This window comes from Molothrus aeneus, chromosome 13 (assembly GCF_037042795.1).
Source record: "Molothrus aeneus isolate 106 chromosome 13, BPBGC_Maene_1.0, whole genome shotgun sequence".
Lineage (NCBI taxonomy): Eukaryota > Metazoa > Chordata > Aves > Passeriformes > Icteridae > Molothrus > Molothrus aeneus.
This window is the reverse complement of record NC_089658.1, coordinates 12,515,652-12,643,028: the sequence shown is the minus strand read 5'-3', so window position 1 is coordinate 12,643,028 and position 127,377 is coordinate 12,515,652. Positions and strand designations below refer to the sequence as shown.

Here is a 127,377-nt window from a genome sequence, read left to right as displayed (position 1 = left end):
GCGGGACCGGCAGAGAGCAGGGGCCGGACTCGCCCGGGACCCACCCCCGCCACCGGCGTCTAGGTCCTTGCAGAGGCAAAAAGGGTGGGCACTCATCGTTGTGATGTGTGTGGTATAAAGAGCTGTCCCTGTGTGTCTCGAGTGGATTTCCACGGAGAACGGGGAAACTGGTGACAATCCGTCCCGGCGGCGTGGGGGCGAGACGCTGGGAAACCTGGAGGTGCGTTTTGGGAGGGAGGAGATCCTTCCTGGTGCAATAGGAAAGAGGTTCCCTACCGAGGTTCATGCCTGGCTCTGGAGGGTAGAGATGCTGCAGGGACAAGTGCAGGACCCCGGGCCACTCCCAAACCAATGTCAGCTCTGGAGACGACTGCCTCCCTCCCCAGAGGTGTCCCAGGCCAGGCCAGGGCACAGGACAGTGACAGGGAGGGGACACTTTCTTGGCTGCTCTTGCCCTACTTTCTGCAGAGCCCTCAGTCCCAGCTCGTTCATTGCCTGTCCAGCAGCCAGGCACCTCTCTGCTCTCCCTAATTACTTTTCTAACCCCTCCAAACTTTTGGTGGCTGCAGCACCCCAAGTGGCTGCCAAACCAGCTTCTTGTGCCAGGCATCCAGCCGCAACATCCAAGCCCCCTCTTTCTGCAGGCTGGACTCTATTTAATTCCTCCTCAGACTGCAGCTATTGCACAACTCCAAGATGCCTCCTCGCCCTGCCCTGCTGCCCCTCCAGCCCCTGTAGGATGCCCTCAATGAGGCAGTGACCCACATGGCACAAGGTGAGCCTGTTCCCCACCTATCCCACCATCTTCTCTGGTCTATCCTGAGTCATTCCTGACATGGCTCTTGCCAGTGCCCAGGCTAATCCTTTCAACACCCATGTCTTGGAGTGCTCTTCCTCCACGGATGTGGCTGTTTCCTTGCCGTGTAGGTGATGGATTTATTTTCTCTGTGCTCAACAACCTCCTCCACTTGAAGGCCAAGTTCATTAGCACGATGAGTTCCTTTCCGTAGCCCTCTACACAGTGCCAGGTCTTACGTTGGAGCAGCAGTGGATATTGTCCCGTTGCTACTTCCTCCCTCCTCCCTGGCACTTCTGAAGGCTCTCACTCCTGTCTGCTGCGGGGGCTCCGGCACTGACTGCTCTGAGCTGGGAACCCCTCGGGTTTGTTATGCCACTTTGTCTCCTAACTTTTAACCGGTTATTCATTCCCCAGCTGCTTTTCAAACTTCCCTTCTCGGCAACAGGCTCAGCCTTATTTACCAAACAATCAGGTTTATTGCTGTTTCTCCCCATTCTTTGTTACCATTTCTATCTGTTTTCCCCATTAAACTCAGGACGTTGTGGTTTTCCGGACCCCCCGTAGAGCCCTTTTGGGGAAGTTGGCTATCCTCCATTCCTATTTACAAAGACCGATTCACACAGGAGGCTAAACTACAGCTACTGAAATAGCCATTTCATATTTAACTTCTTCTAAAAGCCTCCCCTCAATCCCATCTTTTCTCACTGCCTGTTTCTGTGCACTTGATCAAGCTGTTTTGCAACCAGGGCATCCAGGCCCTCATAGGACTGGGAGATTTTCTGTGAGAGGATGGTAAGAGTATCCAGTGCAGGAGGGTCTTCAGTGTAGGGGTTCATACCATTTTCTTCTTCTTCCATTCTCTTCTCCTGCAGATTGCAAGCCCCCAGACATCCACCTTTGGTGCTTTTTGTTTGTTTGTCATCAGCAAACCGTTCCTAGAAATTCCCTTTGTCTCGCTTTGTTGTTTTATGTTGATGCTAGGGAGTTCATCTTGGAGAGGAATTTGGGATGGGATCTGGGGGCTATAGGGGGCCACAGCCCTTACATAGGTGACTGGTAGAAACAAGCCACCATATGCCTGCCCCACCCTGATGGGGTGGATTTACTTCTACCACCTGTCCCTAAAACTCCCCACACAGATCCCTCTCTTTTGGTGGTTGCCACCATTCAAATATCCCAATCCCTTTTCCAAGACAGGCATCACATCCCAGGAGATAGAGAATGGATGACGGTGGGCTCAAAACAGGAGAACCCAGAGGGGTTGCAGGGTTGGCCAGTGCCGGCCCCTGAGGAGATCCAGCCCCCTGGCATGTGTCCACCCTCTGCCTTGATTGAGGTGCAGGTGTGAAGAGGAGGAAAGTGGGCCCTGCCTTATTGGAGCCGCTCGTAAACAAAGCCACTTGAGTGGAGAGGATTCAGAGAGCCCAACAGCCGCAGGAAACTATAATTACGTTTAAATATTGTTAGCATCATTATCTTTTATCCGCCATCAGATTAAAACAATTATGGCATTTTCAGGAATCGTCCTTGGCATTCTCTTGACCGACGTTATCTGTCAGGCAGGAAATGTGATTTTCACTTGGAGAGGTGCCAGCCACCGTGCGGCCGGTCCCACAGCCCCTGCGATGGGAGAAGCCAGCAGCCAGGGTGAATTCCCATTTTATGGAGAAGCCCATATTCATCTCATTCCCTGTGGTCAGGCATCAGTCACTCCATCCTCGTCCCCCTATTATTCAGAATTTCTACTGCTTTGCCTTGGGATTGCCAAACGGTGGCGAGGGGAGGCAGAGGTGGGGACGCCAGGCTGTGCCATCACCTCTGCCGGTGGCTGTGGCAGCGTGCCGGAGCGGGTGGCCTTGGCAAACACAGCTTCGTGCCTGAAAGCTGTGGTGAGCAATTTACCCGAGGAACTCATTTCAGGAGATCTAGTCTAAGTTAATTAAAGATGGCTGGCTGGGGTCATCGCCTTGGCAACAATTAAGGGCAGGAAAGACGCCTCATTAGTAATAGTTTTTAACAAAAACCATAATTTTTCATATCAAGACAATCCCGGGCGCATAAGACGGGGGGCAGGAGGATGCTTTCTATCTGGCTTGCTCTTTCCCCACCCTGTCTGTGGGTTAGCTCACAAGGCAGGACTGAGAGATGAGAAAACAGGATTGAGAGGAAAAGCCCCTTTGCAGATCTGTATGCTGGCAAGGGTCTGGTGGCCAGTGGCTAGTGCCTGGGCAGCAGCGGAGAAAGGGGCACATGGATAATGGGGGTTATGCCCGGAGGGTAGCAGGTGAAATCCAGTTTCTTGGGAAGGGGAGAAGCCACGAACTGGCCATTGCTGCTGTGCAGGGGCTGCTTGCATATCCTGACCCAGGGAACATCGTGCCAGGCTGCCACCCCCAGCCACCGGCGATGGGGTTATTCCTCCAGCTGTGCCTTTGTTTTTTAATTTCCCCCTTGTACTCCAGAAATCTTAATGCCGCTGCCTACTAATGCCAGGCTGGGCAGAGCAGCTTTATTTTCTACTTAATTAACTGTCATCCAGTGATTGATCAATTAATGATGGAGCCATCATGGTAATGCTCTGGGAGCTGGTGCGCCGGGGCCAGGCCGAGTCATGTGCTCGCCTTCCCACTCCTACCTGCTCCGGCACCCGGCACGCTCCCCCCGGCACCAGGGCTGTGCCGACTTCCCTCCTGACAGCAAAGGACACTGTGACAGATGGAAAATCCCTTGCTCCCAGGAAATTTGGCCATTTACAGGGCAGCTGCATGAGGGATTGGGGACGAGCGACTGGGGAGCAGGAGTGATGCTCCTGCCCTGCCATCCCTGACCGCTGTCTGGGGGTGGCAGAGGGGCCACTTCCCTGCTGGACACAGTGCCTGCTGCTGTGTTAAGCTCTAGCTCAAGTATTTCTGCAGCTTCCCCACACCTTATAGTGGCATTTTGGCTGATTTTGACCACCTGGGTGATGCTCTCACCACTGACCAAAAGGAGTCAGGGTTCAGCAGAGCAAGCAGCAGGGCGGTTCTGCTTTTGGCCTCCTCCTTCTCCTCCAAAGTTGCACACACGGCTCAAACGGGAGAGATAAATATAAACTCCACTCAGATATCCATAGAAACAGAGCTGGAGATGGAAGACCCCATGCAGATAAAAACCTTTCTCCTTCCCACACACTGCTATTCCCAGTATTATTCCAAAGCATTTTATAAAACCAGTAGAGCTGGGCAGGGAACAACAGAAATGACCAATAAGGTGTTAGCAGGAAAATCCCGGAACGGGGGAAACACTTTTTCTGCGGAATAATTCATCTGTTATAAAAATCCCCATCAGAACCGTGTTTAAGAAGGGGCGAGGCTGCACCTGGAATAGCGGGGCCGCTGGCACACACGTGCACAGGGCTGAGAGGGATGCAGCGAGGAAGTGGTGTAAGTCCTGTCGCTTAATTACTGTTTCCTCTCCACGCCCTGCAAAGTGCTGAGATGTGGATTTGATGTGCTGAAAAGCGTCTGGCATCTTGTCATGCACCAGCCCATCTCCAGCATTCAACAGCTGGAGAACAAACCTCCCCACGCACCCCCAGGTGTATTCCTGCACCTACAACATCGCTGCCTGTTTATCTACGGATCGGTCCCGGTGATAACATGTTTGTTCAGACAACTCTGACGGCTGCTGGGGAAGAAACCGAGTTGGTACCAAAGGGAACCAGCCGCTGCTCAGGGCTGCGTGTGCAGCTCCTCCTCCCCACCGGCTCCAGATTGAGTTGTTTGTCTCATTACATCCCTGCACACACATCCGCACCCACACACCGACACATATATAATCCCGTGCGTACAGCCAGGAGAAAACCTTATATAGTATTATAAACATCGTGCTATTTTTTGAATTAAAGCTCAAAACCGTTCATTGGAGATGACACACACAACACGTTCAAGACCAAGAATAGGTTTGGAAGCAACTCGGGAAAATATCAATATTCTCCAGCGTTTCCTTACATCCCAAAACCAATCCAGCATAATTTCTGCTATCAATAATGCATGTTTACAGGGAGAAGACATTCAAGGAGGCCCATGGCTCCAGCCCATCCTCCCTTTAGGGGTGACGTTTCTGCACTTCCCTGGGCTGGGAGACAGATTTATTTCACCTATCCTTATGGCAAGGAAGCTGTTTGCGGAATTAACCCCCCTGGGAGTTTTTTGGGTGAAGAATAGAGCCTTTTCTCTGCCTGCTCGGTGCCTGGAGGTGCTCGGTGGTGTGAGGTGTGGTGTGCCAAGAGAAGCTTAGGCAGTCCCTGGGCTCGTGCCGGCTGCCGAGCTCCCACATGTCGTGGCCATGTGGAGCCTAGAAATAAGCTGAGGTTTGGGTGGCAAGGAGGGGTTTGCAGTGTGCCAAGGTGGGGGATAAAATGGGGAGTGGGTGGCAAAGCAAATCTCCCTCGTAGTCACACAGGAGACAGCAGAGAGCTGGAGAAATTGTGAACTCATTTGGAAAAGTAATGGCTGAGCACCCTCAGCATCTCCCTGGCTTGCCTCCCCATCGGCTTCACCCTGTGTGAGGCAGTGGGAGCTCAGCAGATCCTGGGGGGCTTTTTTAGGACTGAGCATGGGGTGGAGGAGGAGGAGAGGCCACGGGGAGATGATCTGGCTGCTTACCCACACAAAGGGGCCCAGACCAGCGGTGCCCAGCATGCCCTGACCCCATGTGGGGCAGTCAGGAGGGCACAGATATATTGTGGCCAGCTCAAAAAGATGGTTCAAGACAGAGCTGAAGCAATTTAAAACCAATTAATAACTGTAAACTGTCCTGGCCGTTGCTATTCATTAGGCAACCACAAAGAAACTTTATTTTAGAGTTGCAAGTCCTCTTTTTTTTTTTTTTTTTTTTCCAGAGAGAAACTTTTTAAATATGTAATTGGCTCTGGGAACCAGGACCCAAAGGGGTTGCAAAAGCAAGGGAAGCAATTGCCTTAATCAGTCCAAGATCTCTGATTTATTTATGTATTTATTTCTATTTCAAAGCAGTGCTGCTCATCATATCAGAGCCTTTAGAAGCACAATTATTCTCTCGACAGAAGAGCTAACCTAGGCTGCGATTATTTGCCTTTCTGAAAGGCAGCGGCTCCCCGTCAGCCGTCCTTCCCACGAACGCAGTCCCGCTCCCGCATCTCTCCGAGCGATTTTAGCATCTGAGAAACATTCCCCCCAGCCTTCCCAGAGCCACAGCCTGCCTGAACACCCAGCCTTTCTGCCGAGCTTCCCAGCTTCAAAGAGTGGGGCGAGCGTTCACTAAATAATGATTCTTTATTCCTGTTCTTTGGCTGCTTTTCAATCGGTGGTCGGGAAACGTGCTCACATCTTTATGGCTTGTAAAAGACACTCGAGGTCACAGGTGGAAGGAGCTGGGCAGACCCAGCCCCAGGTGGGTTTTGGAACATGGGGGTTTGCTTGTGTTTCACCTCTGAGGAAAGCTTTATTTCCAGGCTGTGCCTGGAGCTGGGATTGGGGTGGAATTCAGAGGCGATGCTCTGCTGGCCTGCAGAGACAGAGGGTGTTCCAGCAGCGGAAGGGAACAAGTAGAAAGACAGGAAAAGAGGGAGCTGTCCTTTGAAAAGAAACCTTCTGGAAGCTGCAGCGGGATGCCCGGGGTTGGGGCAGTGTCCCAAGCCCTGGCTGCCCAGCCTGGGAGCACCCATGCACAGGGTGAGTGGGCAGGTCAGCGCTTGGGATGGGCAGGCTGGTTCCTGCGAGGTCGAGGGGGCCACTGGAATGGATCCAACACCGTTCCCTCCACCAGCTGCAAATTTTGCCCCATAAAGAGACAATCCCTTTTCAGTGAGAGCTCTGCAAGGATCCCCATCTCGGGGGGCTCAGCTGCCCCATCCCTGGAAGGTTCCCACAGCGAGCAGCGATACAACACCGCGTCCCCAAGCCACCATGGGGCTCCTCTGCAGCAGCACGAGCCATCCGTGGGCTTGGGAGAAATCCTCGCGTGTTGTTTCCCCCATCCCCGTCCCTGCAATGCATATTTTGCGAAGGTTTAATTGGCAGCAATTATTAACTAGCACAGACCCTGGAAACCTGCCAGTCAGGAAAATAATGAACCATTTTAATACACATTCAGCCCGTAAACAAATGTGGCTGCCAGAGCCATTGCGGCCGCCTGGCACTGGGAGAGGCAGCACAGAAGATCAGCAGGGAGACCCAGGGCAGCCCCACTGTCCTTCTGGCACGGGGTTAGTGTCTGTGTCCCCAAGGCCACCCCGTGTCCCTATGGGAAAGGCCTCGCCTCTCCCTGGGGTCTCTCCGCAGGACCCTAACACTGCCCTGAAATAGGAGCATCAGTAACGGAATGGAACCAATCCCATGTAATTTTAAGGTGTAGATTTGGGCTTTGGGATAGTTTTGGTGGGTGGAACGGGGTCTGTGCTTTGGGAAGTGGGGCACAGGAGAGCCCCACTTCCCAATGCACAGACCCAGAGAGCCCCTGCAGCGCATCCTTGCTCCCTGCCTTGCCCTGCATCTCTCCCTTGCTCCCACGAGCCCAGCTGGGGTCCTGGTCCCTCCACCCTGACTCTCAGAGTCACAGGCACGGGGAACAAACCCACTGTCCCCTGGCATATCCCTCAGATCCCTCCTTTATCTGCTGGCAGGCTGCCCCCAGACAGGCTTCCAGGGCGTTCAGGCAGTGGGCAAACAGCCTCCCTGCCCGCTGCAGGCAGGAGAATGAGATGCTGTGTCCCTAGAACATCCCTGGGGCACTGGCATCCTCCAGCACACCTCGGCACCCTCCTGGCATCCAGCTCAAAAAGGCAGCACCTCCCTGCTAAAAAAAAATATGGGACACAGGCTTGAAATTTTTCATTCAGGGAAAAATTTCTGTAAAGGAGCCACTTTAGGTTTATTCTACAAGGGATACATTTTTCCATGTTATTTTTTAATTTTCTCTCTCTCTTTCTCACTCTCTCTTTTTTTTTTAATAGTAAAATGGGCTGATGGTTCTTTTAACTTTCAGTAATTTGTGGAAATTAAAAAAAAAAAAAAAAAAGAAAATCATTTGCAACGCGACCCAGATTTAAATGGCACTCTGAAATGGATGTCGCCTGGCTTTGTTTTTTTGCCTTTTTTTTTTTATGAACTCACTCCCAGAATGGTGAAAAATCTCTCAAATCTAGATCATGAAAGTGTAATGAATTGTTTTCCTGATTTTTTAAAATGTTCCTGACAAATAATTATTCTGTATCTGAAAGGAGATTAAAATAATCTTCGTTTTACACATAGCTCACAGAGGCATATTTTACCATTGGAAAATAAAGTAAAATAGTATAAACCAGAGAGACTTAAAATATATAAATTAGTAAAAAGGTGGAATCAGCTCTTTCCTCAGGTTCATGTGTGTAAAAAGGCATTTTTATATCTTGCCTGAGCTAAGACTATTGCTGCCTGCTTTCAGAAGTGGTTTCTTCCCTTGAATTAAGTACCAAGGTAGTAAAGATACAGTATTTATAAGCCAAAAAATAAAGCAGGCACAATTTATTAAACAGCTACAATGTGACAATAAATAATTTTAATGTCAATCAAAATCGGATTATTGTCACTGAAATTTGGATTGAAAAGATAAAAGCCTGAAAGGAAGAATTGAAATCCAACACTGGAGACAATTCCAATATCTTTGTTCCTTGCAATAAATATTTTGGGTGAGAGTTTAAACCAGCTCATTCTTAATTTGGGGGGGAAAAGGTTGACTGTGGTAGACTTTCAAGAAATATACTAAGAAAATATATTCATGTTTGGGATTGGTGAGAAGAGCTTTTTTTTTTGTGTGAGAAATAAAACAATTTTATTTTATTGTATTTTTAAAAAAACTGCTTGCGTTTTAATTTTCTTTTCAGTGTCAGGCAGTGGCGGGAGAGGGATGCTTTTCTTGACCCAGAGAATATCCCCCCTTCTTCCTCCTATTTTGGAAAACCCAAACTCAGCACCTCTTGAATTAAAATTGGGCACAGCCGCCCATGATTTGGGACGGGAATTTTTTGGTGGAGCCTCACTCCAAGGGTCCAGGGAGCCCTGGCTGCTGTGGGGTTCTCTGCCCCCATCAGCCCCAGCCCCTGCCTGCCCTGCTGGGCCTTGGGGGCAAGGGCCCCCTCCCAAAACCCTCTCTGCAACATTCCCCTTTACTCCCAGGGATATTCACGGGGGTAATATGTGCATCCAGGGTGAAAAAAGCCCTTTCTCAAGGTGGTAAAAACTGCAGTAATTCCCCTGGTGGGGAGCAGGGCATGTAGGAGAGCAGAGGCCAAAGACAGAGCTCTGGGAGACACATCCTCATCGCCTATTTTTTAACCCCAAAATGAGGACGATGAGGATGGGGTGCAGGCAAGGCTTCTGGTCTCTGCTGCATTCCCTTGAGGGGCTGAGACCCTCTGGGCAGGAGAAGGGTCCCTTCCTGACAGCATTGCCCAGCTGCCCGCCTTGGCACCGAGTTCAAACCGTGCCTGAAACGGCAAACATTCAACTGGAGTGGCCGAGACAGGAACGCTCCGTGTGTCTCTAGGGCAACGTGCTTGTTCTGCATCCCAATAATGCCCAATCCCTCCTTGAGACAAAGCTCCCAATTGTTTTTACAGGGATTTAGGTGCATGGTATAAATAAATAGGCATATTTATATATATTTAAAGGTGGGTATGTGCACACCAAATTAATATCCGATATTGGTGTAAAGGCAGGGTGTCAGAACATGCAGGGATGGAGGTGTGGGCTAGGAGTGGGATGTCTAAGTTTGTCCCCAGAGCAGCTGATGGATGGACAAGGAGGGGGCCGGGTGGTTTTAATCAGCATGTGTGTGTGTGTGACAATAGTTGGGTGAAGAAGGGGACCTGACACCGGCATCCTTGATTTGTTATAAATCACACATATAAAAATTGGGGGGGGGAAATTAAATCTTGGGGATCGCAGTGCTTTCAGTGCCAACTCAATCCCCAAGCTGGAACAAAGCTTTGCCAGCCCTGAAATAAATGATGCTTCACCTAATGGCTCTTATCCCTTCCCCACTGCCTCTGACCAGGCAGTTTTGGGGTTTTAACGATGCCGACGTGATGAGAAGCAACGTCTGGGCCTGGTGCTGATTTTTACCAGCAAAGGTAGCCCTGCCATGTGGGGTGGAGGCCCTGGGGGACTCGTGGTGGGGAGGGGAGGCTCGTCCCCATGTCCCCAGGTCCCTGCTCGGCGGTGGCTCCGCTGATGCTCCGCAGCCGCCGGGCTCCTCTCTCTGCTCAATTGCACAGCGCGCAAATGGAATCGCTCTCCTCGCTGTGTTTGTGGCCATGGGAGTGGAAGAATTACATTGGGCTGAAAATAGTATTTACTTTTACTGATTGAAAAATAGATGTTAGGAAAAAAAAAAATAAAAAAAAAAGCAAAAGCAGGAATTGAAACTATAATTACAACAAACCATATGTAAACTCCCAGGTAAACACTGATTATACTGTGTCATTTCAGCCAGACTTTATTAGCGAGGGAAGAACAGAATCTTCTTTCTCTCTCCGCCCGTGGCGGATGCAGCATGCAGGATCCCACTGCCTGCCATTTGCAGAACACTTTTCACCCTAAAAATTCTCAGGTTCGTGGCCTGATCCTGCCTAGCTCTCATCAGCTGCGTTCCCTAGGTGAGCAGCGCCATTCCCCTTGCGTGGCTGCAGAGTGGGGCTCTCAGGGTGCTGCTCTGGATGCAGGTCTGAGCTGCCCCCTGGCACATCCTCTACTCGGGGGAGAGCCAGGGAAGGGATTGGAATGTGCCAGGGAAAGAGGAACTCAGGATGTGGGATCCAGCCTGCTCACTCCTACAGTGGGGTGGGATGGGATGGGAGGGGATGGGATGGGATGGGATGGGATGGGATGGGATGGGATGGGATGGGATGGGACGGGATGCCCCAGCTGCAGAATACCCTTTCTCTCAGGCAGTTCACAGGCCCAGCTGCAAGAGGACAGGGCTGGCCAGATCCATCCTTGGAGAAAAGCTGGAGGAGATGAGTGGCTGTAGCCTTGCCAGGCCCTTAGCTTTCTCCCTAGCATTGAAGCCAGACCCCCTTTGTCAGGGAGCTGCATCCCCAGAGCCCAGCACCCCAAATGAAGGACAGGAGCACGGTTGGGGTATTGTTCCTGGACATCTGTGTTACACAGCATCCCCCTCACTCACTGCCACGGCATAAGGTCCCACAAAGCCTCCAAAATCTCTCCTCCCTGCCAGGTCTGGTGGAGACAGAGCAATGCCATCATGACATGTCAGTGTCCACTGTGTCACCCTCAGGACACCTCAGAGCAGTTGCAGCATCCCCTCCCCTGCCCTGCCGTGCCAGGGTCACCCGGCAGCGCTGTCCCCTGCGGATGAATATTTGGGGAGCTCTTGCCGCAGTTTCCTTGCGGGGTGGATAAGGGGAGATGGGAACGGAGGGGAAGAAGGAAACCACGAGTAGCGCGAGGAACGCCAGGTATCCTCCTTACACAACGGGGCCGAGGGCTCGGCGGCCTTACAGCTTTGCCATAGTGGCACCCTGTGGCAAAACGCATTACTACAGCTGGCAGCGGCTCCGGAGGGGGACACGGCCCGGGGGCCTCGCCCTGGGGGCTCGCACCCTGTGCGGACACACATGCAGGGACGGGACGCAGGGGGATGAACAGCCGGGGGTGCCCTCCACCGTGACATCCCATCCCCCGTGGCGGGTCCCACCCATCTCCTGGGGTCAGCCGGGATGGTCATCCAGCCCAGCCATCCCTAGGGATGGGGCTGGAGCCCGGGCAGGCTCGCTGGCCATTGCACGCCGCTCGCCAGGGGTTTTCTGGCGGCATCCGAGGGGCCGGGCTGTGTGATGATGGGGAGCGGGGTGTGTGCGTGTGCTGGTTTTCTCCTCCCGGAGCAGACCCCGAGTGACGGAGCGAGCTCTTTGTCTGCCTTCGCCTGCCTGTCACGGCTCCCGGCGTTTCCCAGCCACCTTGCACGGCGCGCAGCCACTTTGGCAGGAGCTGTCTCGGAATTTTAATGCGGCTGATTAACGCGCCGCGGTGTAATCGTGGAGCCAGCCGTACCCCTTCCCCAGCCCTGCCTTGTGGGGGAATGAATAACCAAACCCAAGCAGGCACCCCCGCTCAAGGTGCCTCATCTTGTTCTGAACTGAGCTCTAGAATAGGACCGAACTGGAGGCAGGAGGAGATCCCAAAGGATCCTGATGTCTGCCCTGTGCCAACCCAGAAAGCTGAGGGGTGTGAGAGAGATGCCTCTGCCATCCTGGCACACCGGTGACAGAGGTGGTTTTGGGCCCGGCACAGGGATGTGTCAGGGGTTGTGACACCCAAGGCGTTTTGGGAAGGGTCACCTCTCCCTCTGGGAGCAAGGGTGAGCAGTGGAAAACTCCAGGCAGAAGGGGAAGGTGAAGGGGAGAGGGTGGAGAGGAAGTCTGCGTGTGGAGCAGGGAGAAGATGGCTGAGCAGATCTCTGTGCCACCCAGGAGATGATGAGGGGGAGTTATTGACACAGAGGACACACTGCTAAATTTTCAATCTGTCCCTTTCTTAGGTGGTGTTGACAGAAGAAGATGGGTAGGAGATTTCAATGGCAGGCACATGTGTCCCAGGAGAAGGTGAGACACCAACAGAGATGGAGCAAGAAATGAGCCTTGGACAGCTGCAGGAGAGAAACCCAAACCTTCTCTGGAAACTAGGGTCACCTGCAGGCTGGGGACACCTTATGAAATACCCATCCCTCCAGACATCTGGGAGCATCAAGCAGCCATCAGGAGCTGGCATGAGCCCCATGGGCACTGGGGAAGGTGCAGAGCACAGCAATGAGGGTGGGAGGTGCCACTCAGGACCCCCCTTGCTGCTGGGATGTGCCCATGGATAGAGGGGGAAATGTGAAAAGGACAACAGGGAATCAAGGGAACACAACAGCACCTAAAGTAAAGGGGTGAACACACAGAACGTGTGAAACAAAGGTGGTTTGGGCTCAGATGGGAGAGAAGATCCATACCTGGAGCATCTCCTTCAGAGGGAGATGATTTCAGAGGGGTTGTGAATGTTTGAGCTGGCTCAGGATTTGCCTGGGGAAGGTTAGGCTGGTGATTCTAGAGTGATTGCAACCAAGCCAGCTCTGCTGGGGATGGCTGCAGTGTTTATTCGTGGTGGGGAAGGAAGGGACCAGCTGACTTTTAGATCCCCAAAAGCATAAAGAGGGGGAATGGGCCCCTTCCCATGATCATGGACAATGATCATACTACTTCACCTCAGGGCTTTTCAGATGTCAGCCAAGTCCCAAAAAATTGAATTATGAAGAAAGGGGGAATAAACCCCGATGCAAGCAAGGCAGCACAACCCCCTCCCCTGCCTTAGGGCTGCCCTTACTAAAAGCTCAATTGATCCTATTTTTGGGAATGAAAGGTGAACTCCAAATGCAGAGCATTTGGGGGGGGGGGGGGGGGTCTCTCTTTTTACCCTTAGAACAGAGACTCTCCCGTTTCCACAGCTGCTGGGTGCAGCCTCCTGGTCCCACCATCACATCCTTTTGTCCCAAGCAAGATCTTCCTTTGGGAAGGCAATTTCATTGCCATGCACCTTCCCTGGTTTTCTTTGGGTCTGTGTCCCCTCTCCAGCATCCCTTTACCCTATTAATATCCTTTGACTGTCCTCACACCTGCAGACAATCTGGTCCCCAACCACCTCCACCTCCCCCCTTCCTCAAAAGCTTCCCTCAGCTGTCTTTAAGTCGTAGCTGAAATCTGTGGTATGTAGGAGGAGAAATTCAGTCTGACAGCAGTTTAAAACACCGCACTACTTGGCAGATTTAAATGCTATTTTAAATATAAGCTATGACACAACGGACAAAAATAGCATTGAAAATACCCTGTCATGTTCCATATTGCGAGGAATAGGGAAGCAGACCAGGCTAGAAAGGAGCAGAGAGAGGGGCCAGATGGAGAGGAGAGGTTATTTTGTTTGTTTTAAAGAAACTGGATAAATGTATTTTGTATGTGACTGAGTAAATGTGTTTTATAGAGCAACGAGCCAAAAAAAAAAAAATAAACCTTCTCATGAAAAATCTACATATTTTATTTGATGTGGGATCTGCCAAAGCAGGTTTGCTGCTGAGAGGATATATTTGTTATCAGGTTGTTTTGGAGATGCTCAACACCAGCAGCCACCAGCTACTGAAGACCACTTGGTCTCTGCTGAGTCTTTTTCTTCCCTTTATTTATCTATGTTTTAATAGGAATTTGCTCTTCTCAAAAAAAAAAAAAAAAGGAAAAGCCATTTTAAATACCTGCAAGTGACTTTTCACCAATGACTTCCAGCTTGGTGACCCTGCTCTGGAGGAGCTGATGGATTGCAGTGCTTGGCTGGGAGTGTCCCTGCAGGGTCAGCCCGTGGTACCAGGGAGGGAGGAAGGGATGCAGGCTGAGCCACCTCTGATTGCACAAGGTGCCTGGGTGTGTGCCTGGGACATCCTGGGAGCTCTCCTGACCCTGCAGCATGGCTGCTTTCTGGCATGGGTAGGAAGCATCTGGAGCATCTGGGCCCTGAAACTGCAGGGCTGCAAGGAGAGGTTTCTTCATCATTCTTCCTGAATACAACCACTGCTCCAAGCTTCTCTCTCATCACAGCATCTTCTTCTCCACCCCTCCACACACACTGCCTTACAGGGCAGGACAAACATCTGTCCACACTTTGGATTTGTCTCATGGGGCTGGGTTTTGGCTCCTTCCAGTCCCCCCAGTATAACCAGCAGTAAATCTGGTTATGAGAATGACCTGAGGAGAGTGCAAGAAACTGGGGAGAGGTCAGAATGTGAGCAAGTCTCGGCTGCAGCACCATGAGACACACTGGAAAGCCTGGAGACAAGGGCTGGAGTTCCACACTAGACTGTCCCTACCTGGGGACAGGCACAGGGCTGGCACCCATGGCACAGAGGTGACAGGTACCAGCTGTGTCCCCAAAATGGGGCAGAACGCGAGGTTCACTCCCAGCTCAGGATCTGAGCAGCTCTGCCTCTGACTGCCTGATGGTAATAGCAATTGCCCCTCTTTTGCTGGGGTAAGGATTTGATCCTGACAACAGCTAACAGCACAAGTTACCAGGGTGGCTGAGCTGCCAGTGCTCTGATGAACAACCTGGCAGGAATTCAGGGGCTCCCCAAGCCTCCTGCATCCATTGCTAATCCAGCTGCAGCAGCTGAAACCAGGGGCAAAGACACAGAGTGAAACATTTTTGCTATCATCTTAAAAAGGTCTTTTTATTTTAAACCCAACATGTTATTACAATGGAAACACACAATTTGAAGAGCTTAACAAAACAGTTCAATGAAGCCAGGTTAGCATTAGAAATCAAAGACTGAGATCTTTCAACCCCTTAAAAATCACCATGGCCTGGGAAAATGTGCCCCCCCCAGGCAGATTTCTCTGACCATCCAGTGGTGGATGCATAAAAAGCAAAAGCTTTTTATTAGGAGAGAGAACAGCCCTGAATCTATTCTCCCTTCTCACCTCTGGGTGCCCACTCCCAGCCAGGGGCTCGTGGCTCCTCCTGACCCTCTGGCTGTGCCCACCTTGGGGTTCCTGTGGACAGCAGCTCTGTGGGCACTCTGGAAGGAAGGCAGGCCTCAGGCACTGCTCACATCAGGAACAGCATCACTGCTCACAGTGCCACAAAGTCCGTGACCTTTTCTGCCTCTAGACTAAGGCAACTGGCAGAGCAAGGCACCCACACCTCCACATCTTAATAAAGATTTTAAAGACTCCCAGTTGCCCTGCCTGCTGCAGGGCAGAGTCAATAGGCAGCAGTTTCAGCATGGAGTCTGGCTCCATACGTGTGCCAAGTGGGATGTACCCAGCTTTCAGCCTTGTGCACCTTGCAGAGGGGGCTGTGTACCCTCCCCAACATACAGAAACCCAGAACTAGAGGGAAACAGGAGGAACCCTGGTGAGAGGTGAAGGAAAACTCCTGGTAGGGCCAACAGAGGCTTTGCTGGGCTACAGACTAAGTAGCATCACTGCTACCAGAGCTGGGAGCTCCACTCACCAGTGATTTTCATGCCCCACTCAGAAAAGCAGAACCAGCGCTCTGTAAAAGCAGCTCTGTTGTGCTTCTTTTTTATTTCAGATGAAAATAAAAGCATTTCAGTGTCTTTTGATCTGCCTCACTTCCTTACTGACACATTCAGGATGCTCACAAGCATTTTGGTGTGGTGGGTCCCCATACCTCAGCAAGGTCCCAAGATTCCCTGGAGAATTGCATCCATGCCAGTACAACCAGCAGCAGAGAAGCAAAGCAAGGATGGGATGTGTCCCTAGCCTCCCTGCTTTTTCCCTGGCTCTCATCCCTGTTGCAGTACAAGCCTCAGGATGCAGAGTTACTGATGCTCAGGTACTCAGCAGCTCCGGGTACTCCGGGCTCCTGCCCACCTGCAGCAGGTATTGCAGGGCCAAAGCTGCTCGCTGGAGTGGTGGCATTACAGTCCTGCCTCCTCTCACCGCCCTGCCCAGCTGCGACAGCAGCTCAGCTCCCTCCCTTGCTCTTTGTTAACCACTGAATTCATCTGACAACTCAAAGAGAGAGAGAGAGAGGGGAGAGACCCTGCGGCCCGCCGGCGCGGTTCCCCGGCTCCCCCTCTGCCCTCATTTGCAATGCTTGAGTGGGGATTTCTCTATTTACTAAGCTAACAATGTGGGTTCCCAGGGCCTGGGCTGATGATGACATCCCGGCGCTGGTGGGTGGTGGGGCCGGGGGGGCGGTGAGGGCTGGGGGGGATTGCATAATGCCGAGGCAGGCGTGGGAAACCACAGCATCTGCGAGAAAAGTCTCTGCCAGCCGCTTTGAGCATGGCTCAAAGGGCTCCGGGGGAAGCCACGGGGCAGAGGGAGCCCTGGGGACCCGGCGGCAAGGGGAGATGCTCAAACCCGCATCTCACCGGCACGGCCCCGCAGAGCGCCGAACGGCCCCGCTGCCACCGCCCCCGTCCCCGGAAGGGTTAACGCGGGTCTGCTCATTACAGGGTTAAGGGGGAGATGGCACTTGCAAATCCCTCAATTACCCGGGCCAGAAGGCTGCTCAGGAAGAGCTTTATTAACGGTTGCCGTCTTCATTAACCGCTTCTCCACAGCTGCCTAATTACGGCCGCCATTAGGCTCGCTGGGTCTCCCCACCACCGCCCTGATCCCCGGCCCCCTGATTAACCTTAATTACACCTCCATCCTCGGAACCGGGTGCTCACCTGAGCGGGGCCGCGGCCAGGGGCTCGGGGCTGCCTAATTGCGGGCGAGCCCGGCGGGGCGGCGCGGGGAGGGGGCCGGGGCTGGGGCCGGGGCCGTGGCCAGGCGCCCGCCGCACGCCAGATGTTCGCTGCTGAAAAGGCGAGGGCTGCCCTCGCACTGAGCTAAGCGGTGGCAATGAGATCGGTAGCAGGGCATTGAGGGAGGCGGTGAAAGGGTTTCCCACCTGAGCCGATGGGGCTCTGCTGGGAGGAGAACGGGGCCTGCCGGCGAGGGAAGGCAGAGGGTGAGGGTTGGGAGATGCTGTGGGTGCTGCTGCTTGTCCCCCCAGAGCTCATCCCTGCCAGGAGACTCAGCATCCTTGGAACGAGGTGGTTTGGGACTAGATGATCTTTAAGGTCCTTTCCAACCCAGACCTTTCTACGATGATCCCTCTGGGTTTCTCCCCAGCCTTGTTCCTTTCCGGTTAGGCTAAGGGATGTCTCCGGGGCTGGATGCAGCACACGTGGGTACCGGTGCCCGGATGCGGCTCTGCCGTGCACGCCCAAGCTCAGCGTTTCAGGCAAGGCCACAGATGCTACGGAGGGTAGCGGAGATCCCGCTGCCCTCCAGCCCTGCTGTCCCCAGGATGCCACCACTGCTCCAGGACAGCCCCAGTGTGATGTGCCACCCGAGCCTCCTCCTTTCACAAAGAAGATGCTGCTGCTTTTTCTCTCTCCCTCACTGAACAGGGTGAAGCTCAGTTCCTCAAGCACAGGGAAAATGGAGCCGCTTTCTCCCTCTCCCTCGAGATGCCCCTACCACCTTCTTCCCCCTCCTCACCAGACACCTCCCTTTTGGGAGAAAAAAAAAAGATAATAAAGTTCTTATTTCCACCACATTTGCCATTTCCTGGTCTAAGTAAAGAGTGTCATAAGAGTGACAAGCTAAAAGCCACTGATTACTGTGGATTCATGGCATTTATTCTCCTCATGAAAAGAGCAAACATCAGAAATAATGTGGTCCGGCCTGCCTCGGAGCCTAACCCTGCAATTAATCAGCATTCATGTGCAGAAGGTGCACGAGCATCTGATATGTAGAGAGGGAGTAATTAAAGGCAGATGCAATCTCTGCTTCCCGCAGGCCTGGGGGAGGTAACCACGCTCCTCCCTCATTGGGGTGCAACCCCCCAAAATCAGCGCTGCTCTCCCTTTCCCTCGGAACAGCCGCTCCCGCTTGCCCCGTTCACCTCGGCTGGGTGCCCGGGACCGGCTCCGCTGCCCGGGGTGAGCGGGCCGGCGGCGGCTCTGCATCGCTCGGCTCTCGGCAGAGCGAGCAGGAGGGCTGGGGATGCGCTATTTAGGCGAGCTTCCGATGCCTTGAACCCTGACACGGCTCGGTGACACCGCGAGGTCCCCGGAGAGGGGGATTGCTGCGGGTTGGAGCTTGCCCGGGACTATCACTGGCCTCCTCCCGCCGGGGTCTGCCCCGCTGCTCCCGCTGATCCTGTCGAGACCTTTAATCCGTGGGGGATCAGCAAATTAATCCACTAAAGCATGAAGGGCCTGAGCTGTGTTTAATCGCTCCCTTTTGTGTCAGGGGACGGCTAAATGACCATACAAGAGAAAAACCCACAGAGGGGTCAGAGGGGAGGCGGTGGGCGATTAACCCCCGTCACCTCCCTCCAGGCTGCGGCGCGGGGTGAGACGGGGCCGAGCCCGCAGCCGCCGGTCCCGGCACCAGTTGAGCCGGTGTCCCCTTGTGCCCCGACAGCCCGCGTCACCCATCGGGGGTGGCACTGCGGCCCACAGCCCCCCCAGCACGATGGGAGCTGCCCCAGCCGCGGGCAGGATGAGCCTTCCGAGGTCTCAACCTGGCTCCCAGCAGACAAGATGTTATCACGGCAATTACCCCCCAAAACATCCTTTGGGAGCTATTCCGGCCGAGGGGTCAGCGGTGCTGAGAGCGGCCGAGCGCTCCCGGCGGAGGAGGAGCCGTGCCGGGGGAGGCTGAGCACAAGCCGTCTGCCTGCTCCGGCACAGATTGTGCCAACGCGTGGTTGAGCGCGGCGAACGCTCGCAGCCAGCACCCTTCAAAAATATCACTCGGGGAACAAATGACACCACCTCCCCCTCGCCATCCTCGCACACCAACGCCCTCGCCCAGGCAGGGGCGGCCACGCCAGCCTGGGTGCTGTGGCCCCCCGGTTTCTCCCCCTCCCATTTTCTTCAGAAGGAGAATAACCTGCAGTATATATATATATGTGAATGTATATATATATATATATTTTCCTTTCTGGAAACTAATGGACTCCTTAAATAGCAAAAATTGCACCCTGTAATTAAGATCTTGCTTTTTAAATGATTAATCATTCTAACCCCTTCCAGCGGCATCCCACTTACTGCTGCTCTCATATTGAAATGCAGATCTGAGAGGGAGGGAGCAGAACAGGTCTGTGGAGAGGAGCAATTAAATCTTCCAGCTGTCGCTGGTCCACCCCATCCTCCATTTTTTTCGGGAAGCCCTGGGCGTTGTCCGCCAGGCTGGCTCTGTGCCCTGATTCACATCCCCCCTTTATCACCCTCTCATCTTCGTCCTCCTTCCCACCTCCACCCCTGCTTTCTCTGTTGTCTCGTGGTTTCTGGGCTCAGTGACACTTTGTCACTGCAAGGTCTGACCTTCCTTTCCTTGGAAGTGCTGTAAGCTCCCCAAAAATCTGCCTGTACCCCTCTTCCCAGGTGAAAGGATGTGAGTACATGGTAACATAAGCCTTGGAGAACCAGCAATTGCAGTTTAGCCCATAACAATCAGATTCCTGTTCAGGTCCTGCTGCTCTGCATCTCTGCCTAAGCCTGTCTTTGCAGCCCTACAAGGTTACATCTTCCCTTGGCTTTCCTCTGAACCACATCCTGCTGCAAAAAAAATCAAATCCTGCCAAAGACACCCATGAACATGTGCCACTTTCCTGCAAGGGGTTTCCACAGCCTTGGCACAGCACCTCATTCACACTTCCCCAGGACCAACTACAGATTTCTCAGGATGCTTCACCAGGAAAACTGCTCAGCTGTGTATAAACCATAATAAAAAGAATGTCTTCTGGCCTAAATCTACCCTGTAGATTCTCTTTGGGTTGGAGGGTACCCTTCAAGTGTTTTCCAGAAGCTTGCTGCTGGTTTTTCAGCCCATTTCTGAAGCCATGGATGGATGGAAAAAAACTGGGGAAAATGCATTAGGTTCAGTCCCCAGCAGTGTCAGGATAATGGTTTGGGAGGGGCAGGCTCCTTCCTAATCATCACCCAAAGGGGAAGGACCTGGGGTGTGCATTTCTGTGTCAGTGCTCTGCAATAAATCCCCCTTTCTGTCAACCCCTCCAGCCAGTCCCATGGCAGGTCTGTGAGATAAATGGGACTGCAACCTCCATTCCCATGGGCCAAGGAAGAACCTGGTACTCTGGATCTACTGAAAATGGACAAGAGTTTCTCCAAGAAATCAGAGAAGTGACTCTCTCAAGTTTCTGTGCCTCTCTGTCTGTTTGATTTTTCTGATATGGAGACAGAGAAGAGACAGGAAAGCATGTGTTCATTTGAGATGGGGGAGAGAGAGTGGCAGAGAGTAAAAGAAGTGGGGTTAAGATGGGGAGAGAATGTTCCCCAAAGAATGGAAACAAGAGGAGAACATGCTTTCCCAAGGGAGTGGAATGGAAAGGGTTCCTATGCTACTGTCACCTCTAAAATACTCTCCTCTCAAATGTTTCCAAAACAGAAGATTCCCAGAAGATCTGGGGGAAGGATGGAGACTGGAGCTCCTCTGGACCATCCATCCCACAGTCACTGCATGGCACATTGGGCCAGCACAGTGCTGAGCCCAGGGCAGAGCATGGGAAGGATGCTCCATGACCTGGGGGAGTGAGGAGTGAGCTTCCTCCACAGCACACACCAGACAGCAAGCCCTCAGCATCTGCACTGCTTCCACTCTGACTTCCAGGCTTATTCCTCATATTCTGGGCTGCAACATCTGGCTAGGACATGGGTGTACAACAGCACATGGTTCTCCCCACCAGGTACTGACCCACCCCAGTGCACAAGACAATCTGCCAATGAGGCCAAGGCGAGTTCCATCCCTCCACCCTTGGCCTCTTGACACGCATGTATCCCGGAGGGACGAAGGTCCTTGTGTACCTTGTCCCATCTGAAGTGTGTTTTGGTTTCTGTGGTCACCAGCATGTCTTTTAGTGGCATGGACAACACTGACCAGGGGTTTCATTCCCCCCTCACCCAGCTAGAGCTCAGAGGCCTTTTTCCCATGACAAAATCGAAACAACACCAACAGGCCACAGAATAAGCAACAGGGAGACATGGAGAGCATGAGCTGCCCTTCCAAAAGGAATCATTCCTTGCAGCCTCTGAACTGTCCTGGCACCCTCTCTCACATAGTCTGGATGCTCCAAAATGCCCAGTGATCCTCCAGGATTTTAAAGCATTAAATGCCTGTTTTTTTTTGCCGTTTTGGCTTTGGTATGGGAAAAACATAGGCAGCCAGGTTTATATGGCCAGAAGCACCACAAGGGTTAATCAGAGGGAAGCAGAGTCAGATACAGATGAGTCTTGAGGAGACCAGATTCCCAGGGCACCATGAGGAAAGTCAGCAAACCCCACCAAGCTCACTATTTATGGATCCCTACTCCTCTGCATGGCCCCTTTCTTCCTCCTCTTTGCTTCCCTCTTTTTACTCCCTGCCCTGAGTTGCAAGGCACAGGACCCCGTCCCATCCCCAAGCCCCCTCTATGCTATCATTTGCATTTTCACCAGCCTTGATTAATGCCAGAGCCTGTTTATAGAGTTACAATCTCCAAATTAGGTTGCCGAAGGCATCCCGGACCAGCCCTGGAAAAATCTCGGTGGCTGAAAGGAGCCATAACTAAGCCTCAAGCAGACGTCTTTATTCAGCTGTAATTGACGTTTAACAGACGTCTGTAACTTCGTCTGGACTTATAAAAAACCCCGAAAAAAAGTTCTCCCCTCTCTTTATGTTCCCCCCTTTTATCCAGCAGTCAAAAGTGTAAGAGCCCACCACACCGGCCCCACTCGGTCAGTGTGCAGCAGGGGCCGTGACAATAGTGGGGCTGAGACAAAGCCACAGCCCACGCTGCACACACTGGCGCCTTGTATGTCTATTTACCTCCTAGAGTGGTTTATGCTAATTTATTGGCGAGCAGCGACCACTCCTGCATACTGATGTGCCGCCACTTCTCTCTGAGCGGGGGCCCTCGTCTGCAGGGAGGCCTGTGGGGGGACCCCCTTCCCCCACAAAAGGATGCTGCAATGCTCAAGGTGTGCTCCCAAACCATCCAAGCTCCCATGCTGATCCCATGGTGGCTCTTTGTTTTGGTTTCCTTTGGACGCAGGGTGCTGATGCTGTCCCTTTGCACAGGCACTGGAACCAAGCAGGCAAACCCAACCCACAGCCACAGGAGCTAAGGGCAGGGGAAGAAATGCTAGAGATAGCCGTGGAGACAAAATGGATTTTCATATAAATATATCTCCGTGGTGTTCTGCTGACATGTGTGAGTATGGAAGGGTGCTCACAAGTCAGGAAGACACTAGAAATCAGGATAAAATTATTTTCTTCTTTCCTGAGTGCTTACATTGTGTACTATTCTTTGCTGCACAATGGTTTATTTCATCACTGGGACATGAATTCTCAGATCAGGTTTTACCTGCTAGTTCTTGAAGGCAAATTTTCCTTTCTTCCTCAGGAAGACATGGTGCTGCTCAGCCCTGGCCATAGAAAAGCCCTTACGGTCTCCTGCAGATGATCAGACCACCAGGAGGACAGTCAAATCTCTCTGCAGACCACATCCTTCCCAAACAAGGCTTTTATAGAGCATTTCCAGTGTAGAGGCTACCCAGAGTTACAGAGTAAATTGGTTTTAGTGGTTCAGGATTCCCCAGAGAAAAGTGAAGCCATATGGGATGCTCCTGCTCTCATTCACAAAGCACCTTCCAGCACCTGCCAAGCACAATCCAAGGCAAAGCCATGGCTTGGAAGCAAAGCCAGCAGACAAAATGGAGACAAAAGGAATAAAGTCAGGAGCAATTAATTCTGATGCTGTGGATTTGCTGTGTGTAGCATATGGAGCTCCTAAAAACCTGGTCAGTGCCATGACAGTGAGAAATTCGGGGGCAGTCAAAAATGGGTCTTCATGTCCATGGTGTGAGCATTGGGTCATTGTATTGCAGATGGTGAAGTCAATGAGTCAGAGAGCTTATCCAAGAGGAATAGAGGCCATTTGCAGGTTTAACCAAGCAATGGGCCAAGAAGCTCTAAGATATATGTCAAAAGTCATTCAGCCTCCCCCGGAGAGGATGAAGGGAGTTGTGCTCCAGCCCCCACCCAGCTCTCTCACTGCTCATTCACACAGGTGATTCTTGGCTGCAGAGCAAGGCAGGAGACCTGTCTGTGCAGTGGAGAGCATGACTCATGGCTGGCAGAGACACACACAAAGAGTGAGAAATCTGGCCTGAAGTACCAGAGGACTGCTAAGGTCCCAAAGCTGAGAGCTTGCCCATGCCAGAATGGCCAACAGCCAGGAAAAAGGGTAACAGAATTAGGTAGGACTGTGTGAGAGCCTCAAAAGTCAGCAGACCTTGGCTGTGCTTTGCTGGCTCAAGCCTAAAGAGATTTGAGCATATCCTCCAGAAGCTGCTGGCTGGGAGGGATCTATTTGGGATGGGTGCCCTCTGCCAAGAATGGGAAAGAGCCCCTGCAACCATTGCTGCCCGTGGCAAAAACAAATTGATAGAACACCTGCTCCCATAACTCCATAACTCCACCTTTCCAGAATGCCAAACATAGGTACCTCTGTCCTGGAATACAGGAGAAAGTCATCATGCCTCTGATGTGACTCAGGACACCCTCCAGGTCCTGGGAAAGCCATCCCATTGCCCATGGCACTGGAGGTGGCCTTGACATCAGCACTGGTGCTGCCCCTTCAGCCATCGAGGGACCTCCACAAACTGGACAAGAGCTCACTGGGCCAGAGAGGCCAATCTGTCAGCTGCTTTGTGCTGCTAAAGATCCAAAAAGGGGCTGTATCACAGCCATGGATCCAGCATTTTGTGTTTTAAACCGGGAAGCTCAGGGTTTCTTTCCTTTTTGTGCTGCTGAAAGCAGCAGTAACTTTTACATCCCCCCTGGCATCTTTCCCAGGGGCTTTCTGCACCAGCTGGGCAGAGGGCATGGCCTGAGGAGAGGGAGCAGCTCGTGATGCTGTGCCAGAGCGGTTTGTCTTTTCCCTGGAAAAGGAAACAGCCTCTCTGCATGTCTCTTCCACACTCCTGCACGTCAGTGGAATGAACCCTGGTCACCTCTATCAGGATATTGAGGGCTTGCAGGAGTCTGGGGTCAAGCAAGACTTCCTGGGCTGAGGCAGGAGTGAGTGGGTTTCTCCAGGCTTCCTACAGCCGTGGAGAGGGAGATTTCCTGCACAGGGCTGCTCACAAAGAGCCTGAGCTGCCGTGCATCAGTAACACCGGGATGCCTTTGCTCGGGGCTGCTGAGGGAGGCTCGGCAGCAGCACCAGAGAGTCACTGGAGGGGTACACGAAGGGCTGAGAGCCTCCTTCCTCTCCCCACACTGTGCCTGAGCGAGGGCAGGCAGGGCGGGCAGGGCTCTGAGAGGTGCCAGCCCCGGCCCTGGCAGCCCGCAGTCCTGCCTGCACCGCTGCCTTGCAGGAGGGGAGAGATGCGAGCACCATGTCTTAGGCGAGGGCACCTCATGCTGGCAGCTTCAGAAATAGCCTGGAAGCCTTTGTCTTAGTGCTCTCCCTTCTTTCTCCCAGGGTCACACGGCTGGTACTGACAGGATAAGACGGTGCTCCGGAGCAGAGTGACGTTGTAGGGACTAAAAAAGCATCCCAAAAGGGGAGATTATCCTCCTATTTCCTCTGCCACATATTCCCCTGTAATACCATGCCCAGAGCCACCCCTGCATGAGGCCAAGCCAGGTTTTTCTCAGACACCAGCCCCAAGCATCCTCCACATCCATGTTCCCACGGTCCCACTGTGCCCAAAACCACCAGGACATGGGGGCTGTGGGGTGGCTGCCCAGATAGGGACAGCCCCACGTGTGGTAGCAAACCCCAGACATTTAGGGCTGTGTGCCTGACCCCAATGCCCCAATCTCCCCTCCAATAGCTTCTGCATTTTCCCTTTCCTCCCAGGGCAAGCTGCCTCAGCAGGAGCATCCCTGGGCCTCGCTGGCGAGCTGTTATTTGCCAGGCAGAGGTGGGTGAGAAAAGAAACACCCTCCCTAAAAAAACCAAGATGTCTGGTGTGAATATCCTGATCCTGCTAACCCGAGGGCCCGGCTGGAGCCGGCCGCGTGCAAGCAGCAGCCCCGGGTCTCGCTTAGCAACAGGGCACGGAGCAGCCCGCGGCTGGCAGGCAGAAAAAAGGGTCTTTTCTTGTCGCTGAAAGATTCATCGTTGGGCTGCAAGTGGCCCCTCCCCTCTTTCAAATACTTGTCAGCAGGGAGAATACAGCTTAGATACTGGGCTGATCAGATCATGGCTAATCTGTTATTCCTGGCCGGGAAAACTGCCGGAAGACTTTCAAACAACTTCACTGGGAGCGTGTGCGGCGGGAGGGAGCGGGCAGGAGGTGCCGAGCCCCTGGCAGCCCCAGGCCGGCATCCTGAGGGCATCCCCTGCTCCTGAGGTGTGCAGGGAGGGCAGCACTCGTTCCACACCCCGTGCTGACCGATCATCCTCAGTGCCATGCTCAGGGGTGGCAGAGGGGAAGGGGCCAGTGCTGAGCAGTAGAAAATGGGCTGGCCAAAATGTCCCTGTGGTGAGAACAGGCTGTCCTGGTTGCATGGTTTTTTCTCCCAGATGAGGTGGTTTGAAGATGTTTGTCACTGTTGAAGGACTTTGGTCACTCATGTGTGGGAGCCTCATTGCCACAGAGAGTACCAAGGAAAAGATGGCCAGCTCAGAGAAAGGTGCTTTCCTCCCTCTGGGCTTGCAGAAATTTCACATGATAGCCCAGATTCTGCTCCTCTACATGGGGTACATCAAAGAGCTGCAATATCCTACAATATCTCTTACATGTCCTGCTATGGCTAGCACTAGGGCAGTGTGGGTGGCTAGCCCAGGGAACAGTGGCAATGCACCCTCACTGCCAGAAACCCACTTCTCCCTACAAAATCAGGATAGATGGACCTACTTTAACCACTGCCACTGCACACACAGGTAAAATCTGATCCCCAGGCCTGGCACATGCTGCTCTGCCTCTCCCCAGATGCTCTGCATGCCCAGACATCTTGGTCATGCACCTTGCCCTGCTCCCTGGCTTTCCTCCTGCTGCCTTGTTCACTGCATTCCACTGTCAGCTTGGCTTTAGCCCTAAATCTTTCTCTTCCAGGCTCAGCAGTAGCCCAGGTTATTGTCCAGCACATACCATGAAGATGGACCTTAGGTGGGACAGCTCTGTGATAGAGAGGAAAACTACCCTGAAGTGGCCCAAACTGATGGCAGCCTGTAGGAGGGGGATGGATGCCCAGTGAGCCTGGGGACTGGCCATCACCTCAGCAAGCTCCTCTTAGTCAGGAATAATTAATTACCTTCTCAAGGATCTTAGCTTCAGCCCTTCCCTGCTCATGCCCCAGCCCAGGAGAGGAGGGAGGAGGAGACGGCAGCGAAGAGGGTAGAGAATTAATTGGACATTGTGTTGGGAATCGCCTCCTGGTTGCTGTCAATCTTAGGAGTGAACAGCCTCTTGTCTCACTCAATAGGAACTTTATATGCTCCTTTAATCCTTCAGTCTGTATTGTCAGAGCTTCCCCCCTCCTCCTGTCTCTCCTTCCCACCACAGGACTTTTGATGACCCCAGCTGTCTGAGGCAATACAAAGAAGCCCCTTAACTAACACCCTGTGATCTATACAGGCAATAAAGAGGGTCCCCTTGACAAGGATTTGCAGGCAGAATATATGCAAATGCTGGGAGGTGAGTGGGTGGGGAGGTGTGCCGGGGAAACCGCAGTGCAGAGGGCAAGGCTCCTGGCCCTGGGGATACCGTGGCCTAGGAGGGCATGTGGCACAGGTGAGGGGTGGCCAGAGATAGCCAGGGCTGCCTGGGGCTGCTGGGCCATTGCACGCCCTGCCACGGGGTAAAGTAACCAGGAGAGCCCTGTTCATTGGGGCTGCAAGGCCAAGGCATCCATGGCCACATAAATGGGGGGCTCCTGGCCCATGCCCCCCTGTGCTTTGCTCCTTGACGGCCACCTCCCAAAGTCAGGAGGCCGTGCTCCTTCCCACATTAGCACATGAATGGGGTTAGGGGTGGGGGGGAGGTGTGAAGGGGGGCAAGCCCCCACTGTCCACTCAAGCAAACAATTTGGCTAGCAAATTGACATAATTACAAGGGACAGAGAGAAAAGAAAGGCGAGCCCCCTCCCCTGCGCTCCAGAGGGCCCGACCCCTGCCGAGTTACTTAGACCCTTTGTGCGACTCAATGCTAGGTACTGATGAGGGGACGTATGCCCTTTTCAAGGGCCCTAAGCGACCGGCTGCCCTAATCTGATTACAATTTACAGCTCTCCTTCAGAGGGGCTGGAGCGGGGCTTACGAGGCCGGGCCTGGACACGCTGGCCCGAAGGTGGCTGGGTGTGCATGGCCCAGGTAACACCACGGCCAACAGTGTGTGAACATCACCAGCAGCACCTGCAGCGTGGCTTTCAGTGTGCCACCTGTGCAAGGTCAAAAAGGCTGAGGGCATGGCTGTGGGGATGTGTGGCTCTGTACCCATGGGCAGGCCGGGCCTGGACACGCCACTCGAGCTAGCCCAAAGGTGGCTGGGTGTGTGTGGCACAGGTAGCACCACGGCCAACAGTGTGTGGGCATCACCAGCAGCACCTGCAGCGTGGCTTTCGGTGTGCCACCTCTGCAAGGTCAAAAAGGCTGTGGGCACATGGGGCTTTGTACACGTGGGCATGCCAGGCCTGGACATGCTGGCCCAAAGGTGGCTGGGTGTGCGTGGCACAGGTGGGACGATGTGCACGGTGGCACCACGGCAAACAGCACGTGAGCATCACCTGCAGCGTGGCTTTCAGTGTGCCACCTGTGCAAGGTGAAGGAGGGCGTGGGGATGTGTGGCTTTGTACATGTGGGCACGCCGCCAGCAGCAGATACGCAGCGGCCAGTGGCTGGGGTGTGCAATGAGCCCATTTCAGCCCAAATCTGGGGTGGACACCACGTAGGTGCACCCGTGCACACCAGCACACACATGGGCACAGCTGTAGGAAGCAGGCAAAACCCCTTGTCCCAGGCAGATCCACAGATGGGGCCCCTCTCCACCAAGAGTGGGGGACAGCAGAGGTGAGCAAGGCCTTCTGCCAAAATCTCTGCAGCAGCTTGCAGGAGCAGGAGTGCGAGCAAAGCCCACCACCTGCCTATTAAAAGAGGGATTAAACTATGCTGTTCCTTCCCCCACCTCCTCCCTTCTCTCTCTAACATCATCCCCTTGGGGAAACCACCACCTTTACATGAGATTTTCCCTTTTTTTAACCTCTTTTCTGCTCCATGCCACAGAGATCCCAGGGGATTAGCAGCCAGGCTGGGCCTTCCAGCCTCCTTGAAGGCAGGTTGTTTCAGCCACCCCCCCCCCCCCCCATGGGAACCTGCCCCAGGACAACTTTGGTCAATGGCTCCGGTGCTTCCCAGCCAATTTGTACCACCTAATCCCCGCGAGTATCTCCAGCCCCTTTCTCACATGTTCTCCCGCCTACTGGAGCAGCCCAATCCTCTGCTCTCCACGCTCCCCCGTTGAGAAACCCTCCGTCCACCGCTGGGGCCGCGGCCGCACTTCAAACACGGCAGCCCGCTCCCGGCATTGTTTGCCAGGGAATTAAAGCTGCACGGCCAGCCCCAGCGAGTGATTTAGGCACTGAGACCAGACTGAGCCCCGCCAGAGCACAGGCAATAAAACGCTTCGCTGCCCAGCAGCCCCGGCAATTTAGGGGTCTTCCCACGAGGAGGAGGCACAGCCCAGAGGGCCGGGGTATTGGGTCAGGGCTGCTTCTTCCAGCATGTGCACATGGGACAGGACCATCTCCCAGGGCTCACAGAGCTGTCATCAGAGATGTGGGTTGGCCACCTTGCTGAAGCAAGGAGGGTCACCCAGTCTTTGCCATTATATGGACCCTGGTGAGCTGCTGCGAGGAAAGACCAGAGGCCATGAAGGTGGGATACGCGGATTATCTGGGACACAGACAAAGCTTAAATGGTGTGGGATGAAGGGACACCAGTCCAGTCACACAGAAGGAAATGCAGTGCCCAAAAGGTCTGCTTCTGCTTTTAGATTTTGCAGACTTGTGGGGAAAAGTTTTGGACTCCCTTTCTGAAATGACATTGTCTGTGGTGCCTGTCAGTAAACATCCCTGAGGTGGTTTCTGATGCACTCTCTGGATGAAGCTGTGAGAAGAAAATGGCTGTTACATCCCTTTCCCAGTGCAGAGAAGCTGGGATGAGATCTCCCTCCTTCAGCAGATCCCAGCACAGGGAAAACACTTGCCCTACATTTTCCCATCCCTGTCTTAGAGAAAGGATGCAGCTCAATGTACGCTTCAGCCTCTGCAGGGATCATTCTCCAGAGACCATTTCTAACCCCTGTCAGACCTGCCTTTGCCATCATAAAAGAAATATACAATACACCACTTGCTGGCAAGCAGGCTGGAGCTCCAGCTGGCCCAGCTACGATATTTCTGAATTTCTCCTCAGCCAACCAGCCCTCTCCCTGCATGCCACACTGCTGCCGTGCTGGAAACCAATGCTGTGGAGGATTTTCGGCCTTTTATTACTCTTCTTTTTTCAATGGTGAGGTTGTTTCAGGCCAAATGGAGGCAATGTGTGTACAGGAGAGAGCGTCTCCGTGCCTGGCTGTCCCCATCCCCGCCATGGCAGGGGAACACAGTGTTTCGGCACCTCCTCCTCTGTCACAATGTTTTTCAGCTCCACCAAGCAAAGTGTCCAATTAGAGCAGAGCCTCTTGCTTCCATCTTTGCCGACATTTAATTAACATGCTGCTGCTGGCAGCCGCTGACAAATTCCAGAAACATGTGTTGTAAAGGGTTTTTGTCTTTACCCAGCATGGAAAATGAGGGTGTCATATCCCAAGGGGATGTGAATAGCTACTTTTGACTCCCCCCCTCAGGTGTAAGAATTACAGCTAGATGCAGTGAAGAGACCTATCAGCCCTCCTACCTCCTTTCCCCCCTCCCTTTTCCTTTCTTACTCCTCATATTATATCACCCTGGAAAACATGCAGGAATTTAGGCCTGGTTTTCATCCCTGTGTCCTCCAACTCTGGCTGAAGCCTGATGGTCCAGCTAAGAGATGGGGGCTGTCTTCTTCCCATCAGAATAGCACCAGACAGTGGAAAGAGCCATCTGATGACACTGAAAGAAATGGATAAAGCCAAAAAGGAGGAAAGGGTGCTGCCAGCCCGTGCTGTACATGCAAACAAGGTTCCCAAGGAACTGATGGAGGCCTCAGTAGGGCAGTTCAAGGGAAGGTGATGGCAGAGGCCATCGTGTAGAAGTGTAGCTGGACTCACAATGGCCCTCACCCCCACGTGGATGGCAGGATGAGTAAAGGCTCAGCTGCTGCACCCCAGCATCCCCTCCTCAAAAAGAACGAGCCCAGCCTGTGCTTCCCACCGTGGGTGCTGTCATCTCAGGTGCCAGCTCCCAAACCAAGTATCTCCCCAGACTGCATTATCTAATACATTGTCTAATACACCCCGCTTGTGCTGCCACTGTTCATGCCTCCACTTCGTCCCCAGGGCACCAGGAGTGTCCCAGCGCCTCTGCTTTACCCCGGGCAGCCAAGAGCCCTCCTGGCAGCTGCTGTGCCGCACATCCCATCCCTGTGCCGCACATCCCACCCCGCTCGGCCGCTGACACACGGCAGCACAGGCCTGGAAAGAAGAACACGACTTTATTATATCCACAGCAGCTCGTTACAAAAGCGGCGGAGCAGGGCAGAGCCCCGCGGTCGCGGGGAACGGACGATCCCCCGGCGCGGCAGCGGGGCTCGGTGCTGCGGCGGGGAAGGCGGGCGGGCGGCGGGGCGCGGCTCAGGGCGAGGCGGGCTTGTCGGGGTTGTGCATGTGGTACACGTCGCTCTCCTCGTCCTCCGGCACCTGCGGCAGAGCCCCCTGAGCCCCCCGGGCCGGGCCGCGGGCCGACAGCGCCATCTCGTGCCCCCCGCCCCGCTCCCGCTCCCGGCCCGCTCACCTCCCAGTAAATGCCATCCTCGAAGCAGTTCTCGGCCGCGGCGTCCCCCCAGATGGGCAGCTTCAGGATGCCCCCTGAGAGGAGGAGGGCAGGGCGGTGGGCACGGGGGGATGCGGGATGCTCCACCCAAGGGGGCAAACGCAGCCCTGGCACGGCGCTCGGTGCCGTCCCCCCAGGATGGATCCGGCACATGGATCCGGCCGCTGTTTCAGCATCCTCCCCTCTCCGCGCTGCCCTCCGGCTTACCCACGATGGCTCCCCCAGCGAATGCCATCAGCAGAGACACCACAATGCCGGCTGCCTGGAAGCCTCCCTGGATGCTGGGTGTCCGCGTCTGGTACACGCCCGTGAAGTCAAACGCCTTGATGAACCTGCCGAGGGCAGAAATGGTGATGATTGCCCCTGGCAGGAGGAATTCCCCGGCTCCGGAGGAACCATGGTGCCTTGCTCTTTTGGGAGCTCTTCCCTGGCCCCATCCCTCTTCTGCAGTGGACCAATGCCCAAAACACTGCTCACTTCTTTCTCTGACCCCTGGCAAAGCTTTACCAAGGAGGAGCCCAAAATACAAACAACCTCTTTGTAATTCAGACTTTTAGCTTTACCTGACCCCACAAAACAATGCAGGGGAGAGGGAGAAGCACTTCCCTCCCCACTGTGGCCCAGAATAATGCCAAACAGCGGGACTGTGGCTCACTTTTTGAGGCCACCAAGAGTCAGCTGCATAAGATGAGGCTACAATTCAGTAAGCCCAACACAGTCAGCACAACCCATGTTTTTGAGGGATAACTCTGGGCAACTCTGAACTACTAACAAAAGCTGTCATTTGCTCCCTGCTCCCAGCCCACAGAGCTTCAGGTAAAATTTGTTCTCAGGGAAGATTTTCAAGCCATCTTACCCTTCCTTTCCGTACACATCTTCCGTGGCTGCAGCTGCTGTGATGGCCCCCACAATGCCCCCAATAAGGCCTGGCATGGCATGGAGGTTGTGGATGCCACATGTGTCCTGAATGTGCAACCTAGACTCCAAAAAAGGCTGAGGGGGGGGGAAGTAGAGAGAGATCAGGGAATTGAGTGTGACCCTGGAAAGGATTAGTTTCTTCCATGGAGGATTGGGATAAGCAGAGAAAGAGGAGAGATATTGTGTCCCATTAAAGAGCTAAAGGCTCGTAGACAAAGATGTGAGCCAAGCTCAAGATAAACTAACAACATATCCTCCAAACATGCTCCTTTTGGGAGTCTGAAACTTCCTGAGCATTTTGGGCCAGTAAAAGGAGACAGAAGTGCATCTCACAAGGGATTCTGGAAAGCAGGAACTGTCAAAGGGAAGTGAATCCATTTCTGGTCTCCTCAGCAGGAGCAGGGCTGCAGGCCCCTCGAGCAGCACTCACCGTGAAGTAGACATAGCCCAGCGTGGACACGATGCCAGAGATGGAGCCAACAATGAGGGAGCCATATGGGGTGAGCATCATCTCGGCACTGGTGCCCACGGCCACGCCGCCGGCCAGCGTGGCGTTCTGGATGTGCACCTGCAGGGGCAACCACTCTGCCTTGGCATCTCAGGGACATTGCTATTGCTCAGGGATGGTGCAAATGGCAAAGCGGGAGAATCAGCTCTGAAAATGTTTCCAGAGGAAATATCAGGGCCCATTTTCCTACTTGGTGGTGAAAAACAAGAAAAGAACAGGCAGCTTCTGTCTGTAGCACAGGTGCACAGAGACTCCCACTCCCCGTACCACACACGTTCTTTGCATCCACAGATATGGGTGGGGAGTTGTGATGAGATGGAAATTGTCTCACCCGTGTGTCATGCAAGCTCTGCTGTCACAGAGACATGTCACCCACACATCCAACACGTACAAGTCAGCCCCCTGATTGCTCACGAGCTGCTGCGCAGGCCTTGTTTGATGGGGAGCGCTGCCAAAAAGGGCTCTGCAACGTGTCCAAGAGCAGGTCCAGTCCCTGCTGTGACTTGGGAGGGCATCACCCCACACTTCAAGCCCTGCAGGACCCATTCCCACTTTCTTATTCAATATAGCCTCAGAGTTTCTGCCTGGATGCTGGTTTCACCATCATCCCGGAAACCCTGTGTCTGTTCAGCAAAACAAGAGTGCCAGTTGTTTCCTAGACCCTTGATCAACCTCATTATATGTCCCTGGGGCAGTGCAGGGCTCTGTGCTCCCATCTTACCATGTCAAGCTTGCCCTTCTTTTGCAGCATGCTGGAGAAGGCCATGGTGGTGAGGACACAGGCAGCCAGCGAGCAGTACGTGTTAATGGCAGACCTGTGCTGGGCATCCCCGTGGTCAGAAATGGCTGAGTTAAAACTGGGCCAGTACATCCACAGGTACAGGGTACCTGGTGGGATGGGGCAGATGGGATGAGGAAGAGAAAGGGAAAAGAGAGAATACAGGGATTGAAAACAAAACTCTTCTGCATGGGGGGAAATTACATCCCATAGTCCTGCTTCCTCAGATCCATGCCCCACATGATGAGACCAGCATCAGGAAAGGCTGGCAGAGAAAGGGAACCAAAATGCATCCTTATTTTCCCAGGCACCATCTCAGCCCAGCCACTGAGGAAGGGAGCTGAGTAACTCTGAAATGTGAAAGATCTCTGGGATACAGAGCTCCTCAACCCCATATCCTGGTTTCATTTTTTCCCAGAGACACAGAAGGATCCAGCCCTGTGCAGCCCAGTGCTCCCCATGCAGCAGCAGCCCAGGATGAGGGCTGGCTCACCGATCATAGCAAAGAGGTCAGAGTGGTACACGGAGCCCTGCTTGTCCTTGCTCTGCTCCAGGTTGGGTCTGTACAGGATCCGTGTCACCGTGAGGCCAAAGTAGGCTCCGAAGGTGTGAATGGTCATGGAGCCACCTGCATCCTTTACCTGCAGCCACGGGAAAACAGAGGTTTGCCTCTGCAATCACCACTTGTTCTGGAGCTGAGGCCTGATCTGCATCATGCCCAGCTTGTCTGTGCACTTGACAGAGGACCCAGTGCTCCTGAATTGACAGGCTTATGTGTAAAACCCCAGAAGATCTCCCTTGCCAGGAAAGTATGGTCCACTGCCCCTCTCCTTCACAATCTGCCTGCTTTTGCTGCCTGGATTCTTGCATTTTTAATGCTCATGAAGGCAGTGGCTTGGTGGGGCCATAGCAAAGGGAGACAGTTTGGAGAGGGGCAGGGAGGGAGGAGCAGAACAAAGCAGGTACTACCTAAAGCCTTACATGAAGAAGGTTGAGGAGGATGTACTCATTCACTGAAAAGAGTGTGACTTGAAACAAAGTCATGACAAGGAGCTGTATGGGGCTGGTTTTGCCCAGGATGGCCCCAAAGGCAATGCACACAGAGCCCACGCAGAAATCAGCATTGATCAGGCTGGAAAAAAGGAAGGAAAATTGTGGTTTAATAAGGAAAAACTTCTCTGTAAATCACTCTTACCCACCCCCAGCTCTAGAGATCCCACCTGAAGAAAAAGAAATGATTAGGAAACATCCCTAGATTTCCCACTGACCTTCCTCTCATCCTCACACCCCCACATTATTCAGGTAATGTGGATGATACGTGTTCCCAGCACTGACATACAGGTGTTGCCAACTGCTTGGCTCTCATTCCAGCTCTTCCACTGGCCAGGCCAGAGATGCCATCCCAGAGCCCAACTCCTCCTTACTTCTCCACTCCAATGAGGATCTTCCCATCCTTGAAAGAGTGGAACCAGCCTTGCATCAGGAGAGCCCACTGGATCCCAAAGGCAGCAAGGAGGAAATTGAAACCCACAGCTCCGAATCCATAGCGCTTGAGGAACGTCATGAGGAAGCCAAAGCCCACAAAGATCATCACATGGACATCCTGGAAAGCTGCGCAGAGGGAAGGGAGTGTCAGCTCTGCCAGGACAGCAGGGCTGCAAGTGCCCCGTGCATTTGGTGTTGAAAAGAAACTAATTACATTAGTAGCAGTAGGGGGAAATTCAAGAGAAAATGTGTTTGCCTCATGTCCCCATGTTTCTAAGTCTGAAAATGGCTCAGCTTTTAGAAATTGGCTTTTGGTTAAAAGGCTCAGCCTTTAAAGTAAATGTTTACTAAAAGCTGCGTGCAAAAGAAGACCTGAGAGTAATGGAGTGTACAAAGGAAAACGTTTTTCTATTCAGATTGTTTTTTCTCCTTTTGTGAAAAACTCAAAACCATCACATGAATGAACAGTAAAGTTTTGTTGAAACACGTAAATGGCCATTTTGGGTAGGTCCATTCAGTGCAGGGTCCTGGTGATGGCTCAGAGCAAGGAGAGCACAAGAACAAGGAAAGTTTACAAATACATTTTTAAATGCTTTGGAAATCAGCGGCAAAATACCCTTGAGAGCAGAACCCCACCCTGTGAGATTTTTAGTGCTCAAACCAGAGAGACCCAGTTCTTCCCACTAATGGTCAGAGCTGCTCACCTGAGCCCCTCAGATGCCCTTCCCCCGGGGGAAACCAGATCTGTGTGAGCCTCTTGAAAGACCTTCTTGGTGCAATAAACCTGCTGTACTTTTTAATGCTGCACCTTTCTATCAGATAAGCATTCCTTTGCAATTAAGTGAGCTGAAACGCTTGCATACTTACAAATTGAATCATGCAAACCCTAACACTGCAGGCCATTCAGCCAATGGAAAGAACAGGAGACCCAAGGCTGGGATCCCCCTTGGGAGACTCCTGCCAGCAAAACCATGCTGCAGAGCAGATAAATACAGCACTGAGGGAGCTAAACCAGAATATTCTGCATTTTGCAGTGCAGAAATCATTATAGCCACTACATCCAGCAAAGTCTGTGCACTCAGAGAGGGTGTAAGCTCAGGGCAAAGGAAATTCTGGGGCTGCAAGTCTGCTCTACCCTGAAACTGTGCTGAAATCCATCAGCTCCTGGTGCATTTCCACAGGGCTTGTGTCTGCTACCACCCCTGAAGCCTGGTGAAGAGTTGTGTTAAGTGCAGCTCTGCAGAAGCTGGGAGTTTTGTCCTTTTGTGCTTTAGAAGACCTTGCAACTTAAGGATGAGCATTTGGACAGGCTTACGCCATGTAGTGCCATGCTAATCTGATTGCTTTTAAAAGATGCCCCCCCTATGAAATCACTCTTTAAAAAGGAAGGAGACGAGATCTGCAGGTGGCACTGCTCAGCAGAGGTCACTTCCAAAGCACTTCTCCACATGTCCTAAGAACCAGTCTTAGTTACTGTGGTTTTACCACACAATCCCATAGACCTTCCCTCTGCAGCTGTATTTGTTTCCTCTCTCTCTTTTCAGTGTAAGCAGCACAATACACAGCTAGATTTATCTGCTGCCATTTGCATCATATATTCATTCTCTCATCCTAAGAGCAGAAATACACAGGTCAGAGTTAAAGCTGTGGACTGTGTGCCTTCCCAAAACCCAGAGGATCCCATTGTGTGTTAGACCCTGTATGAACTCAGGAGGAAGAGCAGATCTTTCTTTAAACCACACCCAATCTAAGACCTTTTTCTAACCCTTGCCTTTGTTTTCTCTTAGTAAGAAAGAATAACATTGTTATCATTCAGAGGCAGTACAGGCATTGCCATGCCCTACAGATTTTGTAAGCCTGCTTTTGTGGCAGGACAATAGCCATAACTATCAAGAATAAGTGTTTGGGTTTTGGGAATGCTCTTGGGGACAAACAAATCTCATTTCTTTTCCTCTAGAGAGCAGATGAGTCACTGATTACAAAATATCCATGTGCAATCCAAAATGAGAAGGAATTGTCTCACTGACTGGACCTGGCAATGGGCACCATTGACACAACCACATATTGGCTTCCTGAAACCAGGGCAGCTTCCCTCTGCCTGCCTTCCCAATCTTTTCTGGCTTGAAGGACCTGTTCATTTGTCACTCATCCCTCTGCCACTGCAGACATGTGCTGGGGACAGCAGTGGTCACAGATATGTTGGTACAAATGATCCTCGGGTGATCAACCACCACAGTCTTCTGAGCAGCACTGGATGGACACAAGGATTAAAATTCCAGGGCTTGGCCACCTTGTCATGTTTGTCCATCTTTGCAGAGAGAGAAAATTTCTGATTAGATAAGGGAGAAAGAACAGCTGTGCTTTTGGGCACGTGAGCTCTTCCTCAGGCCTGAAACAGAAACGTAATTCAAAGCTAAACTGAGCAGCTGCCCTTAGCTTGATTTAGTTGTGTTGAATCCATCTTGCCATTTGAGGGGGAATATTTGGCACTGCAGAGCAGGAGTGGGATATGAGGACAGAAGAGATGTCACTTCCTTAGCTCCTACACATTCTTTCCTGATGTCCTCCCAGCACACCAGTGACAAGAGCAGCCCTCAGGCACTGCTGCTGCTTCACACCAACCTGTGTGGGGCTGGTCCCAAGGGCAGATGTCCAGGGAGAGCCCAGGGCAGCCACGACCGTACATGAACCTGGAGGCTGACTGAGCAGCGGGTTTCTGTAAGCAAATCCTTCTCTCCACTAGCTAATCCTCAGCAGCCACAGGTTGCTATAGCTCCTTTGATTTAGCAGGTGTTTTTAATGGAAATGTTCTAAATAGATGCATGACTCAGGCCTGTTGCTTCCTTGGAAACAATTGCCTACAGAAGCAGCATGTTCTGAAAGGCTCACAAAGATGACCAGCCCTGGAGATCAAAGCCACCCAGAGGCACTGGCTGGCCAGAAGAGCTTTAACCTTCTGAATAATTTCTGTGTCACTGTGATGCAGAACCTAAGAACCCTGGGAACCTGGCAGCTCAGGAGGACTCTGGCACCGAAATGCCAGTAGCTAAAGGGTAATTCACAAGTGAGGGGGTGGACAGAGGAAGAGGAGGAAGATGTCACAGGATCTCGACAGCCGTTCCTCTGTGTGCACAGAAAGGCTTGCTCTGATCCAAAGCTGAGGGAGGGGGCAGAGAGCTGAAACTTGCAGAGTGTTGGGAACACGTCAGCCCTATTCCTGGAGAAAAGACGTCACAGTACCCTGCTGACAGAGCCCCAGGGCACCAGAGGGCCATGAGGCTTTTCTCTGGTTCTTTGGTGAACCCCAAGTCAGCCTCGAGGCAAGAGCACAACCTGTTAGCAATTGGTGGAGACAGCACCTCTGACAGGCTCTGCCACAGCACAGGATAGGATGGATGGGACAGAATGGGATGGTGGGATGGGATGGGATGGGATGGGATGGGATGGGATGGGATGGTGGGATGGGATGGGATGGGATGGGATGGGATGGGATGGGATGGGGACCAGCCAGCACAAGGATTAGGCTCCCAGAATACTCACAGGGGTATCGGAAGTAGAAGTCGTTCTCCATGTCACTGGTCAGGTTCATGCCCTGTTTCTCCTTCTCCCAGTGCGCATCAGCTTCGGCGCCGAAGCGCACGAAGACCCCGAAGAGGACAATCATGGCCAGCTCCCAGAGCAGGCACACCAGCGGCAGCCGCCAGCGCATGTTGGTGTTCTTGGCCATGCCCTGGCGCTCCCTGTCCCTGCGCAGGGGCTCCGGGGGCTGAGCGAGCCGCGGCCCCCACGCTGCCCAGGGCCGGGCACATATATAGGTCAGGGAGGACGAGGTGGGGCCCAGGGAGGTGCCTCTGGCAGGATCACGTTTCAGAGCACTGGAGCTTCAGCAGGGTTGTTCCTCTAACCCACCTTCCTCCCTGGGAGGAGGGACAGCCTCAGCACCTTTCCTCTGAGCTGCTCCGAGCACCTCTGAGCCCTGCCTCCACGGGGACCAGCAGAGGTGGAGGTCAGTGTGACTCAGAGTGTCCAGCCCCCTGCTCTGCCCAGTCCCACACCCCTTCCCTGCCCCTGCCAGGAGCACCTTCATCCCACTGTCCCCTCCCTCCTGGCTCTGGGTGCTCCCCTCACCCCCTCCCCAGTTCTGAGATCCCCTTCCCCAGCTGGCATTGTGGGTGAAGGCACTGCCCTTTGCTCTAGCTCTTGGCTTTTGGAAAAGCAGCTGAGGTGCAAAACAGGAGGAAGAGGAAGGTGCGGGCTTCAAACCAGGCACTGAGATCCTCCATGAATGCAGAGACACGTGATGGCCCTGCCAAGGCTGTAAGAATGTTCAAGTGACACGTGTTCCATCATTTCCCAAAGTGATTTACCCAGAGCATCCTCCTGGCAAGGCAAACTGAGCTGGGGCTGCAGAACCAGGGCAATACTGTGAGATGGTGCTGGAGGCCTAAACAGCCCTTCCTCTGGTATGGTTTTCCTTTAATTAACAAACATAAGCACAAAAGTCCATTTTTCCTACTGTTTTGAATTATGTGCTCTTTCCCCAAAGAGCCAGGCAAGTCCTTCAAACGGATCCCAGCTCCTTCCTCTGCCTGCAGATCCCTGGTTTGCCTGTCAGTCTTCCAGAGATGAAAGACTGCAGCCCAGGCAAGCTGCCCAAATTTGCTGATGGCATCTAATTGTGGCCCGCAGGCTGAGCAAGCAGCACTGATTTTGGTGTTGATTAGGCAATAATTTGAGTTTATTATTTTTTCTTGTGTGCTTTTCTTCTCAAAATGACAGATGGCAGAAAAATGCTGTGGATGGTCTTGAAGAGACTGACGGCCACACAAAATCATCCTCCAACCTCATTTGAACCCGTGCAGGCAGCAGGATAGAGACAGTGCTGAAAAAAGAGAGAAGCCCATCTGCCTTAGCCCTCACCCTGCACGAGCAGAGCTCCATGTGACTGGGGTCACTTTCTGGGGACGCCTAAAGCAAAGGGATTTTGCTGTTGTCTGAAGGACGAGCTCCCCCTCGAGCAATGCTGCTCAGGGTGTGGTTTTGGGTCTCCCATTACACAGGGTGTCTGCAGGGCTGTGCACACCAGGATACAAAGGATCTCCAGCTAGAAGGAAGCTGAAATCCCCAGACAATACTCGATCTCTAATTGCTGGAACACTGTTGACAGTTGCCTGTTCTGGTGCCAGCTACGTGGTAGGACTGGTATTGTGCCCTGCCCTAGAGCAGCCTTTAGACACCTCAAAAAGGCAGCACAGAGGAGCATTTTAAAACAAAAGGGAACTTGCTTAGGGATTGTAGCCACCAGCAGCTACACTTTGTGATTGCTCTAGCAAAAGAGTAACTGCAGAGCTTTTCTAATCTATGCCATCACTGAAATGGCAGGGTTTCCAGAAAAGCAGCTTGCAAAGCCCTTGTGCAGACCCCAGAGGCAGCAGTTTTGTCCCACTTGCTGTCCCTAGCCCCTCTTCCCATGTGTGGAGGCCAGGAACAAAGGCTAATGGCTTTTCTGCTGGCCTGATAGTCTCACCTTGCTGCACTGCCCCTCCTTATCAACCTGCAGATCAGCACTTTGTCACTGCAGCCCCATCAGGGCTGGCATGCTCCACTGGCTGTCCGTGTGTTGAGAGCCCATTAAAGGACCAGCTTCTCTCCAGGCTCCTTTCCAGGGCCAGGATAGCACTGGGAAGGCTGATGGGGTTGTGCCAACACATGTGTCTGCAGCAGTGCTGGCAGGGCACATCCTGTGATGGGTTAGACCACCACTGCACCCACCCTACAAGGCTGGTAGGACACACAGGGCAGGTGTCGCCATGCCTCAGTCACAAATATCAGGGTGCTTAAATGTCCTGTTGGAAACTTCAGGCTGGTGTCCTCTTGCTCCACCACAGAATTTCACCCATCATGTCCAGCACCCATAAGAGCTGCAAGGTTTCTCCAGAAAATCTCTGGGATGATGCTGGGGGAGAAGGAACATTTGTCTTTCTGTTCAAGAGATGTGGACCAGGTCTGGCACTGTCCGGATCTCAGTTACCTTGGGTGTGGGTTGTTCAGTACTGGTCCCAGCTGGGTCTCTCCCAGTTTCTCACTTTTATGAGCACTAAATATGTTTGAAAGATGTAGAGACAAAATCTAAAGCACAGAAATCCCTCCCTCTTGCCTGGAGGCCTTGGGGCAGCTGCACCCTGGATAGGAGGGAATGGGTGCTCCCCAGAATCAGTGCTCAAAGCAGCCACTACCAGTAGCCTTTGGGCACATGGGGTGGAGAAGGCACTGGAAAATGAGGATTTGGGGAGTCCTGGAAGCCTTGATGTAGCACAAGTGAGACTCTGGGCATTGCCCAGTATCAAAGGTGACTTGTTGCTTGTGCAGGTCCTTGAGGAGTGACCTGAAAGCAAAGCATCTGAGTCAATACAAAACAAAACTTTTTTCCAGGCTGGCTCAGCAGAAAGGAAAACAAACTTTCCACCAGGGCAGGACAGAGTGGTGCTATGAGGGGAGATCAAACAGTTCACTTAGGTCTGGGCTTTCTCATTATTTTTTTTCAGCCCCCACCATTAAGCATCCCTTGGAGATAAATGTTGGGAACAGGACAAAATAAAGCAAGACTTTTTTAAGCTAAATAAGAAAATTTATCTGGATCAAAGTGACAACCACACATGAGCCAAATTCACAAATTTTTCTTGCACCCTCTCCTTCCTCCCAAGAAACAGCATTTACCAGCAAGTAAATGATTGTCCAGAAAGCACCCAAGGACTGTTTGGGAGGGAAGTTGGTGTCCTTGTGGCGCAGGCAGAGAGGGCAAATATGTCTGTGAAAGCAGCACGAACACGGGACAGCACAAGAAGCGGGGTGTAAGCAACTCTGGCTGTCACACTGGGAAACAGTGTCACCTGGGCTCAGCCAACACCTCTGCTGGCCTTCCCAAGAGCTGGATAGGCTTGCAGAGCAAATCCATTGAGGTGGGCAGGAAAGGAGAAGGGGTTTGAGTAGCTAGCAGCAGTTCCTGTGTTGGAAGCTGTCAGGCTTTCCTGGGAAACTGCCCTTTGCCCTGGGTTTGTTTCGGGTCCCAGGGGGACTGTGATAAGGCAGGTTTTGGTCACACTCTGCTAAGTGTCCTCAGCAGACTGCTGGGACAGATGCCAGTGGCTGGACAACAGCAGTGACATGGTGTGGCTGGCTCCTCCTCAGGGCTCAAACAGCAGAGAGATGTCAAGAGATGCCAGCCCTGGCCAGGAGAAGGGAGCCCACATCCCCGAGGCTGCAGGCTGCCCTCTGCACTTTCCCAGGGATAGCTGGTGTCCTTCTCTTGCTCTTGGTGGCAGGTTACTCCTGCCCAGCCGAGTGCATCTGCTCCTGGTTCCAGCTCATTAAACCCACTTGTGTTCACAATCACCACAGAGCCAAACGGGCCCTTTCGTGCCCCTTGTCTTTGTTGCTCTATAAATACCACTGGTTCTGGTGACACTGGTTTGGGCTGGGCTGTTCAGGCTCTGGAGGCGAGGGCGGAGCAGACACTGGTTTGGGGATGCTCTGTGGGGATTCCTCTGCTGTTACCCACTGTGACCACTGACACCACGGGGACAGACACGCTTCAAGCCCTGCAGGGAGGGGCTGCTCCTGGGCAAGGCAGCTGATGACAGCCCAGGGTCTTTGTCCTCCGCCAGCATGCTGTCCAGGTGCCCTGACCCTACACCTTTGCATAGAATCGTCAAGGTTGGAAGAGGCCTTTCCAATCAAGTCTAACCATCAAAAGAGCATTATCACTGTAACCCCTAAACCACGTCACCCAGCGCCACATCCAGATGCCTCCTGGACACCTCCAGGGATGGTGACTCCACCACTTCCCTGCCCAATCTATTTCAATGCCTAACCACCCGAAGAGTATTTTTTTTTTTAATATATAATCTGAATTTGAATCTGAATTTTACCCAAACGAGCCCTGGGCTGTCCCAGGGAGGCTCGGGAAGGAGGATGCCGCGTCGGCAGGACCCTCCGGGCAGGCTCTGCCAGCGCTGTCCCCGTCCCTGCTGCCCGCGGGCGGTGGCGGGGATGGGGACGTGCCGGTCCGCGGGCAGCCGCGGTCCTCTAGCGGCACCGGAGGAGCCTGCCGGGTGTGGGGCGGGCAGGGCCAGGTCGGAGTCGCTGCTCAGCCCCGGGCCCCGCTCGGGGACCCCGCTGTGCCCGGCGAGCACCGCCGCCCTGCCCTGCTGACGTCACACCGCACACTGAGTGACGTCACACAGCACGCTGAGTGACGTCACCGCCACGCGCGCCCCGCCGGCTTTAAATTTTAAACCAGTGGCGGCGCCCAATCGGTTCGGTCTGCGCGCTGGCCGCGCCCTTCCGTCACTGCCTCCCGCCAATGGGATGGCAGCGCTCTCCGCGCGGCTGGCCAATCAGCAGCGGGCAGCCCTCCGGCCGCCCCACCGCTCCGCCCTCCCGCTCCCCGTTCTCCGCCAATGGGAGAGGGAGGTGCGGGGAGTGGACGTGGCGGGCGCTCGGCGGCAGCCAATGGGGGCCCGCGCTAGGCGAGGGCGCGAGTGGCCGTACCGGCGGGCGATGGCGGCGGCGGCGTGAGGGGCCTGCGCCATGTCGTGCTCGCACAGCGCCGTGTTCCTGCTGGACACCGCCGGCCCCGCGCGCCGCCAGCGCCTCCAGCGCGGCGCCCTCCGCCTGCTCACCCTCCTGGGCTGCCGCTTCGGTCTCTCCCGCCTCCGCTGGGCCTTCCGCTTCTTCGACTCGCTCGGCGGCCGCGGCGGCGCCTCGCGGGGCGGTGGGTTCCGCCCGCCGGGGCCCCGCGCCTGGCAGCGGTTCGAGGAGGAGCTGGCGGAGCGGCTCGGGGCACGGGCTCCCGCCTCCCTGCCCGGCCCCGCGCCCCGCGCCGCCCTCACGCACAGCGGGATCAAGGAGACGCTGCTCGACTTCCAGTGGGACCGGCCGGAGATCGCGTCCCCCGCCAAGCCGCCCCGCAGGAGCCGCAGGACGGGGCTGGCCGCTCGAGAGCCCCCGGAGGCGCCGCCCGAGGGCTTCGTGAACGCCGTGTTCCTATTCTCGCCCTGCCCGCACTCGCGGAGGGAGCTCCGGCAGTTCGTGTCGGGGAACGACGCCCCCTCCTCCCCTGGGGAGCCGCCCTCGGCGCAGGAGCTGGCGGAGAAACTCCTGCCCAAGAGTGTGCAGGAGTTGCTCGTGGAACAGAAAATCTCCCTGTTCTGGGTGGACACTGCCGACTGGGCTCAGGTAACGGGGTCAAACGGCGCAGCTTTCAGCCGTGGGCACTAGCGAGACATCTGCCACGCTGCTTTCTGGCATGAGTAATCTTTGGGTGGGAGGGAACCACGCCAAGGTTCGCTCCCTGCCACATAATCTTCAGCAAGGGACTGAAATCTGGAGTGGAATCGTCCACGTGGAGACTGAGATACATCTGTAGTGGAGTAGCTGTACAGTGTTTCTTGATGGGATGTCTTGTGCTTTGACTTAGAGGGGTGTTACAGCTATTCAGAATTGCAGATAAGCAGCCTGATAGTTCAGGTGTGTAGATACCAGATTTAAAAAAAATGGCTTGAAAATATTGCTAGCTTTTAATTCACTGGGAATAGTATTTACTTTGTTAGGTTCCAATGAAGGCTGATAAAGTCCATAAAAACACTCAGAAGGCACCGTGTGTAGATGCTGTGGATCATGTTTCAAATGCCAGGTTTTCTGAAAAAGTGCAATCTCTTTGTTTGCATGAAAGCTCTCTCACTGCCAACCTAAACCTGAGACCTCTCTGTTACTTTTATTTCAGCTGATTGAATGCCCGGATCATGATGGCTACTGGACAATGTGTGAAGTGATTCATCAGATGGGAGGCACTATTTTGCCAGCTGAAACCTTGGTGCACTGTTTGAGTCACCCCAGGACAGATGCTGCTTCTGGCTTCCTTGGAGACTCCAGGTTCCCAGAGCCACAGGCTGTGCCTTGGACCAGGCTTCTGCCCCTGGATGGGACTTTGAACTGTTTGTTCTCCAGGCCATCCCTCTATCGATCAGTGTTTCCCCAGCAAGAAGGAACATTGTTTCTTAGCATGCCTGGTAATAAAAAGAAAAATATAGATGTGCATGGTAGTAACTGATATCTCATGCAGGGTCCTTGATGAGCTTCCCTTGTGAATAATGTGTGTAGAAGTAATTTCACATATTTCAGAGCCTAGGTGTTTTTCTTTTAAAGTTCTGCTTGTGCTCTACTTCTGATATGAGGACTGTGAGCCCATGTTTCTGATTTAGCCTCTTCAGTTTGCCATGCTCCTAGATGTTTGGATGAAGAGCTCTTTGCTGGTCCCACCTTGTAGAGGTGTACTCCCTTTTCTCATACAATTATTTGATTTAGCTAAAATAAGAACACAGATTAAAAACCCCTTCCAAAGAAAACAGATCAGCTGTAAAGCAGCATGCAGGATGCATGGGGTCTTTCTTTAGTGGTGCTTCCATGCACACAGCTCCTTGGGAGCATGGGGAGGAGGTCAGTTTTGCAACAAACACACTTACTCTAGAGTATATTCCCTGTTTAATCTTGGAACTCACTTTTTTTACATTGAAGCTGTCTCTTCACCATGATGGAAAAGGATTGCTTTCAGACTTTTTCTTTATCCTTGCACAGGAGAGAAGAAGCAGGAAAGCTGTGCTGTGATCCTGGAACCTCTTGCCATGAGCCAAAGACGGCTGCAGTGTCCAGTCAGCATTGTTGTGAAAGGAAGCTTGGCAGGCTGGAGCTTGGCACAGGCTGGCCACTTCTTCACAGAGAGCTGGATCCTGCAGAGCTCACAGCCTGAGCAGGGAGAATATAGCAGGTCCTTGTTTCATCAGCTGTTGAAGAGTCTGGTGGCTGAAGGACTGCACGTGGTAAATCTTCCTCTTTGCCTTAAACTGATACCTGCTCTGAAATGAACTGTGACAGAAGGGCTGGCAGTATCACTTTGTGAAGACAGTAATAGATACTGCACTGCAAATTACTCATTTGAAGCCAAATTCAGAACATTTTTTTTTTAAATCATGTAACTCTATAGCCTGCTTGTAAAGTATCTGTGCTCCTTAGGTCTCTGTATTTCAAGATAATGTAAACTCTTCTCTTTTTCCTTTTTTTTCCATTTAAAATCCAGATTGCTGAAGTATCTCTGTCTAAGACTTGGTGCCCCTCCACTGCTGTTCTGTCACCTCTTTCTGGGGATACTGCAGTTCTGACTGTGCTTGGTCCTGAGAAGACTGCTGAAATTCAGGGATGCAGCCTTGAAGGAGCTGTAGTGGAAGACTCTTCCCAAGACTCTGCTACTCACCTGCCAGAGATTGTGAATAGTGTGTTGAGTAAAATTGACATGTCAGTGGAAGATTCTCTGGCCAGTCTGGGTAGGTGTCAGGAAATGCAAAACTCACCATCTTTTGATCATCTCAAGGTCTGCAGTAGAAAAAATATAAAGTTAATGATTTTCTCCTTGAGGAGTCTCAGTTTTGAGACTTGTTCATTGTGTCATCTGTAGCTAAGGCCTTGTGATGTGATGCAGAAAGAAATCAGCTTTTCTTATTTTTGGGTATATGTGTTTGCTTACAGGAGAAGAAGCTCCAGTGGCAGAGTGGGTCCAACGAGAGCTGTCCCATACAGGGGGCTGGCATCCTTCAGTGCTGGAAGCGTGGTATCCTGCATCCAATGCTTGTGGAGCAAGCTCAGATCTGATGGAGTCATTCAGGTATTTTTCTGAATGTCTCTGAGCAATAATCAAGGATTTCTGCTTCCTGTTAAGGGAGTATGGCTGTAGCATTGCTTAGAGTTTTAGAATTCTGCTGCTTTTATTTCTGTACTCAGTTTATTGGTGGCTTATCTCATGGTGGGGTATATAGACAAAAGAAACTGGGAACAGGATATTTGGGTATCAATATGCATGGATTAAAATCTTGGTAGTTTAAGGAGTTATAAAGGTCACTTAAAATGACCTTAAGCTACTTGGGAAATGACAAATTTCAGCTTTTATGGGATGCTAAGATCCAGTGCAAGATAGTGAAGATGTGATTGTATTCTCAGAGTTGGTGTTTATTTGGAATGAATACGCTTGCTGAGTGAAACAAAAGAGCCTAATGCAGGGTAGTTTAGAAAGCACAAAGCTGCTCATTGAGTTTTGTGCTACAGGTCAGTGCCATATCCATTGTACATTCATGTAATGCTTGTTTCCAGCCTTTTCAGAGGGTTTGGGTTTTCTGCATTTCCTATGTGTGTTGGGAAACAGCTGCTGGAAGAGTTACTAGTGTGTGCTACTTGACTATATTGCTGCAGACTGGAATCTAGAGAACCTTGTTCCTGTGCACAGGAAGGAAGGGATATGCCTCCTACTCCCACCTTCTTTTGATAATTGTATTGTTCTTTCATACAGGCTCCTGCAGGTTCCTTGTGCTAACAGGAAGGATGGTGCAGACCAATCTGATGTGGAGCTCTCAGAAAGTCTGTCTGAGCTGTACCAGAGAAAATTCAGTGAAACCTCTGCTGCAGCTGGACCAGGAAATAACAAAAAAAGGCGTATGTATAGTTTGGGGTTATATGTGTGTGTTGTCAATAAAAGATGATGCATGAACTCCAGAGATCTTAAGTACTACTCTTAAGTAGTACCATGCTTTAGATATTTTTTTTTATTTAGGGACAGTCTCATTTGCTTATTAGTATTAGGTTAGTCCTGTAGTAGAACCCAAATTATTGTTATTCAGGGCTGTGCAGTGAGTGACAAAGCTGTTAAAAGCAGCATACAGAGCTCTGCAGTTTAATTAGCTGTTGAAACAAGGATTGCTTCAACTACTAGTAAATACTGCAATTTTGTTCTAATTAGAGAAATAAAACATTTTTTTTGTAGAAAAGTTTAATCATTGCATTTCTCTACACTAACTACAGTTGATTTTACCTTAGCCTCATGTATCTGCAAGTCCTGCTGTCAGCTGTTTCTATTTCTGTGACATAAGATTGCTGCCTATATATAAACTTCTGATTAAACCTGTGTAAGTTCTTATGCAGGGCAATATGCGCCTGGGTTTTTATTTGGAGAAGTAGCTGCCTGCTATGCTGCCTATTTCACAAAGAAACACCAACCTTTTGGGCCATGTTTTCCTTGAGGATGTTACTAAGGTCACATAATCCAGAATTTAGTGCTGTTCTCTAGCTTGGATGGAGCTCCTGCCCCAGTGTGCCTGATGCTAGAACTCTCTCTTGTGGCATTGCAGGTGGGGTTCCCCGAACTCCAGTCAGGCAGAAGATGAAGACCATGCCCAGATCCCTGCAGATGCTCAATGTGGCAAGACTGAATGTTAAAGCTCAGAAGTTTCAACCTGATGCTGTGGCACCAGCAGTGAATGAGAAGGTGCCACAGAAGCATTCAGCAAAAAGATTGGATGAAAAGGTGGAAGGAAAGGCAAAAACACCTAAAATATCAATTGGTGTGTGTTAAGTCCTGTTATCTTTCTGTCTTGATACATCCCATATCAACTCTTGATATCCTGATATAGGAGTCATAGAGGATTTTTATGGAAGGGAGAACAAACAATAACAATGGAGTACTCAGTACCAAGGAGCAAATCAGTGTTTGAGTTTCTGTATCTTCAGCATGGCAAGAGTAGACATTTTTTCCCACCTTCTGCTGTTTAGTTTCTGATTCTTTACAAACTGATGTTACAGCTGCTTCTGGGATTAGTTTCTTGCCTTGTATCCATCTGAAAAAAGCAATAAGGATTTACTTTTAAATTTTTTTTAAAAATAGAGGGAAGCACTCATCAAGGTATAACTGAAAATGTAGTCCTATTTATTAATTAGTCAGAAATAAAGGGCATTTCTTGACTGCTTCAGTAGCCTGAAAGTTTGCTGATTTTAAGCAAACTTTGTTGATTATAGGACTAATTTATCTTACAATATGTCATGGGCCTGAACCTGGGACAGCCTCTGTTAGTGTCCTGTGGTCTGGATGCATTATTACTGGAGGAAATGTTTATTATTATCTCCTCTGTTCCCTGCTTCAGCTGGGGTGAGGATTTTATCAGGATTTTATGTGTGGTGAACATGCATTTAGCTAATGGAGACCATTTCCTTGCAGATTTCCAAACAGAGGAGGAGCTGCAGTCCCACTTGACTGCAAGCTACCAGAAGGCTGTTGCTGAGGGAATTCCCTCATCTGTGTGTGCACACAATATGATCATGGCCATTAAAAGCTTCTTGAAAATACAAGATACCAAAGAGAAAGAGGTAGGTGACAGCACGTGGGCAGGGTTGTTACTGATCTGGAAGTTAGAATTTTTACTATTTTGGGCTAACTTTCCTTCATTTTCTTGGAGGTTTTATGTGGAGGTGCACCACGGTCACTGACTGCTTCTATCTGTGAGGACACAACAGTGAAAAACTGGATGCTTGTAAATTACGTAGCAAAATCCAGTTCAGTTATCAGTTTAGAACTTTGCTAAATTTTGCAAGATGTCTTTACTTCACATTGACCTTCTTACAAATTCTGATTTCAAAGACAGTATTTAAAAAATACATTCTTGCAAACTGTATTTTAAAGGTGGTGCATCTTTTGTTTTGGCATTACATGGTGAATCTAGGCCTGGCTTTGTCAGGGAAGAGAAACTGTTCATGGTATTTCTTACAATCTTTACCACTATTATAGGCTTACAGTAATCTTAAACCAAAACTGGTAAATCTGTGATTAATTTAATAAAAACACTGTGAGAGACAAATCCAAAGTGAAGAAGGCCTGGAGCTGTGAGCAAGAGACCTCTGTGATTTCAAGCTTTAAGTTGTTTTATTTTATAACTCTGCTACTGAAAGGAAAAGTAATTCCTTTCCTTGAAAGAAAAGGAAAAAAAACCTGTACTTTCAAAAGAATACATTAGGGGGGTAACGGGGGGACAAGGGAGGAACCTGCCCTGCAGATAGGAAACAGTTTTGAAGTTCTTGCTGTCATTATGTGTCTGCAGGTGGCCTGTGTGGGAAGAGTCAGAAACCATCTCCTGAAGACCAGCAAAATGCTCAGACAGCAGCATGGCTCACAGAAGGAGACCAAAGTCAGAGAGTATGAGACACTGTATTTACTTCAGCCTCTGAGATACTGTGGAGTTGGTTAGCAGTTTTTAATGGTGGCTTTTTTGTACAACTGGAAAGTATTTACCTGGGACAAATATTTCAAGGATAATCTCTGGTTGCAGTAAAACCATTTCATTAAATGCAAATGTACCCGTGCTGTGTGATAAGCACTGCAGCCAATATCTGGAGTGAGGTATCTCCCTTGCCACCCAAATGAAATGCTAACTAAATATTGCTGTCAAAAGGAACCACTTCCCTTCCCATTGCTTTTTTGAGCACACCTTTTGCAGTAAATCTGCTGTTTCCAGTAGAAAAAGAGGTGGTGGATAATTACTTGTTTCCTTAGGTGCCGACTTCAGGTATTTTTGCGCCTTGAGTTGTGCCTCCAGTGCCCTTCGCTGCAAAGCAGTGCTGAGGAAATGGAGCAGCTGTTAGAAGAGGCAAGTAAAGTATAAACCAGGTTGTGTTTCTGCATGGCACTAGAAATGTGGACCTGGAACCTGCTTTTCCTTTGATTTTACACTAACACTTCATATTCCTTACTAAAATACCTGGTGCTGCAGCTGGCACACCTTAATCCATTTTGCTGCCTGACCTTCTCTTCCAGGTGACAGATATGCTGCGCATCTTATGTCTGACTGAAGACCCAGCCTATCTCACAAAGTTTCTGGAGGAAATATTAGAAGTGTAAGTTATTTGGCATGACTTATGTATTGCTGGGGACTGTGGTTTGGGTCAGATGTTGTCTGTGAGTAGAGAGCAATCAGCAGCTTTGATTTACTGCATCTTTGTAATTCTCAGAAATTTAGACGTGTTCTCTTTATTATGCTTATATTTTGGTTAAAGAAAAAGTAGCTGATAAGCAAGTAAACTAATTAAAAAACTCAGTTGATATTCAGTTTGTTGTTTTTAAATGGACATGTAAGGACAAGGATTTAGTTCACACCTTGGGTTTGAAATACCAGAGTTTTGAGGAAGGGTGTATTTCATGTGTATTCTCTCTGGTGCTCCAGGTATATGAATTCTATACCGAAGACCCTTGGAGATATTTATTATGGTCTGGGTACACAAATACCTCCAAAGCTGGCATCTGTTCTGCCTTCAGACTTCTTCAGTGACGACTCCATGACTCTGGATAGCAAATCTCCAGGCCTTCCTCCCTCTTTATCATCTGTCTTAACTCCCAGCACTGTTTGCACTGAGGGTGATCAGCTGGAGGAGCTGCGCACCAGATCTGCCAAAAAGAGAAGGTATTAACTCCAAAAAGGAGGCAGCTTTTTGTTGACTATAAAAAATACAGTCTTGATTCTGTATTTTTATCTTATGCAAAAGTAGATTTCAGGAGCATCTTCCATGAGAGGAAAAGCATGCTATGCTGTGCAGTAGCTGACCTATATTGTTAAAGTTAAAAGTGATTTACTGGAGATCTCTGTGTTGGGGGTTCTGTGTTCATATCAGCAAATTGTGAGTGATGAATTCCAATACCAGTCTTAGGAATAGCTTTTTATATTGCAAATCATAATCCAGTGTTGTAGTAAGTGAGGTATCAATGTAGTTTGCAATTTGAATTTAGGTAAACACTTCTATCTCCTGAGTCACACCTAAGTTTAATTGTCAGTAGGTTGATAACTGTGCTGTTGATCTTATTTTAACTTAATTTTTATGTGTTTTCTGAAGGAATAATGTGTTAGCCAGGCATAGGAGCATGACAGAAGCACCACAGAATTTGCGTCAAATTGAGATTCCCAAGATAGCCAAGAACCCCATCAGAAAGGTAAAACTCTTCCAGAAGGATTTTCTGTGAGTTGTGATGCTTGACTGCAAAAACTCTTGCTCTGTATTCCCTTAGTAAGTGTGCCTTGTATCACCTGTACAGAGAACAAATTGTTCTGAAGGAAAAATTGAAATAACGTGTTCAGAGCTTGTAGTTAATACTCGTACTTAAACATAGCATTGCACTGCTGCTGAGGCTGATTTCTCATTTGTTTCAGGAGAACTCACATTCTTACCTTGCCACTGAGAAGTCCCAGCAGATGCCTTTGCTGCAGAAAGAGGCAGTGCAAGGTATATTGACTTTTGGCTTGTTCATGGAAAGGTGCATCTTCAGCACATGTTGTCCCTGTAAATTTTACTGAGCCATGATGAAATTATGCTGAGGCATGCTGGAAATCTGAAGGAAGTTTTGCTGAGTTGTGCATAAACTTTAAGGGGAAAAAATATGTGGTATTCTGTGTACTCATACACAGAAAACTTAAATTTTGTGTCCTCAAAAGAAAACCTTGACTCTTGAAATTATTTCCAACTTCTCTGTCCTGAAAATAAAATGGGGGCAAGAATAAACTATATCTAAAAATAGGATATATCCCCACAAATACTTCATAAAAATAAATCTCACGTTAGTTCTCCGAACCAAGATGTGCTTTGGTTGAGATTTTGTAGTGCACCTAATGTTCCACATGGGACACTGACTATCTGCTTTTTCTGCTATGGCATCTGCTTGTAGCTTATTGCTGGAATAATGCAAATAATAACAAATTCAGAAGAGAAGGCTGGAATGGATTTAGAGGAGGACATGTTCCAGTAGCAGGAAAAACAACTTTTCAGGGCTTTTTAGCCTCTAAAATGTTGTCTTTCCATGCTGGTATATTGTTCTGTTCCTAGTCACCTAACAAAATTACCTTTGTATTTTTTTCCTTTCTTTTTTTTCTTCTCTTTTCCTAGTAATCTGATCTTTTCTTGTTTTTCTTGTCTCACAGAGGTTACAAAGGTAAGGAGGAATCTCTTCAATGAAGAGATACTTTCACCATCAAAAAGATCTCTGAAAAAGATGCTTAGAAGCCAGTCAGTATCTGCTGTGGAAGGCCTAAAATACAAATGCACCAGTGAGGGCAACAAAGGTAGGATATGACTTGCACATGTAGGATTGTTGTGAAAGAGCTTTTGCTAAAATTCCTATTTTTGTGTTCTTAATTCTATGAAACAATTATGATCTGGTTTTATTGAATGATAAAAGGAGGTCATTGCTGTGTTGTTTGGAGGGTGAATCATGGTGATGTTAAAACTGAAACCTATTTTTACTGAACTCTTTACATCTCATAAAGAAAATTAAAAATTAAAAATGCTTGGTTAAAAAGGATCTGTGAAATAAAGACAAATAATGAAAGTTATCTCAGTAGGTTAACTATGTCTGACATGGTACAATATTGAGGGAGTGGGAGGGAGGTGTAGACACTGGACTGAAATAATGATAGCTTGTGAGTGCTGGGAGACAGCACAATGGTTCTGTATTGACTTAAGAATAACTATTGTCATTCTTAAGCTGAAGCCTGTACAAAACTGTATTTATTTATTTGTTCCAAGTGCATTATAATGGTGTGATTTTACAGCTCTTGCATAATTTTTAGATCATCGCAAGTTATTGACCAAGAGAGTTGCAGAAACACCACTGCACAAGCAGGTGTCCAGGAGACTCCTGCACAAACAGATCAAAGGCCGGTGAGTTCTTTCTGAATTTCTTCAGTAACTAATTAATGGCTATGAGCAGAATTGCCAGGTATCACTGCAGTCAAAGATGATCTTCACTTGAGGCAATAAGAGAAACAGTGGAGGCTAAATGCCATTGCTTAAGTGGGGGGAAATACTGCTTGCTTCATCATGTAAGTCAGGCTGCTTTCATTCCTGCAGCTAATGTCTGTTTAGGTTCAGCTGCTGACTCAAGGGCTTATGAAGAAAAGGCTCCTGCTGTATTTTGTGGGCTCCAGGCTGAATTGTAGCATTTTCTTTCATGTAGAGCTGTTACCTGTACATCTAGGGAGCTACCCATACTTAATTACATGCCAGTAGGAGGCAAAGTGCTTACTGGTCACTCACTTAGAGTAGCCCACAAAGCAATATATTGGTGTAGAATAAAGCACTACTCAGTCTCTGTGGCAAGTTCTGTTCCTGTACATGTGCTCAGTATGCTAAGCCCAAAATGTCTGTTGTTTCTCAAGGTCTTCTGATCCAGGTTGTGACACTGGTGTTGTAGAAGAATCTCCAGAGAAGGCCATATATGGTAAGCACTGATTTTTCATTAAAGGTGCCTTTGTTGTAGCTCATAAGATGAGTGTGCTTTGATTTGGCTAATTCATTAGAAGTCAGTCCAAAAGTGTTGTACTGTTCTGTTCTGACAGAACCACTTGCTGCTCACTGCTTTAACAGCTCTGTACAGTTTAAGTAAAGAAAGAGAGGTAGATAGTAAGTCTTTTAAATTAAAAAAATGTGAAGGACTTGAGGGGTGAATAAGATTCTGAGCTGCTATAATTACTGTCAAACCAGCACGTGCTTGTTTTTAATGTAACTTCACCATGTTGTGCTGTGACCCTGCTCTGATTTCTGCTGTAACAGACAGCCACCTGGCTCTGGGGAGTGTCTTTTATGTTGGCTACTGCTGTTCTTTTTCCCCAGAAGGGAAGAAAAAAGCAGCATGTCTGGGCAAGCAGGGATATGAAATTGCTAGCAAGAAGAGGCAAGAGCATTAACCCATCTTATAACTTGGATGTAACTTGCATTGAACATGTTTTTTCTAGCATTCCTTTCCATATAATTGCTGAAGAGAAATGAGAGTAATCATGAGTCAGAGGAGGGATATCATACTTTAGGAGATTTGTATGTGTAAATATTCCAAAATCCTCAAGAAATCTGAACCTTTGCTTCACCTGCTTGCCTTCCTGGGTGAGACAGATTATCTATAGAGAAGTTTCTTCTGAGGGTCTGTTCCTTGCAGTTGTGAACTGTTGCTGATGATGTGCCCATTGCTGAGGGGGAAAGAAGGCTCAGTCTCCAATGTCCTTGCCTTTTCAGAAGCAGGTTTGAGAAGAAGCCCACGCATCAAGCAGCTGGCTTTGAATAGGACCTGCTCTGGTGCTTTCTATTCCACTACACAGCCCAGCTCAAAAAATTCACAGCACCTCCACCAGGGACAAGAAAAGGAGAGCTGTAAACTGCAGGATGTAGAAGGTACTGAGTGGGATTTGAGCAGACTGATACTGCTGATCTGAAAAGCTGACATGGCTAGCTCTGAGTTTGATTTGATTTGGCTCTACAAGAGACTGTAAGAAGCTAAGAGCTGTCATGTAATATCTTCCCTAGACAGAAATTCATCCTCAGTAATTATTTTTTAATTGGTAATCTGAATTTTGAGGATGGTAAGGCAGCTATTTCTATGATGAATTCACTGCCAACTTAACAAACCAGTCAGGCCCATCTAACAGAATACCACTGATTGTCAGTCTGCATTCCTTAAAAGCAGTGAAATCCTTGTAAAATATGGGACAGAAATCCTATAGCTTACTCTGTAGCAGCATAAAGCAATGACTGATGGGATCTTCTTTGGAGGCTTTCTCAGTAGGATTATCACCTAAAAATGGTGACACATAGTTCTTTATATTCTACTTATTAGAATCCTTAGTCATGAACCAGAACTATCTAAAGCTACAAGCTATAAATAGAATAAGAGGCTGAAGTATTTTATACCTTTTTTTACCATTGGAGCACTCTTTCTAAAGATGGGTATTAATTTCATAATGGGAAATAACAATCATTCTGGTGAAGCTTTAACTCTTGGTTAGAAAAGAACATGCCAGGGATATGAGCTTTTTACACTACTTTTCCACACATCTGACGTGACTCAAACAATTGTGGCACGTTATTTTGTGTTAGTTAAATTGTACTGTTCCATTTTATAGGCCTTAACCAGCATTCAGAGAGCCCCCCCATCCAGAGTCCCAAGAGGTTTTTCTTTGGTGCAGTCATTGACATGGGTAGTCCTGCAGGGAAGCATTCACCTGGAAGGAAGAGAACAAGAAAAGATTCCTTACACTTAGAGGAGCTCACCTCATGTCAGGTAGAAACAGTTACCTACCTCCCTTTCTCTTTCTTCCCATCCTTGTTTTCTTCTCCATTCATCAGCATCTTAGATTTAGTGTTTGTTAAGTCTCATCCAATGGGTTTTTTATGTTTCAAATCTTGGGAAGTAAATATGAAGATGGATAGATAATACTCCTGGAGTAGAACAAGCGTGATTCTTTAATATATTATTTTTCCCCTGCAGACTCCTAGAAAAACACCTCATAAATTTGCCCAGAAGCCACTGAATTCTGCCAGTAAGCTCCCAAGGAGATCGCCTCGCATTGTCCACAGGACGCCTCAGAAGCTGGAAAAGACACCTGGCAGAAGTCCAGCAGCTAAACAGAACGTAGCTAAATGTTTGGGGAAGTGCTTTTCTCATCCTGCACAAAGGGTCAAGTCTCCATCTGTGCTAACTGACAGCAAGAGGGTTCACTCAGTGCAAGTAACTGCTGAGGACTGCTGTGTAGCTCTAACACTTTCCCCTCCTTGCGAAGAGCCTGGCTGGCAAACACCAAAACGTGAAGGGTTCACAGCCTCTGTATTACCTCCAACAGATCCAAATCCTGCTTCTTCTTCTTCCCCCTCTGCCACCCAAGAAAGGTGTTTAACAGAACTTCAGACTCCAAGACGTTCCTTGAGATACCTCTCAAAATTAGCATCTCCAGTTAGTGCTCGGAGGCAAATCCTCACAAAGGAAATTCAGGAGCAGTCAGATCAGATATCTCGAGCACCCAAAAGGACACCCAGGAAACTTGAAGATCCAGGTTCAAAGTTATGTACCAGCTCACTGAGTACAGAAATACCTCAACTTGCTGTGAGGCCAGAGCCTCTCTGCAGTTCTCCAGTCCATGAGAGTTCCACAAACACTGTGACAAGCTGCTCTGCTTCCCTCATGCAGCCTGGGGAGTCTGACTGGGAATCTGCTGCATCTAAACCATCTTCTCAAAAGACTCCAGGTATTATTGGCACCCCACTGAGGTCCCTGCTTCACACACCCAAGCAGGCCAAACGTGAACCAGGTTCTAGAGGAGAGAGCCTCACATGTGCAACAATTAGAGAAAATGAGGACAGTCGTCATGATAGTGGTGGTAACTGTTCTGTGGAAAGCCTTCAGCTTCATCAGTCCCAAGCTGCTGAAAATACTTCTGTATTGGAGAAAAATAAACAGATGGATAGAGTGTCTCAAAAGTCTCCTTCAAGGGGGGACTTGGAAAACTTGGAAAACCATTTGTCTCCAAAGCCTTTTGCTGGAGGGCAGGAACATGCACAGAATGCTGAGAGAGACTGTGAGCCATCAGTTAAGGGGGAGAACTGCCGTGCAAACACCTGTGAGTCCTTCCTAAGCCATTTGCCAACAGTTAGTGATGACTTGGAAGCAAGAACTGTGCTGAGGGAAGAATGCATGGGAGTGAAGGCTCCAAGTCTCAAGAGACGCTCCAGATTTGCCCTGACCCCTTCCCCTCCTGTGCAGAAGTCTCCTCCTGCCTACTCCTTACGCTGCACTGCAGACAGGAGGCAGCGGGAGGCTGCAGCACGCATGGGGGAGCCTCAGCTTGCAGGCAGGTTCTCCACTCCTGAAAGTCGTGGCAAACTTCCTTCTGCCAGCCCACCGACCTACGAGGTGGAAATTGAAATGCAAGCTTCAGGCCTGCCCAAGCTTCGCATTAAGAGAATTGGCTCTTGCTCATCCTTGGAAGTTCAACCTGAAGCAAGTGCCAGCAAAGCCAAGGGAGGAGAAAGCCCCTTCAGTGATTTTGCTATGACCTGGTGCAGCAAGCACCCAGGAAAACTAGCAGCTGCCTGTGTCTCCCCATCCTGCTGCCGTTCTTTCCATAGTACGCCTGGGAAAGGTGCAGGACAAACCTACATATGCCAGTCATACACCCCAACAAGCTGTGCCTCTACTGTCACCTCCCCATTCCCACTGGAAGCAGTTCTCCAGACACCTTCTCCAAAGCAGAAGGGGAAGACTACTCCTGATGCCATCAATGACTGGCCCCGGAGGAAGAGAGCAGCAGGCAGCACTGCTGGTGTGAGCTGTGGTCAGAGCGAGAGGAGTGCTGATGATTGGGCACGGGCCTCAGCAGGCAGAGAGAGAACAATGAGGACCTCAGAACACTGCAGCAGCAAAGTGACAAATCCTCTTGGGGAATTTGAACTGGAAGGGATTTGCAGGCTCCAGGATCAGGCATCTCCTAGTGACTCTGAACTGAAGGCTGATGAGGACTCTGCCACGGGAACTTTTGGCTTGAAATCTCGGAAGCGGGTCTTTACTTACCTGTCACCAGAAAAGGAGGAGAACCACAGTGCCAAGAGATCATGTCCTGATAGGAGCAGCTTGGATCTCACTGGCTTTTCCACAGATGAGGGCAACAGAAGTAAATCAAGGACAGACTCTGTACTTCCTGAGACAGCAGGAGCATGTGCCCTCAAAACACTGGAGCAGCACAGTTGTCTAGGGGATGATGATGTCTTCCTTTTGTCAGGTAATTAAATGGCACGAAAGACACTCCACTGAAATTAAGATGTGGTTAAAAATAGAGGTTAGACTAAAACAAGAGCACAGTTGTTTCCCATGTAATTATCTGAGGGAGAGTGAGGTGAAAGGGGAATGACTTGTAGATGACATGGAAGATAATTATGTGGAGAGGCAGACTGGATATGAGGAGTATTAACGATGGAAGAGAGATCAGAGAAATATGAAAGAGCAGAAAGCTGGAGGAACTGAAAGGCAAGTTTGAGAACTTGAGGAGAGGATCCCAGTTGCATCCAGCTGGTGATTTGTTCAGGTTTGTGTTGATGCCACTGCCTGTTTCTGCCCAGCATTTGGCTCTGAAGCCAATGAGCCAACAATCTTAAGTATAAAGCTTGGCTGTTTCAGTGCTTCAGACTGGAGTCTTGGTGGGGTTAGTCCTGTGGATGTTGGTGTTTATTGCTGCTCCAGGTGTCTGTGCCCATGGAGATGGGCCACTTGAAAGTGCTACCAGAAATTATTCCCTTGCTAGCAATAATGTATCAGGAGGTGTATAGGTTTAAGCTGCCTCTCTGCTTTTGCTGTTGGTACAGATGATACTAACCTTGGTGAAACAGGCTGTTCAGCTCTGTAAACAAGGCCTTGTGAATTTCAAATACTTAATCCAGTATTGTAGAAATTACAGGGGGCTGTGGCAGGTGTTGTTCTGTAGTCATTGCACTAAGCTTTGGTGTGTGTTTTCTCTTGCAAGGAAAGATTTGTGTACAGAGGCAGTGTCTTACTCAACATTATCACAGAAAAAAAGGTCAAACCTTGAAGCAACATTAATCCATATTCAGGACATGAAATAATAGACTTAAGATTGTCCTGTGAGAGACTTTCTGTGCCTACAGACTTGTGTTTGTATTTCTATATCATTGTGGCTGTAATAGTTTTCTTCCAGGAAATGTGAATTACCTGTGTTTAATACAAGTGAAGTGATTTTCTGCTAAACCAGCTAAGAAAATTAAATGTGCTGATTCCAGACTGCCATTTACCTTTCTCAAATGCTAAAACACCACTGTGACAGCCTAGAGTTTATTTCAGATAAACTCAAAGTATCACTTATACTGATACCAGTTTTGAGGTAGCATAAAGGCTGTGGTGAGACTTAACATTTGAGTTGTTGAGTATTTTTACTGCAGCATCTCACTGTGGTTCTCCAGGCTCCACCCCACCCTTGAAGAGTGGACTTTGTGCCAGCAGCCTTCGAGCCCTGACCCAGTCTCCACTGCTGTCCCCACCGCCAGCTCAGAGGAAGCGTATTCAAGGTAAGCAGAGGAGAGCAAAGGCTGGGCTCAGGCACACTGCCTGTGCTCTCTGCTTCCAGCTAAGAACAAAATCATGCTGTGCTGGGGCTTGGGCTTTCGGCAGAAAACCTCTATCTGCCACTGCTGTGTGTTCAGTGTCTCAATCTGACATGCTTACAAGAAACTTGGCATGAACTGGAAAGTTTGGAAGGAGAGAAAAGTTGCTGAAGAATGATGAGAGAGTAGCTACATGGGAAGTGCAACTTCCACTTGGTATTTGGCCTCTTGGAATCACCAGTGAGTTCTGGTAAACTGTGTCTTTCATGTATTCTTTCTGTTTTTTTAGAAGAGGAATCTGATGCTGTCCAAATTACTGCCAACCAGGAGCTGTCTCCATTCCACATCATGATTTCCAGGAGGCGTCGCCTCAGCAGGACATACTCACGGAAAAAGCTGCTCAGCTGAAGTTTGGAGCCAGGCCAGCATGGGAAACTTTGTATTATCCCAGCTGTACAACACACCTTTTAACAAAGACTGGTATTTGCTGCTAGACTGGAGCTGCCTTGTGTTGGTAGGACACTGGATGCAAGCACATGGCAATAGAAATAAGGACCACTCTAAAAATTTATGGTTTCTTCCATCCATTCAAAGCCTAGCTTGGTCTTTCTGCTAGTGGAACCTTAAGAGTGAGTTCTGCAGTGAAGGGCCAATTCTTCCAGGTTAAGAGGGAGAATTGTCACTTTTCTCCAGCTCTTGTAAAATAAACTGATGAATTTTCATTGTGTCCTTTAATCCAAAATCTGTGTTTGGCTTGAGGGATGTGGGCTGCAGGAAGGAGGATGCTGGAGGCGAATGGGTACAGAACAAGCTGTGTGCTCCTGCTGTGTCTTGTCCTGATACTAAATAGATCCCTCTGTTAATTGCTTCCAGTTTGCCACAGCTTAGTGGGAAAATATCAAGCAGATTAATTAATTAGCCAAGTGCCAAGAATACAGAAAAGGGGAAAGATAATTTATCTGGGAACATCTTTGTAGATCATGAATGGTTTGGTGTATCCGCTCCTGGCTACTGCTGGATAAGCAGATGCTGATGGAGTGACTTCATTGTCCTTTTCTGCAAACTTGCAGTAAGCCAGAAAGAATTGGCTGGGTAGGTGTCCTTGAGAAGTAAAACTTGGATGGAATAACTGGATATGACAGTTTCAAGACTACTCTTTACCAAACTGAGTCATGGATTAAATAGTGATTTAGTTGCCTGTGACACATTTGTGTTCTAACCCCATGAAGAGAGCAGGAGCTGTGCTTCAGTGCCTGAGATTTAGCCTACAAGGGGCTAAAATTGTGCATAATATTGGAAGGGCTGAACTTTTTCCCTTGGGATAGTGATCTTGGGGAACTCAGACCACTGTGTCTACTGACTGACTGCATAGGAGGTGGAGAGCTGTGGAGATGGTGTAAGGTGATCCTAAAACAAGACATGGGAAACCAGAGGATTGTTAGGTGGCTTTAAGGCTTTGAGGGACTAGATGGGATAGAGTGGAGCTTGTTTCCTGGACACACTCTTTGTTGCAGGAAAGCTGCACCTGCTTCAAAGATGTGGAGTGACACAAGCTTGGAGCTCCAAGTCTACTACTTACTTCCAAGGAGGGTGGATTGTTATTTTTCCTATTGAAGGTCTGTTTTCAACAGCCAGAAATAAAAGTGTCTGAACTTAATCTTGTGTAGCTCAGCCACATACAAAGCCCTCAATAATATCCCCCCCTTACTGTCACACCACTACAGTCAAGGTCAAGGATGTAGGAGATCAGAAGGTGGTTCTTATATCAAATGCTTTTAACTTGGTGTGTAACTCCTTCCATAGTGGTTGTGGTAGCTGTTCTCATTTCAGGCTGAAGCAGTGGCTTGGTTTTTAGGATCAAGTGGTCAAGCACCCCTTTGCCCCAGCCCCTTGGCCTTCTTAAAGCAGATGTCTGGGCTTTCACTTCTTGCTCTGCTAGAGTTAAACTTAGTCCCCCTTCCTGAGCTGTCAGTGTTAAGCTGCAGGATTGCATTTAGTCTTTCTTAAATCCAGACTGGAATCTCTCTCAAGAATATGAAAACCCTACTTAAAGCAGCTTAGAGAAAAGAGAAGAGCAGAACCAGAGTTCCTTTTATCATGGACATTTCAGACAATTCTGCTGCCTGGAGATGTTCTTCTTGTGCCAATTTAATGTAGGAGGCCTTCTAGATGTGGCTAGGACTACTTAAAACAGATATTTAAACATTAGGGCAAAAGTGTGACAGCAGCTGACTTCCCATGCAGTAAGATTTAAACAACTCCTGTCCTACATACCCAGAGTAAATGGTCCTTCTGACAAGTCACCATTTCATAAAACTCAGTCTGCTTTATTAGAAAAGTTATAGTAGAAATGTAAAAAACCCAAAGTTACTACAAAAATCTATGTACAAATTCTGCAGGACTGCAGAGCATCTCCCTCCGAGGCTGCCAGGGCTGAGCAAGCTCTTCAGCTGAGAATTCCACATTGTAAACAAGTTTTTAGTGTTAAGAGGCCTGGAAGCAAAGTGTCTCCTGCTTCACAGTGTTCAAACTGCTGAGGGAGCAGAGCTTCCTGTCAGTGCTGCCTCAGCTGGCAGCAGAATGGAGAATGTAGGCTGGTGCTTCCACACCTTACACACTCATGGCAAAAATCACATCTTTCTCTTCCTCAGACCTCTGAAATGTAACAGGGTTGCAGCCAGGCTGCCTTGTGGGGCAGGAGGGCTCTCAAGCTCAGCTCAGCAATACCCACTGCTCCCTGCCCCGAGTCAGGTGAGCCTTAAGCCTGGCTCTAGAGCGGGTTTTTCCTCACATTTATCATGGCTGGGTAATGAGGCACTGGGCTGACGTTGAGGCTGGCTCTAGAGCGGGTTTTTCCTCACTGGGCTGACATTAAGCCTGGCTCTAGAGCGGGTTTTTCCTCACATCTGTCATGGCTGGGTGATGAGGCACTGGGCTGACATTGAGGCTGGCTCTAGAGTGGGTTTTTCCTCACTGGGCTGACGTTGAGGCTGGCTCTAGAGCGGGTTTTTCCTCACGTCTATCATGGCTGGGTGATGAGGCACTGGGCTGACATTAAGCCTGGCTCTAGAGCGGGTTTTTCCTCACGTCTATCATGGCTGGGTGATGAGGCACTGGGCTGATGTTGAGGCTGGCTCTAGAGCGGGTTTTTCCTCACTGGGCTGACATTAAGCCTGGCTCTAGAGTGGGTTTTTCCTCACATCTGTCATGGCTGGGTGATGAGGCACTGGGCTGACATTAAGCCTGGCTCTAGAGCGGGTTTTTCCTCACGTCTATCATGGCTGGGTGATGAGGCACTGGGCTGACGTTGAGGCTGGCTCTGCGCAGCTCCCGGCGGGCTTTGGGAGCAGCAGCAGCAGCAGCCAGGCTCCGTGGGGGCAGCAGCTCGTGGGGCTGCCCTGCTCTCAGCAGGGAGTGCTCCGTGTCCCTCTGCCGGGGGTCGCCGGGGCTGTCGCTGGGCAGCGAGGAACGCCTCCATGTCGAGGGCAAAGGGGCGTGCACCAGGTCCCTGCTCTCATCCCTGGCCCGAGGGCTCTCTTCAGCGGCAGCTGGAGGCACGGGCTGCTCCCTGAGGCTGAATTCCTCACAGGGGCCAAGCTCAGGGGCAGCTCTGTCCCCAGCCCCATAAATGCTTCTCTCCATCCCTGCTGGGAAAAATTGAGGGTACAGTGAGCAGAGTATCAGGACTTTCATCATCAAAATTAGTGCCTGTACAGCAGTTGCTGAAGGACCTGCACATGCACTGCTCTGGACTGCTCCAAGCTGTCAGTGCCAGTTGTGGGAATTGAGCCTCCCTTTTAACTTGGCAGGAACAGCAAAGCCCGTGCCTGGGTCTCCTCTCACCTTTGGTCTGTCCAGGATGGAGGTTCATGTTACTCAGTCTCTGGTTCAGCTCCTGGTTTGCCCACATGTAACGGCTCAGCTCCTTTTCCAGCACTTGAATCCTCGCCTCGTACTGCAGCTTGCTGCTGGCCAGCCCCTCATCCATGTGCTCTACAAACAAAAACAAGGCTATTTCAGCCTGGGAGCTCTGAGAAAGACAAAAGCAGTAGCACTGCTGCCCATCTGGAGAGCTGGGGGTTACCACGGCTCTGCTGCAGCAGTAACTGCATGTTCTGCTCGTGCTCCTTCTGCTGCAGGGTGAGCTGGCGGTCCATCTCCAGCCGCTGCCGCTCCACGGCCGCCTCCAGCCAGAACACCAGCTGCTGCTGCTCCTCCAGCTGCATCTCCAGCTCTGAGAAGGCAATGTGCTGCCTGTGCTGGTCCTCTCGCAGTGTCACCACCTGGCCAGGGCCCAAGAGCAAGGAACTCTTCAGCTCCTTCATGCCTGGGAAGATTTCCAGCTCCACCGAGCCCCAGTCATGTTAGTTTTGTGGTACAGCCTACAAAGGTTAGTAGTGCTGGGATGTCAGAGCTGCCTTGTGGAGGGAAGAGCAAGGTGTGGCTGCACTGATGTGGCAGAGCCACTGCAGGGATCCATGCATCCTATAACTACTTAGCCCCTCTTCCAGCTAGGGTCACGGTGCTGTGGCTCTGTGGCCTTACTTTACAGGAATATGATGCAAAGAGAAAGCTTGAAACTGAGGAAAACAGCAGTGTGGTCAGGTCATCATTTCTGTTAACAAGTACATTCAAGCTGTGTTATGTTTATTATGTGTTCTGGGTGGCTAATAATGCAATCACTAACAGCCAGTAAGTGAAATACAACTGCCACCAGCACAGAGGGCAGTTGTGTCCCACCTTGTCAAAGTACTTGCAGAGCAGAGCTCGTGTCTCAGAGGAGGAGAGGTAGCTGAGCTTGGCCATGAGGTTCATCTCACACTGCGACAGCAAGCTGGCCGAGGCCCGCAGGACTCGCTGCCTGCACGTGATGGACTCATTCTTGTACTCAATGGCTGCATCCAGAGCCTCAATTGCCTCATCCAGCTGGAACAAGATCCGTTCTTCCTGCCAGGGCAGAGCTGTAGTTACCAGGGAGCAAAGGGTTTGCTCTGTCTCACCCTGCCCTAGCCTTGCTTGTCATGTCAACAGTGCTGGTGAGAGCTGGGACATGCACAGTTTGGGATGTGGGGGAGCATCTGCCAACAACCTCATGCTCAATCTTTACTTCTCTCCTACAGGCTCCTGCTCCCCAGCCCCAGCAGAGGTACCTCTGGGGACAGCAGCGTGCCCTGACGCAGCTTGTTGTCCAGCTCCAGCCTCTGTTTGAGCAGCTGGTCCTTCTCCTGGCGCAGGCTGTTGATCTCCTGGCGGATCTGCTGCTGGTCCTGGGCGCTGCCGTGGCGCAGCTGCCCGTTCTTCTCGCTCAGCTCCTTCTCCAGGTGCTCCAGGCGGCTGGACACGCGCACTATGTCATCTGTCAGGGCCTGCAGCAGAGCATGCTCAAGGGGATCTGCTCCCAAGGCAAGTCAGGCCCTCAGCCCTGTTCTACTCCCCTCTCTAGGTCAAGTGACCCCCCCAGCAGACCAAGGGCTACCAAACCAACAAGCTCAGACTCTTTCAGAGAGACAAGACTTCCTACCCACTTCCCAACACCCGCTCATCCTGGCCTGCAGCCAGACCCAGGATGGCACCCAGGTCTTCCAGCCTCCACCTCTGCTGGAAATCAAGCAAAGGGTTGAGGTGTCACACTCTTGTCTTACCTGGCTGGAGCGCAGCCTTTTGCTCTCCAGGCCATTCTTCTCCTGCAGCAGGGCTTCCTTTTTGGCCACAATAGCTTCCCGCTTCCTCAGTTCATCTTCCAGCTCATCCAGGGCCTGGCGCTGCTCGAGAACTTTATCCATCTCCATGTCCAGCCACTTCTTCTGTTCTTCAATTTTCTGATGGAGGGAGAAGCAAAAGGTGTGTGTGCAGACAGCAGCAGCAGTGCCCAGGACTGCTGGACTAAAGAGGAGGGGGGTTGAGATCTGAACAAGGGTCCTTATTCCATCTCTGCTAACCCCCACAGCCCAGATTTTTCTGGTTTTATCCTTCCAGCTCCTCCAAGAGGCAGAGCTAAACTAAATTCCCAGCTGTCAGGGAGTTCTTAAGAGGGCACATCTCTCACCACCCTTCTGCAAACAGAAAAAACTTCTTTACCAATGCTGGGATTTAGATCAGATCCTGTTTCTGGGGTAAGAAAAGATCTTAAGCCCTCTGCTACTAGAAGCAAATGACATGGATTGTCCTTCTCAAGGGCAGGATGGGCTCAGGTCTCTGTTTTCAGATGTCTCCCTCAGCTTGCAGTCTGCCAAGCATCCCCACTGAACAGGGAAGCAGAGGCAGGCTTGCTGTCTGTACCTGCTGCTGCTCCAGGCTGATCACAGAACCGTTGCTGCCGCTCCGCCGCTTCCTCTGGAAAGCTGCAATTTCCTCTGTTTTGATGCGCAGGATTTTTTGGTGCTGCTCATGCTTCAGTTCCAGTTCCTGCGTGTGAAAGAGCAGCCCTGAGCATGGAAGGAGTGGGATGTGTTTGCCCAGGGGCTGAGGAAGAGATTATGTTCTCCTCTAGCTCTTTGGATAGAGCTGTCTCCATGCTCTCCAAGACAACCACGGACCACATCAGAGCCCAGCCAGCATCACCCTCACAAACCCCACAGCAGCACAGCTGCTCCTGCCCTCTCCTACCTTGACTCGGTGCTGTCCCTTGTTCACCTCTGTCTCCAGCCGCCGTTTCTGCTCGCTCTCCTCGCGCAGCCGCCGCTGCAGCTGCCCCTGCTGCCGCCGCATCAGCTGGATGTTCCTCTCCAGCTCCTGCACGCGCTTCTCGCTCTGCGCCGACAGCGACACCAGCCTCTCTGTCGCCTGTTTCTTCTTGCACAGAACCTGCCACGGGGTGAAACTCACCCTTGGCATCTCCTCTCTCTGCAGAGATGCCCCCAGCTCTGCCCTGCTCAGCCTTTCCCCCTCACCTGTGCCTTGCTCCGCACGGCCGCCAGGCGTGTGCGGTACTCCTGCAGCTTGCGCTTCTCCCCAGGGTCCCACAGCTCTTTGGCCTCCAGCTCCTGGAGCTGCTTCTGGCTGTCGCTCAGCTCTGCCCGCACCTGCTCTGCTTCCTGCTCCAGCTCACTGATCTTCTGGCTGTACTGCTTGTTCAGAGCCTGGGCATCCTTGCCTGCAACACAGCCCCCTCTCTCACAGCCAGGATCCTGACCCTTCCTCCCTCTCCCCAAGTATTTTTGGCCACAGAGACTGAATGTTCCCTTTCCCTCAGCCACTGCAGGGAAGGAACAAACCAGTGGGTTGGGTTTCTGTCAGCTGGAGGGATGGAGAAACAAGGCCCTGCTGCTTTTAGGAGAAGAGACTGAGCACAAGCAACACAGGCAGAGAAGATGAGGATGGAAGGAGAGACTAAGCACCACAACTAGGAGGAGGTTTCATGGGAAATGGGTGCATATTCCTGCCAGTAGCTCTGTACCTGTCTTAATGAGCTCCGTGATCAGCTCCTCCTTCATGCGGATGTTGATCGCCAGCTCTCGGATCTTCTGCTGTGCTTGCACCAGCCTCCACTCAGAGCCCTTCCCTGGCAGGCGCTCCCGGCAGCCAAGCAGTGACTCCCGCTTCCCACAGACCTCTGGAACACAGATTCCCAGGTCAGGAAAGTCCTGTCTTAGCAGATGGGTGACAGAAGGACAATCTGATCTTGGATCTGTAGGCAGAGTCTGGCACAGCATTGCCCAGAGTCACCTGAAGGTTCTACCATAACATACACCCTTGCCAGACCCTAAGAGTTCAAGTTTCTCCCTAACAAAAGCAGCTGGCTTCCATTCTTGCTCCATTTTTGTCCTCTGGGCACATCCAGGTGGGACACCAAGATCTCCCAGTGAAGCACCACCAGCCCATGGAAGATTGTCCAACAACCTACGGTTGCTACTTGCCTTTTGACAGCTCCAGCTGCTCCTCCAGAATTGAGTGGGCATTGCCTCCACTTGGCTCCTCACTCAACTTGAATATCTCTTTCTTGCTCCAATTTTGGATCCCATTTCTAGAAGGAGAAGCAAATTAATCAGTTTGGTCTGGGTACTCCTAAAGCTGTTCCCAGTAAGGACCCTCACGATCCACAGGCTTCAGAAGGAGCTGGAAACAACAGGTGTGGTCAGGAATGATGGTAATGAGCTCCCCAGGGAGCAGTAAGGTGTATCAGCAGCATCACTGACCCCATGGGCAGCATTTGCCCTACATCAGACTCGAGAGCTGAGCTGCAGAGGTGGGGCAGCCAGGTCACAGCCAGGGACAGGGACATGGCACAGGGACAGCTGGCTGGGACAGCCCCAACTCACCGGCACTGGGACAGGGACCGTTTCTGTTCCCATTCCTCCATCTCCTCTCCTGAGGACAGTTCTGATGGCTTCTCTGAGTCCTGGCTGAGCTCCCTCCTCAGCACCACCTCTCTGACCTCAGGATCACCAGTTGGGTGCTGTGCATGGTTTGGGTGCCAGCCTGCCAGTTCCTCTTTCTGCAAGGAGGAGCTGCTGCTGAGCTTCTGGGCACAGAATTGGAAAGAGAGGAAACAAGCTGTGTGAGAGCCAGTGTTGGAAAAAGCAGCTCCCAGCTGAACATCACTGCTAGACATAAAAGCAACAAAATGGACTGAGTGTATTTTCAGGAGAACCGGTGTATTGCCAGACCCAGCTGCCTGTGCTTCTTCTGCTCAAACACTGAACAATTCTGGGACTCACCCACAACATGAAAGCAAAAGCCTCAGTTTTGAAACTGGGCTGTTTTTGCCAGAGTTGTAAAACTCTGGATTTGAACACTGAGCACAGTCCTCTGAACTACACCTCTGATAAAGGATCACATTGAACAGCAGGGCAGAAGCTCTCCTACAGTGGAGAGCAGCCAAGTGAAGAGGCAGCAGTTCTTCAGTGGCACAGCCTTATGCCCTCACCTTCTTGCAGAGAGCTCTTCCACTCTGCTCAGGAAGCAGCCCTGAGGGAACCCCACCAAAGCCAGGGGATGGGGCAGCATCCAGTGGGGCTGTGTGAGGTCTCTGGCTGGCAGTGACCAGGTGAAGATTTTCCAGCAGTCCTGGCACACACAGGTTTGGCATTGCCATCTCCAAGCGCACGTGCAGCTCTGAGATCTTATCCTGCTGCTCCTGCAGTTTGTCACTCTAGGAAACAATGAGGAAACAATGAGAAAAATGTCGTTACATACATGTTGATCTGAGACCCACTGCAGAAGAACCTGAAAGTTGGGCTGAGCACCCCTGGGCAGGAAGGAGAGGAGTGGGACAGGTCCCGACAAAGAGAGCAGAGCCCAGAAATACCTGCAGCTTATACTGTTCCATAGCATCCTCCAGGGCAGCCAGGAAATCACGGTTCTCCTCCTCCAGGCGTTCCACTTGCCTCTGTAGCTTGGCCACCTGCTCATCTTTGATGGACTCACATTTCTCAGTGCTCACCTGCTCTCCAAAATAAAAGAGAGGCAGCCTCAGCATTTGTCCTTCTCTTCCTATCTCTGCAAGGACTCAACAGCTCTGCAGACCCAGATTCTTCCTATGTAATAAATCTCTCAGCTGCAGCTGAGAGTCCTAGTCCTAGTTTTTCCCTGCCTGCTGTGAGGACCATGTCCTTCTGCCTCCCTAGAGCCTCTTGGACAGGTTACTTCTCCTCCCCTCCCTCTCCTGACCCTTCCATCATGCTATGCTGGGGCTGCTGTGGCCACGAGATGAACCCCACCTCAGAGAGCTGTAACACCCCACTATCACCTGGCCTTTTGCCACTTTTGACCCTTGTGCCTCCTGTCCCTGGTCCTCCATGGAGGTGCTCTCAATGCCGCTGTCCAGGCCGGCCGAGGTCAGCTCGCTCCTCTGGCTCTCCACGGCGCACAGCCACTCCTTGACGCGCAGGATCTGCTCCAGGCTGAGGTTGCTGTCCTCCTGGAGCTCGGAGAGCAGGCGGTGCGCGGCGTCGGTGCAGGTGCGGTAATGGGCGCACTCGGCCTGCAGCCGGGCCGTGGCGTCGGGCGCGCCGCGCTTGGCGCTGCCCGAGCGGTGGATGGTGCGCGTCTCCGAGCGCTGCCGCTGCTCCAGCGCCTTCTGCAGGCTCTTGATCTGCAGGTGCAGCTCCTCGATGTGCTCCGTCTCCCTGCGGCAGTTCACCACCGCCTTGTTCTGGATGTTCTGAGCCCGGCTGGCGTAGTTCAGCGTGTTGAGGCTCTCGTCGAAGTCAGAGGATGAGGGGCTGACGCAGGCTATCATCACGGTCTGGGCGTTCCCCCCCAGGGAGTCTTTCAGGATCCTAAGGAAGAGCACAGGGATTAAAATGGCAGAAATACAAAGGAAACAGAAGGTTTTCAACACAGGAAACAGAAGGTTTTCAACCCTTTTCAGAGGTTGAGCCCAAGGAAAATAATGTCCTTGCTCTGTAGCTGGTTTGGCATCAGTGAGGTGAATGGAATCATTAAGCAGAGGATTAACAGTTTGCACCATGGCAAGTCTCCATCCAAATAACTCCTGAAGCTGGGAGCTCCCGGACTCTGTGATCACTGCTACGTATGTGCTGCCAGGGGTCCTGCTGGAGATTGCAAAGGCCACGTGCTCAAGCTAAGAACTAACTGTGGACCATTAAACAAGCCTACTGGGAGTATTTTTTATTCCCTAACTGGCAAGAAGAGCAGGATAACCCACAGCAACACCTCATCTCAGCTTTAGCAGCATAACTCATGCAAGCCTCACTGTCTGTAACACTGCAACGACCTAGGCCTGCATTCCTATCCTGGCCTCATTGCTCCTCGAGATTCCCTACATGATGACCTGCAGAGAGGTCAGACCTGTAAGCTGAGCCCATGAGACGTGGGGGGTCCTGCTCCCAGTGGTACCTGGTGATTTTGGAGTCCCTGTATGGGATGTGGGTGGTCTTTCTCCGAGGATCTCCCAAGGCACTGATGACGTTGCCCAAGGCCAGGAGGCCACAGTTGATCTGGATACTCTCCTTCAGCCTCTCCCCTGTGTTTCCCGTCTTCACAATCCGCTCTGAGCCCGCCAGGTCCACGAAGTGGAACTTGGAGACCAGCACCTGTCCGGCGGCGGGCACGGCGGGGGGCTGGCGGTGCAGGGGCAGGCGGCCGGCGCCGCGCCGCTGCTCCATGGTCACCGTGAAGATGGTGTGCGAGCGGCTCGACTGCCTGTTGATGTGCGTGGCTCCCGTGTGCTTGGCTGTGTTCCCCATCTCCAGCAGGCTCAGCACCTCGTCCAGCCCTTCCACTTCTGACTCCTTCACCCCGCAGAGCACTGCAAAGCAAAGGCAGCTGTGGGTGGGTATTGTAAAAGCAGGCGACCCCCGTCGAAGGGAAGAATGATGCATCTGACTCCACTGACATCAGAAGGCTAATTAATTACTTTATTATACTGTATTATTCTATTACACTATATTACACTACATCTAAACTGAAACTGCACAAGCACTCAACTCAACTGAACAAAGTCTTGTGACTGTCTCCTGACCGACAGTCAGGACACATGCTTGGCCCTGATAGGCCAAGGAAACAAAACACCATCACTCTGGGTAAACAATCTCCACACTGCATTCTACTTTGGCACAACACAGGAGCAGCCAATGAGATAAGAATTGTTTTGATCATTCTTTTCTCTGCTCCTCTCACTGCTCCTCTCAGATTCAGAGAATGTGAATCCCACAGCTGGGAGGGATAGGCTGCCCGAGGACGCAGCTCCTCTGCACAGCCTGGTGCTGTCACCCTGCCTGTACTGGGCTTTGCCCAGACCAGCTTTCCAGATTAAGCACAGCAAACTGCTGCAGGAGACAAGGGGATGGAGGGGGAAGACCTGGCTCTGCCTTCATGGACAGATAACCCAGCTCTGGCCTCCAACATGAGGAGAAAAAGAGCCTGTGCACAGGCACACATACCAATGTTCCCCTTGTCATCCTCCCGGATCTGGATGTCTTTGCTGGCTGTATCCACCTGCAGCAAGTCCCGGAACTCCTCCTTGTACACTTCCAGGTAGGACACTCGGACCGTGTAGTCGATCAGGTCATTCTCATCGATGAGCCTGAAGGTCTCAGCCATGGCTCGTGGGATGATGCCCTGCTCATCCTCATTGATGGAAGCTAGCAAAGAGAGACACACACCCATGGAGCATCCAGGGAGCCTATGCTGGCTGGGGACAGAGCTGAGGTCAGAAGCCTGCCTGCAACACACGTCAGCTGGAAAGGAGCAGCCTCACAACTGTCCCACAGCTCAGCCCTCGCAGCCTGGGTTAAACATGCCACGAGACCTCTGGGCAAATCCTACCCCACTGCTCTGCTGGATTCCAGCAAAGCTGCGTGGTTCCAGCCCTTCCTCAAGAAGGAAAAAGCACCTCAGCATTTCAGTGAGTATCAGACACCATGCCTGCAGCTGCAGCGTGCTGTCCTTTGAAGCCAGCATGACTCCACAACTTTTCCCAACTGCGAGAAGCTTTTCTTTTTCTTTTTTTTTTTGTGCTTGTAGCTTGCTTGTATCTGGCCACAGCACTCTACTGAATTTTAAATGTTTTTCTTTTTATCTCCAACAGCCATGTAAAATGGCAATTCTTAAATTTGGTGCAATGATAGCCTGAACTGGAAGACTGAAAACAGATGTACGTTAAAAGTATGAAACAATTTAGTGTTTACAAATGATGCAATTAACTAAAGATGACTGAAATGTTTACAGCACATCCTCTGTAAGAAATCACAATGCCATTAAACCAGAATGAAAAAGTTGTCTTTTTCTTAATTTCCTCCACATAAAGAAACAAACAGGATTAACACTTGCAAACCTCTCTGTCCTTCAGGTTTATTTCAGGACCTATCATCACCACCTCCAGAGCTGGTGGAGGACCAGGTCCTGCCACTTGTGCTGCAGTGAAAGAGGAGAAACCTAGACACTGTGATCTCAAGGGTGTGGAGACACACCTCTGGGGGGTGGCTACAGCAACATAGGTAGGGGGAAAGGAAAGGCTGCTGAGGGTGGGATGGTGGGGGGAGGCTGGCTTGAGCTGGAGGGGCTGGCAGGGTGGAAGGGCTGTTTGGGAGTGAAACTGGAAGTGATGGAGACGATGATGCAGTTGGGTTTGGGTAAAGCAAGGATGCTGGCAGGACAGGGATGCTGGAGGAGCAGGGATGCTGGAGAAGCAGGGATGGTGGTGGGACAAGGATGCTGGTGGAGTAAGGATGCTGGTGGAGCTAGGATGCTGGTGGAGCAAGGATGCTGGCGGGACAGGGATGCTGGTGGAGCAGGGATGCTGTTGGAGCAGGGATGCTGGTGGAGCAGGGATGCTGTCGGATCAGGGATGCTGTCGGATCAGGGATGCTGTCGGAGCAGGGATGCTGTTGGAGCAGGGATGCTGGTGGAGCAGGGATGCTGTCGGATCAGGGATGCTGTCGGATCAGGGATGCTGTCGGAGCAGGGATGCTGGCAGGCACGGAGCCGCCGGTCCCGGCGAGACTCACCGACGCTGGCCTCCCCGATGGTGTAGGTCTTGCCGGAGCCGGTCTGTCCGTAGGCGAAGACGGTGGCGTTGAAGCCGCGGAAGAAGGCGCGCAGCAGCGGCTGGACGCAGGCCCGGTACACGGCCGCCTGCCCCGCCGCCTCGGGCAGCACGGCGGCGAAGCGGAACCGGCGGCGGCCCAGCTCCACCTCGCCGGTGGCGGCATCGCTCCGCAGGCAGGGCCGGTGTCCCCGCAGCGCCTCCCGGGGCAGCAGCGGCCGCACCCGCACCGCCACCCGCACCACCGCCGCCTCCGCCGCCATGGCCGCGCCCGGCGCGCCGCGATGGCGTCAGCGGCTCCTCCCGGCGGGCCGGGCAGGGCAGGGAGGAGGATGCGGGCCCGCGAGGGGATGCGGTCGGTCGGTCGGATGCGGAGGGTCGGGGAGGGAGGACGATGCGGTCGGTCGGGAACGGAGGATGCGGCCGGTCCTCGCCGCACGCCGGGGAGAGCAGCCGGGGGGAGCGGGAGACGCCCGCGGCTGCAGGAGTTGCGCGGCGGCTCCCCGGTACTCCAGAGAAGCTCCATCACTCTTGGGATGTTTCATCACTCACTCGCAGGGGATTCCATCCCTCGTGAGATGCTTCGTCACATGCGAGGCAGCGCTCCGTTAATCGTGAAGTGTTCCATCGCTGGTGAAATAAAGTTCGGCCACCCATGAGATGCTCCGCCAGCCGCACGGGACTCTCATCAGCCGCTTCATCCCTGACGAGACAGCCCAGCAGCGGTGACACTCCCGGTGACATTCCCACGATCACTGTGGGGAAGGGACAAGGGGCTGCGCGGCCCTGCCGAGGCACAAAGTGCTTTGGGGTGGGGGCGTGGGTCCCTCCTGGGATGCGGTTTGGGAGCAGCTGGTGCCGACAGCTGGTGCTTCCCGGCCGCCCGCCGCGCTGGGGGCTGGCAGGGCCGGCTCAGCCACTGACGTATGTTCAGGACACTCTGAGCGATGACAAAGTTTTTCATCCGGCTGCCTGCAGTTCCCTGTGCACCGCCCCTGCGGCTGCGGGGAGGGGTATGGGCCTCGTGGGTCCCCCGGGTGCCGTGGGAAGCGCTGGGCTGTCGGCTGTGCCGAGCCGGGCTGTACACACGGCTGGGACCGTGCGAGGGCTCGGCCACGCTCGGCATGGGGCTCCGGCTCCCGCTGCGCCGCAGCACCAGCTTCACCCCCGACCACCCTGCCCTCATGGAGGTGCCTGGCCCCGCTGCCCTGAAGATGGAAGCAAACGTCCTTGTCATGGGAGCAGACAACGTAGGGAAATCAGGTGAGAACTGACCGTGAACTGTAGCTGGCTGAAAACTGCAGTTTTTGGAGGAACAGTAGCAGGGAGCAGCCCATGGAGTGAATTGGTGAGGTGGGGCTGAGCTCTGGGGTGCAGCTGTGATTCAAGGTGGGGAAGCTGAGCACAACCTCGTAGCCAGCCGCGGAATGGCAAGGGAAGGTATTTTCCACTGAGCTGCAGTTTGCTGATGCTCCAGATCGTGCAGATGCTTTGGTTCCTGCTGTGCCTCTGCTGCACTCACAGACTTGCTGGTGGCTGGGGAGACTCAGAGGTCGTTGCTGCTGGTAGGAGTTTACAAGGGCATGGTGCCTGACTCTGCTCTGGATTTAGAAAGGAGAATCCTCCAGGTTTGGGGTTATTCTGATGATTCCTGTCCTTCCGCCTGCAGCTCTGACCGTGCGTTTCCTGACCCGGCGCTTTATTGGAGAGTACGGAGACATGGGTGAGTGCCAGGCCAGGCCAGGCCAGTTCTCAGCAGGGCCTGGGATCCAGAGACAACCCTGCTTTTCTGCCTGTGGGATTTCATTGCAGCCCATCCTCTCCTGCCTTTCTCCAGAGCATCTGCCTGCTCCCAGGGGCTCAGTGTTGTATTTGTTCAGTGACCCATCTCTTTGCTCCAGAGCTGCTTCTCTGGGGTGCGAAAGGTCCAGGGTGGCAGCTGGTGACACCATGAAGATGACGATTTTTCTTTCTTTTTGGGGGCACAGAATTCATCTACAGCCACAACCTGACTGTGGATGGCCGAGAGATTCTCTTACACATCTGGGACGTCCCCAATTCCCAGGTGAGAGAGCTCCACTCCTAGCACCCCTTTCTACCCCAGGGAAAAAAACCCCTTTACTGGAAGTTACCTATGGGGAACCACAGGCTGGGAGGTCCAGTTGAGCAAGAGTTTCAAATCAGTGGGTTCATAAGTGACTGAACTCTTAGCTGCCAAGCACAGGACAGCAATGCTGCTGACAGGGTAGCAATAGTTACCATTGCCCATGGCCCTCTGGCTGAGGACACTGGAGCTGAAGCACTGATGGGAGTACAGGACTGTGGTAAAGAAAGAGAGGTGCTGCTCTGAGGTCCCCACAGTGTTATCACCTACAGCTTGCAGTGCTTGGCAGCTGGGTGAGGGTTAGGATTAGGGTGTGATGCTGAAAGCTGAATCGTCCCCCCTTGGTTAGTTCTGCCAGGTGCTGCTCTGCCCTCCTTGGTACTCCTCTTTCTGCCCTTTTGCTGTTCTCTAGCTGTCCCTGTCCTGACAGGCTCAGGATTGCCCTCTTCCATCAGGCAGGCCTGGAGGGAGGGAGCCCAATAAAACAACCCTTCCTTTTCTCTTTCCCCACAGGAGCAGGCAGAGGATGGCTCCTCAGAGGAGAAGCGAATCCAGTGGGCAGACAGCTTTGTCCTGGTCTACAGTATCTGTGACCGTGCCAGCTTCAACATCCTGCCCCTCAAAGTGCAGTTCATCAAGGCTGCCAAGGAGGGGCAGAGCCAGGAGAAGGTGCCCATTGTCATTGTGGGCAACAAGCGGGACCTGCACCACCAGCGGGTGGTGTCCAGCGAGGAGGGCCGGCTCCTGGCCCTCTCTTTAGACTGCGGTTTCTATGAGGTCTCTGCCGCTGAGGCTTATCACGGGGCCCTCATGGTCTTCCATGGACTGGCCAAGCTCATCCCAGACACCAAGCTGGCCATGAAGAAGGGCACAGGGATCCGGGGCATCGTCAAGACCATGTCGGCTGTGTTTGCCCGAAAGCGAACAGACTCCCTCTGAGCTCCTGCACGGCTGTTGCTGCTCTCTGTGCTGCCCAGCTGGGCCAGGCCTCCTCACTGGGTGCCCATGGACATGGTGTGTGGCTTTCCATAAGTATGACAGTTCCTTGCTGTCCTCCTCGTGTCAGGGTCTGCGTGTCCTGCCTCGCACAGCCAGTGCAGCTGAGGACTGTAGTGGGTTTCTCTTGGCTCTGCCGTGGGACAGTCTCATCTCTTTGCTCTACCAGCTCTTTAGGTGCCTCCTGCTTTCTCCTTCCATCCTCCAACACTGGAAACCACGGGGGGGATTTTGCCAAAGCTCCAGGCAGCAGCATCCCTGGCTCCTGTAGCAGGAGCTGCCCAGGCTGTCAGCAATTAGGGAGAACATCCTGCTCTTGTACAGCACATGACTCTCTGTCTCTCCACTCCTACTCTGGGATCCTTATTCCTGTTTAACCCTCATCAGGATCCTCTTCAGTAACCCTGGAGCACCCATGAGCTGGAGAGGTGGGGCTTTCTGCACTGGGGAGGCACTGGCAGTTCCCGCGTGTGTATCAGAGCCCAGGGCACTGGCGATCCTGGAGAATTTGGTGAGGGCTGGTGCCTCCCATCCCCCGTGCCGTGCTTTTGAACAGCCGTGCTCACAGCCCTCTCCCCCACAGCCTTTCAGCCATCCCAGCCGTTTGTTTCTCTTGTGCGGGCGGGCGCTGTACAGGCTGTGCCTGGGAAAAGCCAAGCGCGGGGCTCGTTCCCAGGATGGGAATTGCACCGCGAGCCTTCCCAAGCCACTCCTTCTGTAGGGCTGCCTGTCCCCGGGGAGGAAAGGAGCTGGGGAAAGGGGCTCGCTGACCCCTCTGCTGCTGGGAGGCTTTTCCCTGCCTCTCCCAAACCCTTCTCTTTGTGCCCTGGGAAAGCAGTGTATTGGGAGAGGGTTTGTGCGTGCTGTAGGGACACTGATTTCTCTGCTGTGTTCTTCTAGAAATGCAATAAATTGTCTTTGGCAGGAAGCCCCGGCTCCTTGGAGCTGTGAATTTGTACTTGGGGCATGGGAAGAGACACGTACTGTGCTGGGCACGAGCACCCACTCTCCCAGTGGCAGCTACCCACAGGGAATGTAACAGGATGTTTCCTGCACCCATTCCCTTGGCCCTGAGTTGGGGGTCTCACCCCACCGTGTTCCCTTGGTTTGGCGTCTCACTGCCACAAAGGAGCTGAGCAGATGGGGTGAGTGGCAGGTGGTTTATTATTGCAGGTTTATTATTGCAGCAGATACAACAAGGTGTTGTGGGAAGCCAGGTGATCCTGTGGGAGAGGGGCTCCAGGAGCTCCACCTGTTCTTTTTCCTGACCCCACCATCCATCCCACTACCAGCTGGGAGAGAAGTGCCCAGGGCTTTCCCACTCATGAATCCTGCTGGTTGGTGGGGATCTTCAGCCCCTCCATGGAGGAGCAATCTGTGCATAGGGATGTGCCCTGCAAAGGGGGATGGAGGGAGGAAGGATGGGGAAGCAGGCTTGCTATGGTGATATTTGACAGCTTTGCCATCCTCCCCTCTTTCTCTCTCAATGTGTAGCCCATCTAAGCTCACCCTGTCTGCTGAGCAGGGTCCAAGGTAGCCTAGTGCCAGCCCTGGGTGATCCCTTCTTCTGGTCTCACCGCTCTTTCCACATCTCCTTCACCTTCCTAGTCCCACCTTCCCCTACCTTCTCCTTCTGGCAGCAGGGCTTTTGTTTGCCTTTATTCCCCCATCCTGGCCTTGATGCACTCCAGAATAAACTATCCCATGGCCTGTCTACCACTTGAAGCTCCTGTCCTGGAACAGGGGTGTGTGTGGGAAGCTGGCAGGGGCCCAGGCAAAGCGTGCTGAGGGGATTGGAGAGGGGCTGGGATGCTTGTCCCGCCTGCTAGCTCAGTCCTTCTTGTAGACAGGGCTGTAGAGGCTGCCATAGTAGGCCCGGCTGTACATGGACTCGGGGCTGAAGCGGTAGGAGCCCTCGCTCACCCTCCTGTTGTAGGGGGAGAAGGCGGATTTCCGCGGGAATGGGTACTCGGCCTCCAGGGCAGGGCTGCGGTAGTAACCGTGCCGCAGGAACAGGGGGTCCTCGAGCCCCAGGAAGGACAGGGGGTGATGGCCACGGTACAGCCGCCAGTCACTCCTCAGCTGGGATTTCTCCTCGGTGGAGGGGGCAGCAGACTTGGTCTCCTCCTCCTCCTCCTTCTCCTTCTTCTCTTTCTTCTCCGTGTTGGTCTTGCTGGCCCTGGATGCTTCTTCTTCCTTCACCGACTGCCTGCGGAGCTGAGAGATGGGGTGAGCATCCAGCCAGGTGGAGCCACCTGCCAGCCCTGCTCCACCTGTGCTACACAGCCCCCCCCCCCCCTTAAACTGGGAGAACCTCAGGAGAAGCCAGTTTTCCCCCAGAGTGGAGAGGAGTGGGTGGCTTGCAGTCCTTGAGCAGCTGTGGTGGAGAAATGCTCCCAGGGGAACAAGAGGCTGAGGTAAAAGAGAGAGAACAGGGTCTCAGCCTGAACTTTCCCCTTCCTGGGAATGTGGTCACACCTTGGCTTGGGCATGAACTGTGTGAAGGTGTCACCACTGTGTGACCCATTTGTTCTGTTGGGGGACTCACTGTCATGGCTATGGGGGTGCTCAAGAGCAGGGTGGCACTGAGGTGTCTTCATGGCATCTCCCCAGTCTGACATTGCCTGCAGCTGTGGGGTGCTCATGGCAGGAGATTGAGCAGAATGGGCTCTGCTGGAGATGGACAGGGCCTGGCTGGGGGCAAACTCACCGGCACATAGCTGTACAGGGTGCCCAGCAGATGCTTAGGGGCACTGACGAGGTTCCCCCCGAGAGCATCCACAGTCTCCATGGCCCTGGACAGCCTGCGGGGGGTGAAGAGGATCAAGCCCTCTGCTGCATCCCAGGCCACGGCTGGCACCTTCTTCACGCTGGAGATGCCCGAGGCGCAGGCGCTTTGCAGGTTGTGAGCCACGCTGCCCACGAGCCCGGGCTCCTGTCCCGCCTGCCCAGAGAAACCAGCTCAGCTCCTGGACCTGCCCCACCTCCAGGCAGGACAGGACAGGGGTGGCCCTGGTTTCCCCATCCCCTTTGCAGCTCTGAGCCTGAGAGATTTCAGCTGGCTGCTCTGCAAAAGCCACCGCAGCTCTTTGCAGCAGGGTCTCTCCCTGTCCCTGCCAGCTCCCCCCACTCGGGGTCCCGGGGGACCCTCTGCTCGAGGCTGTGCTTCCGCTGCAGGCAGAGGCAAAGGGCACTGACCCCAACCTGCTGCTTCCCGTCCCCAGCTCCCAGTGGAGCCGATGCAGGAGCCTGTTCCCAGCCCCACCGGCTCAGACCGCCCCTCCCTGCTGGGACCACGGCAGGGAATTTTTCAGGGGTGTTCAGAGGTTCAGTAGGGAGTTCAGTGCTGGCATCCCACAGCTCCAAAGGAGTTTTGAACATACAAGCCAGGGTGATTTTGCCTGGCACAGAGGCAGCCCACAGTTCACAGCTTTGGGGAAAGGGAAGGGGTCTCCTGGGACTGCCCCACTGCCACCCCTCTCTTGCATCCTCCAAGCTGCATTTCAGGATTGAGCAGGGATAGGGGTCTGTCCCCAAAGGTATGGGGGAACAGCCTCCATGGTCCATGGGTAGGACGATGCTTTGGAGATTGCCAGCTCACTGCTCTGCTTTTCTCCATACCTTGGTGTGGTTGGTGTCTTTCTTGCCTGCCTTCTCCTGCTTCTGCTCGGGTGCCTTGCTATGGCGCCGGGTCTGCCAGCCCGTGCTGCCCTGCCCGTCACTGCGGGCCTGGGGGGCTGCAGGGGCACTCGGCTTGGCCAGGCTTCCCTGCCAGGGGAGCAAAAAGGCACCACTCAGAGGGAGCTGGCTGGTCCCACTCCGTCCTTTTAGCCTGAAGTACACAGGGGTGCACAGGGAGTTCATTTGTGCATCTGGGGAGAAATCCTGAGGGCAGATGGGAGCTCTGGGATTTTGGCACAGGCCAGGGAAGTTGTTCCCACTGAACCACCTGGTAGGAAACACACCTCCTTCTCCCTCCTTCTCCTCCTTCTCTGGGTCTCTGCAAGGGCTTTTTGCTTTAGGAAGGATGTTATGGCAAGGCCATAAATCAACAATTACATGCTGGGAACCTGCTAAAAATAACTTGTCCCACTAATGTGGTACATGGTTATGTGTGAACATCACGCAGGAACCGCCAGCCCCAGCTTGTCCTGCTGAGCAGGGGAAGCGAACTCTGCTCAGATTTGCTCCAAGGAGCCTGAAACATCCTGTCTGAAAGCAAAATCAGCTCAAAAGAGGATATGGGGGAGCAGGAACCCAGCAGGTGGGTCCTGGCACTCACCAGGATGGGGATCCAGGAGGCCAGCTCCTGCCCTTTGGTTTTGGCACGCTGGAGGCTTTGGGTGGTTTGCTGGTAAGCGCGGTGGGACACGGTGCTGACCAAAGCACCAATCCGGCCCAGGGTGCTGGGAGCACTGGGAGCACTGGGAGCACTGGGAGTGCTGGAAGTGCTGGGAGTGCTGGGTGTGCTGCATGCACTGGGAGCCCTGGGAGCACTGGGAGCACTGGGAGCCCTGGTAGCACTGGGAGCGCTGGGAGTGGTGGTGGTAGTGCTGGGCTGCTGCTGGGACACCTTTGGTGTTGACAGACGTTTCTTTTTGGGCTTCTTATCTAAAGGTAGAAGAGTACAGGCGGAAGAATGGTGGGAAGGTTACATTCTGGTGGGACAACCCTCCTAGGCAGCCTTCTGCCAAAATCCAGGGGCCGCCTCCTGCCCCATGCACCCCACAACCTGAGGAGCCACCCAGCCAGTTGTCACCAGCCTCCCTCAGAGGAGATTTGGGCATCAGGACTACCTGCTTCTTCATCCTCCTCTGGCAGCAGGTATTCCATCAGCTTCTCCAGCCCTCCCAGGGCTGTGTCGACCCCTGCAGCTGCCATCTGGGTCACTGAGTTCTTCCTTGTGTACTTGGCTGTCGTTTCCACTGTGCTCTTGGTGGCCTCATAGCCCTCTGCCGCCAGCTCGATGATCTTATCCATGGAGCTGCCAATGGTGCTTTTGGCACTTTGGAGGGGGCAGGAGATGGTGTCCTTCAGTTCAGATGCGAGCTATGGGCAGAGAGATGGAGAACAGCCCCTCTGGTGTGCTTGGGGTGGCATAGGGCAGCCAGAGGGACTGCAGGGACCCCAGCCATGTCCATGCCAGCAAGAGGGGCATCTCCAACCTGGGCTGGAGGTACTTGGCAGGGATGGTACACAGGACATTCCTGACTTGTATTTGGGAGCCCCAACCATCGTTTAGGCTGCAGAGGCCCTTGGAGGAGCCCTCACTTGGAGATGCTGCCTTGTTTCCCAGCCAGCAGCCTGTCACCATCCAGAAGAAAGACTAGAGGAGATGTACTGTGGGCTTTTCAGAGGGGCTGGGGGGTCCCAGATTGTCCTGTGTGGATGCCATGGGACAGAGAGAGAGAGAAACAGCAAGTGTTTCTCATGGTGGCTTATGAGAACTTTTAGGGAGTTGTAAGGATGTGATAACTTTTTAAGTATAAACAATCTACAGGTGGTGTTTTTCTACTTCATCTTTCTGTTCTTCTCAAGGACGGTGTATGAGGAAAGTGTTTTTGTTAGTTAGCCAATCAAATAGAATGTATGGTATCACTCTATAAAAACTGTGTGGTTCTCTTGAATAAAGTCTTCTTTGCTCTTTCTACAATACTGCCTCCTGTACTGCCTCCTGCTTGTTCCTGTGTCATTCTCAGTGCAAGAGTGACTGTCCTGCCTGTGACTTACCTTGTCAACAGGGTACTGCAGAGCAGGGATCTTCTCCTCTAGGTGGTCCAAGCCCCGGCAAGCCAGGTTGTTGGCCACAGCGACTGCCATGGGCAAAAGAATGGTGAGAAAATCCCCTGGGCTGTGCCAGGCCCGTGCTTGTGCCAGCGCTGTCCCACCAGGGGAAGCCCTGCTGGGCCCCCCTGCCACGTCCCCCCCAGCAGACGGACTCACACTGGGGCTCCAGGCGGCGCACCACGGGCTCCATGCCCCACATGGCCAGGGCGCCGGCGCCCTGCACGCCCCGCTCGTACACCTCGCACACCGAGGCCATCAGCGGGTGCGACTCCTTGGTGCTGCTGTACTTGCGCTGCAGCGTCTGGCACGTCGAGCTCACCACGGGCAGCTGCAGCACCCTCTGCAGAACGTTCTCCTGTGCATGGTGGGTGGACACGGGTGAGCCAACAGCAATTCCCTGAGGAGCGCCCCGTTCCCCGCACAGCGCTGGCTCTCGGTGGGTGGAGTGAGCAGAGATCACTGCTTTGTAGAGGATCAATGCTTTGTAGAGGATCAATGCTTTGTAGAGGAACAAATGCCCTCCTTGACCAGCCAGCAGTGCCCTCACTAGAATGCTGCTCTTCCATGGCCCCAATGCACAGGAGGCACACTGAGGACTCACACTTTGGCTTGCATGGGAAGAGAAGGAGGGTATTTCTCTAGCCCCACTGAGGATGTCCCAAGTATGCTGAGTAAGGACAAACAGGCTGGCTGTTGCCACTGAGGGAGCAGGGACATTGCAGGCAGTATCTGAGGGGGTTGGTCCTCACTCCTCCAAGATCCCAAGCCCAGCTGTTTAGATGCTCCCTCTGGCTTTCCACCCTGTGGAAACCTCCATGCTGGAGATCTGAGGACTAAATGGGGCACAGATGAAGGACAGGCACAGTTGGTAGCTATCACTTAGTGCTTACATCAACTCAAGATTAACTTTTTTGAATCTGAACTATTTAATTTCACGCAAGCAAAAAAAGTTTGCCCTTTGCCTTTGATGATGCTCCATACTACTGCAGGTAAAGATCCATATGAAGAGAACATGGGACATGTGAGACAGCATGAGGTGAGGCTGGTATTCATCCAGCACAGTCAGCACACACTACCTGGCCCCCTTGGCACATCTCTGCCTTTTTCTCTTTCCCTTTCCCTGCACCCACCTTGGCATTTCCATCCTGCAGAGCCTGAGTCTTCTTCACCGTCATTGTGGCACACCCACCTGCAAAGCAAAGTTGGGAACCGCAGACTCTGCCTGAAAGCAGGGCTGGGCTTGGGCTCCCCCCTCACTCCTGCACCCCCAAGCACAGCAGCTGGGCTGACACACACCTCCCGTGGGTGCAATGGATGTGGCATTACCCAACATTTGACTTTTTACCAGTTAAATGTAAAACCAAAGCCTCCATGCAGCCCTGCCCTGCTCGTGTGCCTTAACACCCAAAGATCCAAAAAAATTAGTTGAAAGGCATGTAGTTTAGAGAAGTTATGGTAAGAGCAGGATAAAGTATGCTGGAAAAGCAAACTCAGAGCAGCTAGGATGCTAACAGATGTGCATGAGAGTAGACTCTGGCTGAGAAGGGATAGGAAGGCAGGACAGGAGCAGATAGAAAAGCAGTGGGTAGGGATATGGTGAGATGTCCAGCTGAGGTCAGCATCCCCCTTGCACATATCTGCTGCTCAAAATGCCAGCACTCATCCTTGTGAAAACACAGCTCCAGCCCCAGCACAGACCCCTTTTTCTTAGCAGCAGATGAAATTCTGGAAATCTAGAGAGAATGGGTGATCCCTGCTCTCACTCCCTGGAACCACTGAAGCTGTCCTGGAGCACCCAGTGGGCACAGACTACTCACCGAGGGCCAGCCTGTCCCCAGCAGAGCAGGAGCAGAGAGTGGTGTCTGCACTGTCCCCTCAGCCTGGTCCTGTGAGGGTGAGGCACTGTGCTCTGGCCACTACCACCACCACCAGGCCCCACCTCCCTGTTGCGTGGGCTCGGGAGCTGAGGGATTGTGGTGGAAACGGGCCAAGGAGCTCCCTGAAACCACCGTAACTGGGAACAGATGACGGCAGAAAATCCCCTTTGCTGCCTTCCCTGCAGAGTGCAGGAGCTGCAGCACAGCTGGAACGTTCCAGGGTTTAACACCACTCCTTCCACAGAAGAGGAGGAGATGCCCTGGGACCTCACCACCTCGAAAGCAACAGATCATGAGCAGACAGGGAGAAGGTGAAGAGTCAGGGTTTCCTAAGAGATTAAAACCTTCCTGTGTTTCTGTAAGCCCTGCTATGCCTCCTGATGGACCAGGGTATGATCCTGCTGGGAAACCTAACAGAGATCAAGAAAGTGGTTTCTCCCCAGGAGAGTTTACTGAGCACAAGGAGCAGAAGGCAGATGTGGGGGACATATTCTGTTTGAAGCAATCTGGTTTGGGCAGGTCTGCAATTTCTAAGATGATTCATGAGGCTTTTGGTGAGGAGGCTCTAGCTGTGGGTCAGAGCAGACACTGCATTAGGAAAGCTTTAGGCATTTGGGCTAGATGGAAAAAAGATCAGTTTGGAAGTGATCTCTGAAGATCACTTCATTCAACTCTTGCTCAAAGCAGGGCTACCCTCAAAGTCATATCAGGCTGCTCTTGGTCTTGTCCAGTTTTAAAAACTTTCAGTGAGAGGATTCCCTCTCTCTGGGGCCCAGTTCCTGTGCTAACCATACTAATGGTTAAACTATTTTTTCCTAATGTCCAGCTGGAATTTTCTTTGTTGTACCTGACATCTCCTATCACTGCTTTGTGCACCTCTGAGCAGAGTTTGTGCCCCATTCAGTGCTGGTGCAGCCTGTGTTCCATGCCCCTGAATGCCTTGCCCTCTCATGAAAGACTATTCAAGATGTCTCCTGTGATGGTGGGACCAAAACAAGACATGGTTTCCCAAATGTGGATTCACAAATGCTTTGTAGAGGAACAACTGCCCTCCTTGACCAGCCAGCAGTGCCCTCACTAAAATGCTGCTCTTCCATGGCCTCAGTGCACAGGAGGCACACTGAGGACTCACACCACTGTTAACAAATCCATTTGTGGTACTGATTGAAAAGAAGACCACACCACCTGTATGGGACCATGCCAAGTTTTGGTTATTGACTACAGATGTGCCACAGTGATGAGATGAAGACAGTGTGGTGGAAAGAGGACAAATGCCTGAGGACAAGGCAATAATCAGGGAGATCAGTGCAGATGAGAGGTCCAGGGCTGCTGTGTGTCCCTTGGCATGTGGCTCACAATGCCCACAGCTGCCCAGCACTCCCATTCAGCACATGGAAGTGAGCACCCAACATGGCTCCATGGCTCCCTGCTTGTGGCTGCACAGCTCCTGCATGGGGCTGGGAGGCTTCCCTGGGGCATGGGAAAGCCACAGATAGAAAGAAAAAGCCCCCTTTGCTTCCCAAAGAGCCCAGAATTTGCTCCCAGCCCAGGGCTGTGCCTGCCTTGCTGGCTGGGTACAGAGGCACATGAATATGCTGGGCTGCCTCCAGCTGGTGCTGGGGTCAGCCACTGCCCTTCAGACAGAGGGACAAAGGGCACCAGCCTGCTTCAAAGTTTGCTCTCTTGGCACTCAGACTTTTTCCAGCCCTGCTGGCATGGCTGAAAGTGCAGAGGGCACAGCAACCTCCTCCCTGCCTTGGCTGGAGTCACGAGCCAACACAGCCCTTGCCCTACTGATGCCTGTGCTCATCCCCTCCCCTTCCTCTGGGCCAAAGGCTGTGCCAGCCCTGGCTCTGCAGGGCAAAGGCACCATGGCCTCCCTGCCCCACCACTCCAGCACCAGAAACACTCCCTGTGCTCCTGCAGGCAATGTTGAGAGCTCACAGACCCACAGGGTGCAGGGAAGCAGTTTCACACCCCTGTCCCTGCAGTCTGCTCCACACTCAGTAATACACCACGGTGAGGGGATGAGCCCGATCCCCAAAACCCTGCAAGGCACCTTTATCCTTTGGTCTGGGAAGGGGCTGGAGAAGTATCTGATTCATTTCCATGCAGGATCAGCAACCCCATAACCACTGCTGATATATATCTGCCCAGTTTCTTTTTAAGGACGCCCTCCTAGGCAAGCTATTTAGATTTTTTATTTTACTTTCAGTTCAAAAAAAGGTGTGATTAATTCTTTGTGGCAATATAAAAGTATTATCTCCTGGATCTGGAGACTGATTCATTGCCTTGCTCTTGGCAGAAAAGCTTTTAGACATTTGGAAGACTACTCACACCCTCCCCTAGTGACACTTCCTCTACAGAACTGGTTTATTTGGTATCTCCTTGGAGATGTTGGTTTTTAACCTTTGCCTGCTCTTAATGCTCACCTGGGAATCCCCACTGGCTCACATATTCCTTGAAATGTCAGGCCCAGCACAGTGTTAATGTTAGGAAGGCCCTGTCTGTAAGCAGAAGAGATGATGACCACTCTCCTACTGTTTCCATTACAAAATGTGTCTGAGGCCACTAATCCAAAAGGAAACTCTTGCTAAAGCACTCCTGAATGCCATGCTTTATACATTGTTCAGGAGCTGACATTTGGGAGCTTCCAAGTTTGCAAGGCTCTCACTGCAGGGGGTAGGAGCTAACAGTGAGCTCAGTTTAACCCTGGCTCCATCCCTTGCCACCTCTGCCAGAGATGTCAGCCTTTGTTCCCTCCCTGACCTGGCATTTGTCATTAAACCATGACCATCCAAATGAAAAGCTGTTTATAAGATACTGAAATGCAGGTGCCCTTGCCTCTTTCACCAAAGCTGTGCCTACACTGGCCACAAGGCTCCAGCCCTCACAGCTGGTACTCAAAGGCAGCTGATGGCAACTCCCAAAACACCTCCTTGTTTTGGGGCACTCTAAGGATGCAGTTTCACCTGATACTCACACATCTCTTAATGGTTTTGCAGCTGAAATTGTGATTCTAAATTAGCTGGATGAATCTAGCTGCCAATTGGCTACTGCAAAAGGAAAGCTCTAGAACCCACTCATAATGTCTCTTTAAAAGTGTCACCTTTCATAAAATTCAGAGATGGGAGAAATTCTCCCTCTTTACACCACCTTCCAAGTGATACACAGACACAGTGTCACACTCATCACAGTTTATTGCTTATGTTCAAACATCTTGTTCTTACTTCAACTGCTGTATTAGAAACAGATACAAAAAAAGGCACTAAAAGGATTTTCTCCATATGATCACAATCCTATAGCTTCAGTCACATTATTTTAAGGTACCTTAAACCACCAGCCTCCAGCTGGGGAGCAGAAGGCAAATATTAGTGCTTAATATCCAGTAAACAGAGGTATTCCTGTGTGTTCCAGCCTACATCATGGAGAATGGCAGGGCTGAGACAGGCTGAAAACTCATCCCCGTTTCCCTCAATAAGGCTGCACAAGCTAATCCACACCAGGCCCTATGGGAGAAACATCAAAGCCTGGCTCAGGGCTTTGCACAGTGTTTGCCTGCAGGGCACAGGGAGGGAGATTGGGCTCTATCAATGGCTTTCCCTGAAAAGTGTAAGAGGGAAAGAGAAAGCAATTGGCAAACCAGTGAAAGTATTTTGTGAAGTATTTTGCATCTGAGAGCTCCCCTGAGTGGGACTGAAAGCACATTTTTAGCAATAAGATGGAATTCTGTAGACAAAAGCTGGTCAAACCTCCACTGTCAGATGATCAAGACTCCTCTTCCTTTCTTCCAGGGGTTGCTACACACTGGGGTAATGATCAACTCTGACTAAGGGAGAGATGGCTTCCACATTGCCAGGAGATGAAACACAAATGGAGAAAGAAACAAACAAAAAAAATCCATTTTTATAAAAGAGAGGAAGCCTAGAATATAGCCTATAATATATATCCCACACACATTGCTCCATTTTGGCCTGAACTACCAGTATGCTTCTACTTTTAGTGCTACTCATTTCCATATTGAAAAGAAGAGCTCCTGAAGGCCACATCTGGTCTTCAAACACACTTAATTATCCTGCCAGCAACCCTTTTCTTTTCAAACACTTCATTGGCAGGCTATCACTTCATATGCAAACTGGAAGTAATTCCAAGCCCAACCACAACTTCAGGTAAACTGGTGCACTGCCTCACCTGCTTACTTAATTCCACATCCTTTGCCTTTTAATAAAGGACACCCACACCTTTTAATTTTCTGGTTTTAGATAGCATCAGAAATAATAAGAGAGAACTTTGGTCCAGGTTAGTCTGTTCACATCTCCTTGACAGATTAAACAAGGACTTCTCACACCAGGAAGCAGCAGAACACACAGGCCTAACTGATGAAGCAAAATGTTACATTTATCTCCTGTATAATGTGCAATTTTGTCTCAGATGGAGTCAGACTGGTACTCTGCAAAGTCAGGAGCAGCAAAAACCGCATGCCCTGCTAGAGAGCTGGACACAGCATTTCTCTTTTAACCCAGTTACACTGCCAGCCATCACTGCCAGTGAGGCAGTGCCAGTGATAACACAGTTGCAGGGCAACAAAATGAGGCATTTTCAATTGGCTGAACACATTCAGCCAGCGAGGGAACACACAGGCAATCATGTGGTCATGAGCAGGGAGGAGAGGGAGCACCAGATAGGAAAGTCTAAACCATGAATGCCCAAATCCAGTAAAAAGCTTTTTTCCACATGGGATTCTGATGTTATCATGACAAACTCCATTCTCTCCCCTCCTGGAGCTTACACAACTAGAAACATGTCCTTGCAGCTTTTGTGACTCAACGAGCTCTGAGCCAGGCTTCTCTCCTTAACTGCATGTTCCAAACTCCTTATTACACTGGAATTTTTCATGTAAATTTAAAGAGAAAAACAAGCTCCTTATCACAGTATCATTAATGGAAAATAATTGTGCTTGCAGTTACAGGGGTTTGGGAGTTAATATGCTGTCCTGCACCAAAGCCCTCAGCTGTGGCCTGCTGGAGCAGTCAGAGTCACTGGCCAACAGTCCCTGGCTCACAGTATCAAAGGAAACAAAGAAAGTGCAGATTTTTTGGGACAGGAGTTGGCACTCACTAGACTGCAGCTCCAGCACCACCAGGACACACACCACAGAGACCATTTACAGGTACCACCATAGTGTGCTCAGTGCCTGCAGGGCATAGGACCCACCAACCAAACCCATCAGAATACTCATCCCCGACTTCAGCCTGCTCTAACTGCAGCTCCTAACCCACCTTAGCCCACTCTAGACAATCTGACTGCAGGGACCTTGGATTAGTGAATAGTGTAAACATGGTTAGTGTAGTCATGAATCATGTACCTATTACAGTTGCCTATGCAGTTATTTCACAACCCTGTATTAAAATAAAGGAATATTTTCTTATCTAGCAGCCAAATTCCAAGTCCTCTTTCAGTTTGTGAAGTATTACTTGGCCTTTTCCTCTCTCCACCCCATCAGTGAGTGTGTCATGGCACTAAACTCATCTGCAAAGGCACAGGGAAGGAAAAGTGGCAGAATTCACTTCTTCAGAGGACAAAATTAATCTTGAGATTATTTTAAGACATGTTCATTCGAAAGTGCTATATGAAGATAAAAATCTGTCAGAGGATCAAAGCTGCAGCCTCATACTATGCAGCTCCTTTTATGTCACTGTTTCAGCTTCAGATGTGGGCTTGCTAATGTGAGAATCCCCACCAGGGAGGAGAGCACACCACAGAAACCAATCACTCCTGGGTTGGTCTTGTAGATTCCCAGCGTATCCAAAGGGCCTGAGAGATCACAGAGGTTCTTCACCAAGTCCAGCAGCAAAGGAGGATTCCTTTTCAGTATCTGAAAGAGCTGGCAGAGAAAACTGTGCAAACCATCGCTCTTCACGCCGTTTAGCTCCTTGCCGTCTTCCTGCCAGACAGAATTCTCCTTGGCCTTTTCTTCCAGCGCAGCTTGTTCCAGCCTCCAGGAGATCTCATACCAATCCCTGGCCAGGTTCATCAGCAGGGAGCAGTAGTAGCACTTGGTGGCCCAGGTGTGCCACTTGGGTTTGTCGAGGTTTGGCTGGAGGCCGACGCTGCGGAGCCAGAGCGCAGCGTCGCACACAAAGTACAGGGCCCGGCTGAGGTGGGAGCCTGTGAGGCACAGGCGAGGCACCACCTCTGGCAGCTCTGCAGCTCTCCTGGCTGCCACCAAGGCGTGCACCACATTGCCCAGCCTGAACACTGCAAGAGAGCCCACAGAGGTTAGCACGGCCCGGCCTCGCGCAGAGCCCAGCCTGTCATGGTTTGCGTGTGTTTGTACAAAACTTGGAGGGCTTTGGGCATTTGTGTGCTTGAGAACTTGCTAGAATTAGTGAGGAAAGGGGTGTAAACATCTCAGTGCTGTGTAAACATCACCAGCCCAGGACATACACACGTCTGGTCAACAGCCAGGACTTGCAGCCTCTCTTGCCACTCTGTTCTTGCACCCCTCTGGACCAATATCACCCTCGGCTCTGCAGGAGTCAGTGCCAGCAAATAAAGAACACAAACAGAGTCTCTAATTTCAGCTGTACATTGCACTGCATTTTGCCTCACTTTGTGGACAGAAGATGTGTCTGCATTAATCCTGTTGCAGCCATGAGATATCGGTGGCCTCTGTGCCTGTGAAAGCTGGTGATTCACGTGCTGAGCACAGGGACCAAAGTCCCTCCTCAGCCATGAATCTGCCACAGGCACACGTAGCTCTTTGTAAACTGTGTGGAGCACTGTATTCCATTTCAAACTACAACATATGGCAAACCTGATTTCACCTGCTGCACCGTTTGGGTTTTGGCCCCTGCATGTTAATACAATATTATTGAAAACACGTTTTACACCCTGCTGTGTTTGGGTTTTGGCCCCTGCATGTTAATACAATATTATTGAAAACACGTTTTACACCCTGCTGCCTTGTCACAGTGACAGATGTTGACAGCACCCAAGCCTGGTGAAACTACAAGAGCCCTGAATTTAGGCCTGGTGTCTATTAGTGATTTATTTAGCAGAAGCAGAATTATGGCTATGCTGAAAAACCAATAGGCCTCCCCACTAGAAATTACCTCTGAAGCTAATGGAATAATAAACAAATCCATGGCAATATGATAGACTAGAATATTTGTCTCGTGTTGCAGTTGTTCCAGGATTGAGCAATTGACAAGTGGGTGCAAGATGAAGCTGAAAACAAGTGATACACACATAGTAACAGTGTAATCATCGTGGATGCAACCATGACACAGAAGGGAGTGATGCAAATGGTCAGGCTGTAAGCATGGAAGGGTATGTCAATTAGTAGGGTAGAAATGCTAAAGAGATTAATATGTTAAGTAGGATATAAAAGCCAGATTGAAGGATGTCCTTCAGAGGTGATCTTGTGGGATGATGATCTTTCAGCACTGGGCTGTCTCAACCCATCAGCTGGAAGGACTAATGAGCATATAGTGAGCCAGCCTTGCCTCATAACCCTGGTCTGTCCTTGAACAGAGGTGACAGTCTGGCCTCTACAGCAGCAACAGCTGACTGTTAACTTGTTTGTTAACTTATTCCTCTCATCCATCCAGCAGTAATTCCAATTGTCTAAATGAAGAGGAGGCTGAGGAAGTTAAAAAAAAAAAAATCTATTTAGCCTTACCTAGCCTGGCAAGCCATGGCAGGGATAAGGTCTATTGACAGTTCTATAAAAATACTAAAAGAGGTTTTGTGGCTCAAGGTAGGTTAACTACAGGAAACACAAGGCCAGGAGCTGTTTTACTGGAAGGAGCAAGTGAAGAAGTTCTTATCCCTCTAGACACTGGGTACTTACTTTTCCGGCCAGAGCTCATGCTAGATTCCAACTGCTTGAGTTTCATTACCAGCTTCTTTTTATCGGCTTTATTCTCTATTAAATAGCTGAGCAACATGCATGTGTACTGAGTGGCTCTGGAAGGGAAAAGACGAGGAGAGGGCGAGACACAGGTGAGACACGGACAATCACAGGATGGCAGCAGCAGGACAGGTTTATTCCACAGACTCAGAACTGTCAGGCTCGGAAGGAGACTATGCAGTACAAACCCCACTGTCAAGGCAGGATCCCCTGGAGCAGGTGACACAGTGACAAGGGAGGTTTGGGATGTCCCCAGACAGGGACGCTCCAGGCTCTCCCAGGGCAGCTGCTCAGCGCTCCGCCACCCGCACTTTATAAAAGTTCCTCCTCACGCTGAGGAGGAGGAAAAAAAACCAAACTTGTGTTTTAGTTTAGGGCCACTGCTCCTCGTCCTGTCGCTGGGCACGGCGGAGGAGGCTCGGTACCATCCCCGGGCAGGGCAGGAGGTGCCCGGGGCCCGCGGCAGGGCCGGGCTGCCTGAGGGGCCGGGCGGGGCGGGCACGGCCGCGAGGCGGCTGACGGTCCCTGGGTCTGTGCCGGGGCTCCCGGGGAGCACGCCTGTCCCCAGACTCACCGGAAGAGCTGGTCGCGGCCCTGACAGCGGTTGGTGAAGCCCACGAAGCCCTCCATGGCTCGGCGGCACGGCGGGAGCAGCGCGGGGGCCGCGGCCGCTCCGCCCGGCCGTGCCCGGGCCCCGCCCCGCCGCGGAATGCTCCGCTGCGCGCCGCGTTCCCGGCCGGGCTGCGGCACCGAGGGGCCGTTACCATGGCAAGGTCAACGACGGAGCAGCGGCGGTGTCACCGCTAAAGGCTTCCCCCGCCCCGGAGCCGCCGGCTGACCTGCGGCGGATCCTCCCGGGAAAGCCAGAGGAACCCGGCACGGCCCCTCGGCCACCGGCACGGCCCCTCGGCCCCCGGCCCCGCTCCGAGGTCAGGTGCGCCCGTGTGCGTATGGCCCCGCTGCAGAGGTGAAGCTCGAAAGCACCCGGTGTCTTGGAAATGAAGTGTATAAAACTCCCAGTGAGAGCACCTGCTTTCAGAGTTAATCGTTGGGATTTTACCCAGGCCGAATAAATCCTGAGTAATTGACGAAGAATAAGATAATATTTTTGGATATTTCTGAATGCTTTGCCATAATTCTTATACATGCTTGTGACAAAGTTTTTGGGCTCTCTTTACCTGCAAATCCCTGTGTGGCTGAGATGCCCAGAGCAGGACAAAAACCCTGGGAAACAGAGGAGAATTGAGCTGTGCAGAGCAGGGTTGCTCTGGCTATCAATACTGGAGGGAAACCCCCTTAGACATCATTAATCAAAATTTCCCCCATTACCTCATGCAAGAAAGTATTGAAGGACTCTTTGTTCTTCTGCATCCAGGGTGGTTCCTGCATCCGTGGTGCGTTTTGCATCTGCAAAGGGAGAACCATGGCAGTGAATAGCCGGCAGCATCCCCTGGAGATTCCCCCACCATCTGGAAAGGACTGGCCAAAGGAAGAGGAGGAAAATTTCTTCCTGCTGGATCCCGATCGAAAGCGTGATGTGCTGCCACAGCCCTTCAGGATGATCCACAAACTGGTGATGCAGGTTTTTGAGAGTGCTGTGGAAATCATTGAAGAAAGGGAGATGCTCCGAGAAGCACAAAAACGAAAGGTCCAGCCCATTAAATGCTTTCCTACAGCTGAATTCCAGGTACAGAGCCAGCATTAACCACCACAGCAGATCTTGTCATTCTTCTGCTCATGACCTTCCCCAGAATGAGCCACCATCTCATTGGCTCAGTTTAAAAGCCTGCAGCTTCCCAGCTTGTCTGGCAGGTTCTGCTTCCCACCCAATCATCACACCTCTCTAGGTATTAAACACTAAATTCACCTTCTGCTTCTCGGGCTGGCTCCACCCTTGTTTGCTGGGGAGAAGGTGATTAGTCAGTGGCACACAAGTGGGCAAGCTCAGCTCTGTGAGCTCTGCTGAATGCTCCAGTGGGAGCAGAATGACAGTGCTGCCTTCCCCATGAGGATGTGGGGGTGTTCAGGAGGACAGTCTGGTATCTGTGATTGCCTGGGGGAGTTCAGCATCCATCACAGCTCTGCACTGGAATGGAAGGGCTCAATGCTCCTGAGTTCTTGGCCTTTAAAGCCCCTTCTGTTTGTGGAAAGGGGAAAGATGGGACAAAACTTTCTCATTCCTAACACAGACCAGTCTCTGTGATAAGAGATGAGAGACCCTCCCTTGCTCTTGTGGGGGAAGAATGTGTCAAAAGGTTTCCCTTGTGGAATAGATCAGCATTTTCTGGTGAAAAGGATGAAAAGGAATACATCATTAACATAGCTGATGAGAATGCAGTTGGGTACACTCATCTTTTCCCTTTTTTGCTAGGTAACTGAAAGAGCCAATTGCCTTGCAGTGTCTGGAAAATACATCTTTGTGGGTCTGTCCGTGGGTCTGGCTGCCTTCAGCAGGTGTGACTTGAAGGATGTCTGTACTTGGGATGCAGCCCAGACAGAGATCTGCGCCATCCATGCCTCGGCTCTGGGCAGTGAGTGCCACGTCCTGCTTGCTGTGGATGAAATGGGTCAGTGTGCCCTGGCTGGGGATGAGCTGTGCTCTGGGGTTGAACTGGCAGTGCCACAGAGCACTGCTGGATCAGGAGCAGCATTAGGGAGGCTGAGAATGTTCCTAGAAAGCCCTGCAGAGAGGGCGTTGGACAGCTAGCAGATTGCAGGGTGGCAGAGTGGCCTTGGGGCCTTGTGATTAGCAGGGCTGTGGGTTTGGTGGCCTTTGGAGCACAGCAGGGGCAGGTGCAGAGCTGAGGGTGAAGCACAGTGAAGTTTAGGAGCATCTTGGGCTGGGCAGAAAGAACTCCTGCTCAGTATGGCCTGCACCTGAACGAGTTTGTTGGTGAATCTGAAAGTTGTCAGCTCTGGTGGAGACACTTCAGACTGGCTTATCCATCTCTGTGCACAACCAAAGGTTTACTGGTGCTTGCATAAGGAAACCAGCAAAAGTTTAGTGCTGGAAAGAGTGGGATGCTGTTCCTTGGGCCCAGAGAGTAATGTAATCCTGCTCACTCTCCTGCACATGTTGTAACAGCCATCTCCCAAGAGCATGGCTAACATTCATTCACTTTCCTCTCCCCCCTCCTGCTGCTTCTGTATTTCTATTTCAGGGCTTGCCTGGCTCTTCTGCTTTCACAAGGAAAGCTTCCTGCTCATTAAAACCCTGAATGAAGTGGTAAGTGCTGAGCTAATTCCATGCACAGGCTGGGAAGTAATCAATCATGAGGAGCACCAGTTGCCCTCAGAAATTTATTCATAGGCAGTAGTGCTCCAAGACTGCTGCCCAATATTTACTTTTGTTCTTCCAGCAGTCTAGCTGGCCTTCAGCCTGTTGAGAATGGTGTGAGAGCTCTCTGAATCAGTGACCTGGCTTTGATCAGCCTGTTTTTCCTTGGCAGGAGGACATCAGCCAGCGAAGCCCTTGTGTGGAGGTGGTGCTGTCCCGAGGAGGTGATTATGCAGGAATCCTGCTGCAAGGCAAGTGCAGCAACACGCTGTGTTTGGAGACTCTTGTGTTCCAACACAGGGGCAGCAGCAATGTTTTTAGAATGCTGCAAGTGGTCTGGGTAGCCAGGGATCCTGTTTTAATCCTCCCAGTTCCTCCTCTGGCTTAAGGAGCAAGCAGCCCCTGCCACTCCCTGTCCCTTCCAAAACGCTTGGTGTGCACAGGGCTGATCCCAAAAGTGAGCTGTCTGGAGCTGGTCACTGCAGTCCCCAGCTCTCAGTGAAAGCAATTTTCCTCTCTCCAGAAGTACCAAACTCAGATCTTCCTCTGCTTTGCTATGGCTCTCTTTTACATGGGAAGAATTTTTTCTGCAGATACAGGCCAGAGAGCAAAGAGAACCTCTAAAAACACTCCAAGAAACTCCTTGTTACCATGTTCTTCTGTTTCATGGCAGCTGAATCCGTGGCAGGCAGGTTTTCTGGACCTGTGTTTGATGGGATCTGCCTGGACACATGCTGAGAATGAGACATGTAGCAGAGAATTAATGTGAGACCATGCCTCACTTTCTACTTTCTACTCCATTACTCAGAGGCTACAAGTCAGGTTCTTGACTGAGTAGCTTAATGGAATTTCTTTGATGGGTGTGGGACCTTGAGGATTGAGCTGGAGGCTGAGATGTCAGTCTCAATCAAGCATGTCAAGCCTTAAGTGAGAGGAGAGGAGGGCTGCATGCAGTTCACAGAGATTTTATATTTCAAAAAATACACTGATCATTTTATAAAGGATAAAAGATAACAGAGGTTGCTTGCCTGAAAGACCTTTCCTCCTCATTTCCAATTGCTTAACATGGTTTCCCCATGCAGACAGCACAGAAGCTTGGCTGGAGATCTACCAATTGCCTAAGGACTCCTGGCTGACAGAGATGGAAGAGAACTCAGGAGCTGCAGAAGAGCTGGCTTGGAGTGAGAGGAGGTCGAGCTCCTCATCTGTGGTATAAAACAGTTCCATCTTCCTCTGTGATGTTTTTTTAAGACCTTTTTGCCCGCAGCTCTTCCCCCAAGCCTTGCTGCTGCAGACAGAGACAGCCTGACCCAGCCTGAACCCTCGTGCTGGCCCAAGGGGATGGGGTGTGGGTGTGTGTGTGTGTCTGCAGCTGCTGCAGCTGCCCATCCCACATTTCATAAGCCTTTGTGCCATTGGGAGGTGTTTACTCTCCCAAGACAGGCTTTCCAAAGAGATTCCCTTGGTCCCAGGGCTTGTGTTCCTGCTGCCCCTCCCTGAAACTGGCAGCTCATTTCTCAGCAGCATTGCTCCATCTGAGGGGGCCCTGGGTAAGGGCATTCCCACAGGGCTTCTCCCTTGTGTTACTGGGGGAAGGAGGAGTGGGAACCAGGCAGGATGCCTCTGTTTGGGAGTCTGAAGCAAGGTTTGTGTTTTAGATTCCATACAAGAAGAGCCTGGTGGGGTCCCAGCCTCACCCACCTGAGCAGGGCAGAGTCTCTGCCTGTGTGCACTAATCACAGTCAGCTCTGTTCTTTGGCAGAAAACTGAGGGGCTGCACAGACACAGCTCTGCAGAGATGGTCACTGGCCTCAGGGACTGTCCTGAGCTGCCATGGGGAATTTTAAGTGCTGGGTCAGTGCTTAACCCTCCCCCTTATCACTTTCACCCTGCAGGATTTCACCTCTCAGCACACAGACATCTCCTTCCCAGCACCCTGAGCTAACCCTCTGTTATAGCAGCCTCCCAACTCTTTCCTCTTTCCTCTTCCTTCAGCAAAGAATTTCCTGGACATTTAAGAGGGAACTGCTTCTCAGCCTTGTCCTCAGGGCAAACACCCTGCTTAACTTAGTGAAGCCAAAACCAAACACTCAAGCATTCTCTCTTTGCTGATTCTGTGCAAACTATCCAAGTTCCTGCCCCTTCCTGCTCAGACTGGCTGATTATTAAGCCAGACCTTTTCTGTTTAGCCCAGTGTGAATGTGTGTGGGATGATGTGATGGGCACACACTGGTGTTGGCCCCCTGTTACAATTTTCTGTTCCCAGCCAAGCATATATGTGACTTCCTCCAGTCCTGGGCTCTGTGAAGTAAAATCTGGTTCTTGCTTTCAGGAAACACCCTTCAACCTTTAGTCCTGCTTATTTTTTTTTGTTTGTTTTAATTTTTATTTTTTCCCTTTTATTTTCTGAGCATTGCTGTGACTCACACAGGCCTGTGCTGCAACAGGAATATTTGAGAGATGGCACAAAGACAGGAGTCTGGGCAGGACATCCTTGCAATGCAATTGAGAAAGTAGTGATGCCCTGAAGCTTCTGTGTTTTGGCCTGAAGAATGAGCCCAAACCCAGTATCTCCCAGACAGTGCCAGCCATCCTTTGCATACACAAAGGAGTTTTCCCTAAATTCTTTAGGAAGCACTTGATTCCCATGAACAGGTGAAAACTCATCAGTGTAGCACACACCACAGTTCTCAGGTGGGCACTTTTCTGTTGCAGGAGCTTCCTGTGCCTGCAATCCAAAATGATATAAAGCTGGATCCCCCAGAGCTGCTGCTGACAGTGAGGCCACCCAAACCCATTACAGGTCAGGACTGAGTCTGTGTGTGCAGCCTAGTTCAGGGGGCAAAGGCAGCATGGCCTCTGTAAACACAGAACAGGTCAGAAAGTCTCAGTAACACGATCCCTGGTCCTTTCCTGACCTGTCTAGTTACATGTGATCCTGTAGTGGGAGCTGCTTCCTCCCAGACCATCTCACCTGTCACCTTTGCCAGCACAAAGTGCTTTGGAGTGTCTCAGATGGGTGTCACTGGAGAGGGAGGAGGCTGCTTCCTAGATCTAGCAGCACTCCTGTTCATCACTCTGAGCCCTGGAGTTATAGAGAAATGCCAAGGATGAGGAGGGGGCAGGCTTTATGTTGGAAGATGCCACAGAGAGGCAAGGTGAGTAGGGTCCTCAGAAGTCTTGCCCTAATCCCTGCATTCAAATACTGGAAAATGAACTTGTGATAGGCAAAGTCCCATACGTGATAAAGTGTTTTCTGCCTCAAGACCATGCCATCCCCAAATGCCTTCATGCTGTTTGCTTCATGGTTTCTGCTTCTCCAGGACTGTGCTTTTTCCCTTTGTGTTCCCAACCCAGGCACTAGTTTTAAAGGCCCTTTGGATGCCTTGAAAGAAGTGGGTGATGGCAGCACGCTTGGCTTGGGGTACAACCACCTCATCAAGGATTCCCAGTGGGAGCTGCAGGAAGCAATCTTCTGTAGCACTTACCAGGAGTATCTGGAGGCTGAGGGTGTGACCAAGGAGGAGATCCCCAGGTGAGTGGCATCACCAGCCAGGATTCAGTCCATGAGTCACCCACACAGGGCACTGGGCTGTGTAGATGGAGGCCTCTGTCTTGGCTTTGCTTCCTTCATCCCAAGGCTTCAGGGCAGGGGGCTGGAGCCGTTCCAGGTCTTGTCATAGTGCTGTCTACTTATCAAAGCCTTTCTTTTACATATATCTCTTCCTTTTTTCAGATATGCTACCTTTCATTTCCTCCTTCCTAGTCGGATCCTGATGGGACCAGAAATGGAAGTAGAGCCAGGTAATCCAAATGGACAAAAAGCTGTTAATCTGTGGAGCACAGTCATTGCATGACATTGAGCTCCAGTGAGAGCTCAGTGGGCCTGGCTTGCATCCACTCTAAGTTCCATCTCCAAGGATGTAAATCTGGGTAAAACTGTCAGCTCTAGGACTTATAAGTCAGTTACAGGCATGGAGTAAAAAAAACCTTATCTTTATATTTTAAATGAATTCCACAACCTTCTCCCTGAAAAAAAAAAACAAACAAAAAACAAACCCAAATCAAAACAAAATGAAAAAATGAAAAAGGAGGCATATAGTCAAGATTAAAAAAAACCCAACCAAACAAACCAAAAACCAACAAAGGGAGAGTTTGTTCTGGTTTAGTTTCTGTGTGAGCAGAATTTCTATCAGGAGTAGCATGAAAGCTCTAATGAAAGCTTTCTAATGGTGTTTTGGTGTCCTGGATTGTTCCTTTCTTTGTCCCCAGTCTTCTTCTCTTTTTGCCATCCCCTTCTCTGTACCAGATATTCCAGTTGGCATTGGTGTGCATTGGTATGGAAACCACAATTTCTGCTTGTACTTACTCAACCCTTCACTCAAGGACAAAGCAGGTAAGAAAGTTTTGCTTTCTCTAGCAGAGCACTCTGTGGGGAGTGGTAGTGTTCTGTGACCAGGGGCTCTCACTCTGCCAGGTCTTCATGATTCAGGAAAATGAGGAATTGGCAGGAAAGCTGACTCGTATCTTGTGGCTTAGGCTGGTATTTGGGTTGTGGGGCTCTGTGTTGCACAGACTGGCAGTGTTTTTATGAAGCCACTCTGGCAGGAGGCAGCATAATGGTGCATGTTTGATGAGAAAAATGGATGCTAGTACAATGTGAGAGAATGTTCTGCACCTTCTTACAGTTGTCTCTCTTCATGCCATTCTGTTTAGGCTCTGATCTGAAACCTGATGTTGTGTGGCCATGTGCAGCTCCAATTGCATGCTCAGCTGTCAGTTCCTGCTCCAGGTACCTGGCACTGGCAGGTGAAGATGCAACAATAACTATTTGGGATAAGCACCTAGGTGAGCCTGCCCTTTGGGATTGTGTATTTGGATCACTGTGGGTATATTGCACCTTTGCCTAGGAGTTTGAAGTTCAGACTTAGTGTGAATAAAGGGCTGGTGGTGAGTTTACAAGGAAATCTGAAAATAGTTTTGATTCAGTCATCTATTGGATGCTTGGCCAGCACGACTGCCCTGGCCCCTGCAGAACCATCCCCATGCAGGGCAATGCAGGGGCTGGAACTGCTGCAGCAAGGACTGATCAGTCCTGCCCTGAGGCTTGAGACAGTGCCAGTCACTGCTTTGCCCCTGCACTCTAAGGTCACTTTTGAGACTGTTGTGGCACCACAGTTCAGGCTGCCGTCAGTGCTAGTGTCATCCTGCCATGATGCAGGCACTCTCCTGGCACAAGAATCTTCTTCTGCCATCTGCTTGTTCTCCCTCTGAGTGGGCCACATTCCAAACTAAGCTTTGCTTGGATAAATGACCAGTTCCTTTTTTCTCCCTCCCTTCCTCAGGATACCCACTGTCTGTGACTGCCATTCTAGAGGAACGTTTCATCCGTAGCATTCACTTTCTGTATGGTTCTGCCAGTGATGAGACACATGGTGCAGATCCTGTCTATTGTGCTGCAGATCCTGTCTGTGCCATCATACAGCTCCTAGTGCTGTGTACAGACAGCTCTTTCTATTTGGTGAGAGCACCCAAGGCTGGCAAGTCCAGCATCACACTCCTGGCAGACAGGTGAGGCAGACTCATGGTTTTAGTGGTCCAGTCTGACAGGGAACCCCAGATTTCTGTGGAGTAGAGAACTTCCTGCTGTTTTCACCCAGATGGCTCTGCCATGCTGCTGTCAGCAGCAAGTGTGGTTTTGCTAGTGCTAAAATTCAATGGTTTGCCAGATTTTGGGGTGTTTCTGGGTTCTTCTGTGCACCAGAACACAAATACTTCTAGCACAACTCCAGGGCTGATGCTGAACTATTTGTGTCTCTGCTGGATACCCAGGGGAATTTTTTCTTCCCTCTTCTGCCCTTAACAGAACACCATCCCCTAAAAGTCAGAGTAAACATTTATTGCCATCTTTCTATCATTTTTGTGTTCACTTATCCCCCTGCTCTGAAGACTCTGGGTTCATGCCTGCCTGGCAGGCAGGGATTTGTATGTCCAATGTAGTTCCCAGGCAGGTTTGCACAGGGATGGGCCCCAGGGGTTCCTGCCCAGGAGGAGACAGGCTTTGTCTCTATAGGGAAGGGGTCTGGCAGGGACTATTTGACAGTCAGTGTGCCACAAATTGCCACTGTCATAATCACAGCCTCCCAGTACATGCCAGGTACATGCAACAGCAGCATAAACCTGTCTCTCTCACAGGCCTGAAAATCCAAATCTTACTGTCAGTGCAGTGATGCCTGTCCTGGCCTTCCCCAGTGCAGTGAGTATTACTGCCAGCTCTCTTAACTCTGGGTGGGAACTCATGTCCAGCTGTGCTGGGACCTTGTTTCCAGCAAGGGCAGTAACTGGGTACCTAGAGATAATGAGCAGGGCAATCAGAGCCTCACATCCTTTCCAGCTTCCAAATATTTTTGGTGTGAAGACTTCCTGCACCAGCTCCAAGTCTGTGTGTAGCTGGTAATGCTCAAAGGATTTCTCTTCCATGATCTTACTCTGTACCCCTGGCACTTGCTCCCTCTAACTGGCCACTGAGGTGCACACAGACAGGTGAAGGTTGGGAGGGTTCAGCCATGAAGCCTCAGGCATCAGGGTCAAATATGAGGGGGCATCCTGGGGAGGAAGGTACAAACACAACCTGACAAGTGGCCTCAGAAAGTTTGCAGGCATGGGGAGGAAAGGACTGATAGCCACTCACCATAGCAGTCCTGCAGAAGGCTGGATCCACCTCATTTCTAATGTGCCCTGTTGCCCTTTTCCAATCCAAACCTCCAGCAGTTTTGGTCCAAGTTCCCTGCAAGGGCTGTTCTTCATCTCTGTCACCCTATGACCATTGGGCAGGCAAAGAAAACAGCATCATAGTTGGGGATGTGAAGTCTTGGATGTCGCCTCAAGTCCTTTATACTGAAAATGTTTTTCACTTGTTTTACACCTACTTGTCAATTTTGCTGCTTCAGGTGCTGATCTTCTGCTGGGATGGCACAGTGTCCCTGATGAACACTGACACATCACAGACTGTTTACTGCTTCTGCACCCCACCTTCTCATGCTGTAGCACCTGCCTGGCAGCCAGTGTTCACAGTGGATAGTGCCAACTGCTGCTTGCTGCTCCGAGGTGGGTGACACCTCAGGGTGGTCATAGGTACACCATCACTGGGTGCTTTCAGCTGTGCACTGGTCCATGATTGTTCTTGTTGGGAGATTCCTGAACAGTAGCTCACTGTTCTTGTCTCTGTCTAGGAGATGAGCACCAGCATGTGGATGAATTTTTCCAGACCAAAGCAACTCACAGCACCATCTTCCTTTTTGACTTCAACTCCTACCCACTGAAGGAGGCTTTCCCAAAGAAACCAGATTTGCATCTCAAGCCCATGCAGGAACTGCAGTGGATTGAGAGATGTAACATTTTCTTACGTGATAGGTTTCGCTTTCTGCCTGAGAGGTAAGTGCACCTTACCTGCATTATTGTCAGCTGTGGTGCTGCTGAGTTCATGCAAGGGCTCACCCTGGAGCTTCTGGGTTGTTCTGTGTGCTGTGAGAGATTTGTGTCTGAGAAAGGTTGGTGTTCAGGCAGCTGGATTCCTGACAGCCACCCAGAACCCTTCCTCCTCTCCCTTCTGTCCTTGCTAGAACAGGTTCAGCTGTAAGTCAGGATGCGAGTTCTGATGTGATTTTGTGCAGCACAGTTTGTACAGGCTTGCCAGGGAGTATGATCCTCACGTGTTTGTGTCCTCCTTTAGACCCCACAGCCAGGCAGAGCTGGGATCTGTTTGTGCCTCTCTCACCCCCGCATTCCCGGGTCCATGTGATGTTTAAGTGGTTTGTGTTGGGAGTTCCTCGGTTGGAGGAGGTCCCCACAGCCTCGGGGCTGGAGCATCGCGCCGCTGCCGTCATTAGATGGCACTGTGACATCTCTTTTTGGGCACCTTTGCCTTGAATTCTGCTGGGAACCTGGAGCTAGACCTGTGTCAGTATTTTGTATCTTTTCACTACGCTTTAATTTTCCAATTCGAAACGAAACAGGTGCGACATTGTAGCACATATTTATTACCTGGTAGCCTTCCCTAATTCCTTGTCTCCAGGGTGAATGCTGGAGTTGTCTGGCTAGTTAAGTGCTAGTTAAGTGCAGAAAAGTTCCAACCTATGCTATCAGCCAGAAGTTGTGTCCCTCCTTCTCAAAGTCCTGGAGAGGAGACTCTTGTCTGCCTTACACCACAGAACTGGGGAGTCCCCACCTCCAGGGATATCTTGCTCCCTGGGAACTGAGAGCTGAAGCCAGAGCTGTGCAAATACAACTGCACTGGGACCTGTGTCCACAGAGATCTAGAGACAACAGAAATTCAGAGGTCCTTGCTGTCAGGAGCAGTGAACTTGACTATTGATTGGCATGAGGGAATCACTGAGATTTTTGGGCACAGGGAGTAGAACTGCTTAACCAGTAGTGAGCCCCAGTGGCCCTTGGGGATGTTGTCTGAGCACTGGGGGAATGTCAGGGACTGGTTTTGTTTTAACCACCCTTTCCACACCTTTGTAGGCAGGAGGTACTGCTGGAAATGGAAAACCAGGAATACTGGGATTGTCTGCAGGCACGGGCAGCTGCCATGGACAAGGAGAGAGAGAAAGTGAAGGGAGAGAAGAAGCAGTAGCCAGCCTTGGATCCTGAGGGCCAGGCTCATGATCCAGCACTGATATTTTGATAGACGCTCTATTGCAATCATCTCTCTCCCAGAGATGTGGAGCATCAGAGCAATCTGGTATGTCACAATAATAGGGTGCACCTTAATAAAGCCTTTCCTCCATTAAAAGTCTCTTGCTTTTCACAGGATTAGCATTTTGTCAGACTCTGATTTTCTGTCCTTGTGTTGCTGGAGCTCACCAGTGGGTGTTGTCTTCTGTTCCTACCCACATGGACAGCCATCAACATCCTTGTGCTTAACCAGAAACCTTGTCCTATCAAAGGAGGCAGCAAATTGGCTGTGGAGGTGTCTTCCCTCAAAGCATGGCAGTGCTAAGCAGCAGTGACACTGCAGAGTGTGACAGGCCTGGCAGAGGATGTTCTGCAGTTGTTTCTCTTGACTTCAAAGCAGTTTTGGGATAAGACTGCTTAGGAATTGCAGCCTGGGAGGCCCATGAAAAAGCTTCAGTCTTTTTACAACTGATCATGCTTCTGGATGACTGCCTAACCCACAAAGAATCTGACAAATCTCCCAGGAACAGCTCCAGTCTGTGCGCACAGGGAACATCTTTTTGTCCTCCCAGGTCTCCCTCTAGTGCCCCCCACAAAGGTTCAGGAGAGCATCAATGCAGGGTTGCCAGGAATTCAGCACAGACTGTGCTGTGTAGATGCTCTCATGCCAAGGTCCCATTTCAGTTTTTCATAGCAAGTTGTCTTGTTTTGGGCTGAGTTTTGATGAGATGTTTCAGCTCATCCTCTGGAAATGAATCAGTCGGCCAAGCTGTTGGGGAGGTAGGAAAAGGGAGAAGCATTCCATTTGTTTCACAGCCTCAGATGCCTGGCTTTGCTCTGGAGAAGGACAAGCTATTTGAATTAAACCTTCCTGTTTGCTACCTTTGTGAAGGCTCTGAGGCCTGTAGTAAAAGCTTTTGTGCTGTCATTTTCCATCTGCCACAGATTATAGCTTCACAGCTCATCTGATTGTCACGGATATTGGGCCTGGGCTGTGTGAGCTCTTGCCATCTGCCTCAGTGCAAAGCTGGGAGGGTGAGCCCACACCACCCTCAGTGCCTGTTTAAACCCAGCCACCTGGGTCAGCACTGAGTGAACAAGGAGCACTCCTTGATCCTTCCTTCTGTTCTTGCTGTGGTGGCCATAGAGCTTAATTATTTTGTTTCTATGGTACTTTCAGAAACAACAGACCTTCTGCCATAGCCAGGCATTGGGGATTACTCAGGGCAGGAATTCCTATTCCTACATTGCTTCCCATGCTGCAGAAAGCCAGCACAACAAATACATGGCCCCTTGAGCAGCACTGTGGGTCTAGTTCTTGCTATTTGTGCACATATAAAGGGCCTGGGGATCTGTGCCATTAATCCTGCCCCATCTGCTTTTCATCCAGAAGAGGAGCAGGGCTTACCTGGCATCAGAAGAGGCAGGACAGGATCTGCTGAACAGTTAGATGTGTACTGTGCATCCACCAGTTTGTGTGTATTCCTCTCAAGATGTACTTGTTTGTTTGCAGTTAGAATTTGCTCTAAGATTCTAATCATGTGCTTGGCCAAGATAACTAGGAGCTGGCAGGCTCCACAGAGAAAGGAAAACAACAAGCAGCTGCAGGAGGCTGATGAAGAGTCTTTGTTTTAACTCATGATTTCAGCAGGGGACCATTTGTTTCCTGCTTCTTTGAGGGATACAGAAAAATTGACATGCTCAGTGTGTTGACATGTGTGTGTTAGTGATGGAGCTCTGTGCTGAGCTCCACAGCATGTTCTGGAGACAAGCACAGGCACCCGATTGCTCCTTCAAACAAAATGCCCTTGGCAGCCACGCTTCTATTCCTGGTCACTATGAGCCCTAGGCAGCTGTGGGTCTGCTCCAATTTCAGCTGTTCTGCTGCTGGAAACTACAGAAAGGCCTTGAGTAGTATCATATATGTGTATCTTACCATCAAAATATGAAATTGTGAATTCTGGCTGGGCCAGCTCCTAGCTCAGTGCCAAGTTCAGTGAACTCAGAGGTGCTCACGGTATAATAGGAGCAATTTGGCTCTGTATTTTGAAAAAGCAAGAGACAGTTAAAAGATCAGTTGGTGGCTGGAGAAGGCTGCAAGGGAGGAAGAGGAGCTCAGATCCACAGGGAGGCGCCCGAGCAGCATCATTCAGCAGGGACAGGTCGGAGATGGTTTCGCTACGCGAGAAGGGAGACAAGGCTGTCGTTTAATCTCGCCAAATTATCTGCTGCTCTCTGCAAGAAGCCAAATGTCATCTTACTTCTTTGCATACTTGTACTGTGAAGGCAGGGGAAATCAGAGGTTGATCTGATCTGATTCCCCTGCTCCTGGGGCCAGCAAAAGTTTGGGCTGTTTGGGTAAGGCACATCTGTGTCTGTTGGAAGGAGTGTGGCCCTCGGAAGAGCTGAAGTGCTGTGTGCTCTGGGATCTGCCCTCCTTCTTGCCTGTGTTGCCAATTTTAGTGCAACAATCCACGTATCCTGTAGTGTCTCAGCACACAAACCTGAAGCCATTCTGAGGAAGAAGATGAAAAGACTTCTGTGTCCTACCTGGGGGAAATAAAGTCCCTGCAGGGATATGGAATATGCAGTGATGCCTGGGGCAGGACAGTCCCAGGAAGTGTTTGCTTGGCTTGCTCTGGAAGTAGCAAGGGAAGGTCAAGCTGCCTCCCCTGCTCTATTAATTTGTGTCTAGATATAGGTAGACTATGTACTGCATCCCATTCCCAATTTCTGAAATAGCTCTCATTGTCCAAACTAGTGTCGCCTCATTACCTCTAATGCCAGTTCCCTGTACCAGGGTGCAGTTTCTCATCATCCTCTGAGCCCAGGCTGTTGCTGTTGGATTGTGCTCTTCAGCCAAGCCATGCAGATCCACTCTTTTAATCTTCCCTAATGCATTGTGCCAGGCACCTCAGTCTGGTTTAATTCTGGGCTTCTGCAAAACCTCCCAGTTTGTCCCTGTTTCTGTTCCAGTTTGATGGTGTACAGTGCCTCTTGTGCTGGTCTGTCTAGGACCTTGTGCATATTCACATGTGGTCTCACATGGGGAGCCAGGTTCTGCTGGCCTTGATAGCAGATTTTGCAAGAGCAGGACAATTGGCTGGGATGAGAAATGAGCCATGTTTTTGAGGCCGAGATACAGGATGAGGTTGGCTGAGCTTAGCTGAGGGTGCTGCAGAGATAAGAGGTTTGCACGGTGACGGGGGTGATGCTGTGTTCTGGCTCTTGGCCCGTGGGTTTACAGGCACTCCATGCAGCTCAAGGCAGACAGTGCTCTGAGGAGCTCACACCCTGCACAAGCCAAATGCTGGGCCTGGGGTGAGGAGGAGCAGACTGGTTGTGCTGTCGGGGGGACTTGTCCTGGCAGGAGCCGGGTGCTCACGTGGCACACCTCTGTGCAGGGCCAGCCCCAGGAAAGTCCATGGTCTAAGAGAAGGGGAAGGAGAATGACTCATGTCACTGCAGGGCTGCAGATCAGACAGGAGGGAAATGTACAGTGTCTGAGTAGTGAATTGGCTGTGCTGCCAAGTTTGAAACACTTCCACTGCCTCAAGCCTGTCAGACTAAACAGCTTGTTTTGTTAAAAGCTTCAGATCACCCGGCTTGGGCAAACTGCAGCTCTTCTGCATGTGAAGGCCTGGATTGTCAGAGGGAGAGGGGATAAATTTGTGTTGTTGAGAGGGTGTTCATAGGAAAAGCAGATGTGTAGGGGGAAAACAACAAGTCCTGCACTGAGCAATGAGGAACATGCGCTAATTAGGCAAGGAAGAGGAACCTGCTAGGTTGCAATCCTGACCTAACAACCAATTATGGGATAATATAGCACAGTAATACAGGGTAAACACTAAATGAAGGATGCTTCTGCATCAATTCCTTCTTGAAACACAGCCATCATTTAAAAACATCCGGCATCCTAATTTTGAAGTGCCCATGGCTGATGCCAGCACAGCCTGTGGTCAGTTGTCACAGCTGTTAAACTACCTGTGCTGTTTTAATTTGCACCCTGTTTCTGGTCTGAATAGGTCACACTCCAGCCTCCAGCTTGCTGGGTCTCTGGGAGATGGAAGAGCCCACCAGGAAAAAGTGTGGGATTTGTGGAGGGACTTAGAAGCCATGTGTGTGTGTGTGTAAAGCAGATGTAGGGGACTAAACAGCTCCAGTGTCCATGGAGGACCTTAGCAGTGGGTTCAGGTTAGAGATGAGGGGAAATTTGCACTGGCTGTGGAGGCAACATAAGTGCAGATTTCTGGAGAGTCATGCAGCATCTATCAGTGGAGGGATTCTCCTGGCCTGGGAGATTCAGTAGGACAGAGGGTACTCTTGAATTCTTTCTTGCCCAGATTCTCTGTGATTCTCAGTTTCTAGAAATGAAAGGCACTGTGTTCCTGAAGTGTTTCCCACACATTCTGCATTTGGGTCCTTTCTCTCTTTGAAGGCTATAACATAGAGAAGGAAATGAGAAAAGCATTTCACACAATTCCTGGGACAGTGCAGAGAGGCACCAGGAGCAGGGCTGCAAACCAGGAAAAAATACTTGCAATTGTCCAAATGGGGATGGAATGTTCAGTTCCATCACTAGTAGCTTTTGCTCTTTATGGATCTCCCCCAAGACAGAGTCCTGGCAGAGACTGGGGCAGCGATGGTGAATGAGACAGGACTAAACAGATCTGCCAGGCTATACTTCCCTCCTGGTTCAGTAACTTGTATCCTTCATGCTTCCCAGTGAGCAGGCAGTGCCTATCATGGTTTTGTCATTTTTTTTTTCTCCCGGTCCTGTCTCTGTGGAAGTTCATGTTTTAGCAATTCATTTTGTTAAAATTATTTCTGCTAAAAGCATTGCCAGAAGGTCCCTTGGCACTGGCAAATGTTTGGAAAGGCTGAATTGTGTTGATCAGCATTGCAGACAAGCCCCCTTCCAGCAGATTAAATCAGAGTCAGTGCTGCTGAGTGGAGTAACAAGGGGTAAGGCAGGTGTGAGTGATAAAAGGAGGAAGCCGAGAGTTATTTGGCTCTGCTATGATCACTTTAATCAGTGGTTTTCAGAAACAAGTTGTATTTTTCTTCAGTGCACATTACCAGTTGTAAATCATCATTCCTCAGGGATCAGAGAGGCTGAAGTTATTTACTTGTTGGAACCAGAATGAACAGATAGAGACCTACACATTTCCTTTACAAAATGAATCTGAATCAGAAGCTTTCCTCTCTATATTCTCCACCTCTTGAGGCAAAACCTGAAATCCTGATCTGGATTTTACACTTGCATCTATCACATCATTTTACACTTGCTATGATCACACTAATCCTAATCTTCCAGACTGGGGGAGAAACTATAAAGCCTAGCTGCCATTTAGGCTACCTGTTCTGCTTTTGTACTTCCATTTAGTCAGCCTTAACAGCAGTTTTTCTTTCGGAACACATTAAGACAGTCTCATTACAGCATAATTATTTTGTGGAAAGACATGCATCTTGTTGCCTCATACCAGAGCTTCTGGAGGAAAAAATACTAATGCAGCCTGCAGTTTGATTATCATTGTGGTGACAGTTGTTTTCCCATTTAATTTTGACTTTGCTTTCGTTCTCTGGGAACAGAGTGATGGCTGGAGCCCCTCTCCCTCTTTTCAAAGATGCCATGCTGCAGCTAGGAAACATTTAGCAAGGCACTGGGGCAACACAACAAGAACATAAAAGGCACGTAATGAAATACAATGAATTGTTGGTGAAAAGATCAGCCAATTAATGCTTTCAGCTGTTGCAGCACAAAACCCCCCATATTCCCTCCCCCACAGGTAGATCAAGTGCTGTTATGAATTCCTAAAGCCTCTTTAGAGAATTTAAATGCATCCTCCAGCTCTAAGCTGAGGACTCACGTAGCATTCTAGCAATATTGTTTTCCCAAGGATGAACTGTTCCTGAGCAGAATGGCCACTGAAGTGCATTTCAGATGTAAGGGATTTCGAGTTAGCAGGAGCTTATGGTTCTATAAGTAAGGTTTGTATCATCTATCAGAAAGCTAAACATTTCCCCAAGAAGTTTGTGAAGAACCCTGTGGGTTTCAAATTTTGAATCCAACTCCTGTGTTTTTTTACTTGTCTTTATTATCTAATTACACACACAGGGTGAAAAAGGAATAAGAACTGTAAGGAAGAAGGTTTATTTTTTTTTATTTTTCTCAAAGGAGAAAACACTGCTGCATTTTGTTTCATTAGTTTAAAAAATGACAATCCCTTTCACTGAAATGGTCTTTTGAGCAAAACTTCTTTCAGTGTTTTCATACACACCCTCAGTACTGTAGGAAAGAAGAGATGTGGTTTGCAAAAGAAATTAATGATTTTGGATGCCTTTACCTCACGTACTCAACTAGAGTTTCCTCAAATGGACTGTTTTCACTGTCCCCCAAAGGCCTCCTTCAAATAAAATCAGAATGTCTTGAGACTTTCAGATGAACCTAAGATATCTCTCTAGAAAATGCACTGAAGATTTGGCTGTCATGCATGTGAAGAAACAATTAAATTTTCCACTGGCCCTTAAAATAGCACTGGGCTGAAGCTGCAAGGGCCATTGGGCAATGTCATTGGCCACCTGAGTCTGTGGCATGAACTGCCCTGGGTCAAATTCACTCCTTCTGTGCCTTCCTTGAATGTGCTGACTTCAGTGCATTTACACCATGGAAAAAAATATTATTTCCTATGCAGATCAACAGGAGGGAACTTGAGTTAATTGCAGCCATGCTGAGGGTTTGTAGGTGAGCAGAAGGCAGGTGCCCCCACACATCCCTCAGGCATTGCATCAGGGGGGTGTTTGCAGAGCCATTTGGCTTCACTGCTTCAGAGCAAGGATGATAACCTGCCATGTGTGATCACCTGCCATCCTCTCTGCACCCCCAGCCCAAGGAGAGCCTCATGTCCTTCCACCAAATCCCCTTTCTGCAGTGCCACAGCCACCCCAGCTCTGAATTGCAGCAAAGCAGAGATTCTGTCTGTCAGCCTGCTCAAACATCAGAGTTCTCTGAGCTGAGCCCTGCGTCTGCTGCAGCCCCTTGGGCAGAGCCCAGGGCCTGGACCAGAAGAGCTGAATGGGGCTGAAATTGTGGGCACATCAGCAGTGACTGAGCCCAGAGCCCTCCCTGCAGCTCTGGGCTGGTGTGAGTGAGACTGGCAGAGACAGTGCAGCCAGTGCCCAGGCAGGGGCAGGAACCTGGCAATGGCCTCCCACTGGCAGCAGGTTGCTGAGATGGTATGGGGGGGTTGAACTAAATCTACTGGAAATTCAGGGGCCTTCTGGGAAGGATGCTGATGAGGGCAGGGAGCTGCAGGGTGTCTCTTTTTCAGGAGGAAATGCGTTTTATGCAATCATTTTAGACCCCCCTCTTGGCTTCAGTGCCCTCCCCACAACAGTGAGCTGATTATTTGTGCTAATGTCCTCATCTCTGGTGAACAATATTGCTGCTATATTTAATATGAGAGAGGGTTATTACAGTATTATCTAGAATGAGCCATAACCATTATAGGTTGCTCTGTGTCTCAAAGCTAGTTTTAATTAAAACTGCCAATAACTTTTGAGGTGTTTGACACTTCTGGAGTTGAGACAAAGGAAGATGCTCAGGTGGTTTCATTTGGTTGTGAATGAATTATTAGAAGGGTGGAATCAGGTTCACTGGCAGCTGAGCCCTGCACTTTCCGTGATGTCTGTGAGAGTCCATAGAGCCTGACTGGCCTTTCCCAACATGTGTATATATTTGGGAGCAGGTTACCATTTCCTACAGGCCCATGGAAGGGGATGTTATGCTCCCTCACACCACTCAACTTGATTTTATTATGAGACAAACCATCAAGGGGGACTTCATGTTGCCTGGGATGCCATTTGAACAAACTCCCTGCTAGCCAGAAATAAAGAAGTGGGTCCTCAGAAGTTGCTTGGTTTGAAGCAAATTCAAGAGATTTTTCCAGCTCCCTCCCAAGCATCAGCAAGTCTGGACATCCCACCTGCTCCATCAGCAGGTGTGATGGAATACGAGGTCATGTCTCCCTTTACCTGCAGCAAGTAGAAAATCACTCACAAGTGTGCTATTAAAAGACTGAAATGAACATGCAATTAGAGATCAGAGGAGCCTTCTGCAGGAAAGTGCTAATTACTCCAATCAGAGATTTCTGTGTCTCTCTTTACTTGTGCACATCAGAGTTCAAGATTTGATAGTCACAGCAAACTTAGAAAATCCATTTATATCCACACCTGATGGCTGGTGTAAGTGACAGAATCGATCTGCTTTGCTGAGACCTTTGCCCATGTCCTGCACAACATCAATATGAAAACACAGCAGAGGTGAGCTTGGGGCTGAATTCAGGCAGTTTGCAGTTGGATGCATTCTATGGTTTGGAACAATTCCCCCTTTACCATGGGCCTCCACCACCCTCTCACCCTGTGAGACTGTGGCTGTGCCTGGTAAGTTACAGGGCACATGCCTAGGAGGAAAAGGGAAAAGGATCTGGGATTTTGTGCACTTTAATGTAATTTTGTGAGGACGGGACCTCTTCAATCCTAGAATCAAAAGAAATAATGAAGAATTGAATAACCTTTCCCTCCCACTTCCTCTGCCTGTGCTTTTTCTCCTCTCTATCACATGGTATGTGACAAGTTTTCTTCCCTGATGGGGAATTTCCTACCTCAAGTACTGATGGGTGTCCTTCCATGCACTAATACTGTAGTATTACCTCCAGGACAAAAATCATCTCAGGTTTACCCTTACAGGAGTTTTACACTCAGGTTTACAGCCTGTCCCTTTCCTTGGAGTGCAGAGACAATACTCCACCATTACACAGTTTGAATAATCTAGAATCCTACCAATTCATCTATCTCATTGCTGAAAAAATATCATTAGAGGCCTTTGTAAGAAAGAGTAGGAACTTTGGCTTTATTTTGGTATCTAATCAGCACACATTGAATCAGAATTAGCACCATAATATGAGGAAAAAGAGCATATTTGTTTGGGAAAATGCAGGCAGGCAATGATGGTAGGTGTGAAGGATATTCTTTCTTAGCTGTGCCATGAAACCATTATTTCTGAGCCTGAAACTTCAGTCTCAATTTCCTTAATAGCCAATTCTTTCATTTTGTTCTCCTTGTTCAGCTTAAAAGTTATTTACAAGGTACTTCTAAAAGCATGTGATTTAGGCTGCTCTAATGCTTCGTTTGTTTTTGTCTCATCAAATTGCCTGCTGACCTGCAAGTAGTGGCCAAATCAGACTGAAATTAAAAAGGTGGTGGAATATGCCCCAGTCTCTCCTCAATCAATACCAGCCTAAATTACTGCAAACCTGGAGCCATGGTGCATGTAATACATCATTTTGTAACCCCATAAATTGCTTTTAGCCAGTCTCTTCTGATTCCTCTGTAATGGCCTTTCAGCTGAGATCAAGTGTAGCATCAGTTCTGCATCAGCTGTGCACCCTACCCTGGGACTGGCTCACACTGGCACAGGGATGAGCTCAGCCAAATGGTGAGAACACCTCCAATGTTGGTCATTTGGAAGCTGCTCTGAGATGCCTCTCCTCTGACAATCAGAGAGCCCATACATGCCTGCCACTGACTGTGAAATCCTGCCCAGGGCTGGGTTCTTATCTCATCTTTTTTCTAAGAAAGTGAGGCAGAGAGGTGGAGAGATAATACTGGAATTTGTTGTTTAACCCCTGGATTACATGGCCTCACAGCACTAGCCCTTGCCATGATTTCTTCTGAGTAAATGGAGCAGTTTCAAGTCCCAGTGGGGCCCTCCAAAAGCCATGGCCCTGTAGAGCTCTTGCCATGGCCCCAGCAGCCACAGCTGCAGGAAGCACCCTGGGCAGTGCTTGTGGATCATCCCTTGGCTTGCACAGAGCCATGTGTGACTGGGAGAGCAGGTGTCCAGCCTCCCCTCCTCCTGAGAGAGCCCTGCAGCTTCTGCTGAGATGGAAGATCCTCACCATCTGCCAGTGCTGCTGGCCTGGCCATGCCACTCCCTTCCCAGCAGGATTGTGCCTGTGTCACCAATCCCTCTGCAAGAGAGGCCCTGCCCTGCCTGCAGAGCAGCCACCTCTGCAGCTGAGCTGGGAAGGTGATGGGCTCTGAGACAGCAGCTTGGTCCCTCCAACAGGCTGTGTCCACAGAGTCATTTTCAAATAACTTCAGAGAGAGAGGGGTTAAGCCCAACACAAAGGTTGAAGCAGGACCACCACTGCATCTCTTCAGGCAAGACTCTTGCTTTGGATGCTTTTCCCATCCTTGGCCCCTTTTCTGTGGTTGCTTGCACGATGGTCCTTGTTCAGGGGAGTTTCCAGTTTCAGGGGAGGAGGCACTTTCTCATTTCCCATGAGATGTGTTCTAGAGAGACATCTGGTCCTACACCTACCCATGCCCCCTCCCTGGGACACCCACAAGTTCCCACTCACTTTGATCAGGATCAGGCCTAGAGGGATTGTTTTGTCTGACCAAAATGTGAAGATGGTTAACTAACACTCTATATGAAGTTTGGAGTTATACCCTAAAGGAGTACAGAATTTGAAAAATATAAAAGCTAAAATCCTAAGGCATCAGCTTCTAGGGTGACCCACTGGGGACTTGCAGGTTCCTTGTTCCAGAAAATACAGTATAAGTATATATAATACTTATAATATAGTGTATATATATATAATATATATAGATATAGTGTGTATATATATATATGTTTTTTATATATATATATACTTATAGTGTGTATATATATATATATAAAATATATAATATACCGTATTGGACAGATTTTACAGAGTTCCACTGAAAATAAATATTCTTATAAGAAAACTTCAAGAAGAAAAAGTTTAACTTTTGGCAAAGAAAAACGTGTCTGTGTGTTCCTGCTGAACTGCCAAATATGCTTGGCACAGAGAGCAGCTGCTCTTCTCGTGGCTCTTCTGTTCCACTTTTCCCTGGCAATTGTCTTAAAGAACTCTTGGAAGAACTGTGGAAGATGCTGTAACTAAAGTACAGCCTTGGTCTGTGTTGGTGCAATGTGCAAGTGAAGTGATTCCCTGGGCTGGGAGAGATTCTATGAACTGAATTACTCATCAGATGCCTGAAATGTGTTGACTTGATCTGTGCAACTTCCAACACTCTGAAATGTCAATGTAGGCTGCAAAGAGCTCAAAACACTTTCAGATGTTCAGAGATGGTCAGAGATCAGCTTTCCCTATCAGAAGTATCAAACACCCCCTCCTTCTACCAAAACACAATCTTTTTATAAACATCTTAATAGGAACAACATGCCTGCTATTGGAGGGTAGAAATAAAAATGTCCAATTTCAAGCTGGTGTTTTAAAATGAAATGAAAATTTCCATTTTGGTTTGTTTTCAGTTTTCCCAAGAGGATCACCATCATTTTCCCACTGGAACAGCAGCCTTCCTTTCAAATGATTTTTACTCTGGAAGAAAACTAATTTTTCTCTTGGGAGGGTAGCTACAGGGTCAGTCTCAAAGAAAACAAAACACTTCTGCAACTGGGAGGAAATGCCACGTTCCCCTCTGTGTTCCAATGCCCCTTTTGCTGCATAAGCCACATGTGCATAAAGAAAGACACAAAGGGCAGTGCTTGTGTTGGGGCAAGATTCATGCAAGCAGTGCCACAGCAAGCCATGAGTAACTGGCCTTTATTTTTTTTAGGAATTTAAAACCAGATGCAACCCAAATCAAGTCAGGGTGGGATTTCCCAGCTCTGGCTGCTGAGGAAGAGAGCAGTGTAAACACTTAGAGGCTGCTTTGAGGCTTGCTGTGCTTCTTCTGCCTTTCATCAGGAGTCGATGGAGGCTTCAAGGTGACACAGAGAGGCCATTCTTGTGGCCTTTTTCTCTTGATGGACTTCAAGTGGATTAAAAGCTGCCCAGAAGTCACTGCACTTTGCAAGCAACACAGTCCTGGATGCAGGGATGTTGCTGGTGTCTTCAGGGGAGGGTGCTACTTGTCGCTGTTAGTCACTGCAGGGAGTCCAAAAGCTCCTCAGATCTCCTGTAACTGAATAAAATACACTTACAGCTACAAAACCAATTCATTTTCCTTTCTCTCTGCATTTCAGGAGCAGCATGCTATAAGGTGGGTAAGGCCCAATGCTTTTTTATGTATCTTTATTTGAAACTGCAGAATTTAAAACTTTCTGTTAATAAGAATAAAGAGGCCTCTTAATTAATAGAGCTTGTAATAGCCACAGCGGCATACAGAGCAAAATTTGACAAGAGAAATTATTTCTGCAGAAACATTATAATGAACTTGTGTGCAGATCACAGTACTGATAGACATAATGTACTGCATCTGGTTTCAATTTGCAGCTCTGACCTTTCACCGAAAATGAATTTTAATAGGCAATTGACTTAAATAATTCGTCTGTGCTCAAATCAATACTGGAATGTGATGGTTAAGTGGTTAAAATAATTGAGGTATATGAAAGGGGGTTTTTAAAGGGTTTCAGACTCTGATCAGAAGGCTGGTGTTTGTGGAGCTCAGAGCTCAGGTCTGTGGCTGTGCCATCGCTAATGCCCTGTGTGCGGCTGTGGCTCCAGCAAAACTGCTGTGGTACCTCTGGAGCCCTCCCAGCCCCACACTGCTCCCTCCTCCTGCTCTTGAACAAGCAGTCATGGAGCTGAGGAGGATGCTGTGCTCCCTGGGTTGCCATGGGAGGGAGAATCCAGGTGCACATCTGTGACCGTGTTCACAGGGGTCCGAGGATGAGGGAAGAGATGAGAATGTTGACTCCATGTTTCAGAAGGCTTGATTTATTATTTTATGATATATATTATATTAAAACTATACTAAAAGAATAGAAGAAAGGATTTCATTAGAAGGCTAGCTAAGAATAGAAAAAGAAGGAATGAATAACAAAGATTTGTGTCTTGGACAGAGTCTGAGCCATCTGACTGTGACTGGCCATTAATTAGAAATAACCACATGAGCCCAATCACAGATGCACCTGTTGCATTCCACAGCAGCAGATAACCATTGCTTACATTTTGTTCCTGAGATCTCTCAGCTCCTCAGGAGAAAAACTCCTAAGGAAAGGATTTTTCATAAAAGATGTCTGTGACATACATCCACGCTGAGCACACATCCCATCCCACCCTGCTGCCCCGAGCTGGCCACACGCCGGGGTTTCGAGGCTCTGAGTGAGCTCATCTTCTGCATGTGCAAAGAAAAAACCTGTTTTGCAGAGAATCATGTCTGCAGTGGTCCACAAGAAGGTTCCCTTTGGCTGTACAGCCCAGCTGTTACTCTGAATTTCATTCATGATATGTGGATAAGAGTCGGGGATGTCACGTTGTACCCAGCAGCAAGTGCTCTCAGCTGTGTCGTGCTGGGGACCTGCTCTTGCTTCTGAAGCCAGTGCAAAGAATTTAATCCTGTGTACTGAAAACTGGCTGAAAAGTGAAGGTCAAGACAGCACACCATAGTCTGAGGCCTCATTCTCACAGGTTGTGGCTGCAAACCTGCCCTGCTGGCCCCTGCACTGAGTGGCAGCACCAAGCCCTGCCCTTCCTGCCACCCCAAGCCTGGCTGCAGTGACAGTGTTTAGCACAGGACAATTGTGCCAGTGATTTTTGAGGCAAGAGGAGTCCAGGGGTTTTCCACTGCTGAGAGCAGAGCAAGACTCTGATGCTTTTATTATATCTGTACAAACATATTTTTTTTAGTGCAAGATGTGAGCTTTGCTGCTGATTTGACCTCTGACACTTTCATACTTCTTCTGCATAGAAAAGGGTTTTTTATCCATAAAGAGGAAAAAAAAACCAAAACAAAAACCAAACTAACAAACTTTTCCATTTGTGCCATCCCTTTCTTCTAGGTTGACCTCTCTTCTGTCCCCTGTGAAGGAACACAAACGTTTTGTCACAAAACTCACACATTTCCTCCCAGGGCAATCCAGGAGAGTGGGGTAAAAGATTTCAGGTGGGGAAGATGAGGTTTTTTGGTGCATTGAATCCAGACCACCTGAGAAATCATTAAGGGCCATGAGTATAAAAGACTTTCCCAGGTCAGGGTGGAAGTTTGCAGGATGAAGTTCCTTTGGAAAGGAAGAGCATGGCTGTGGGAAATGGAGCTGCTTGGGAGCTTGGATGGTAAGTTAAGGTGGTGTCTGCTCTGTTTTTTTCTTGGGTTTGGAAAAGCTGCTTTTGTTTGAGGCTCAATTGCTTGTTGAGGGGTGCTGAGGAGCAGCAGAGGGCTTGTATTCAGGCAAAGCAAGTGAGAAATTAAACCTCCTTGTATATGGTGAGCTTCTCTGGTACCTCAGGGAGCAAGTTTAGGTGGAGGGGGTAGTTCAAGCAGCTTTTAGTAGAGCTGCTTTGCTTGATGCTGGGAGGGTCAAATGTTGACTTGAATTTGAAGTGAGTGCTCAGGAGAATTTTTTTCTGGTGTAAAGTGCAGTCCTGACTCTGGTAGGTGGCAAATATGTTCTGGATCCTGGCACAATTTCCCTTCTGTTGTACATTTCTATCAGGAAGAGGAGGCTGAGTGGCAGAGCTGGTTAATGTGCTTGACTCAGGTTTCAGGATAGAAGGGAAGGGGCTGTGGGCTCTGGCTTTTGCATTTATAACAAACTTTACCTTTTCTGTGTTTTACCTGTCTGGTTCTTTTTGGCGACAGAGAGATGGAATATATGCATGCATGTTTCAGCTTATAAAAAATTACAAACCCCCAAATCTTTACTGTTGCCTAAGGATTTGTGGTAATGCTGCCTGGTACCTCAAGCTGGGTGAGTGGCCTTGCAATGCTTCTTTTCCGTCTGGTGAGGCTGTGCCTGGTGGGGACTGCCCAGGGAGGGCACCACAGGCTGTGCATGATGCTGGTGGGTCCCAGGGCAGCACAGAGAAACCCCAGCACATCTCAGGGAGGAGCTGAGTGTGCTGGGTGGGGCACCCATGCCAGGAGGCATCTCACTCCCAGCACACCAGCCTCAATCAAGGAGAGTTGTGCTGCAAACTCTGAAGCTAAATTTAAGAGTTCATTTGCAAGGAGTTGCCTCTTTTTTTAGCCCAGATCAGTTCCTCAGTCTGCTTTTGCTGTGCCAGCTGCATGTACAGCTGTAGTTGGGAGATGGAGGGAACAGCACAGGGCTGAGGACAAGGGAGGGATCAGCAGGGCTGTGTGTTGGCTGTGCTCAGTTCGTGTGGGGGCACTGAGCTCCCCTTGCATTTGAAATGGAAGGGTAATGATGCTGGTTTGCTGCTGCAGTTCATGGCCCTGGGGGTCTTCTGCTGTCCCTGTAGCTGGCACCAGTATCTGCTCACCCCAAACTGGGCAAGGCTCAGCCACACCTGGGAAACCAGTAAGTGCAAGGTGACTGAGTGCTGGAGTGAAAACTTGGCTGGACATGTAGCAAGCTGGGGCTGAGCATCAGCTGACTCCAAATGAGATTTCTCTCCTCTTTCACCTGTTCTTGATCTCAGAGCTGGATTAATAGGTAGACTAAATAGTGACAGCAACATCATTGTCTCCATTTTAGCAAATGCTCCATACTTAGCTGACCCTTCATCAGAAGGGGTGGGCAGGAGCTGGATGACAGTGAGGAGAGATGTGTTTTGCACTTTTTTTTTTTAAGGGTGGGAAATTCTGCAAAATAGAAAATCTTTTTAGCTATATTTGCTCTCACAATAGAACAGCTTCCAGCTCAAATATTTTTGTGGTGCCTCTGTAAATAAGGTTTGCAGGTATGACTGATCCAGCAGTCTGTCATTGTGCCAAGTAGCTGTTCCACTCTGCAACTGCAATTTGATCCCTATGCAGAAGAACCCCTTTAATGTATAGGGGAATAATCAAAGATTTTATCTTCCCAGAGAAGGGATATCCTGGGAAAACAGAAATGAAATCTTTCCATCAAACTACGTTTCATCCTACTTAATACATGTGCAGACCCTCTAGTGGAGTTATTGTTCCCAGGAATAACAAAGATGAACCCAGCAGTGGAAGGCAGATGGGTCTGACACAGAAAAGGAGCAGGGGGAGAAATTTTCCCTTTTCTTTCTGAGTAAGTGGGCATCTTCAGCAGTGCATCTGTCATAATGCTGCCCAGATGATCTATCTGCTGCAGCCTGAAATCTGATAGGATTTGAGACTGACAGTCTGGAAAATAGAAACTGTCTTGGCACTGGGCAGGCTGGCAGGGGAACCTCTTCCTGGGGGTGGGATTGACAGCGTGGCAAAACCAATTACCCTGGACCCTGGGCTGGGCTCCCTGGGCTGTGCCTGTGCAGACAACCCCTGATTGTGATGGCTCTGCTGGTGCTCAGGTAAGCAGCTGCCATATGCTGAGGGCTGCAGCTTTCAGGGGTTCTGTGGTCCTGAAGTGCTCTGTGGAACTCGTGCTTAAAAACTGCTTTTTGCAGCTCTGCATTATGTGCTCCAACTGTGCTCCAGTGTTAGAGGAATGCCTGGAGGAACACTGCCTTCTGGAAACATCACTTCACTCCTATATCTTCTGGAAAGTTCATTGCTGCCTTGACAAAATCCAGTTTTTATTTAAAATGATGAATGTCTATGAATTTAATCACGGCGTGCTCACCCAGTGGTGGCTCTGCTATAATGGCTGGGTTTTTAACAGCTTGTGTCCTGATGCGTGAGGTGTATGATATTATTTGACAGCAGTGACATTTATATTTGTAATTACTAAATGGTGACAATCCATTGGAAAGCCTGCCCCACTCGAGGGAAGGAAATGGATGGAAATGCAGGGCACTGAAAAGTACAGTGTGTCACAATACATCAGTGCATCCCCAGATTAAAAAAGCCATGGATGACGTTCTCCTGCTAACAAAAGCACATATGTGTTCCCAAATAAATTGCTGAGTTTTAATTATTTCTCTTGTATTCTTGAAATATTCTCTTCCTGCTTATTGCCTGGCACAGTTACCTCTTTATTTCATAGCACAGGAGCATCTTGAAAAGCAGAAGATGTCATGCCCAAGAGTCATGGGCCTCTCGGGGTTTGATTACAGAATGCTGAAATATTGGGCAAGTCAAGCTGGAGCAGAGAACCCAAATCTGATATAAATCTTGATAAATTGGTCAGGGGAAAGTGTTTGGAGCTGCTGTTTGTGAAGTGCTGAGATATAGGATAAACTTATCAGCTGGTAGAAGCTACTTTGAAAGTGGCTTTAGACCATTAACACTTTGCAGATAGGATCCCTCCCCCTGCAAGAGGAAACTCGGTATTTATCAAAGCACTTGAGAGTGGGCTGGCAGTGAAAGGAGATATCCTCGGGCCTGCAGGTAATTAATGGTACTTATCTCCTCGTTAAGAGACGCTGTTGGACAGACCAGTATCTGGGTTTTGCAGGTGCAGTAAGAACAAGGAGCTCTGAATGAAATTCATAACTTAGATGGTTTATGTGACCTGCTGGGGGGCCTGGTGACACTGGGCTGTGCTTGTCCTTGACACCAATTTCCTTCTCTCATCTGCTTGGTCTAGTAAAACTTTTCCTGCCCACTCCTGGCTGCACAGCAATGCATGGGGAAAATGGACTCTGTTGTTCCTACAGAACAGCTTTGGTTTTGTTTTGTTTTTTCTTTGTAAAACTCCAGTTGCTGAAGAGGTCTAGCTGTAAATAACAACCTTGTGACTTCCTCAAGTTCATGTTGCAGCTGGAGTTTTTCTGATAGTCATAATAGATATTTTCTTTCCTTGTGCATTGGATTTATCCTTTGCAGGTGCCAATTTATACTGATTGCAGCTCATCAGTCTTGCATCTTATCTGCCACGGGGTTTCTTAGGCTTCCTGATTTCCTGAAGGAAATGTGTATTGGCAGCTCTCAGTGAATCCCACAGCACAAGGAGGTGCATGTGGTGCCAAAGCCTTGCAGAGTCTGAGCCCCAGATACTCTCTGACAATGCCTCATGGTTTTAGACTCAAGCAAAGGTTTAATAATATTAATCCAACAATGGCTAAATAGCACAAGACTTCTGATAGTCTTTTTTTTTTGCCAGAATAAAAGCTCTATCAAAAATAAGTGACCTATCATCTTAGAGGCTCTTCAGTAGGTGGCAAAAACTGTCCTTCAAATAAGACTGAAGTCCTCTTCCTCAAGTGGTTTTCTAGTTTTTTAATCAAACTTTCCTTTTGAGAATGATCTATAGACTCTATCAGTACTTATGAAAAAGATGTTCATAATTCAAAATGAAGAAATGAAATATTTAGGCAAGATTAATCCTGAAAACATCACTGCTTTAGCTGCATAGTCATTCATCTTATGACATGGACATATTTGCTTGGCTACAAACTTTTCCTTTGAAAAAAATCTGGTTCCATTGCAGCTTAAAATATTAAAGTGGGGAGAAAGGACAAGTTTTGGAAAGGAACAATACGGGAATAGAAGCTGATGGCATTTAAACTGAAGGTAAAATGCCATATGCCTGGCACAGGAGCAAGAATAATTAAAGCTGCTGTGTTTTGAAGGTGGTCCCTGACCATATGTACCACTCAGTACAGCTCTACAGGTTGCTGTCTGAGATATCCTTGCAGAGGACAGAGTAGCTGAGTTGTTTTTCTCAGCCTGGGGAAGATGCTCCAATGGTATTTTTCATCCTGGGATGGGTTAGGAGCTGTAAGAGCTGCCTGAAGGGAATCCTTGCAGCAAAGAAATTGCTGATGTCTCCAGGGTACCCTTTGGTGCCTTCCTCCCCAGGGGCACTAAAGCCCTGTGTTCCTGTGTCATTTTGGGATGAGGCCACTGCAGAGCCCCCCCCAGGTCCCATCCCCACCTCCAGTGCATCTCAGCTCTGTGAGATGGAATTGGATCTCCAGCATCTTGAGGCTGGGAGCTTTTTTTGCTCACTTGTTTATAGCAGTGCCTGAACTAAAGCCTGATTGCTGTTGTGGCAACCTTGAACTTTTGCAGTTTCTCGTCTTCCAGCTAAAATGATTCAGTCTGGCAGGAGTCTGCTGAGGCTCTGACCTGCTTATGAATGCACAGCTTGTACCAATAAGGGAAATTAATAATTCCTCAAAACCATGCAACAGTTTAGTCAGCTGTTCATTTTCTTGTTGGCTTTTTAAAGTTGAAACTGTCTTAAAAGGCACTGTGGCAATTTTCCCCTGCCTGTTTTGGGGGGATTGGTGCCCAGCCTGAGCTTGGGCAGGGGCTGGCAGGGGTCACTGCTCCTTCAAGTGCAAGGTCCTGTGAAACAGATATGGAGTAGGAAGGTGTCACTGAGCAACTTTGTGAAATCAAAATCCACCCAGGTCTCAGGCAGGTGGAGCCACACAGATCCTCCAGAACTTGCTGAGTTCCCATCTTGGGACAATCAGCTCAAAACAGGGCTTCAAATGAGTGCGGGGGCAAGGGCTAATGTGGAGCAGCTGGCACATTCAGCTCAGGCAACTGTGCAATACATCTTTAGCCCAGAAGATGCACAAAATCTCTGTCACAGCTCCCTGTAGGCCTGAGGATTAGAGTACAGCATGTTTTGCAGGCTATGCAAGCAGCAGCACTATCTGCTCTGTCTGCTGGGGTCAGCTGTGGCAACTGCTGGGTACACAGCCCTGCCGTTTTACGAATTATTTGGGGCTGATCTGAGGAAGTTGCCTAAATCCTGAGGGTGGATCATGGCTTTGGAGAGAGGAAAGCTGTTCTCCTGTCCTCTTGATAAGCAGCAACCACAGAAGCTCTGAATTATCCTTGTGGTGGAGGCCAAGCCCAGCTGAGACTCCCCCATCCTTGTTTTGCACAGTTTTATGGCCACTTTTGAGAGTGAAGCAGTTGTGCAGAGCATGAAAGCAAGAGAGCTCTCAGGTGCTGTGCTTGTCTCTGATTTATCCTTAGAAAAGAGCATCCTGGTGCCACTGCCATGGGGGAAGCAGCTGAAGGCAGTTGCTGTATTTACAGCTTGTGGTGCTCCTCAGCCTGACCTCTGCTCTGTGGCAAAACCCTTTCATGATGCAGGATGGTGCTGGAGGGGAGATAAATTAAAGGTCTGAGAGTTTTTTATTAGACCAAGTATGAATGACAAAATTGCACTGGCATCCCTGCAGTGGTATAATTTAACACAGGATTCAATTAGTTTTATCCTGCCCCTAAATTTTTAATTTTTCAGTATATTAAACTTGCTTCTCTCCATCCCTCTTCTGAAAAACCTAATTCATGGAAATATTCAGTGGTGAGGAGACTGAAAAACATGAGCAGCTCTGGAGATGCTGCTGGGGCTGTTGGTATCCTCTCAAATTGCTCTGTGGGGTCAGGCAGGAAGGGAAGTGGCTGAAAGTTTAATTCAGTGCCTTGGGCTCAGGGAAGGGCTCAGAGAACCTGCAAGCAGGTGGGATCCTTTTAGTAAGGGGTGCTTATTTCTTCCTCTCCTATGGGAAAGCTTTTCCAGCTATGCCCTCATCTAGCACTTGGACATTTAACTAGCCAGTGTATTTGTGCTGGAAATTCAATGTAGAAATTCCTCTTGTGCCCCTACTGCTTTTTGTTTTGCACATTGTTGGTGGGGCCAAGGGTCACTCCAGCTCTCAGTGTAAAAATAGGCAGGGTCTGATGCTGGTAATCTCCCTGATCTATTCAAAGACTGCAATTGTACCACTAGACTTTCATTTGCAAACTGAAATGAGTTATTTTTAATCTTCTCTTGTGAGATTAACTAAACATGTATGTCTCTTTGTACCTGTTTCAGTCTGAATGAGATCTTTCCTAAATTGGGATTCCTGGGCCTGAGAAATAACACTGATCTTCAGCTTCTCCTGAGCAGACCTTCTGTAATAACTGCAGAAACTCATTAGCCTCTCTTGTGGCCCAGTCACATCATCAGCTTGTTCTATCAACAAACACACAAAGGTTGTCATCTTCCCAGGCCATCTATTATAGTCAAACAGAAACTATTTTTTCCTCAGCGTTATTTTTTTTTCCTATTCTTGTTTCAACACTTTCCCTGAAATGAATAGCTGGTTGTTTCAGGATTTTATGGGTGTGTGGGAGATTGGCAGCCATCAGCTTGGTGTGCCTGAGCAGCAGCTCAGGGTGAAATACATGGGGCCAGGTTTGTCAGTGCTGCTCAGCAATCCTGGCAGCAAAGCAGAGCAGCTGTGAAGGGCAGGGCCCTGCCTGGGAAGGGGTGGAAGCACAGCTCTGGGATGCTGGAAGGATGCCTCTGTGGAGCTGCTTTGCCCTCCCTGTGGGGGTATTTCTGCAGATCCTGCATGTGGCTGGAGAGAAGACTGGTGTGGGCTTTCCAGCCTTCTCCCTGCCTGGTTTAGGAGGTGGTGGAAGGGGGAATTTGGATGTGTGGAGGTGACAGGATGAGAGGAAATGGCCTCAGGCTGTGCTGGGGAGGTTTACAGAATAGATGACAGGGAAGATTTCTGCACTGGAAGGGTGGCCAGGCAGTGGAACTGGCTGCCCAGGGAAGTGGTGGAATCACTGCTCCTGGAAGAGCTCAAAATCAAGCGAATGTGGCACTTGAGGAATGTGACTTAGTGGTGAACATGGTGGTGCTGGAGTCAAAGATCTGTGAGGTTTTTTCCAGCCTTAGTGGATTCTGTGATTTTAAAGTGATTTTATTTCTGATCTCTGACTACCCAGAGTCTGTGGTGTTGCCTTTTTGGGTAAAGAAATCAAGTGTTTCTCTCCCCCCCAAGGAGGCTTTAGGGCAGGTGTTGTTGTGACCCCAGTGGCACTGCTTGCATTGTCATGGTCCTGCTGCATTTCAAGCTGTCCCAATTTTAAGCTATTTAAATAATAACTATGGCAATTCTCCTGCAGAGTCAAATGCAGAGCAAGTGTGTTGTGCAGTCATTCTTAGACAGCAGTGGGTACTGAGGGATGCTTAAGGTCAGGTGGCCTCAAGTACCCAAAATTGGCCACTTGTAGCAAGGTACAGTTGATTTTTCTTCTTGCACTGGCTGAAGTAACACACAAAGTATTGTCTCTACCCATCAGGTTAATTCTTGTGGAAGAAAGTCTGATCAAACCCTTAATTTACCTTCAATGGATTAGATAGCACTGCCATGTTGAGAAGAAACTTATAAAGACTACTTCAACCTTTAATAAATTCCAAAGAAAAAGACAGTTTTTAATTTTCCAATTGGCTACATAGAATTTGTTGAAGCCACATTCTGTGAAAATTGGCTCACCCTAGAGAGCTTCAGGTCTATCCCATTGTGCCTCCACAAAGGGCATCAGTAAAGCAGCAGATGAGTATCAAAGACTGGAATGACTGAGTGTGGTGGGTGGTTTAAAGTTACATATTAAAGGAGTTGTCATTGCCCTTGTGAGTGGTACAGCTTTTAGAACTTTTGGTGATCTCAGAAAGGAGACCTTGGCATCAGGAGGAGGAAATACAAATTGATTCAGCCAGGATTGGTGATTTTTGAATCTGGAAGTAACTTTAACCCAGGTCAACTTAGTCCTTTTGTTTTTCCTCTTGGAACCCAGACACCCAAAAATGCAATGGGGGCTGTGCAAAGGGCCTGGTCCTCCTCAAGGCTGTGAGGACCCGCAGAACTGGCTCCCAATTTCCAAGGAGTCAGTCCCTGTGAGATGGACGAGGCTGTAATTTATGAATGAGACCCTTTGCACTGACCGGGTGCTCTCAGTCCCTGAGGGAGCAGCTGCCTCGCCAGCAGTGGGGATGTGTGTGCTCCTCAGGAGTTCCTTTGGTGCATGACTTGCAATAAATGTTCTTTATTTTGCTATTGACTAAGCTGATACCCACAGAGGGGACTGTTAGGGTGTTGAGGAAGTGCTGAGCTCCTCCTGCCTGGGGGTGATGCATCCCCCTTCCAGCGCTGCTCCGGATTCCAGCTCTGGGCAGGGTTCTGCTGTTTGTAGAGCAATCCTTTCAATATTTGGTAAAGCTATCTACAGTATTGGGTAGGGCTTCCTTTTTGTTGGAATAGAGTTCCTGAATGTATGCAGAGAAATGTTTTCAGTAGGATTATTTTATAAAGCAGAAAATAAAACACAGCATTCTCCAGCTTGAGAGAAATACTGGGCTTTTTTCTTGAATTCTACTGAATGTACAAATTGAAGCTGTTCTTAAAGAAAAAAGAAGGTTTTTATTTTTCTTTTGCAAGGTCAAGTCTGATCTTGGCGCCATTTTGGTTCCTAATTTGTAACCACAAACTTTCTGCTATGTGAGTTAGAAGTAATTAAAATCTAAATGGGCTGTTTCTGGCTGAGGTCTAAGGACTTCAAATATTGTGGCTGCAGAATAGAACATCTTTTAATCAATTGATCTTTGCTCCTCTTTAGGACTTGGGGAAAGAGAATTCAGTAAAGAAAAAAATTTAAAAAAATCTTATTTTTGAGGGTAGATATTATAATTTTTACCCCTTTTTTTTTTGCTATCAGTGCTGCTCTTGGTGAAAGCAGGTGAATGAAGGCTGTTTGTGAGGAATGGGGTGGACCCACCAAAGTGGATTAGGAAACTGAATCTGTGATTTACTTTTCAATTCACCTGTGATGGCTTGAAAATGAATCCAAGTAGA

At 50.3% G+C, this 127,377-nt stretch overlaps 7 protein-coding genes across 7 annotated transcripts; 3 read left to right on the top strand and 4 right to left on the bottom strand.

The window, feature by feature from the left end:
* Positions 1 to 30,995: 30,995 nt before the first annotated feature.
* On the bottom strand, positions 30,996 to 38,768 carry RHCG (Rh family C glycoprotein). The gene is made up of 10 exons (XM_066558896.1): positions 38,582 to 38,768; positions 34,981 to 35,167; positions 34,538 to 34,688; positions 34,050 to 34,197; positions 33,500 to 33,666; positions 32,701 to 32,838; positions 32,209 to 32,345; positions 31,560 to 31,684; positions 31,314 to 31,387; positions 30,996 to 31,219 (listed from the first exon to the last, which is right to left on the bottom strand). The coding sequence occupies exons 1-10, from the start codon at positions 38,766 to 38,768 to the stop codon at positions 31,154 to 31,156; spliced, it is 1,380 nt and encodes a 459-aa protein (XP_066414993.1). The 3' UTR covers positions 30,996 to 31,153.
* A 4,862-nt stretch (positions 38,769 to 43,630) lies between these two features.
* On the top strand, positions 43,631 to 61,481 carry TICRR (TOPBP1 interacting checkpoint and replication regulator). Its single transcript, XM_066559052.1, has 22 exons — positions 43,631 to 44,278; positions 44,826 to 45,111; positions 45,677 to 45,918; positions 46,176 to 46,419; positions 46,622 to 46,757; positions 47,436 to 47,578; positions 48,271 to 48,483; positions 49,134 to 49,282; positions 50,011 to 50,105; positions 50,463 to 50,556; positions 50,724 to 50,803; positions 51,130 to 51,366; positions 51,794 to 51,890; positions 52,108 to 52,180; positions 52,873 to 53,013; positions 53,521 to 53,611; positions 54,109 to 54,170; positions 54,959 to 55,114; positions 55,843 to 56,000; positions 56,208 to 58,491; positions 59,684 to 59,788; positions 60,114 to 61,481. Exons 1-22 carry the CDS (start codon positions 43,631 to 43,633, stop codon positions 60,230 to 60,232), a joined length of 5,853 nt encoding a protein of 1,950 aa, XP_066415149.1. The 3' UTR covers positions 60,233 to 61,481.
* Positions 61,482 to 62,130: 649 nt separating this feature from the next.
* KIF7 (kinesin family member 7) lies at positions 62,131 to 73,537 on the bottom strand. Its single transcript, XM_066559035.1, has 18 exons — positions 73,237 to 73,537; positions 71,671 to 71,871; positions 70,625 to 71,036; positions 69,513 to 70,044; positions 69,072 to 69,206; positions 68,691 to 68,915; positions 68,083 to 68,285; positions 67,681 to 67,787; positions 67,221 to 67,376; positions 66,715 to 66,917; positions 66,431 to 66,628; positions 66,104 to 66,229; positions 65,467 to 65,643; positions 64,975 to 65,190; positions 64,565 to 64,771; positions 63,909 to 64,107; positions 63,668 to 63,817; positions 62,131 to 63,471 (listed from the first exon to the last, which is right to left on the bottom strand). Exons 1-18 carry the CDS (start codon positions 73,535 to 73,537, stop codon positions 63,074 to 63,076), a joined length of 4,146 nt encoding a protein of 1,381 aa, XP_066415132.1. The 3' UTR covers positions 62,131 to 63,073.
* Positions 73,538 to 73,620: 83 nt separating this feature from the next.
* Positions 73,621 to 77,302, top strand: LOC136562122 (ras-related and estrogen-regulated growth inhibitor-like protein). The gene is made up of 4 exons (XM_066558764.1): positions 73,621 to 74,537; positions 74,944 to 74,997; positions 75,263 to 75,339; positions 75,892 to 77,302. The coding sequence occupies exons 1-4, from the start codon at positions 74,222 to 74,224 to the stop codon at positions 76,315 to 76,317; spliced, it is 873 nt and encodes a 290-aa protein (XP_066414861.1). The 5' UTR covers positions 73,621 to 74,221; the 3' UTR covers positions 76,318 to 77,302.
* A 218-nt stretch (positions 77,303 to 77,520) lies between these two features.
* On the bottom strand, positions 77,521 to 83,336 carry PLIN1 (perilipin 1). Its single transcript, XM_066559056.1, has 8 exons — positions 83,292 to 83,336; positions 82,318 to 82,516; positions 82,105 to 82,187; positions 81,171 to 81,423; positions 80,657 to 80,985; positions 79,996 to 80,142; positions 79,085 to 79,318; positions 77,521 to 78,591 (listed from the first exon to the last, which is right to left on the bottom strand). Exons 1-8 carry the CDS (start codon positions 83,334 to 83,336, stop codon positions 78,205 to 78,207), a joined length of 1,677 nt encoding a protein of 558 aa, XP_066415153.1. The 3' UTR covers positions 77,521 to 78,204.
* A 3,884-nt stretch (positions 83,337 to 87,220) lies between these two features.
* On the bottom strand, positions 87,221 to 92,628 carry PEX11A (peroxisomal biogenesis factor 11 alpha). The gene is made up of 3 exons (XM_066558963.1): positions 92,528 to 92,628; positions 91,894 to 92,009; positions 87,221 to 90,296 (listed from the first exon to the last, which is right to left on the bottom strand). Exons 1-3 carry the CDS (start codon positions 92,581 to 92,583, stop codon positions 89,731 to 89,733), a joined length of 738 nt encoding a protein of 245 aa, XP_066415060.1. The 5' UTR covers positions 92,584 to 92,628; the 3' UTR covers positions 87,221 to 89,730.
* A 537-nt stretch (positions 92,629 to 93,165) lies between these two features.
* Positions 93,166 to 104,013, top strand: WDR93 (WD repeat domain 93). The gene is made up of 15 exons (XM_066558964.1): positions 93,166 to 93,640; positions 94,325 to 94,520; positions 95,115 to 95,179; positions 95,403 to 95,485; positions 96,317 to 96,440; positions 97,946 to 98,033; positions 98,588 to 98,765; positions 98,967 to 99,034; positions 99,540 to 99,626; positions 99,947 to 100,078; positions 100,576 to 100,801; positions 101,426 to 101,486; positions 102,181 to 102,337; positions 102,463 to 102,664; positions 103,757 to 104,013. The coding sequence occupies exons 1-15, from the start codon at positions 93,377 to 93,379 to the stop codon at positions 103,866 to 103,868; spliced, it is 2,043 nt and encodes a 680-aa protein (XP_066415061.1). The 5' UTR covers positions 93,166 to 93,376; the 3' UTR covers positions 103,869 to 104,013.
* The last annotated feature ends 23,364 nt before the right edge of the window (positions 104,014 to 127,377 follow it).

Bases quoted from the DNA above. Each gene is read 5' to 3' on its own strand.
- PLIN1 (XM_066559056.1), bottom strand. From the start codon at position 83,336: ATGACGGTGAAGAAGACTCAGGCTCTGCAGGATGGAAATGCCAAG. The intron at 82,188-82,317 runs GTGAGTCCGTCT...TGCCCATGGCAG, and splicing joins GCGCCGCCTGGAGCCCCAGT to TCGCTGTGGCCAACAACCTG. The intron at 80,986-81,170 runs GTAGTCCTGATG...TTCTACCTTTAG, and splicing joins AGAGGAGGATGAAGAAGCAG to ATAAGAAGCCCAAAAAGAAA.
- PEX11A (XM_066558963.1), bottom strand. From the start codon at position 92,583: ATGGAGGGCTTCGTGGGCTTCACCAACCGCTGTCAGGGCCGCGACCAG. The intron at 92,010-92,527 runs GTGAGTCTGGGG...TTTCCCTTCCAG, and splicing joins GGCCGCGACCAGCTCTTCCG to AGCCACTCAGTACACATGCA. The intron at 90,297-91,893 runs GTAAGTACCCAG...GCTCTCTTGCAG, and splicing joins CATGAGCTCTGGCCGGAAAA to TGTTCAGGCTGGGCAATGTG.
- RHCG (XM_066558896.1), bottom strand. From the start codon at position 38,768: ATGGCCAAGAACACCAACATGCGCTGGCGGCTGCCGCTGGTGTGCCTG. The intron at 32,346-32,700 runs GTGAGTGCTGCT...CCCCCCCCTCAG, and splicing joins TGGGCTATGTCTACTTCACG to CCTTTTTTGGAGTCTAGGTT. The intron at 31,220-31,313 runs GTGAGCGGGCCG...GCTCTGCCGCAG, and splicing joins AGGATGGCATTTACTGGGAG to GTGCCGGAGGACGAGGAGAG.
- TICRR (XM_066559052.1), top strand. From the start codon at position 43,631: ATGTCGTGCTCGCACAGCGCCGTGTTCCTGCTGGACACCGCCGGCCCC. The intron at 45,919-46,175 runs GTAAATCTTCCT...TTTAAAATCCAG, and splicing joins TGGCTGAAGGACTGCACGTG to ATTGCTGAAGTATCTCTGTC. The intron at 56,001-56,207 runs GTAGAAACAGTT...TTTCCCCTGCAG, and splicing joins AGGAGCTCACCTCATGTCAG to ACTCCTAGAAAAACACCTCA.
- KIF7 (XM_066559035.1), bottom strand. From the start codon at position 73,537: ATGGCGGCGGAGGCGGCGGTGGTGCGGGTGGCGGTGCGGGTGCGGCCG. The intron at 68,916-69,071 runs GTATTTCTGGGC...ATTGTTTCCTAG, and splicing joins TGGAACAGTATAAGCTGCAG to AGTGACAAACTGCAGGAGCA. The intron at 65,644-66,103 runs GTACAGACAGCA...TCCCTCCATCAG, and splicing joins TCAGCCTGGAGCAGCAGCAG to AAAATTGAAGAACAGAAGAA.
- LOC136562122 (XM_066558764.1), top strand. From the start codon at position 74,222: ATGACAAAGTTTTTCATCCGGCTGCCTGCAGTTCCCTGTGCACCGCCC. The intron at 74,538-74,943 runs GTGAGAACTGAC...TTCCGCCTGCAG, and splicing joins AGACAACGTAGGGAAATCAG to CTCTGACCGTGCGTTTCCTG. The intron at 75,340-75,891 runs GTGAGAGAGCTC...CTTTCCCCACAG, and splicing joins GGGACGTCCCCAATTCCCAG to GAGCAGGCAGAGGATGGCTC.
- WDR93 (XM_066558964.1), top strand. From the start codon at position 93,377: ATGGCAGTGAATAGCCGGCAGCATCCCCTGGAGATTCCCCCACCATCT. The intron at 99,035-99,539 runs GTAATCCAAATG...TCTCTGTACCAG, and splicing joins AGAAATGGAAGTAGAGCCAG to ATATTCCAGTTGGCATTGGT. The intron at 100,079-100,575 runs GTGAGCCTGCCC...TCCCTTCCTCAG, and splicing joins TATTTGGGATAAGCACCTAG to GATACCCACTGTCTGTGACT.